At 38.5% G+C, this 144179-nt stretch overlaps 2 protein-coding genes and 1 pseudogene across 9 annotated transcripts; 1 reads left to right on the top strand and 2 right to left on the bottom strand.

The window, feature by feature from the left end:
• The first annotated feature begins 22010 nt into the window (after positions 1-22010).
• Positions 22011-27513, top strand: LOC104587818 (chlorophyllide a oxygenase, chloroplastic-like). 2 transcript variants are annotated; one of them, XM_010245553.3, is made up of 9 exons: positions 22011-22168; positions 22272-22505; positions 22712-22816; positions 24511-24780; positions 24913-25060; positions 25201-25385; positions 25509-25621; positions 25999-26205; positions 26950-27513. In XM_010245553.3, exons 1-9 carry the CDS (start codon positions 22091-22093, stop codon positions 26975-26977), a joined length of 1368 nt encoding a protein of 455 aa, XP_010243855.1. In that variant the 5' UTR covers positions 22011-22090; the 3' UTR covers positions 26978-27513. The 2 variants fall into 2 exon arrangements, with proteins under 2 accessions (XP_010243855.1, XP_010243852.1); XM_010245550.3 differs by having other exon boundaries at positions 25999-26293.
• Positions 27514-29123: 1610 nt separating this feature from the next.
• On the bottom strand, positions 29124-30080 carry LOC104587817 (uncharacterized; annotated as a pseudogene).
• A 42052-nt stretch (positions 30081-72132) lies between these two features.
• Positions 72133-119447, bottom strand: LOC104587816 (fatty acid amide hydrolase-like). Of its 7 annotated transcripts, none has more exons than XR_016081132.1 (21): positions 118979-119447; positions 118147-118256; positions 114833-114893; positions 114430-114617; positions 114151-114280; positions 99003-99080; positions 98743-98890; positions 98476-98588; positions 97815-97890; positions 97655-97726; positions 97124-97175; positions 90795-90866; positions 90549-90629; positions 90207-90310; positions 90017-90109; positions 88826-88894; positions 88334-88398; positions 88113-88174; positions 87918-88013; positions 72584-74193; positions 72133-72505 (listed from the first exon to the last, which is right to left on the bottom strand). XR_016081132.1 is itself a non-coding variant. In XM_010245545.3 (21 exons), the coding sequence occupies exons 2-21, from the start codon at positions 119079-119081 to the stop codon at positions 87289-87291; spliced, it is 1845 nt and encodes a 614-aa protein (XP_010243847.1). In that variant the 5' UTR covers positions 119082-119116; positions 119207-119446; the 3' UTR covers positions 87096-87288. The 7 variants fall into 7 exon arrangements, 4 of the variants coding, with proteins under 4 accessions (XP_010243847.1, XP_010243848.1, XP_010243850.1 ...); XR_016081130.1 differs by having other exon boundaries at positions 72584-74186; XR_016081131.1 differs by having other exon boundaries at positions 72133-72499; positions 72584-74186.
• Between the last annotated feature and the right edge of the window lie 24732 nt (positions 119448-144179).

Below are 144179 nucleotides of genomic sequence, written 5' to 3'. Positions count from 1 at the left end.
GCACAAATAAAAGCAAGGGACCAAGGAGGTCCTGAAGATTGAGATTCAAAGAACCATGAACACATGATTGAGCTTCATGGGTTAAATAGTTAGCAACTTGGCATCACAGAAACATGATGGTACACAATACTCTTTTCAAAGTGGTCCTTCAGCTCTAGGCAGTCCTTGATGATGTTCTTCAATCTCCAAGGGGTCAATCTCCCTAAAGTTTAGCGCCAAATAATGGGCTTCCCAAGTAGCCCAAGCTTCAACTGTGTTGATGGTGGAGTCACCTAAATGAGAAGCTTTAACATCAGCAACCTCATCATAATGGTTTCTTGCATCAAAGTTTATTTTAATAGTATCATTGTTAGGACTTTTTCAAGTAATGGGTTTCTAGAGTTTAATCTTTCCATCCATTGTTATTTCTAGACTTCAAAAATTTTCAATTAGGCATTCTTTGCTTAGTCCAAGATTAAAGGGGGGAGAAATTTCTATTCTTCCAAAGAAACCATAAAATAAAGGTATTTTTTCCATTTTTTCTCCTTAACAAATATTCTTTCCCACCAATCCCTCATTAAAAAAGGACCCACTAAATTAGGCTTTACAACCAACCAGATTTGTTTAGCATACCAACAATTTTTAAAAAATGTGGCTATTATCTTCCACTTCTCCACAACGATTGCAATACCTCTACCTCTTAAAAAGTCCTTAGTAGGAAGCTTATTATTAAGAAGAATAAATATAATAACATTTAACTTTGGGGGAAAATCAAGTTTCTAAACTTTAATGTAAACACTTAAACCCCTCCATGGGTCTTTGGATCAAATTGACCATTGCATAATATGAAGATTTAGTAGAGAATTTACCTAGGGCTGTCAACGGGTTGGGTTTGGGCCAGGACTAACTAGAACTGGAATCTAATTAGAACTGATAGGGTCTGTAATTTTTAGATCCGGAATCGAATCGTTCGGTTTTTGGGGCAATTAGATCTGACCTGATGAACCCAATTATAATAAATAAATAAATACATTTAATATATATTAAATAATAATATTATACATTATATATACTATATATAATATAATTAATATTATATATATATATATATATATAGCTTGGATTGGCGGGTCTGAATAGGTTCAGGACTGGGTGGAATCGGTTCTGAACCAATAATAATCAGGACAATATATCAGGACCCAGAACTGACCTGTCAATTCCAATCCTGGAACCAGAACCGACCCAATCGATTTAGGTCTATTGGGTCTATCAGGTCAGACCTGGCCCATTGACAATCCTAAATTTACCATTTTTATTCAGTCTCCAAATCAACTTGTCTTTTTTTTTCCCAGAGGGAATAAAATGGATTTGATCTTTTTCCAAATATGATTAGGGACCACACTAAATAACGATCCCCCGTTTGAAAGTTTCTTTAGTTAGCAGAATACCATGCCATGCCCATGAAATGCCCTTCCTAACTCTAGCATTCCAAAGATTCTTATTAGCCAAATAATTATGTTTAACAATTTTGACCCACAGGTTCTCTTTATTTACAATTTTCCTTGCCAACTTTGATAAATTTGCATCATTAACCTAATCCAAACTTTTGGAGTGCAAACATGATTCCAATTAATAGGATGAATACGCTTTTCCCATTAGTGTTCATGCATATGAAGTTTCTTTGGATACCATCAATATCATCAATGGCATGATTTGTAATTTTGAAGGCTCTTATGATGATTTAAGGCATCATATACACAAGTAGTAGCATTTAGGAACGTATCCTTAGTAATCCCACTATTAAGAATGGGGGTCCCCAAATAAGATTTTGAGTTTGTACCAATGGGAATTCATAGTAATCTAACCAGGAGCTTTTGAAGTCTATGTGAGATATTTTTAGAAAAACTGGCTATAGACTTCAAGAAGTTAAGACATTGCCCAAATGCTTTAGTAAAACTATTCAAAATTTCATTGAAGAATTGGGATAATTGGATCATATCTTGAAGGTTTACACCCAATATTGCTATTAGGGTTAGCAGACACCTTCTCAAGCTTTTTTGTCGGTGCATCCACAGCATTGAAATATTTGTAAATAAAGCTTAATTGAGTATAAGTGTACTATATACTGACCGGACCTGTTGATATCCCTAAGAAGAATGAATTTCTCTTAATCCAAACCAAATTTAATCTCAATCATACTAGACTCAACTCAGCATTGATCCCAACCATTTGTCATCTATACAAATCTTGCCCCACCATTATGTTCTATGAAGAATCATGATTTTTGTCAAACTATAACATATTTTTTTAACACCTATCCCATTTCTTTTAACCTTCTTGATGATTTCACTACTCACTTTGAATTGGCCTTCATAGAGTGTAGCACACCTTTCATGCCAAATCTCCCACAAAATGAAACAAAGAGTAAACTTATCTTGAAAACTCACTTGAAAATGTAGCATAAGAAGACATTAGATTAAACCAACCAATAGTATGTTGCTCCATAGAATGATGCAACATAATGTTCACATCAAACAACGACGCAAAGTGGTTCTGAGATTTCTTAATAAAAGTGTATACAAAAATACATGGTTCAATCTCTCCACATCAGGTGCCGCAACTTTTTGAATTAAATCATCAGTAAGCAATTTCGTTTTGAATGAGTTCACATCTCCGCCCCACAACGCCCCACAGCACATCTCTGCCTTGTATTGGCAACATCTCCCGATGATAATATCAGAACCAATGATGTCATCTTCGGGAGATGTTCCTAATACACGGAAAGGATGTCCTGTGGGGCGGCCCCTTGTGGGGTGGAGGTGTGATCTTGTTTTGAATGGCTTCCGTAAAAAACATTGAGACTTTTAAAGGAAGAGCTTTGTTTCAAGCAATCTTAATCCAACCAATACCAACACATGCCCCTTGCCAAGAAGACTTCAGAGAAAAGGTTGAAAAAATAGTAGGATCCATCGTATGGATGCCAGACAGGTTGTGGAATGGATGGGCGAATTTCAAAAATTTCCTACCTTTCTCCCAACTAGGATTCATATTCCTTGATTTTAGAATCAAGATTCAAAGATCTTACTCGAACCAACTAAACCAGATCTGGACCAAAGGACAAGGGAAGGGTTATACCTGATACGGAGAATGAAAATCTCCCAACGTCGGTGTTCATGCCCAAAGAGAGGTCCAAGATCTGCTCCCACTAAAGCTGATACAGTGACAGTGGAGCAGAACCAACAGTATGCGTCCTACGCCCCGAACCCTCGCCAGAATTCGTTGGAGATTTGAGCACCGAACCAAATCAGTCTTTCAGCAAAGACTAATATCAAGAATAGATTTCTTGATCTTCCCTTCAATGAAGTTCGAACTATGCAACAAGGTGGTGGTGGCTGGAGGAGAACCCTAAGCTGAAGTTGGCGTGAATGCAATTTTCACCTTAGGGAAGATGAGATCCTATCTCAGATTGTAGAGAGAGAGCTTTTTTTTATTGTTGATCCCTAGGTCGAATTCTTGTAATTCTTGATTAGGGTTTCCTCCTTTCTTTGTGATTAAGAAATCTCCTAATCCCATTAGGAGTTATCCCAGTCCAAATCAGTATCTGGATAGGGGATAATCTTAATCCTATCTGCAGATTAGGTCAGCCCTCTCCTGATCTCATCAGGAGGTTACTAGATTCAAATCACATTTGAATTTGGTCTCCAAGACTATATAGAATTAAAACCCTAATCCTTTAGCCAACCTAATCCTAGACACGCCCCCTTATTTGGGTGATCATATCAGCCAAAGTCGAAATGGGATTTAGGCCCAATAAGTAATCAGTGCTCAATAAGTCTCCAAACTGCTGCCCAATTGGGCTTCTTTGTATGGTGTGGAACCCAAGCATTGATTTACACATCAGCCACATAGGTTCAGCCCATCCTTTGTTACAAGGCCTAGCCGAATTCACTAGAAAGCCCAATGAACCCCTTGAGCCCATCTCATGGAGCCTATGGGCCCAACACTTACACTAAGTGGTCCGTGGGCCAAGCCATCTTATAAAAACCCAGGGACTGTGGGCAGATGCAAGATTAACCCATCAAGCATTACCCTAAATGGCCTTACACTTAACCTCTCAGCCCTTAATGATCAAACACTGCCCGACAAGAGAGGACCTCTCCCTCGGCTGCAAGGAACAGTGTTGCACTCTCTAATCACATGGATCCCAGGAATTAAAACCATTTGCAAACATTTTGAAACCGTACACATCTATATATCATATATATAAATTTTGCAAAACAAAGTTTCAATGATTGAAATCAATTGCCGGCAGTTTAGTTTCCATCAGAGAGAGTGCATCCCCAATCATTACCTTTGTCCGACAAAGGGGCTGATCCTGTCACTATGATCACCCACTCAAATGAATTCTCAAACTGTCCCAACATACCTAGGTTTTGACCCCCGTTATGGATCTCACTAATTAGCACATCAAAGACAGCCCAATTCGACATCTAGTGTAGTATCATAATTGAGTCTAGGGGTCAAGTGTAACTTTCCAGTTTTGCCCATCTATCTCCAAGGTCCAGGGCAATACTAGAAATCTGGTCCGGTTCAAGGATTCGAGTAATCCCACACTACATATGCCTTGGGTTTCACCCTGGCGGTTGAGACAAGCCACCCCAACATTTGGCAGCACATCAGTGTTAGCCTTGGCAGGATAAATCTCCTCAGACTTATCCAATGGCTGTGAACATTTAAAACTAACACGGGTCTCATTAAATGTCCAGTTTTAGGGTCTTACACAGAATTATACCACACAATATGAATCAAACATGTACTTTATTTATTTACACTATATGTCAAAAGTACATCAAATCTGATTGGAGCTAAGGGCATACAAAACTGTCTAACAACTCCCACTTGATCTTAGGTCCAATCTGGTACAAGTCAGAGTCCCATACTTTCCACGTGTTTCTCAAACACCTTCTGTGTGAGTGGCTTAGTTAATGGGTCTGCCACATTATCCGTTGATGCTACATTTTGAATCAGGACGTCCCCTCTACCAACGATTTCCTGCAGTACATGGTACTTCCTCTCGATGTGCTTTGACTTCGAGTGGGCCCAAGGCTCTTTAGCCTGGGCAATCGCTCCGTTGTTGTCACACAACAACGGGATGGGTGATGTGCTGGACGGAGCCACTCCTAATTCGTGAACAAACTTCTTCATCCACACAGCTTCCTTGGCAGCTTCACTTGCAGCAATGTACTCGGCTTCGGTTGTGAAGTTTGTCGTGGACCCTTGTTTGTTGCTTTTCCAGCAAACAACACACGATCCTATCATGAAGACATACTCAGATGTAGACTTTCTATCATCTGGATCCGACTGGAAATCGGCATCAGTATACCCCAGAATTTGTAGTGAACTACCATCGTATACCAGACAAAACTCTTTTGTCATTCAAAGGTATTTGAGTATGTTCTTCACAGCAGTCCAGTTCTCCTGCCCTGGGTTGGCCTGGAATTTGCTTACCACACTCACTGCCTGAGCAATGTCAGGATGAGTGCACAACATAGCATACATGATGCTCCTTACGATTGAGGCATAGGGAACGTCCTTCATGCCCTCAATTTCCTCAGAAGTCTTGGGAGACATCTTCTTGGAGAGAGTGACTCCGTGCCTGAAAGGAACATTTCCCTTCTTGGAGTTCTCCATGTTGTATCTCTTGACAATTGTGTCAATGTAAGCAGCCTGGGATAATCCAATTATCCGCTTCGATCTATCTCTATAGAGCCGAAGACCCAGTATATAGGAGGCTTCTCCAAGATCTTTCATGGAGAATTGCTGCGAAAGTCACACCTTAACCGAAGTCAACATTCCAACATCATTCCTAATGAGTAGGATATCATCCACATACAACACCAAAAAGGTGACACTATCCCCACTGGACTTCCTATAAACACAGGGCTCGCAATGAAGCCTTGCGACTGCTGCATGTAGATATCTTCACTAAGATCTCCATTCAGGAATGCAATTTTGACATTCATTTGCCAAATCTCATAGTCATGGTATGCTGCTATAGCTAGCAGGATCCTAATGGATTTAAGCATGGCCACGGGCGAAAATGTTTCCTCATAGTCGATGCCTTCTTTCTGAGTATACCCTTTCGCCACCAAACGAGCTTTGTAGGTCTCAATCTTGCCATCAGGGCCCTTCTTCCTCTTATAAATCCATTTGCAACCAATTGCTTTTACCCTGGAGGGCGGATCTACTAGAGTCCAGACTCCATTGGTCTCCTTCGAGTCCATCTCAGCTCTCATGGCCTCCACCCACTTTTGGGAATTTATGTCCATCATAACTTTCACGTAAGTCACGGGATCCTCCTCACTAGTCAAGGCTTCCACCAGGTAACTATCCTGGTCATAACCATAATGGACCGGTGGCCTGGATACCCGGGTGGATCTTCTAAGTTGGTCACTACCTAGAACTTGTGGGACATCTCCCACTGCTCCTAAGCTCTTCTCATCAAGAACTATTTCCTGACGATGGGTGTCTAGGATGTAATCGGTCTCTAAGAACTGGGTGTTTCGACTGCAGAACACTTTCTGCTCACTTGGGTCATAGAAAAGATAACCCACCGAATCTTTTGGGTAGCCTATAAATAGGCAACGACTGGTCTTGGATTCCAACTTGTCCGCACTCGTTCTTTTAACGTGCTCAGGACAACCCCAAATCTTCAAGTGTCTAACACTTGGTTTCTTTCCGGTCCAGAGTTCGTATGGAGTTTTTGAAATCGATTTGGTTGGAACCCGGTTCACTATGTAGATAGCAGTTTCTAATGCATATCCCCAAAAGGACGTGGGCAATTCTGAGTTTATGAGAAGTGATCGGACCATGTCCAACAAGGTCGTATTCCTCCTCTCTGAAACACCGTTAAGTTGTGGTGTGGCAGGAGGAGCCAATTGTGATACTATCCCGTTGACCTTCAGGTAGTCCCTAAATTCATCAGAGAGATACTCGCCACCTCAATCCGATCGAAGGGCTTTAATTTCTCTCCCTAACTGTTTCTCGACTTCTTATCTGAACTCTTTGAAACTTTCAAAGGATTCGGACTTATGTCTCATCAGGTATACGTAACCATACCGAGAATAATCATCGATAAATGTAATGAAGTACATGTGTTGGTTACGAGTCCTAACACTCAGGGGACCACATACATCAGTATGTATAAGGTCAAGTGTGCCTGCACATCTTTTAGGCTTACCGTTAAATGGCCATTTTGTCATCTTGCCTCGGAGGCAAAGCTCACAAGTGGGAAGATCTTCTATGGTTAGAAAATCCAAAGGACCATCCTTTACTAGCCTTGTGATTCGGTCAATATCGATATGGCCAAGTTGGTAATGCCCCATGCACTTGGGACAAACTGTATCACGAGTTCTTTTCTTGGTGATTTCGACCGACGTAGTTTCGGTTAAGTTAGTTTCTAGAGAAGGACGTAGAACATAGAGATCGTTCTCCAGTTCCCCACATGCAATGAATTTATTGTTCTGTTTAACAATAATCACATTACTATAAACAGTATATCCATCAGCACACAGTTTAGAAACAAAAATCAAATTCCTTCTTAAGTTCTGTACATATAGACAATGTTTAAGTACAAGTATTCCTTCTCTAAAGAATAATTCTACGGTTCCTAATGCCGTAGCTGCAACACTTGCATTCGTTCCCAAGAAAAGTGTTACTTTTCCTTCACTCAACCTTCTGGTAACTTTGAACCCCTATAGTGAATTACACACATGAGTTGAAGCCCCGGAGTCAACACACCAGGACACAGAAGTGACTAACAAATTAGTCTCTATGACAAAAGTTTCGAAGTTACCTTTCTTAGATTCCAGGTAGGCAGGACAGTTCTTCTCCCAATGGTTGGTCTGCTTGTAGAAGTGATAGGCATCGGATGCCTTGTTTTTCTTCTGCTTCTTTGGTTGGGCACCTTTCTTCTGGGGCTTCTTTGCCTTCCTCCTTTTCTTGCCCGATTTGCTAGCTTCAACAAGCATAGCCACAGGCTCATCCTTTTTTATCAAATCCTCGGCCCTCTGCAACATATTGTTGAGTTCCTAGATGCTGACATTCAGCTTGTTCATATTGTAATTCATTATGAATGGATTAAAGGAAGGAGGCAGAGAATTAAGGATGGCATCCACTTGCGTGGCAAGATCTAGCCCAGATCTAAGAGCTTCCAGTTCGTTGATGTAGCCCATCATCTGAAGACAATGGTCATGAACTTTCTGCCCCTTGGACATCTGTGCGGTCATGAACAACTTCAAGACCTTCTGCTGAGTAGAACGGTTCTGCTCTTCATACATCGTCTTTAAACTATCCAATATGTCATTGGCTAGTTCGATATGATCGAACTGCCTTTGTATTGGATTATCCAGGGAGGCAATGACATAGCAGCGGGTTAGGGAGTTTTTATCCTCCCAATCTTGAAAATCCCTCCTTCGGGCCTCAGAAGCCCTGTCACCCGGACGCTCCGGGGTAGGATTTTTAACTACCTTATCTAACTTCTCAGAAGTTAGGACCAGCATAAGGTTTCTATACTAGTCGGCATAGTTTGGGCCCTTAAGCTTATTGTCATCAAGCAACTTAGCAAATTGTCAGTTTGCCATTTTCTGATAAAACAGCAAAACGTTAGTCCACAACCTTAGTTTGATTCATGTTACCTACATAGATATGGCTTTTAATCTATGTTCCATTATCATTTGTTCATCTCTGAGATTTCCCTTTTATCTCAGTGACGGAGACGACGAAATGTCTCTGGAAATGTGGGAAATCACATAGGGTGCACGGAGCCAACTGTTTCAGCTGCATAACTCCACCACCTTTCTATGACGGATCATATCCACTCATCATATGAGTTTCCCTTTGGCCTCTGTTAGACAAGGTTTAGAGTTGTTTTCAGGTAAACCTTTCTGTCCAGTGAGTGCTCACCCAAGGTATCGTGAGAGAGTTCCCATTTTTTGGTGAAGCCCCTCCCACATCGGTTTATGACATCCCTATCATCTCATGAAACACTCTGACAGATCCAACAACAAATGGATAACCCAATTTTATGGTGCATTTCCTCATTACTGAGGGACCCATCATCGTGCTAATGACAAAAAGGCCTTTAGAGAATCCATCATATGGATCTCCCTATCACATGCACTCATCTTTGCTGGAGGGAACAAAATTACGCCCTAGTTAATTTAGGTCAAACTAGAGTGGCTCCCACTGACTTTCATAAAGTCAGATTTTATGGTGGCCCAATTTGGCTAAGGTTTCCGTACACGTCCCTTTTCAGGGTTGTGGGGCCCACCATGAAAGGAAAGGGTAATCCAATGACCGTATGGGACACCGTGGCAATGATGTGCATTCAGCCATGGTGTGCGTAAGAGCCACTAACGATTCATCATGGGCCAAATGCTTATGGCCCATGGTCGCAACACATCAAACATCCACACATCGCATGTAATGGAAGAATTGATCTAATCAATAACTACTGTAAAGCCCATCAAACAGCCTGTTTAAAATCCATAACATTAACAATTAATGTTATTTAGGTATATGGGCTGAATCGCAATTAGCAGTTCGGCCCACGTGGCTTTTATGTAAAACAGGGCTTTAATAGTTTTAACCCCTTAAAACTAGGCTTTACAAGTTGGCCCGAATTGGTTCTTCCAATTAATAATCAATTTTAGACTTGTAAAAAGGAAATAACTGGACTGAATACAGCCCTTTTCGAACCCTAGATTCGGTCCAAACAACTTTGGTCCAATCTGGTTCGAAACGGTCCAAAAACGATTTTTAATTCAAGAAACAATTCAATGAAAGATCTTAAATTAAAATTCTAAATTTTTGACAATAAAAAACAGATCTAGACTGTTCGTACAACCTGCAAAACAGAGGTTAGTAATTAGGGTTGCAGTTTCCCAAACTGCAAAACCGCAGATAGCGAAAATAAAAAACAGAAATCCTATTTCTATTAATTAATTACATTCTAGATTGAATCCTATACATTCAGTCTAGAAAAAATAAAAATAAAAATATATTTACAGACTAGAATGAAAAGAAACTGCATATAACAAATGCGCAAACAATCTGCGCCAAAACTGATCTTCAAACTCCATGTACGAACAATACATTAAATCAGAAATAAAATAAGAACAATTCAAAATTTAATTTCAGATTTAATGAAAATTAATTTCAAATCAATCGGCCATGCAAGAAACAATTTCTTGAAATAAAACTGCAATCTGTGCAATACCCGGATATAACAGTTTCTACCGAATTGTGCAGGTTCAGATCTGATTTCTTGGTTCAAGATTTCGAACCTGTGGCTCTGATACCACTGAAAGAATGGTAAGATCCATCATATGGATGCCAGACAGGTTGCGCAATGGGTGAGCGAATTTCAAAAATTTCCTACCTTTCTCCCAACTGGGATTCATATTCCCTGATTTTAGAATCAAGATTCTAGGATCCTACTCGAACCAACCAGAACAGATCTGAACCAAAGGACAAGGGAATGGTTATACCTGATACGGAGAATGAAAATCTCCCAGCATCGGTGTTCACGCCCAAAGAGAGGTCCAAGATCCGCTCCCACTAAAGATGACACAGCGACGGTGGAGCAGAACCAACAGTATGCGTCCTACGCACTGAACCCTTCGCAAGAATTCATTGGAGATTTTAGCACCGAACCAAATCAGTCTTTCAACAAAGACTAATATCAAGAACAGATTTCTTGATCTTCCCTTCAATGAAGTTTGAACTATGTAACAAGGTGGCGGTGGCTGGAGAAGAACCCTAGGCTGAAGTTGGCGTGAATGCAGTTTTCAGCTTAGGGAAGATGAGATCCTATCTCAGATTGTAGAGAGAGAGCTTTTTTTTTTTTTGTTGAACCCTATGTCAAATTCTTGTAATTCTTGATTAGGGGTTTCCTCCTTTCTTTGTGATTAAGAAATCTCCTAATCCCATTAGGAGTTATCCCAATCCAAATCAGTATCTGGATAGGGGATAATCTTAATCCTATCTATAGATTAGGTCAGCCCTTTCCTGATCTCATCAGGAGGTTACCAGATTCAAATCACATTTGAATTTGGTCTCCAAGACTATATAGGATTAAAACCCTAATCCTTTAGCCAACCCTAATCCTAGATACGCCCCCTTATTTGGGTGATCATATCAGCCCAGGTCGAAATGAGCTTTAAACCCAATAAGTAATCAGCCCTCAATAAGTCTCCAAACTGCTGCCCAGTTGGGCTTCTTTGTATGGCCTGGAACCCAAGCATTGATCTACACATCAGCCACATAGGTTCGGCCTAGGCTTTGTTACAAGGCCTAGCCGAATTCACTAGAAAGCCTAGTGAACCCCTTGAGCCCATCACATGGACCCTATGGGCCCAACACTTGCACTAAGTGGTCCCTAGGCCAAGCCATCTTATAAAAACCCAGGGACTATGGGCAGATACAAGATTAGCCCATCAGGCATTACCCTAAATGGCCTTACACTTAGCCTCTCATCCCTTAATGATCAAGCACTGCCCGACAAGAGATGACCTCTCCCTCGGCTACAAGGAACAGTGCTACACTCTCTACTCACATGGATCCCGGGAATTAAAACCATTTGCAAACATTTTGAAATCGTACACATCTATATATCATATATATAAATTTTGTAAAACAAAATTCCAACGATTGAAATCAACTACCGGCAGTTTGGTTTCCATCAGAGAGAGTGCATCCCCGATCATTATCTTTGCCTGACAAAGGGGCAGATCATGTCACTATGACCACCCACTCAAATGAAATCTCAGACTGTCCCAACATACCCTGGTTTTGACTCCCTTTAAGGATCTCACTGATTGGCACATCAAAGACAGCCCAATCCAACATCTAGTGCAGTATCATAATCAAGTCTAGGGATCTGGTGTAACTTTTTAGTTTTGCCCATCTATCTTCAAGGTCCAAGGCAATACTGGAAATCTGGTCCGGTTCATGGATTCGAGTAATCCCACACTACATGTGCCTTGGGTCTCACCCTGGCGACTGAGACAAACCACCCCAACATTTGATAGCACATCAGTGTCAGTCTTGGTGGGATAAATCTCCCCAGACTTATCCAACGACTGTGAACATTTAAAACTAACACGAGTCTCATTAAATGTCCAGTTTTAGGGTCTTACACAGAATTATACCACAGAACATGAATCAAACATGTACTTTATTTATTTACTCTAAATATCAAAAGTACATCAAATCTGAGTAGAGCTAAGGGCATACAAAACTGTCTAACAAAGGTTCCATCATTGATAGGCTTCCTTTGCTTATTACACTAGTAACATTGTCCAAAAAGTTATCTTAAAGTTCACTCACCTTTCTCCAAGTTAATGTGATCCTATGATTATTACACTAGTAACACTACTCTTTTAAAGTCATGTTGTTTGGTCCACAACTGTTGAAGCAAAACTGAGAAGGATATAAATTAACCCCCAACCTAGCCGAAAGGACAAGATCCATCCATTAGTATATAACATCCTGTCTAGATGGGCCCAAGATAAAATAAGTCCTCTTTGTTATTGCACCATGTGAATTTGCTTTTTGAGAAACTAGCATCACCGAAACCAGCCTCATGAATAAACCTTCAACCATAGAGCACTTAGCATACACAATTGAAATCAACACAGTAGTGCCAATGTTAGTGGTAAGGTGCACATGGATGCATTGGTTAGAAGTTATAAGACAATACACTGAACTTATTGTTAAAAAATCAGTTTGTGTATGTGTCAATGGGTTTGTTTTTGAGTTTTTGACATTGATCTACAGTTTAGGATTATGATATTTTAATTTAGACATTCATAATCAATATGTGATCTAAATGTTCATAGTTGTTGGGTTGACTTAAGCAATTTATCCAAATAAGTTCAATACATTCATATATATTGTCCTGCGTAAAGGAGTAACTTGTCTCACCTGTTAGGGTTAGATGCAAAGTATTAGTGTGAGTATTTATGAAATAATTCTACAACGGTTGTAGCTATAACTATAGTAACTGTAGAGTTAGTTTTTAGGGAGGGTATTCTTCTTTTGAAAGATTATCGTTGGTGTTCCCCAATAGACTTAAAATTTCTCATGAGCCTTAATGTGGGTCCTTATATTTGGGCCTTGTTCCATACTCTTAAACACGTACATGGGCCTTAACATTTGGGCTTTGCTTTTGCAAAACCATTAGCATAATAAAAGGGTCCATGTGGGGCCCACTTTGAAGTAAAATTCAAATTCAAATTTGAATTACAAGTCTTAGTATTTTATGGAAATAATTTGACTACAGCTCATCTCATGTCCTTAAAGATGGAAATTTAGTTAACAATTGAAGGGAGAGAATAATTGATTGAGAAATATATGGAAGTTTAGTCAATGGCTAAAGAGAAAATAACTAATGAACAATCATTCTATGTATGAATAAAAATTTGCCAACCTTCTTGTTTATAAGAGGTAAATAGAGCTAATCAAATCTCTAGTCAACCAAGGCACATCTTCCCATCAATGGAAATTAATTAATGATTGAAGAGAGAGAGAGAGAATAGTGGGTAATAAATCATTCTCTCCAAGAATGGTAATGATTACAACCTTTTACTCTCTAAAAGGGTAAGATGAACCAATCAAATCCTCAATCAAAGGGAGGAAGAGATTAAATCAAGAAATATATAAATAGGAGTTCCGATCAAGAGGGAAGAGACTATTTTGGAGTCAAGGAGAAACTAAGTAAGAATGCTCTAGTAGGAGGAAACACATATACCACCTTTTGAAGAGCCATTCTTTGAGTTTTTGCAAAACCCTTCTTTCGATCAAGCTTTCAAAGCCCAATTAAAGGGATAAATTTTTCATATTTGTTTGGAGTACGAGAGCATGTCATTTGACCCTTGGTTTCAACTCAAATATAAATGTTCAAGTTACAAGAAGTATTTCATCAAAAGAAAATCAAAGGTTTGACCTCTTTTGTAAGAGAGTTCGGCTACAAAGAATTTATATCCCATGTTCTACAAATATATTATAAAAATCAATTTATTTGAATTTGTGTCCACTTTTTCTTGTGTTGAATTTATATATAAAATTGGCATTGATGATGTGATAATGGATATTCTATTTTATTTAGCAATAAAGTTACTATCCACTTGAGTACCAAATCCATCACATCAAGTAACTTCGAGAATGGTCTTTATGTCTTACATCCATCCCTAAAAACAAATGTGACTAAAAACACTTCCCACCATAATCCATACTCCCTCTTGTCCTATTGCTTGAACTTCAACCTGCTACCTCGCACTGACCTTCTTCCGTTATGCTATGCTATGCACGCTTACATGAATTGGTAAAGGCCTTACTCAATTCCATTGTGGGAAGCCTCATGTATGCTATATATGTAATCAACTTGACATAGTGCAAACAATCAATGTAATAAGTAGATATTAGACCAATCCAAAAGTGGAATATTAGATTGTGAAAATCATTGTAAAAAACTTTTGATGAACAATGGATTTCTATCTTATCATTGAGGGTAGTTTAATACAAGTTTTAAGTTATACTGATATTAATTTTTAAGTTGACACAAATGATAAAAAGTCTTCATTAGGGTTTATCGTTATCGTGAGATGAAGTGTAGTTAGTTAAAAGAGTACATAGTAGGCTACTAAGATGGATAAATACATTTATTTAGAAGCTTGGGGTCATTCATCCTACTGCATCTTCTATTCATTTGTTGTGTAACAATACCGAGGCAATTGCTCAAGTGATGTGTGCACAATTTACACATAATTTATGAGGTTTTATGCATGGTTTTTAGGCTGATTTGTGTGAGTTCTTACCCCAATTTAGCTTAATTTCAGGAAATTAACAAGGGAGAACAGCTTAGAGAAAAGAAAGTACAAAACCAAGAAAAATGAGCTAAATTGGAGGTAATTTAGCCCAACTGGAACAAAAGCCCGGCTGAGAGGTCAAAGGAGGGCCATTCGGCCCATGAAGCCCAGGCTGCATTCTTTGGGAGAGCCCAAAGAGAGAGCCCAACCGCAGCCTTCCAAGGGAACCTATTCGGCCCAGCAAGGAGGAAGCCCATTAGCAGCTCAAGAGCAGCCCAAAGTGTAGCCAAAGGAGGCTAAGAGCAGCAACTTCTAGAGGATTCAAGAGAGGTTAAGGGCAGCAACTTCTAGAAGGTTCAAGAGAGGCTAAGGGCGGCTACTTCTAGAAGTTTCAAGAGAGACTAAGGGCGGGAACTTCTAGAATTCTAGGAGACCTGAAGGAAAACTATATAAGGAGCAATCTTGGAGAAAAAAAGGGTTCAAACATTTTGAAATTCAGCCCTTTGGGAGATTCAAACCTGGAGTTCGAATTCTTGGAGGGAGAAGAGAGAGATAGGCGCAAGAGAGGAGAAGAGACGAGATTCAAGCAACTTCAAGAGGAGAAGAAGCTGAATTCGAAAGGAGAAGAAGCCATTGGAGATCTAGGTTGTCTTCTTCCTCGAATTCTGCACATTTGGTAATCGAATTCAGCTAGGGTTTCATTTTGTTTTCTCCATTAATTTTTCTTTCTTCCTGTAATTGAAGCATGATTTTTGTAATTTCAGATCTGTAATTAGCTTTCTAGGTTCATTTGAATAGAGTAGAACTGTTAGCCGAACTGCTGTTTTGTAATTTTAGATCTGTAACTTTGGATCTTGATTTTATAATGTTTGAATTGCTTGAGAAAGAATTCAGGCAACATTAATTCTATTTGGCTAAACTGTTCTTGATTCTTGGAAGTTCTAGAGTGCTTGAGAAAGACTCTAGAAATTCGGATCTGCTAATCAAGAACCGAATTGAATGCAATGTTAGAGATAACTTGGACAATTCGATTGGTGTTCATTCAATCTGAAATGATGCCCTAGAATGCCTAGATCTTAATGCATGCATGGGGATTAGATTTTTGCTAAAGATAGAAGAACCATCACTCATGCATAGGATGAACATGCGCTTGAGAGAGGCTATTCATTGCCTTGGGGTTTCCCCAAACCAAGGCTGAATCCAAATCTAATCGAATGGCCTATAGAACTAATCGCTGACTCAATTCTATGCATATTTAGCTTATCTTCTCAACTTGCATACAAGGTGTTTGATCCAATTCCTTAGATATAGTTTGCTAGATAGGATTTCAGTTTTAGGTTAGATACACAATTCGGTTAATCAGATAATAGAAGGCTGATATATTACTAGTAATTGCTACATAAGTCCTTGTGGGAAACGATATTGTATTCATCACTCTATTACTTGTGCGACTAGTGCACTTTCTAGTGTAACAAATACGCATCATCAAGCCAGGGAGCCTTGATCCCACTTGAAGTCAAAGCACATTGAGTGGAAGTGCTACACTTTTAGGGAGATTATTAAGTAATGAGACATAAAGATCCAAATGGTGGCATCAATAGACAATGTAGTGGACCCATTAATGATGCCCTTTCACATAAAGTGTTTAAGAGGGATGCAGATAGTATGGTACTTTGCTTCGAACCTGATTGGATTTGAGTGCAGGTGGGAGTCATTGTAGGACATTGTATACCCTTGGAGTCTAACAATTATGTATACTGAACTTATTATTCAATAAAATCAGTTTGTGTATGTGCCAATGGGTTTATTTCTTTGTTATAATCTTGATCTACACTTTAGGATCATGATATTTGAGATATTTATGATCAATATGTTATCTAAATGTTCCCAACTAGTGGGTTGACTTACATAGTTTATCCAAATAAGGTTGTTACACTCATAATACCTTGTGTGAAGGAGTAGCTAATTGTCTTAATACCCAAAGTGTTAATGTGGTTATTTATGAAATAGTAATCTAAATCATTTCCAATACTTTGTTGGACTTTATGATTAGAGGAATATTCTAGATTGTTGTTCAAAGTCCTTTGACTTGGTAATGGTACGGTATCTAGCTTCTCTCTCTACTTTTGATATGTTGACCATTGAAATCTTGATGGGGTCAATACCTAGGGATGTTGGAGAAATTAGTGATTGTGATGAGATTTGCCACTCTGTTAGTCCAAAGAGAAAACCCTTTATTTGTGTTTTCTTTAATGCATACCTAAATCAACCACCAATAAGATTTCAAATTGGTTTTAAAATTAGTGATGTCCTAAGATCATGATAGGAAATATAACACTAACTTTGTGCAAGTTGAAAGAAATCCTTCCTACATTCTCAGTGTTGAGTTTTAATGGCAAAAGATTGTGAAGCAAATGTTCTATTATGCCCAAAAACCTATTGAACATAATTTACCTAGGACCAATGGGTTTAGGCTTTGATGGTGGCAAATCCCAAACATAAATGCTAGATATTTAAGGGCTTAATTTTAGGCCTATATTGAAAGGGCCAAATTTCCTTTAAGTTAAAAAAGAAGAATTTGACCTCCTAGGAAGTCCTCGTGTTGCATCCCGACTTTTGTTTTATCAAGAAGAAGAAGAAGACCCATGTGGATCCTACTAGTTCTAGCACATGTGCTAGGTGTTGGGTGCTCTCATAAGCGATCCTAAGTGGACTCCTATGGGTCCCACAACTTATAATCTTACTTTTCCTATTTATTTTTTGAGTTAAAGAAGGATTAGTTTAGTAGATTAAAAGTTCTGGTAAAATTGAAACTTATCCAAGTTGGATAGAGGAAGTACTACTTTGACAGGAAAAACTAGTGAATGAGAGTTCTAACTTGTTTGGGAGTATTGTAGGCTTTGTGAAAGCCTAATCTTGTATATACTAAAACAAGGAAATCTATCTTTTTTCTCCTTTTATGATGTCTAGACATGTGGAACCGTTATTCCCTTTATTAGAGTCCCACTCCAATTCCCCTCCATTCTCCCCTCCACTTTCCCGAAAAAACATACCCACTATTTTCTACTAAATTTTCTCTAATTCTTATTTTCCTCTCCCCCACTTTCTCATCTATATCTATCTAAAGAAATTTTGAATTAAAAGCAAAATTCCATAACAATTTTAAAATAGTTATTAAAAATACAGAAATAATTAAAATAGTTTTAATAATATTTAGATTATTAATAATTTTATATTTTTACAAAATTCATAATCAATTTATGTAATGGCAATATAAATTACAATTTTACAGATTATGAAATTTAGTAAATAAATAATATGCTAAAATTTTAAATAACTAAACCTTTTAAATTAAAAAATATTAATAGATCTAAATAGTTATAGAGCAAAATATTTACTATTATGTAATAACTTTAAAATAAATAAAATTTAAACAAAAAAATTAAATATTTTAAATATTATGTAAATAGTTAAATAACTAAAAATTTTATTTAACAAAATATTTAACATATCTAAATTTTAAATATTTAAAATAACAAAATTATATAATAATTTTATAAAGTTCCTAAAATTATAAAAATAATTATAATAGATTTCATAATATTCAATTAATAATAATTTTATATTTTACAGAATAATAACTAAATTATGCCATAATATTATAAATTATAATTTTTTGGATTATTCAATTTATTAAATAATTAATATTTTAAAAATTTAAATAATTACTTAGATAAATAGATAATATTTAAATTAACAAAATTTTAAATATTTTAATTATTAAAAAATTTAATAACTAAATCACATTTAAATATTCTTTAAATAACAAAATTATGTAATAACATTAAAAAAATTATAAAAAACATAAAAATAATTATAATAGGTTTAGTAATATTTGATAATAAGAATCTAAAATTTAAATAAGTTAATAGATTTTAAATATTTTTGAAATAATAAAAATAGATTAAATAATCCATAGGTATTGAAACTTCCAAGTGTGAAAAATATGTAATAACTTTCAAAACAATGTTTTTTAATAAATATTATAAAATAGAATGCTAATAAAATTTCTATTGTACTAATAATAAAAACATTATTTCACCTATATATAATTTTCAGAAAATAATTCTAGAAAATAATTTCCAGTTTTAGAATTATATCTAAAAATAAGTTTAAAAGTTATAAGGAACTATATTTTAAAATTATCATTAATTCTAGAAAATAGTTTTTCAGAAAATTAATATTGGTTAATAATAGCTTTAAATCTTTATCTATACCCATTAGATATTTATGTATAATAAAGTTAATGTTTATTGTATTTTAGTAATTATTTATTGTGATAAATATATTTCCAATAAGTATGTATAAATTTATTTTCATTTGGTTATTTAACAATATTTTTTTAATAATTATTGCAGATTGAATTTATTGTACTTATTGGATCTATTGTAATTTTGTTATAAATTTATTTTCAGTAATTATGTATTTTTGTTATAATTTATCTATATCCATTAGATATTTATGTATAATAAAGTTAATGTTTATTGTATTTTAGTAATTATTTATTGTGATAAATATATTTCCAATAAGTATGTATAAATTTATTTTCATTTGGTTATTTAACAATATTTTTTTAATAATTATTGCAGATTAAACTGTTGTTATTTAACTTTTTGGAATTAAATTTATTGTACTTATTGGATTTATTGTGATTTTGTTATAAATTTATTTTCAGTAATTATGTATTCTTTTATAATTTATTGATTATTATTTATTTGAGATTAAACTGTTATTGTAGATTAAACTATTTATTGATTAATATAATATATTTTCTGTATTTATTATAATTTTGTTATAAATTTATTTTTAAAAATTATGTATTTTCTCTATAAAGTGACAATAATTATTGGATATTAAACTATTGTTATTTATTAGAGATTAGACTATTAATTAAACTGAAATTAATTATTCTTATTTTTGTATTGTAAAAAAATATTAAAAATAGTATATAAAATATAAATAATTGTCTACCTAAGGTTTATTTTAAGTTTTTTACCCAAAAAAGTATGGGATCAAACCTGTGGAACTGCAGGTTTTTCATAGTATGGCTAGTGCCTGGTGAATCTCAAGTGCACCTCCTCTGTCCCCACCCTTCCCTCCCATGTATGATTATCATCCAAGTCTTATCCTAACTATTTGGTGATTTCTATTGTCATTCTATTTTTATTTAGTGCCATTTTCATTGTTAAATTATGAGTGCTTAGATGCTAAATCATTTTTTAACTCATGTCCTCTTTTATTTGCTGTTAATTAGTTAATTCTTTTAACTACTTCAACTTTTAACAGATCATTTCTTGAGTGAGTGCTGTAGATTTTTTTCATGCACATGATGATGTATTTTCTGTATATAAAAAATAACTAAATTTACTTAAACTACATGTTTCTGGTGAGAAAAATGCAAGGTCAAGTAGCACTACTCGAGCACATCCAGCTAGGATTTTTTTTAAGGGGCCCAAAAGCTAATAAACATGAATGGGGGCCCAAGATATAAGTGGGGTTGGGAAATAAGTGGGGATTGTGGGAAATTTTGGTATTGATTATTTGTCTTTGCCTTCATAGGGGCCGTAATTCAATTTCCATGGCATAATACTGTCCTTTTTATTTAATAATATTATACTCTTCTAATAATATTACCCAGTTACGTGTCAATCAAACCACCACTCGATTGGTATTTAAAAACATTTTCAATGAAAACTTGAACGTAATGTCTATACTCGACAGCCTATGCTGTCCACATGCTCTTTATATATTCAGCCATTCCTTCCGCACATTGGATTTTTTTTCTGTATTCCGCACGTTGAAATTCACTACTTCATCATACAGAGAAAGTCCCATGAACAGAAAAGACTGTCCAGAATAGACAGCAAAAGTTCACGCTGTCATTTTCAATGTTGTTTGTAAAACTGTATGAAGTTGGCCCATAGTATGCAAATCCAGCGAAAAGGTGAGCACAAGGATTTACATCTCTTCTCCGACATTCCACCCCTAGTTTAGGAAGTAAACACATCTTTTTTAGGTTTTGTTTGGTTTTAGGAATTGTTCTATTTTAATGGTCACAAATATTTGGAACAATTGAATGTACGAATATGCCAGCTGGTTCAAACCGATAAAATTGGTGGTGGATGTAGTTCCGTTCAAATTCAATCCTGCCTTCACCCTCCCCACACCTCAACACCCAAATTTGACTAGCTAAATAAAAGAAAAGAATTTGCAAAAGAAAAATAATAATTTGTTTTGTTAAGAAAATAAAAATAACACAATTTTTTGAACTGGGTACGAATTTACATTTTTCAACTATTTTTTTTTTCTTTTTCTTTGAATTGGGTTCGAGTTTACTCTGCTCAAGTTGCACCCTTGTATGTGTGGGTGCTACATATCACATATTAATCTTTTTTTACAAAATAATCACCTTTTTATTATTTCAAGCATTAAGATCCCTCCCAATTAAGGATTTTACTAGATTGTAAAAATATACCCTAAGACTGTATTTGGTTTGAAGGAAAATATAAGAAAACAAGGAGAAATATATAGGCCTCATGTGCATGGGAAACTGGTACTTAACATAACAATTAATATACAATGGAGCGAACAATAGGTGCGGAGTAAATGTTCATGCTAGAGCCCAAGCCCGATTTTTATACAAAGCCCAAAGCCCAAATGACATGTTTTTTTTTTGGTAATGGCCCAAATCGCATAGTCAAACATGTCCCAATAACCACCCAATCTTTCATTTGGGACCCACTAAATGGTGGTTCTAGCCTTCTAAGTTCTTGAAAATTGACAGGTGGAAAGTTTTCGGGCTTAAACCCATCTACGTGTCACGTGTCTCTAAATCACCGCCCAAGAAGGAAATTAAAAACAAAGACGGTAAAAATGGAAATAAGAAATGAAGATAAAATCGGAATCCATGCTGGCAAGATATTGAGAGATACACAAAAAGATGTTTGAAGAAGATAGTTGCGATAGACAGCACTTTCCTTGTCACAGAGCGTGTGGGTGCAGAATACGCCACGAGTGCAACATAGGAGTCCACGCTTGTACACATGTCTGTCCATGGGATGGCAACTGAGATCGCGGGGAACATCAGCCTCTTATCACCAAATCTTCCAAATTAAACTTCCCCCCATTTTCTCTTTTATTTCTCTAGTCTACTGTTATTCGTCAGCTTCAACGCCAACGCCATGACCGCCAATACTACAGCTGCTCTTCTCTCCCTTCCCATCTCTCTCTTTCAACCCACTAAGATCAACACCAGGAAGGTAAGCTTTTGTTCTCCTTGTGCTGGATTCACAATGAGATTTGGTTAGTGGAGTTGGTTTGTTAATGGGTATGGCTTAGATGGATTGCTGTGGAGAATTTCAGGTTGGTAGGGGAGGACTTCGGATGGTTGCTGTACTTGAAGGGGATGGACTGGTGGGGAAGAAGAGTGATTGGAGTAAGCTTTTTGACGTTGATGTTCCCAGACCTAGATTTCCTCAATGCAAAGGGAAGTTCTTGGGTGTGAATCAAGCTCTGGATGTGGCTAGGTTTGATATTCAGTCCTGCGATTGGCGGGCTCGGCAAGATGTTCTTACTATCATGCAACTTCATGAAAAGGTATCTTTCTTTCCATTTCTTCTTTTATCTGCATTAGACGTTTATATTTGATGGTTTTGCCTTGATACTCTAATGGGTCTTCTCAAATTTCTTCTTCTGAATTTTGAAATTGAGATTAATGGAGGGATTTTTCTCTGATTTTTTAATTGGTATTTCTGTTGTATGTATTGGAATCATTAATCTTGCTTTCAGTCATTTGGGTGTAGATAGTGGAAGTTCTAAATCCTCTAGCACGAGATTACAAGTCCATTGAGACAATGAAGAAAGACCTTGCGGAGTTGCCAGAAGAATTAGCAAAGGCTCACAAGCAGGTCTGGTAATTTTCAGTTAATGCAATGCAGTTTCCTTTCGTTTTATACTTTAAAGCTTTCATCTGAAAAACCAATGAGGAAAATCTCAGTCACTAATTGAGCCCCATTTGAATCGGATTTTCCTGTCAATCGGTTACATTATGTAGATTCTCTAATATGATGTCAGGATCACAGAGGGTTCTAGGGTTCTAGTAATTTTTCATCCCACAGGTTGAACATCTCTCTCTCGCTCTCTCTATGTGACAGAATTTATGTAGCCGACCCCAAATGTTTGGGATTAAGGCTGAGTTGAGTTACGTTGAACTTCTGTCTTATGTAAACAATATACTGTGCAAGCAGATATACATGGGCTAGTAACAATTACCCATTTGACCTGGAAATTCCAGTTGATGAGTTGCAGACTTTCTAATTTATTTGATACCTCATGGACGGAACACGAGTCATAATCCACTCTGATCAGTGGATTATCCAAAGATGTCAATGACTTGGGGCTCGTTTGGTGCGTTTTTTGGGAAGATCTTCTAGTAGCTTAGCTTTTGCATAGTCCGAAGCACGTTTGGCATACGCGTGTCTTTGCTCTCCGAAATCACCCCAATGCGTCTTCGCGGCTTTTCAACAGCAGAAAGATCGTGGGGAAAGACACGCCAAACGGGCCCTTGGTTTTGGGAGATAACTTAGACAAATATTTAGACCAATTGACTATATATCTGACTTATGCAATATTGCACCCCTATGATTGGACCATAACTCTAAGGCGGTATTTAGTAATTGGAACCATGCCAAACATCATAGGGCTGACTTGGATGAATATTCAGACCAATAAACTAATCTGACTCATGCAATACCCCCATTCCTATGAACCATAACATGCTTTTACTCCACATAGGCGCCAAATAGGCAATTTGACTTTTACATACAAAAAAAGGTATTTTGTTAGACAAGTTTAACTTGAAATGACCAAGCCCCACTTTGCATTGGGTTATGTGCATGGGGTGTTTGGGGGACGTTTCTTGCATTTGGGAGCATTTTCACTGGTTCCTCATGGTGCCTATGTATCTGAAATTATTATAAACTATTATCAGTGTCTTCTGTGCCAAAACATCTCACTTACTTGATTCCCGATATAATGATTTTAATTGAAAAGTTGTGACTTAAAAACACCACAGCACCAAATAACATGATAACTTGCCTCAGCTCATGGACTCGATATCATGATTTAAGTTGAAAAGAGGTAAGTTAAAAGCACGATGTACCAAATACTATGATAACCTGCATCTGTTCATGGAGTCTTTAACAACTTGAATAGGTTCACTACTACATTTGACATGAAGTGCACTATAATTAGAGATTGTCAAGTTCTGTAGCAACAGTGGAAGATTACTTGACTAGGCAGAAATTACGTCTTAATTAATTTCTGTCCTGTCAGTATAGAATCTTCTGGACCACAATTGATCATAATATCTATTCTCCCCAAAAGCAGGTGACTGACTGATAGGAAATCGGTGCAAGTTTTGTGCTTTGGCTCTATCCTAAGTGTTTCACATTTCATTTAGATTTTCAGGTCAGTTGCAGCTAGTAGAGACACACAACCTAATGGGGTTTTGCATTTTAGTTATTTTGTATTCTCTACTCTTTAGTGATATGCATAGCCTGATTCCTAAATGAACAATTTTGTTTTGGTTTACGAATGTTAGGTTCACATATCTGAAGCAAGGGTTTCCACTGCAATGGCTAAGTTAGCTTACATGGAAGCATTAGCAAGTGATAAGCTGATACAGGACACCAACAGAATAGAATCTGAAACAAACTCTCCTAGCAGTTCTTCAGCTTCTTTGGATACTGTAAAAAGAAAGATGCCGCCAAAAAGCCTGAATGTGTCAGGTCCTGTCAAGCAGTATCATCCCTTCATGAAGAATTTCTGGTATCCAGTGGCTTTCTCCAATGATCTGAAAGATGACACCATGGTATGCCATTTCTACTCCAACATGATATTTATTCCTATGTAATACTCATTAGATTTACAAGCTAGAAACATATTGTTTCCTTCATCTATATATTTCTGATCCTGGCCTTTCTTTTTAACGTTTCTGTTTCAGATTCCTATAGATTGCTTTGAGGAGCCATGGGTCGTGTTTCGTGGCAATGATGGTAAACCTGGTTGTGTTCAAAATACATGTGCTCATAGAGCATGCCCACTTCATCTTGGTTCAGTCAGTGAGGGCCGGATCCAGTGTCCCTACCATGGTAAGCTGGATTTGGTAGTAAAGAATTAAATATGCATAATAATCATATGCATGGTTATATTCCTTTGCAATAAAATGGCAAAAACTTCTCAGTTCTGCACATCTATTAAATTTTAGTAACTTGGGGTGGATGAACTTCAGGGTGGGAATACTCTACTGATGGAAAATGTGTGAAAATGCCATCAACCCGATTACTCAATGTGAAGCTAAGATCATTACCATGCCTCGAGCATGAAGGTTTTATCTGGATCTGGCCCAGCAGTGAACCTCCAACAACCACACTTCCTTCTCTAGAACCTCCTCCAGGATTTAAAGTCCATGCAGAGGTAAAAATAAATGTCATCGATGCATGCGTATATTTACAAGTTCATTTATTTGATCTGTTGTATTTTTTTCTATATGGTCATAGCAACTAATGCTGTTCTTATTGATATCCTCATGACTGCTAGATTGTCATGGAACTGCCTGTAGAACATGGACTACTTCTTGATAACCTTCTGGACCTTGCTCATGCTCCTTTCACACACACATCTACCTTTGCCAAGGGATGGAGTGTACCCAGGTTTGTCCCTGTTTATTTCAATCTTAAAGATGTTAACAATACAATCAAAGAAATAGGATTCCTGCAATCGTTTCCATGATAATTCATAGATTTACTTGAACATCCAAATATATGTAATAATCAAGTATTAGAAACAAGGTCGAGGGGTAAGCCTGACTTTGAGATTTATATATGTACCTAGATTCTGATTCTTAATCAGGGTACATTTGAATGAGGTGAATTCTTGTGCCACCTATACGGTAGTTCAGGATAAAAAATCTGATAGTTATACTAAAATGAATTTGTTTACAACAAAATAACAAAAATAGACTTTCTCATTAATAGTGCAACTATTTGATTTCTTTTATTTATTTATTGTTTTTTTTTTGAGTTTTCAGCTTGGTGAAATTCTTGACACCTGTCTCCGGCCTTCAAGGTTATTGGGATCCTTACCCAATAAACATGGAGTTCCGGCCACCTTGTATGGTAATCTCAACAATTGCGATCTCAAAGCCTGGAAAGTTGGAGGGGCAGAGTATCCAGCAATGTGCTACTCACCTTCACCAGTTACATGTTTGTTTGCCTTCATCAAGACAGAAGACGAGGTTATTATACAGAATGTCACTTGATTTTGCTCCTTTGCTAAAGCATATTCCATTCATGCACCTCTTGTGGAAGCATTTGGCAAATAAGGTGAAGACCATTGCTCCATAAATTAGTACCAAAAATGAATAAAGTTCCTATATCAGCTACTGCAATTAATTGACTTAAGTTAGAAAGTTTGGTAATGTCTAGAATCTTATACCTTATCAAAACCCTAAGATAAATTAGACATACACAAATTACACAGACTAAAAAAGATGATGGCTTTCTGCTAAAAATGCAAATAACCTGTAACAAGAATCCCTGTGGTTTTGGCTAATGGTTTTATGATAAATATTCATGGCAGATGTCATAGCATTTCTTTCTTCATTTCATGAAAGCGAAAAGTGGAATAATTACTAAACCAACCAATCTTGTGAAACTATTGGTGTTGGTTCAATTTTGCCTTGCTTGATTAATGTATATCCCTATCATGTGAATTTGTGTCACAAGAAGCCCAAGTTTATGACCAACGACCAAAGGCCCCTATATATAATCTATAAACTAAATAATCTACATTTTTGGTTAAAAAAATAAATGCCCTAATTACTGAGGAAGGAAGGACATGATGCTTGAAATCAGACTGAAGAGGGATCATAATCTCATTAGAAGTACAACCTTCACTTCATAAGATGGATTTCATCATCATTCAGTTCTCATCTTTTTCTTGTCTCCCTAAATCCTAGATGAATTAATGAATGACACAGGTTTTGGAGGAGGATCTACGGCTGGTGATTGGCCAACAAGACCGTATGATTAATGGAGCAAATATCTGGAACTGGCCTGTGCCCTATGATAAGTTAGGAGTAAGATACAGGTTATGGAGAGATGCAGTGGAGCGGGGAGCTAAGCACTTGCCCTTCAGCAAATCCAAGTAGAATTGATTGATTGACAGGTTTGGTTGCATGTTGGTGATGAGAAGGGCATCCCTTGAAGCCGACCAGATATTGCAGTGCAGGTTATTCATCCCTCCCTGTCAGTTTTTCAAGTTTGGCCAACCTTCCCTAATTTTCTCAGAAGAATTTTTAGTGACAAAGTGGAAACTGTTGATGAATCAGAGACGTAGAAGAGATGATCCCCACCAACTAGTCCAATGTAAAATAGTCAAACTGTACGCTGTATTTGTTGCTTTATGTGTACAGTATGGCTCCATTTTTTTCTCCTTTTACCCATTTCTCAACTCAATATATTCAAAGAGCCCCCATGTATGATCAGTGTTTCAGATTATTTCCAGAAGTTGAAACTGGTCATTGACCTCTTACCGAGTGATGCTACATCTGTTTGTGATATTATCAAGAACAGTTCCAAAACAATTCATTTCTTATTTAAATGTTCAGAACAACATTATGAAATGAATATCATATAAAAAGAAATTAATCTAGTCTCCAGAAGACGAGGAGAAACGGGTTCAATAATATGTTTCAAAAAAACTGGTTGAATAATGAGTTCACTTTCCCTTGTTAATCATTTTAAGCAATTAGATTCAGTAAAATCTTGCATGCTTCATTAACAAAAGAAAAGGCCAAATCTGCTCTATTTAAACAACCTCGCTAAAATCCCTGATAACCAATTCTCCCTTCAAAACCTTCATACTCTATGCCTAAAAACTCATCTAGAACTTCAGGGAGAAATTCCTTTCTTCCTATTCTTCTTGGTTGAGTAGAAGATACATATTCGAATCAAAGAAAAACTCATCCAAATCTCAACATATCTGTTTCACTGTTAAATTTAAAATAATGGTAAAATATTCCTTCTCATTTAATCATCAACCAATCTGAATTGAGATATGACTCAAAGGTTTGGTTGAAAGAATGATGATCATGATTCAAAGAGTTGCTTTCATTCAATTGCTTAACTATTCAAGTCATTGAAATTAGGAGTCATGTCAATATTTAGACGGAAATACGATTTTAGAGCCCAAATTAAAATGACATCATTAGTTCTCAGAGAAGCTCGTGACATTAGAATTGTAATTTTACTTTATTATGTTTGTAAGGATACTTCTAGTTAACAGTGATTTAAATTACACGGGTCTAATGTATGCTTAATTTACGGTGTCGTTTGTGCCAAATCATGCATGCCTCAAAGATTGTTGACAAGAGAGAGATGGGTTTTTAATCAAATTTGTACCTCTTTGAATTCCTACTGAATTGAGTTCTTTATTGAATTGATTATTTATGAGTTAATTATCCAACCAAAAGTAAGATGCAAAGATCCTTGTATAGTACAAATCACGACTAATAATACACAAACTAAATTACAATCAATGGATCTTTCTGCACTTCAATTGTTAAACTGTAATATTACTTTATATTAGTCAATATAAATAACAGTCTAGCACAGTCGATACAGAAAAAAAAATGGTAGAAGAAAACTAAGAGAAAGATGAAGCTAATTTTGGAAAGAAAACTGGGTAGCTTCTCTTCAAGTTCATCCTCTAAATACAATGATGAAGTTGCCAGTAAGATACAAATTTGTACTTTCTGTTTTTTTAATTTCGCGTTCCATTCCTTCAAATTCTTGTCAATTATAAGATTTTCTCAACTTTTCACGTCAAATTGTAAGACATCATTGCTCTGTTTTAGGTACTCAGACTGGTTTATTCTGACCTGCTATTTCTTATTAGTGATCCTGCCAGCTCTTCCATTTTGTTTAATATTTAACTGAAGGACAAAAATGACCACGTTTTAAGAAAATGTTAGGTTTCATGTAGCCATCCCCTTCTTGGTGTCAATCACTTGGATGGTTGAATTAATGCATAGTCTTTTAACTTCATCCAAGCATATTGATATAGTTCAGTTTCCATTCTACAAAAATGATCAGTAGCAGAACAATGGATCGAATTAGAACACATAGGAGATGGCATAATGAACTCAAAATCTTAGGAGTAAAACAACTCTCTATTTTTATTACATATTAAAACACAAACAAAAGCCAAAATTACATGAATCTGAAACATCCCACGAAAGACTCATAATCCAAAGATTTCTCTCCTCCCAGTAAAAGCCAAATGATGGAAAAGAAACTCCAACTACAAGTAAAACAAAGCAGGGGGAAGAGCAAGTTAAGAAAGAAAATTTCTTGTTTTTCTAATCAAAATTGAAAACCCCACTTGAGAATTTGAGATAAAAGATTATAGAGCTGAACTGCAAAAGGGGCAGAAGCTGAACTCGGGTTCAACAACGCGAGAGCAAGAGTGGCAGCGGAGAACATCGGAGAGGCATGGGGAGGGAGGGAGAAGGATTGAGGGAAGAAGAGGGAGCAGTTGTTGCAGTACAAGGCTGGCTATTTGCCGGGCCAACACCACACCGGAATGAAGAACACTTTAAGGACCTTCTCGTACTCAACCAAATCCGCTACCGAGCCGCAGTTGATGCAGCGGCCGGCGCCGGCCATGAGCACCCTGCTCACTTGTTGCTCTAATCCTCCCGCAAAGAAGAAAAATATCTCTTATGCTTTCTTCCATAAATTCTGAAAACTGATCACAGGTTCACAACTACCGAACGAAACGGGTTGTGTCGTTCTCTTCTCCTTTATCGAACCTATATGTTATCTTTCCATCTATTTTTGACTTCGTTCAGTTCGTAACACACCAAAAATATCCGACGATAGATAATGCTAAGAAGACACCAAAAATAAAAGGCAAGGGAACACATAATTTTTAACGTGAAAAACCCCCTCAATGTGCGGAATAAAAACCACGGGACCTAGTCGAGTAAAATCTACACTATAAAGATATATTAAGTACAACAAAGTGTCTCCAAACAAAATGATTCACCACAAGCCCCTATTGACAATCATCTAGTGGAAATCACAAAAAATAGTCCAAATAACCCATAATAGGGTACAAACAGTCCAACCAAAAGAGACGAAGAAACGAAAATATGACCGTACAGATTAAAGCCCACGATGTCAAGAACAATATACTGAAAAATCATAAAAAACGGAGCACAAATGATTACCCGTTTTGATGAAGACAATGAGCAGAAATCTTCTCTCGTTGAAGGTTGAAGACGCGGCTAGCGTCGTTGGCTACTACCTGTGGCGGCTAGCGGTGACTATTGTTGGAGCGACGAAATGGAGGCGGCAATCGATGGTGGAGATGGAGCGGTGGATGGCATCGTTCTCTGTTTTGGTCGCAAAAAAAAGGAAAGGACGATGATAGTCCCCTTTCCAAATTTTCTTCCCCCCCCCCCTTTGTTTTTGGTGAATGCGGCGGTTTCCTCGATAGAAAATAGATAACGAGAGTTTTTCTTTTATATTAAAGGGTTGTGGGCCCCCACTTTTGGAGGACCCACAACAAACTCCCCTTCCGACTCAAGTGGAGGCAAATGCCAAACCGGTAATCAAACGACAAGCTTCAAACTTTCCTCTCGGCAGAATCTTTGTCAACATGTCTGAACCATTATCATCTGTATGAATATTTTCAAGTTCTATCAACTTAGAGTCCAGAACATCCCATATCCAATGATACCGCACATCAATATGTTTAGATCTACCGTGAAAAGTAGGATTCCTTCCAAGATGGATAGCACTCTGACTATCACAATATAAGACATACCTCTGTTGAGTGAAACCAATTTCATGCACAAACTTTTTCATCCACAGCAACTCCTTACATGCTTCAGTAATAGCGATGAACTCAGCCTCAGTCATAGACAATGCAACACACTTCTGCAACCTAGACTGCCAAGCCACAGCTCCCCCTGCAAAGGTAATTAAATGGCCAAAAGTAGACTTTCTAGAATCAACATCCCCAGCCATGTCTGAATCTGTATAGCTACAAAGAATATGTTTCTCAATTCCAAAATAGAGTTTTAAACTAGAAGTACCCCAGAGATATCTCAATATCCACTTCACAGCAGTCCAATGTTCTCTACCTGGATTGGATAGAAAACAACTAACAACACCAATTGCATGAGCTATATCAGGCCTTGCGCAAACTATTGCATACATTAAACTTCCTACTGCAGATGCATAAGGAATATATTGCATGTCTTCTTTTTCTTTATCACTAGAAGGAGCTTGTCTAGTACTAAGCTTAGAGTGTAAAGCAAGAGGTGTACTTACCACTTTAGCTTTATCCATATGAAACCGCTGAAGTATTTTCTTAATATATTTCTCTTGAAATAACCACAACTTTTTGGCTTCTCTGTCACGAGTAATCTGCATGCCAAGTATATGTCTTGCTAGTCCCAAGTCTTTCATTGCAAAAGACTTACTAAGCTCCTTTTTCAACCTGTCAATTCTAGAACAATTATGACCAACAATCAACATGTCATCAACATAGAGCAATAAAATGAAGTCATTATCAGAAAACTTCTGCACAAAAACACGATGGTCTGAGGTAGTCTTCTTAAATCCCTGTTGGATCATAACAGACTCAAACTTCTTGTACCATTGCCTCGGGGCTTGTTTCAACCCATATAGACTTTTCTTCAATCTGCAAACATAGTCTTCTTTACCCTTTACCACGAAACCTTTTGGTTGCTCCATGTAAATTTCCTCCTCCAAATCACCATGAAGGAAAGCCGTTTTTACATTCATCTGCTTAACCTCTAAATCAAGACTGGCTGCCAAACCAAGAACAACTCGGATAGAAGACATTTTGACAACATGCGAGAAAATCTCCTCAAAGTCAATTCCCTTTTTCTAATAGTAGCCTTTGACAACTAATCTAGCTTTGTGTCGTGGATTAGAAGTATTCTCCTCAGTCTTTAACCTGTAAACCCATCGATTCTGCAAAGCTTTCCTGTCCTTAGGTAACTTGACCAGCTCAAAAGTATGGTTGTCAACCAAAGATTTCATCTCATCATTCGTAGCGGCAACCCATTCTTTCTTATGCTCAGACTCCATAGCCTCTTTGTAGCATTCAGGTTCTCCCCCATCAGTGAGAATCACATATTCATTAGACGAATAGTGAGTAGAGGGAATATGTTGTCTAGAAGACCTTCTAAGTGGGGCAACAGGTTCACCAATAGCACCACTGGCAGAAGCATCAAGATCATCAGCAACATCATCATCATTATCCTCAACCAAATCATCATGAATATGATTCTGGCCATCATCACGATTACCAAACTCAGCTACACTGGGCATATATGTCTCAGAAACTGGATTAAGATCAACCAACCCATCAGTACTCGAACACTCTGATTTCTCTGCCTTATCAATATCCTCAATGGTCCGATCCTCCATAAAAATAACATCGTGACTTATTACAAGCTTATTTTCAACTGGATCGTATAATCTATAGCCAAATTCATCATGACCATAGCCAATGAAGATACACTATTTTGTCTTGACATCTAACTTGGACCTTTCATCTTTTGGCACATGCAAAAATGCTTTACAGCCAAAGACACGTAAGTGATCATAGGACACATCTTTTCCGTACCACACCCTGTCAGGAACATCAGCCTACAAAGCAACAACAGGAGATAAATTAATAACATATGCAGCAATATATAAAGCCTTACCCCAAAAAGATCCAGGCAATTTTGCTTCTGAAAGCAAACATCTAACTCTCTCCATCAATGTCTTATTCATCTTCTCTGCCAGGCCATTAAGCTGAGGAGTCTTAGGGGGCGTCTTCTAGTGTCTAATACCCTGCTGCCTGCAGTACTCATCAAACGGTCTACAATACTCACCACCATTATCAGTGCGAATACATTTCAGTTTCTTCCATGTTTCCCTCTCAACAGAAGCCTGAAACTGCTTAAAGACACCAAGTACCTGGTCTTTACTCTTCAAGACATAAACCCAAAATTTCCTTGAATGATCATCAATAAAAGTAACAAAATAAAGTGCACCACCAAACATTTTTGTCTTCATCGGACCACAGAAATCTGAATGCACCAACTCAAGCAACTCTGACTTCCTAGATGGAGGATGGCTCTTGAAAGAGACTCTATTTTGTTTCCCAGCCAAGCAGTGAACACACTTTTCTAACCTTGCACCTTTCAAACCTGAAAGTAGATTCTTCTTGGTCAAACAATCAAGTCCCTTCTCACTGATGTGGCCAAGTCTCTTGTTCCATAACACTGACGAGTTATCACACTCAACTGCATTCACACCATCAATGGAAACTGAAGTCTTGGTCCAGTACAGATCGGAACATTTCTTTCCACGTTCCACAACCAAAGAACCTTTAGAAAGTTTCCACTGTCCATTACCAAAGGTACTAACATAACCATCATCATCAAGAACACTGGTAGAAATCAGACGCAAATGAATGTCTGGTGCATGTCTGACATTTTTCAAAATCAATTCAGTCCCATTATTTGTTTCTAGACAAATAGTGCCAATGCCAATCACTTTTGACAAACCATTATTACCGATCTTTAAAACCCAATAATCACTCGGAGTATAAGATGAGAAAAAATCATTTCACGATGTAACATGAAAACAGGCACCACTGTCAACAACTCAACTTGTCTCATCATAAGCAACATTAATCAAATTCTCATCACAGACAATCACAAGATCACCTGCAGTGGTGGTGGCAACACGATCATCATTGTCATTATCTTTATTTTGCTACTTACCTTTGTTACCTTTATTTTTCTTCTTTCAATTGAAAACAAAATCTTTTGATGTCCCTTTTTACCATAATAGTTGCATTCAAGGTTTTTGTACTTAGACCTTGATTTGCTTCTAGGCTTACTTTTACCTCTGTTACCTTGTCCTCGGTCTCTATCATTGCTTCTCCCCCTGCTTTCAGTAATCAAAACCTCTGACTAAGAAGAGGATGCCTGTTGAGTTTGTCGTCTGACTTCTTCATTCAAAACAACAGTTTTTACATATTCCAAGGTCACTACACCACCAGGAGCAAAACTAAACAAAGTCACGTGCAAATTTTCCCAAGAGTCAAGTAGAGTATTAAGCAACCAAAGTCCAAAAATTTTACCTTCAAATTTAATACCCATGTCGGACAATTGATCAAAGAACCCCTGAAATTCACTTATGTGATTAGAAATAGGAATGCCTTCATTGTACCTCAAATTCATAGCCTGTTTCGGAAAAAATAATTTATTGTTCTCAGATTTAGAGGCATACAAAGTCTCAAGCTTATCCCACAAGGTTCTGGCATGTAAATCATTAGCAATATGATTCAAAACATTATCATCTACCCATTGTCGAATAAAGCCACAAACCATCTCATGCTCAAAAGCTCATTCTTCATCAGATTTATTTTCAGGTTTTTGAGTAGCAAAAACTAGTAAATGTAATTTTTTCACAAATAGTAGATCCTTCATTTTTCCTCTCCACTTGTGGTAATTGGTGCCATTTAAACTAATCATTCTACCATAATTAGGCTTCATCATTCAATCAAACAAATCCACAAATAGATAACCTTGCTCTAATACCAGTTGTTGGGAACACACAAAAAATATCCTAACAATAGATAATGCTAAGAAGACACCAAAAATAAAAGGCAAGGGAACACACAATTTTTAATATGGAAAACCCCCTCAATGTGAGGAATAAAAACCACAGGACCTAGTCCAGTAAAATCTCCACTATAAAGATATAATAAGTACAACAAAGTGTCTCTAAACAAAAGGATTCACCACAAGCCCCTACTCACAATCAACTAGTGGAAATCACCAAAAACAGTCCAAATAACCCACAATAGGGTACAAACAGTCCAACCAAAATAGATGAAGAAACGAAAATCTGATCGTACAGATTAAAGCCTACGATGTCAAGAACTTTATACTGAAAAATCATCAAAAAGGGAGCACAAATGATTACCCGTTTTGATGAAGACAGTGAGCAGAAATCTTCTCTTGTTGAAGGTTGAAGACGCGGCTAGCGTCGTTGGCTATTGTATGTGGCGGCCGGCGGTGACTGTTGCTAGAGCGATGAAATGGAGGCGGCAATCGATGGTGGAGATGGAGCGGTGGATGGCGTCATTCTCTATTCCGTTCGCAGAAAAAAGGAAAGGACGATGATAGTCCCCTTTCCAAATTTTCTTCCCCCCCTTTGTTTTTGGTGAATGTGGTGGTTTCATCGATAGAGAAAAGATAACGAGAGTTTTTTTTTATATTAAAGGGTTGTGGGCCCCCACTTGAGGAGGACCCACAACACGTTCTTCTCGACTAGAATTTGAAGAATAAGTCGGTTACAACTTTGAACAGTGGAGTTTCTCGAGTTTTCGGGTCATCGGGAGATGTTTCCAATACAAGGTCGGGATACGTTATGGGTCGTAGATGTCAACTCTGCTTCTACGTGTTCATTTTGGTTTTGGGTTCTCGTTGCACTTGTAATTGTAACCAATCCATTTTTTATTTTGTTTTCACTTTTCAGCACTTTGGTTCTCGGTAGGATCAGAACCGGATGAAAAAACTTTTGCTGAGAGAATTTTTGGAAATGCCGTGTTACATGAGAATGGGTAAATTAGTAATTACATCTTAATTTATTTTGACTAAAAATCAAAGCATGACCATGAATAGGTGAATTGCTCAAAACATGCTCAACCCAGAAACTGTTTCAACAGCCTATGCTGATGGCCCCGACAGCCAAAGTTAATCTTGAACCGGATAATCTTTGTTTCACGTTACGTGGGGACTGGGGAGTACTGTAATCTTCCTAAAGGACCTAGTCACCTAGAGGTCCTAGACCAAGAAAAAGAGACATCTTTAGCTGGGTTGGGCCAAAAATGTCCTAGGTTACTGTGGATGGTTGGATTGTTAGTAACATGATGGAGGAATTCCAGTAATAGAAAGAGACAATTTTTAGTCGGGTTTGGGCAAAAATGTCCCAGGTTACTATGGGTTACTATGGATGGTTGGATCGTTAGTAATTGGAGGAATTCTAGTAATAAGGTGGGATATCAAATAGAGATGCGTGTGTTTTTTACATATTTATGTAGTGTAAAAATTTTATTTTCCATCGGTATCACCTACCCTCGTAAGTGATACCTATCTCCTAAGTAGATAAGCTTATTTGGATAGAAGAAATTATATTTTTTAATAGGAAAAATCTATGATGCGGAAAAGATATGGTATGGGAAGAGTTTTGACCAATCAAAACCCACCCATGAATTTTGATAAATAACGGTTGATTGGCTACTAGGTTTATGACTCCAATTGACTGGTCATAAGCTTTTCAGATATTATATCTTTTCCATATTATATTTGAACCCTTTTTAATAATTATTTTTATGAGTAAAACAATTGTTGTCTAATTTACATGAAAGATAAAAGAACATGAATAAATTCATTTATCCATATAAGTGTTTCCCGAATGAGGCCTAAGTCTTAATTACTTAAAACTTAAAAGTACTCCTGGAAGTATGACACATACTTAAAAGATCTCTATAACTTAAGAATCTACTTAGGTGGCGTTTGATACAACTTTTTAGACCTCTGAAGTCAGAAAATGTAGCTTTTTAGACGCCACCTATGATTGGGTTGAGTCTGAAAATTCAAATCTGAAATGCACTTTTAGATCTGAATTTGTAAGAGGCAAGCCAATGACCTAATGCACTTAGACATTATTTAAATAGTGTTAAAAGACAAAAATAACCATCCTTGATTTCTCTCACACTCACCCTCTCTCTCCCCATGTCTTCCAACCATCATCGCTGCAACTCTCAATAGCAGTGTTTCCCTCTCTCTCTCTCCTTGTCTTCCCGTCACCGTTGCTACAACTCTTAACAACGGCGTTTCCCTCTCCCTCTCCTTCCCCCTCTCTCCCCTATATTCTCGCCACCATTGTTGCAAAGAGATGCAGCGGCATTCGGGTTCCCACACCCACTTCTTCTCTCTCTCTCTCTCTCTCTCCTATCTTCTCGTTATCAATGTTGCAATTCTCAGCATCGTTGTTTGGGTTCCCTCTCCCTCTCCCCTATCTTCCCACCACTTCCACTACAACTCTCAGCAGTGGTGTTTCCCTCTCTCTCTCTCTCTTCTCTCTCTCTCTCTCTCCCATATCTTCTCGTCACCGTCGCTGTAACTCTCAACATAGGCGTTTAGGTTCCCTGCCCCTCTCCCTCTCTCTCCCCCTATCTTCCTACCACCATCGCTACAACTCTCAATAGCAGTGTTCGAATTTTGTTCCAAATAATTTATTATTATTTTAATTATTAATAATTTATTTTTAATTTATGAATTTATATGTATTTCTAATTTTATTCTTATTTTAATTAATTTTTTTTATTTGTATTAATTGTTAATTATTTGAATTTTTTAATTATTAAATAGTTTAATAGGTTTAATTTAATAATTTGATAATTATTAAATCTTTTTTTTCATTGCTTCATGGACTTTATTACTATTTTCGTTATTTTTTTAACTTTTAATAATTTATTTTTAATTATAGGTTTATATATTTTCAATTTTATTTTTATTTTAATAATTTTTATTTTTTATAGTTTATCCTAATTTGTTCATATTTTTCAATATTATTTTGAACTTAATAAATTATAATTTATGAAATAGTACAAATTGACCTCAAAATTACCAAATAGTATGTTCTAGGGGTAAACTAGTAAAATTAAAGAATTTCAGATGGTGAAGGTTTGATTCAGCACAAACAAACTTCTCTGTTCAAAGCCTCTAAAAAGTCAAAAAGCATCTATGTCTCTTTTCAGATTTCAGATGCCATTAATATCTTTTCAACTTTTTAGATTTCAGATTCAGATTTATCAAATGCCACTTTAGTGAGTGTTCAACAACATGGTTGGAGTTGATTTTGGTATGTAAGTAAAAACAACACAATTTTGTTGTCATGACAGTCATTTTGGTTTTCAAAAACAAACCAAACTATGTTGTCTAACACCCTTTAAAATACCCCCAAGGTTTTGGAAATTTGAGGCGTTTGATAACTCTTTTTAGACCTCTGAGGTCTGAAAAGGTTGCTTTTCAGATGTTATGCACATTTGGAATCCGGTCTAAATATGGGTCTAAAACTCCATTTCAGATTTGAAATCGAAAGAGGTCGGCTAGCCTCTTAATGCGGTCAAATGCATTTCAAACTGCATTAAAAGACAAAAATAGGCCTCATTCAAGAAGAGCAAACTGGTGTTGTTGGGATCGGCCGATAGAAGCAAACTGACTGGAGCTACCGCCGCAGTTCCTCGCCACTCTCTATTTGGTGATAAGAGGAAGAAGACGAATAATGGATCTGGGCATTTGGAAGAAGAAGAAGAAGAAGAAGAAGGGGAGAGAGGCGAAATAGAGAGAGAGAGAGAGAGAGAGAGAGATGAAAGAATGGTAGGATCCATCCAATGGACGCCATAAAGGTTGCGGAATGGGTGGGCAAATTTCAAAAAATTTCCTACCTTCTCTCAACTGGGAATCATATTCCCTAAATTGAGAATACAATATTCAAGGATCCTACTTGAACCATAATCAAACCAGATCTGTACCAAAAGGTAAATGGGAGGAATATACCTGATCCGGAGAAGCAGTATCTCCCAAAGTTGGTGTTCACGCCCAAAGAATGCTCCAAGATCTGTTCCTGTTGAAGATGACACAGCTGTGGATGGAACAGAACCAGCAGGGTGCGTCCTACACACTAGATCCTTCACAAGAATCCTCTGGAAGAACTAAACACTGTAACCTTTTCAGTCTTTCTTGCAAGGCTGATGTCAAGAACAGATTTCTTGACTTTCTTTTCTGCAAAGATCCAATCTTGCAATGACAGATGGCGGCGGCAGGAGGAGAGAACCAAAACCGAAAAAGCTGAACTGCTTTTTCTCCTTTTCTGGAGAGTATGAGATCTTATATCAAAAAACGCAGAAGGTATCCCTTGTGTATCCTAAGGATGGTTCGAAATCTGATGTATTTTCTTAGGGTTTCTCCTCTTTTCTTCTTGATTAAGAAACCTCCTAATCAGGAGTTATCCCAATCCAAATCAGTATTTGGATAGAGGATCATCTTAATCCTATCTGCAGATAAAGTTAGTTTACTCCTGATCTTATTAGGAGGTTACCAGATTCAAATCTGATTTGAATTTGGTCTCCCAAAGTGGATAAGGTTAAAAGCCCTATCCTTTTCACTAACATTAATCTCAGATTCGCCCCATCTTTGGGTGATCATATCAGCCCAGTTCGAAATGGGCTTTTGGCCCATTAAGTATTCAGTGTTTAATTAGTTTCCAATCTGCTGCCCAGTTGGGCTTCTTTGTATAGCGTGGGACCCAAGCATTGATCTACACACCAGCCACATGGGTCCGGCCCAGCCTTTAAAACAAGGCCCAGCCGAATTCACTGAAAAGCTCAATGAACCCCTTGAGTCCATCGTATGGACCCTATGGGCCCAACACTTACATTAAGTGGTCCCTGGGCCAAGCCATCTTATAAAAACCCAGGGACTGTGGGCAGGTGCAAGATTAGCCCATCAGGTATTATCCTAAATGGTCTTACACTTAACCTCTCAGCCCTTAATGATCAAGCACTGCCCGACAAGAGAGGACCTCTCCCTCGGCTGCAAGGAACAGTGCCGCACTCCCTTCTCACATGGATCCCGGGAATTAAAACCATTTGCAAACATTTTGAAATCGTACATATATATAAATATATTAATTTTACAAAAACAAAATTCCAACGATTGAAATCAACTGCCGGCAGTTTGGTTTCCATCAGAGAGAGTGCATTCCCGATCATTACCCTTTGTCCGACAAAGTGGCTGATTCTGTCACTATGACCACCCACTCAGATGAATTCTCAAACTGCCCCAACATACCCAGGTTTTGACCCCCACTAAGGATCTCACTGATTGGCATATCAAAGGCAGCCTGATCCAACACCTAGTGAAGTGTCATAATCGAGTCTAGGGGTCAGGTGTAACTTTCCAGTTTTGCCCATCTATCTCCAAGGTCCAGGGCAAGACTGGAAATCTGGTCCGGTTCAAGGATTCAAGTAATCCCATACTACATGTGCCTCAGGTCTTACCCTGATGGCTGAGACAGGCCATCCCAACACTTGGTGGCACACCAGCATCAGCCTTGGCAGGATAAATCTCCCCAGACTTATCCAACGGCTGTGAACATTTAAAACTAACATGAATCTATATAAATGTCCAGTTTTAGGGTTTTACACAGAATTAAACCAAACAACATGAATCAAACATGCACTTTATTTATTTCCACTAGATAACAAGTACATCAAATCGGATTGAAGCTAAGGGCATACATAAACTGTCTAACAGCTCCCACTTGCACTTAGGTCCAATCTGGTACAAGCCGGAGTCCCATACTTTCCACGTGTTTCTCAAACACCTTCTGTGTCAGTGGCTTAGTCAATGGGTCTGCCACATTGTCCGCTGATGCTACTTTCTGAATTAGGACGTCCCCTCTACCAACGATCTCCCGCAGTACATGGTACTTTCTCTCGATGTGCTTTGACTTCGAGTGAGCCCGAGGCTCTTTAGCCTGGGCGATCGCTCCATTGTTGTCACACAACAACGGGATGGGTGATGTGCTGGATGGGATCGCTCCCAATTCGTGTATGAACTTCTTCATCCACACGGCTTCCTTGGCAGCTTCACTTGCGGCAATGTACTCGGCCTCGGTTGTGGAGTCTGTAGTGGACCCCTGTTTGCTGCTTTTCTAGCAAACAGCACAGGATCCTATCGTGAAAACATACCCAGATGTAGACTTTCTATCATCTGGATCCGACTGGAAATCGGCATCGGTATACCCTAGAACTTGTAGTGAACTACCATCGAATACTAGACAAAACTCTTTTGTCCTTCGAAGGTATTTGAGTATGTTCTTCACAGCAGTCCAATGCTCCTGCCCTGGGTTTGCCTGGAATCTGCTTACCACACTCACCGCCTGAGCTATGTCCGAGCAAGTGCACAGCATGGCATACATGATGCTCCCTACGGCTGAGGCATAGGGAACGTCTCTCATGCTCTCAATCTCCTCAGAAGTCTTGGGAGACATCTTCTTGGAGACAGTGACTCCGTGCCTGAAAGGAACATTTCCTTTCTTGGAGTTTTCCATGCTGTATCTTTTGACAATTTTGTCAATATAAGCAGCTTGGGATAATCCAATTATCCGCTTCGATCTATCTCTATAAAGTCGAAGACCCAGTATGTACGAAGCTTCTCCAAGATCTTTCATGGAGAACTGCTGTGATAGTCATACCTTGACCAAAGTCAACATTCCTACATCATTCCCAATGAGTAGGATATCGTCCACGTACAAGACCAAAAAGGTGATCTTATCCCCACTGGATTTCCTGTAAACACAGGGTTCATCCGGATTCTGCTCAAAGTCAAACGTTTTGACTGCAGAATCAAAATGGAAGTTCCAACTCCTAGAAGCCTGCTTAAGTCCATATATGGATCTATTAAGTTTACATATGATGTGTTCCTGACCAGCAGCAATGAAGCCTTGCGGTTGCTGCATGTAGATATCTTCACTAAGATCTCCATTCAGGAACGCTGTTTTGACATCCATTTGCCAAATCTCGTAGTCATGGTACGCTGCTACAGCTAGCAGGATCCTAATGGATTTAAGCATGGCCACAGGCGAAAAGGTTTCCTCATAGTCGATGCCTTCTTTCTGAGTATACCCTTTCGCCACCAAACGAGCTTTAAAGGTCTCAATCCTGCCATCGGGGCCCTTCTTCCTCTTGTAGATCCATTTGCAACCAATTGCTTTTACCCCGGAGGGCAGATCCACTAGAGTCCAGACTCCATTGGTCTCCATTGAGTCCATCTCAGCTCTCATGGCCTCCACCCACTTCTGGGATCCTCTTCACTAGTCAAGGCTTCCACCAGGTAAGTATCCTGGTCATAACCATATCGGACTGGTGGTCTGGATACCCGGGTGGTTCTTCTAGGTTGGTCATTACCTGGATTTTGTGGGACATCTCCCACTGCTCCTGAGCTCTCCTCATCAAGAACTATTTCCTAACGATGGGTGTCCAGGATGTAATCGGATTCTAAGAATCGGGCGTTTCGACTGCAGAACACTTTCTGCTCACTTGGGTCATAGAATAGATAACCCACCGAATCCTTTGGGTAGCCTATAAACAGGCAACGGCTGGTTTTAGATTCCAACTTGTCCGCATTTGTTCTTTTAACGTGTGCAGGACAACCCCAAATCTTCAAGTGTCTTACACTCGGCTTCCTTCCGGTCCAAAGTTCATATGGAGTTTTCGGAACTGATTTGGTTGGAACCTGATTCAGCTCATAGATAGCAGTCTCTAATGCGTATCCCCAAAAGGATGTGGGTAATTGTGAGCGCACGAGAAGCGACCAGACCATGTCCAACAAGGTCCTATTCCTCCTCTCTGAAACACCATTGAGTTGAGGTGTAGCAGGAGGAGCTAGTTGTGACACTATCCCATTGTCCCTCAAGTAGTCCCTGAATTCATCAGAGAGATACTCGCCACCTCGATCTGATCGAAGGGCCTTAATTTCTCTCCCTAACTGTTTCTCGACTTCCTGTCTGAACTCTTTGAACTTTTCAAATGACTCAGACTTATGTCTCATTAGGTACACGTAACCATATCGTGAAAAATCATCTGTAAAGGTGATGAAGTACACGTGTTGATTCCGTGTCCTAACACTCAGGGGACGACATACATCAGTATGTATCAGGTCAAGTGTGCCTTCAGATCTTTCAGGCTTACCGTCAAATGGCCGTTTAGGCATCTTACCTTGAAGGCAAGGTTCACAAGTGGGAAGATTTTCTATGGTTAGAAAATCCAAAGGACCATCCTTTACCAGCCTTGTGATTCGGTCAATACCGATATGGCCAAGTCGGTAATGCCAGAGGCACGTGGGACTTACTATATCACGATTCCTTTTCTTGGGATTTTTGACCGACGTAGTTTCGGTTAAGTTAGTTTCCAGAGAAGGATGTAGAACATAGAGACCGTTCTCTAGTTCCCCGCATGCGATGAATTTATTATTCCGTTTAACAGTAATCATATTACTAAAATAAACAGTATATCCATCAGCACACAGTTTTGAAACAGAAATTAAATTTCTTCTCAAGTTCTGTACATAAAGACAATCTTTAAGTACAAGTATTCCTTCTTTAAAAACTAATTCTACGGTTCCTATTGCCGCAGCTGCAACACTTGCAGTCGTCCCCAAGAACAGTGTCACTTTACCTTCACTCAACCTTCTGCTAACTTTGAACCCCTGCAGTGAGTTACACGCATGAGTTGAAGCCCCGGAGTCAACACACCAGGACACAGAAGTAACTAACATATTAGTTTCTATGACACAAGTTTCGATGTTACCTTTCTTAGATTCCAGGTAGGCAGGACAATTCCTCTTCCAGTGGCCCGTCTGCTTGCAGAAGTGACAGACATCAGATGCCTTGTTCTTCTTCTGCTTCTTAGGTTTGGTAGCTTTCTTCTGAGGCTTCTTTGCCTTTCTCTTTTTCTTGCCTGATTTGTTAGCTTCAGCAAGCATAACCACAGGCTCATCCTTCTTGAGTAGATCCTCGGCTCTCTGCAACATATTGCTGAGTTCCTGGACGCTGACATTCAGCTTATTCATGTTGTAGTTCATTGTGAACGCATTGAAGGAAGAGGGCAAAGAATTTAGAATGGCATCCACTTGCGTGCCAAGATCTAGCCCGGATCCAAGAGCTTCAAGTTCATTAATGTATCCCATCATCCGTAGACAATGGTCATGAACTTTCTGCCCTTTGGTCATCTGCGTGGTCATGAACAATTTCAGGACCTTTTGTCGAGTAGAACGGTTCTGCTCTTCATACATTGTCCTTAGACTGTCCAATATGTCCTTGGCTAGTTCGATCTGATCGAACTGCCTCTGTATTAAGTTGCCTAATGAGGTAATGACAAAGCAGCGGGCTAGGGAGTTCTTATCCTCCCAATCTTGGTAGTCCCTCCTACGAGCCTCAGAAGCCCTATCACCCGGACGTTCCGGGGCAGGATTTTTCACTACCTTGTCTAACTTTTCGGAAGTTAGGACCAGCATAAGATTTCTGTACCAGTCGGCATAGTTTGGGCCCTTAAGCTTGTTATCGTCTAGAAGCTTTGCAGATTGACCATTTGCCATTTTTTGATAAAACAGCAAAATCATTAGTCCACAACCTTAGTTTGATTCATGTTACCTACATAGATATGGCTTTTAGTCTATGTTCCATTCCCATTTGTTCATCTCTGAGATTTCCCTCCTTTCTCAGTGGCGGAGACGACGAAATGTCTCTGGAAATGTGGGAAATCACATGGGGTGCGTGAAGCCAACTGTTTCAGCTACATAACCCCACCACCTTTCTGTGACGGATCATATCCACTCATCAAATGAGTTTCCCTTTGGCCTCTGTCAGACAAGGTTCAGAGCCGTTTTCAGGTAAACCTTTCTGTCTAGTGAGTGCTTACCCATCATGTTTAGGTTACGCCAAGGTACCGTGAGAGAGTTCCCATTTTCTGGTGAAGCCCCTCCCACATCGGTCTATGACGCCCCTATCATCTCATGAAACACTCTAATAGATCCAACAGCAAATGGATAGCCCAATTTTATGGTGCGTTTCCTCATTACTGAAGGACCCATCATTGTGCTAATGACGGAAGGCCTTTAGAGAGTCCATCATATGGATCTCCCTATCACATGCATTCATATTTGCTGGAGGGAACAAAATTACGCCCTAGTTCTAATTTAGGTCAAACCAAAGTGGCTCCCACTGACTTTCATAAAGTTAGATTTCTGGTGGGCCTTAATCGGCTAGGGGTTCCGTACGCATCCCTTTTCAGGGTTGTGGGGCCCACCAAGCAAAGAGGGGGTCATCCAATGACCTCTAGGGACACCATGACAATGATGTGCATTCAGCCATGGTGTGCGCAAGAGCCACTAACGAGTCTTCATGGGCCAAGTACTTATGGCCCATGGTCGCAGCACATCAAACATCCAAACATCACATGTAAAGGAGGAATTGATCTAATCAATTAACTGCTGTAAAGCCCATTGAACAGCCCATTTAAAATCCAAGTCATTAACAATTAATGTCTACTAGGTGTTTGGGCTGAATCGCAGATAGCAGTTCGGCCCATACAACTCATCTCACAATAATGGGCTTTTGCAGTTTTAACCCTTTAAAACTGGGCTTTACAGGTGGGCCGAATTAATCCCTGTAATTGAACATCAGATTTGGAACAGCAAGTGTGAGAAATATGGACTGAAAAACAGTCCCTTTCGAATCCCAGATTCGGTCCAAACAGTTTTGGTCCAATCTAGTCCGAGAGGATCCAAAACTGATTTTCAATTCAAGAATTAATTCATGAAAGATCTGAAATTAATAATTTTGATTTCAAACAATCACAAATCAATTTGTGGACTGTTCGCACCACCTGCAAAACAGAGGTTAATCACAAGGGTTGCAGTTTCACAAACTGCAAATCGCAGAAAGCGATTTCTCCAACTGCAAATTGCCAAATTAGAGCATTGGCAACCGCCTTCTCGACATCTTCGTCACTCATTCTATAATGCAAGATCCCATCATCCACATCTCCTTTACTTATTTTATAACATAAGATTCCATTATAAAGTTAAGACTAGTAGAAATTTCCTATCCAATGGAAATTAAGAAATAAAATTTTCAAGTAGAAAATTGATAGCAAAAATGTAAAATAGTGGCATGTTTTGAAAATTTAAAGAATAGTTAAGGCAAAAGAGTCTTTTGGTCTAACTTATGTATAAGACTCAATGAGACTCAGGTGGCATTTGATAAATCTGAAAGTTAATAAGATATTAAAAGTGTTATCAATCTGAAAAGAGCTATGATGCTTTTCTACTTTTTAGATGTTCTGAATAGATAAGGTTGTTTGTATTGAATCAACCATTCAGTATTTGAAATTTGATAATTTTACTATTTTACCCCCAAAACAAACTATTTGATAATTCTGAGTTCAATTTGTACTATTTCATATTAAATAATTTGTGAAATTCAAAATAATATCAAAATAATACGAATAAAAAATAAAAAATTAATAAATAATAAATAACACATTTAAAATTATTAAAAATAATTGATGACTAATAAAAAATATTAAGGTAATTAATACTTAATAAAAATTAAAATAATTAATAATTCAAAAATAACACAATTATAATTAAAAAAATAAATAACGACTAAAAATAATTAATGACTAAAAAATAATTATTAAGTAATAAAAATAAATAATAATTAGTAATTTACAAAAATAAAACTTAAAATAATTTACAAAATAATTACTAATTAAAAAATAACACAATTAAAGTTAATAAAGATAACAAATGAATAATAAAAAAAATAATTAGTTTTGGGCACTGTTCACCGTCATTCTTGTTGCAAAGGCTGAACAAGAGTGGCAGTATTCCTATTCGCCCCCTCCTCTCTCCGGTTATTCTCCCTCTAAACTCTCTCTTGTTAGACAGTTTATGTATGCCCTTAGCTTCAATCTGATTTGATGTACTTGTTATTTAGTGGAAATAAATAAAGTGCATGTTTGATTCATGTTGTTTGGTTTAATTCTATGTAAAACCCTAAAACTGGACATTTATAGAGATTCATGTTAGTTTTAAATGTTCACAGCCGTTGGATAAGTCTGGGGAGATTTATCCTGCCAAGGCTGATGCTGGTGTGCCACCAAGTGTTGGGATGGCCTGTCTCAGCCATCAGGGTAAGACCCGAGGCACATGCAGTATGGGATTACTTGAATCCTTGAACCGGACCAGATTTCCAGTCTTGCCCTGGACCTTGGAGATAGATGGGCAAAACTGGAAAGTTACACCTGACCCCTAGACTCGATTATGACACTTCACTAGGTGCTGGATCAGGCTGCCATTGATATGCCAATCAGTGAGATCCTTAGTGGGGGTCAAAACCTGGGTATGTTGGGGCAGTTTGAGAATTCATCTGAGTGGGTGGTCATAGTGACAGAATCAACCACTTTGTCGGACAAAGGGTAATGATCGGGAATGCACTCTCTCTGATGGAAACCAAACTGCCGGCAGTTGATTTCAATCGTTGGAATTTTGTTTTTGCAAAATTAAGATATTTATATATATGTATGGTTTCAAAATATTTGCAAATGGTTTTAATTCCCAGGATCCATGTGAGAAGGGAGTGCGGCACTGTTCCTTGCAGCCGAGGGAGAGGTCCTCTCTTGTCGGGTAGTGCTTGATCATTAAGGGCTGAGAGGTTAAGTGTAAGACCATTTAGGATAATACCTGATGGGCTAATCTTGCACCTGCCCACAGTCCCTGTGTTTTTATAAGATGGCTTGGCCCAGGGACCACTTAATGTAAGTGTTGGGCCCATAGGGTCCATACGATGGACTCAAGGGGTTCATTGAGCTTTTCAGTGAATTCGGCTGGGCCTTGTTTTAAAGGCTGGGCCGAACCCATGTGGCTGGTGTGTAGATCAATGCTTGGGTCCCACGCCATACAAAGAAGCCCAACTGGGCAGCAGATTGGAAACTAATTAAACACTGAATACTTAATGGGCCAAAAGCCCATTTCGAACTGGGCTGATATGATCACCCAAAGATGGGGCGAATATGAGATTAATGTTAGTGAAAAGGATAGGGCTTTTAACCTTATCCACTTTGGGAGACCAAATTCAAATCAGATTTGAATCTGGTAACCTCCTGATAAGATCAGGAGTAAACTAACTTTATCTGCAGATAGGATTAAGATGATCCTCTATCCAAATACTGATTTGGATTGGGATAACTCCTGATTAGGAGGTTTCTTAATCAAGAAGAAAAGAGGAGAAACCCTAAGAAAATACATCAGATTTCGAACCATCCTTAGGATACACAAGGGATACCTTCTGCATTTTTTGAGATCAGATCTCATACTCTCCAGAAAAGGAGAAAAAGCAGTTCAGCTTTTTCGGAGAGTATTTGTACATGCCAATTGCCAAATGCAAGTATTTCCCTAATGCCAAATGCAAGTATTAAATGGACAGTGCGCCAATGCTCTAATTTGGCAAGTACAAATACATGAATTTAGATGGTTGAACTCTAAACAAAGGTTCAACTGACATTTCCTTGAAAGTATTTTTGGAATTGATATTTCCCTAATGATCAGATCCGTCGAATTGTAAGATCTTGATCATTTCTGCTTCAGTGCTTCCATAGAGAACATCAATATTCAACCGGACTATACCATATGTGAATTCACATCTAAGCCCCATAGAGGGCACCTCATAAACGCCCCATACAACATATCCCAATTGTGTATTGGGAACATATCCCACTGACGATTTCGGAAGATGTTCCCAATGCACACTGAAATGTGCATGTGGGGTGCAGATGTGATTTCTCCACATGCATGCCAAATGTTTAAAGCAAGTGGAGAGAGAGAGAGAGAGAGATTATAGTCTTTGTTTGGATAACCTTAGTCACCCCCACACCAAAACTCCAAGTCCTTGCCCTTAACTTGTTGCCCTTTAGACTGCATTTGGATGCGATGTAAATCAAGAACCGATATAGTTTTTATGTGTTTGGAAAGATGATGTAATTATTATCGATGTAAAACTACATTCTGGTCCAGTTTTGTGTGCGTTTGGATAGAGTATGGTTTTACGTCGATAATCGATGTAAAACCTCATCAACTCTAAAGTTTTAATTAATGTAAAATCTAAATTGATTTTATCAATGTAAAAACTTTACACTCTTCCACCCATCACTATTTTAAAAAAAGTAATGGTCACTTTTTGGTTCAGTGTAAAACATCATCAGGATATTTTTACACTGATTCCAAACGCAACCTTAAGGGTACTTTAAATAGGTTCAGGTTCTCAAGGGGCTAGCATGGCCATGTGTCTCGAAATGGTGCCGGCCAGTGCTGAATGCTGACTTTGCTTTAGATTCAGCTTTGGCTGCTCGAGTGATTCAGAAGCAACAAGCGCAGCTCGAACAATCCAAACCTGGTGCTGAAAGATCTGTTCTTGATTTACACATATTTTGAAAATTTGATGAACAATTAAAAGAATAGAGGTAAGATCGGTGGGGACTGGTGGGGGAAAAATTGGATTTGAGAAAAATTAAATAATTATCACTAATATAAATATTTAAAAAAATAGTGGAGGAATTTAGGAAAAACAATAGTAATTATAAAAAAATTAAGTCTTAAATGTAACACTACCGAATAAATATTAAAGTAATAGAAAATTATATAATTTTAAGAAAAAATATGATAAAAAGATAAATAATATTAATTATTTATAAGTTAAATAATTTATAAAAATCAATGGTGAATTAAGATAAAAAAAAGTCTTACTTTAAAACTAATTAATAAAAACTAAAGTAATAGAAAAACATATAAAATTAATATTATAAGATAAGTAAAATTGATTAGCTATAAAATTAATAATAATTATAAAAAATAAAAGCCTTACCTTTTAAAACTAATTAATAAAAACTAAAGTAATAGAACATTATACAGTGCTCTCAGCGGTGGCGACGATGAATGCTCTCAACGGTAGGTGGGTGATCTCAAAAACGACAAAATGGGGAACGTCGACTACCTAGATGAAGATTTGGAAGCGGTAGAGAGTGCTCTTTCAAAGCAGTGGGTGCTCTCATTGGTGGTGAGTGCTCTCAACTTCTCCAATGGTAAAAAGCATGGTTTTTAAAAACGAACCGGTGATCGAATCGGTCAGGGGTCTAGTTACCGGTTCGAATGGTCCAACCGTTTGACTTGAACGGTCAATCTGTTCTAACAAAAAAATAAAAAAAAATAAAAAATTAGAAAACGGTCAAAACGATTTGAACGATTAACTGGCCAGTTCAGCGGTTTACTGACCAAAATCAACAGTTTTAGAGGAAAGAGCGATTTTGGAGGAAAATGATATAGTGTGGATTGATCCATGCAACAATATATTAAATACATAGTGTGGCTTGGTGCTTTCGTTGCTAGATGCATTTCTAATAAATGTGAGATCGGCTTAAGTTAGTGCAAGGCCCGTTCGAATAGCCTTTATAGCTTTACATTGGGAATATCTACATGCCTATTGTTAGACAATTTTGTATGCCCTTGGCTTCAATCAGAATGATGTACATTATGAGTTTATTGTAAATGAATAAAAGTACATATTTGATTCATTTCCCTTGGTATGTTTCTGTGTAATACCCTTAAACTGTACACATAATGAGACTCGTGTTAGTTTAGAATGTTCACAGCCAGTGGGTCGGTCTGGGGAGACCTATCCTAATAAGGCTGACACTGATGTACCACCAAGTCGGTTGGGATGGCCTGTCTCAACCGCCAGGGTGAGACCCTAGGCACATGCAGTGTAGGATCAATTGAATCTTTAAACCGGACCAGATTTCCAGTATTGCCCTGGACCTTGGAGATTAATGGGCAAAACTAGAAAGTTACACCCGATCACTAGACTCGATTATGATACTACTGCACTAGGTGTCGGATTGGGCTGTCTTTGATGTACCAATCAGTGAGATCCTTAGTGGGGGTCAAAACCTGGGTATGTTGGGACAGTCTGAGAATTCATCTGAGTGGGTGATTATAGTGACAGGATCTGCCCCTTTGTCGGACAAAGGTAATGATCGGGGATGCATTCTCTCTGATGGAAACCAAGACTGCCGACAGCCGATTTCAATCGTTGAGATTTGTCTTGCAAAATATATTTTATATGAGATATAAAAGTATATATACATTATGGTTTCTAAAATGTTTGCAAAATGTTTTAATTCCCGGGATCCATATAAGCAGAGGGTGCAACACTGTTCCTTGCAGCCAAGGGAGAGGTCCTCTCTTGTCGGGCAGTGTTTGATCATTATGGGCTGAGAGGTTGAGTGTAAGACCATTGAGGATAATGCCTGATGGGATGGGCTAATCTTGCATCTGCCCACAGTCCCTGGGTGTTACAAGGTGGCTTGGCCCAGGGACCACTTAGGGTAAGTGTTGGGCCCATAGAGCCCATTTGATGGGTTTCAGGGGGTGCACTGTCCATAACAGTGTATTCGGCCAAGCCTTATAACAAAGGCTGCGCTGAACCCATGTGGCTGATGTGTAGATCAATGCTTGGGTCCCATGCCATACAAGGAAGCCCAACTGGGCAGCAGTTATGAAGGCTAAGTGAGCACATAACCTTAATGGGGCCTAAAGCCCATTTCGAACTGGGCTAATTTAAGTAGTTAAATATGGGGAGATTTCTGGGATGGATTAGCAGATAGAATAGGGTCTTAACCCTATCCACTCAGAGAGTCCAGATCTGAATGTGATTCAGATCTGGAAACCTCCTAATGAGATTAGGAGAAGGCTGATTTAATCTGTAGATAAGATAAGGGTTTATCCTTATCACCTAAAGGGATGTCTGATCCAAATATGATTTGGATCAGCAACACCTAATTGGATTAGGAGTTGATCCTTTAGGGTTACAAAAGAAGGAAGGGGTGGCGGCCTTTAGAAGACACATATTCACATCCTCTTTAGAGCTGAAATCACAGAAGAAAGAATCAAGCAACCCTGTAGAATTCTTTCTTGCCGCCTCCTTCTTTATGCCGCCTACCTTGCCAATTCAGTTCTTTGTGAAAGGACTGATAGGAAGCTGTGCTCACGTGCCATCCTGCTATTTCTTGCGAAGGACTAGGTTCTTGGAGAGGAACACTACTGATTCTGCTCCATCCTGCACTGCGCCATCTTCAATGGGAGCAGTCTTTGGATCCTTCCTTGGGCGTGAACACCTCCATTGGGAGATATTACTTCTCCGTATCAGGTGTAATCCTCTCCTACTGCTTTTGTTCAGATTATGGTTCAAGATTGATCATTGAAAATATGATTTTCTAAATAGGGAATGCGATTCTCAGTTGAAAGGGAGAGAATTCTTTTTTTTTGAAATTTGCCCACCTTATTCCGTAAGATTAGGGCGTCCATACGATGGATCTCTCATCCCTTCAGTGGTATCAGAGCCCATGTTCAAATCTTGAACCAATTTGTTTCAGATCTGAACATGTGTAACTGGGCAGAAGGCGTTCTACCCGATTTGCGCAGATAAAGGGTTTTGGGAAATTGTCCCAAAATTATGGGCGAATAATCTGAAATTAAATTTTATATAAATCTGATTATTGTTTAGAATTTTTCTTTATGATTTTCTTGATTTATGGGCTATTCGTACAAGAGGAGATCGAATTATTGATTTGCGCAGGGAACCTGCGTTTTTCCAGTTTTTGGATTATTTTATTACATTTGGTCTGTAAAATAATTTTTTTTATTTTTTAGACTGAATGTATAGGTATTCGATCTGATGTAATTATTAATAGAAATTAGGATTTCTATTTATTTTATTTTTTGATCGAAGATGGCGGCGTAGAGAAGGAGATTTTGCAGATGGGAGAATCGCAATCTGCAATTTGCAATTTATGAAACTGCAAATTGTGATCTAACTTCTGTTTTACAGGATGGATTGTGCGAACAGCCCTGTTTGATTGATTATTGTTTTTCTTCTATCAGTATTTAATTTCAGATTATTTTCTTGAATTAAAGATTTAATTAAATATCAAACCCTAAACCCATTCGAACCAAGATTGGTTCAAATTGTTTGGATCGAATCTAGGGTTCGATCAAGGCTGAATATCAGCCATAATTTTCCCACTAATGGGCCTGAGGATTGATATTTAATTAGATGCTTAACTCGGCCCAACCTGTAAAAGCCCAGTTTTAAGTTGTTAAAACTGCTAAAAGCCCACTCTGTGGATAAAGCTATATGGACCGAACCCATCAACCCTAATTCGGCTCATATACCTGGATAATATTAATGGTTAATATTATGGATTGAAAATGGGCTTCAAATGGGCTTTACAGATAATTAATTGATTGGATCAATTTATCCTTGCATGTGATGTATGGATGTGTGATGTGCTACGTACATGGGCCATAAGTGTTTGGCCCATGCTCAATCGACAGTGGCTCTTGCGCACACCATCAAATGGGCTTTACAGATAATTAATTGATTGGATCAATTTATCCTTGCATGTGATGTATGGATGTGTGATGTGCTACGTACATGGGCCATAAGTGTTTGGCCCATGCTCAATCGACAGTGGCTCTTGCGCACACCATTGGTCATTGGATGACCTCCCTTAGTGGGGGGCCCCACACCTCGTGGAGAGGTTATGTGCGGGACCCTAGTCGATTTGGGCCCACCAAAATCTGGCTTTATGAAAGTCACTGGGAGCCACTTTGGTTTGACCTAGATCAAACTAGGGTGTAATTTACTATTCCCTCCAGCTAATATGAGTGCATGTGATAGGGAGATTCATATGATGAACTCTCTAAAGGTCTTCCATCATTAGCATGAGGATGGGTCCTTCAGTAATGAGTGCACTAGAAAATGGGCTATCCATTTGTTGTTGGGCTTGTCTAAGTGTTTCATAAGATGATAGGGGTGTCATAGACCGATGTGGGAGGGGCCTCACCAGAAAATGGGAACTCTCTCACGGTACCTTGGCGTTCACGAATATGATGGGTAAGCACTCACTGGACAGAGGCCAAAGGGAAAAATCATATGATGAGTGGATATGATCCTTCATAGAAAGGTGGTGGGGTTATGCAGCTGAAACAGTTTGCTCCATGCACCCTATGTGATTTCCCACATTTCCAGAGACAACCCGTAGTCTTCGTCACTGAGAAATGAGGGAAATCTCAGAGATGAATAAATGAGAATGGAACGTAGATTAAAATCCATATCTATGTAATGAACATGAATCAAATTAGGTTGTGAAGTGATGTTTGCTCTTTTATCAGAAAATGGCAAACAGACAATTTGCAAAGCTGCTTGATGACAACAAGCTGAAGGTCCCAAACTATGCCGACTTGTACAGGAACCTTATGTTGGTCTTAACCTCTGAAAAATTGGATAAGGTAGCCAAGAATCCTGCCCGGATCGTTCGGGAGATAGGGCTTCTTAGGCCCAGAGAAGAGAATACCAAGAATGGGGGGAGAAAAACTCCCTTGCCCGCTGCTATATCATTGCCTCCTTGGACAACCCAATACAGAGGCAGTTTGATCAGATCGAACTTGCCAAGGACATATTGGATAGTCTCAAGACAATGTACGAAGAGCAGAATCGTTCTATTCGGCAGAAGGTCTTGAAACAGTTCATGACCGTGCAGATGTCCAAGGCCAACAAGTTCACGACCATTGTCTTCGGATGATGGGTTATATCAATGAACTGGAGGCTCTTGGATCCGGGCTAGATCTGGTAACACAGATCAATGCTATTCTCAACTCTTTGCCTCCATCATTTAATCCATTCATCATGAATTACAACATGAACAAGCTGAACATCAGCTTACAGGAACTCAGCAATATGTTGTAGTGGGCCAAAGAAATTAAAAATGATGAGCCCATTGCCATGCTTGTTGAAGCTGGGAAATCGGGTAAAAAAAGGAAGGCAAAGAGAAAGCCCCAGAAGAAGGGTGCCAAACCCAAGAAGCAGAAGAAAGACAAAGCATCGGATGCCTGTCACTTCTACAAGAAGACCGGCCACTAGAAAAGGAACTGTCCTGCCTACCTGGAATCCAAGAAAGGTAATTTCGAATCTTGTGTTATAGAAACCAATTTATTGGTAGCTTTTGTGTCCTAGTGTACTTCGGGGCTTCAACTCATGTGTGTAACTCACTGCAGCGGTTCAAGGTAAGTAGAAGGCTGAGTGAAGGAGAAGTTACGCTCTACTTGGGGACTTCTGCAACTATTGCAGCCGCGGCCATAGGAACAGTGGAGTTAATTTTTAGAGAATGAATCATTGTACTGAAAGATTGTCTTTATGTACAGAATTTAAGGAGAAATTTGATTTCTGTCTCAAAACTGTGTGCGGATGGTTATTCTATCTTCTTTAGTAATATGATTACCATTAAAAGAAATAACAGATTCATCGCATACAGGGAACTAGAGAATGGTCTCTATGTTCTGCATCCTTCTCTAGAAACTAACATAATCGAAACTACGTCGGCTGAAATCCCCAAGAAAAGAGTCCGTGATACAGTTAACCCCACGTGCCTGTGGCATTACCTACTTGGACATATCGGTGTTGACCGAATCACAAGGTTGGTAAAGGATGGCCCTTTGGATTTTCTAACTATAGAAGATCTTCCCACCTGTGAGCCTTGCCTACAAGGCAAGATGACAAAACAACCATTTAACGGTAAGCCTGAAAGATGTATAGACACAATTGACCTTATACATACTGATGTATGTGGTCCCTGAGTGTTGGGACACGGAATCAACACGTATATTTCATCACCTTTACAGATGATTTTTCACGATATGGTTACATGTACCTAATGAGACACAAGTCTGAATCCTTTGAAAAGTTCAAGGAGTTTAGACAAGAGGTCGAGAAACAGTTAGGGAGAGAAATTAAAGCCCTTCGATCAGATCGAGGTGGCGAGTATCTCTCTGACGAATTCAGATGACTACTTAAAGGACAATGGGATAGTATAACAATTGGCTCATCTTGCTACACCACAACTTAATGGTGTTTCAGAGAGGAGGAATACGACCTTATTGGATATGGTTCGGTCACTTCTCATACACTCAGAATTACCCACATCCTTTTGGGGTTACGCATTAGAGACTGTGATTTACGTGCTGAATCGATTCCAACCAAATCGGTTCCGAACACTCCATATGAACTTTGGACCGGAAAGAAACCAAGTGTCAGGCACTTGAAGATTTGGGGTTGTCCAGCACACATTAAAAGAACGAGTGTAGACAAATTGGAATTCAAGACAAGCCATTGGTTATTTATAGGCTACCCAAAAGGCTCTATATGTTACTTATTCTATGACCCAAGTGAGCAGAAAGTGTTCTGCTATCGAAATGCACAATTCTTGGAAACCGATTACATCCTGGACACCCATCGTCAGGAAGTTGTTCTGGATGAGGAGAGCTCTGGAGCAGTGGGAGATGTCCCACAAGTTCCAGGTAGTGACCAACCTAGAAGATCCACTCGGGTATCCAAGCCACCCGTTCGTTATGGTTATGACCAGGATAGTTACCTGGTGGAAACCTTAACTAGTGAGGAGGATCCCGTGACTTATGCTGAAGCTATGTTGGACATAGATTCCCAGAAGTGGGTGGAGGCCATGAGAGCTGAGATGGACTCAATGGAGACCAATGGAGTCTGTACTCCAGTAGATCCGCCCTCTGGGGTAAAAGCAATTGGTTGCAAATAGATCTATAAGAGGAAGAAGGGCCCCGATGGTAGAGTTGTGACCTTCAACGCTCGTTTGGTGGTGAAAGGGTACACTCAGAAAGAGGGCATCGATTATGAGGAAACCTTTTTGCCTGTGTTCATGCTTAAATCTATTAGGATCCTGCTAGCTGTAGCAGTGTACCATGATTATGAGATTTGGCAAATGATTGTCAAAACTGCATTCCTGAATGGAGATCTTACTGAAGATATTTACATGCAGTAGCCGCAAGGCTTCATTGTTGCTGGTCAAGAACACATGGTATGTAAACTTAATAGATCCATTTGTGGACTTAAGCAAGCTTCTAGAAGTTGGAACATCCGTTTTGACTCTGTTGTCAAATCGTTTGACTTCAAGCAGAATCAGGATGAACCCTGTGTCTACAGGAAGTACAGTGGGGATAAGGTTACCTTCTTAGTTCTGTATGTAGATGACATTCTACTCATTGGGAATGATGTAGGAATGTTGACTACGGTGAAAGTATGGCTTTCATAGCAATTCTCCATGAAAGATCTTGGAGAAGCCTCCTATATACTGGGTCTTCGACTCTATAGAGATAGATCGAAGCGGATAATAGGATTATCCCAATGTGCTTACATTGACAAAATAGTCAAAAGATACAGCATGGAGAACTCCAAAAAAGGAAATGTTCATTTCAGGCAGAGAGTCACTCTCTCCAAGAAGATGTCTCCCAAGACCTCTGAGGAGATTGAGGACATGAAAGATGTTCCCTACGCCTCAGTCGTAGGGAGCATCATGTATGTCATGCTGTGGACTCGCCCTAACATTGCTCAGGCTATGAGTGTGGTAAGCAGGTTTCAGGCCAACCCAGGGCATGAGCACTGGACTGCTATGAAAAACATACTTAAGTACCTTTGAAGGACAAAAGAGTTTTGTCTAGTATTCGATGGTAGCTCACTATAGATCCAAGGGTATACTGATGCCGATTTCCAATCGGATCCAGATGATAGAAAGTCTACATCTGGATATGTTTTCACGATAGGATCGTGTGTTGTTTGCTAGAAATGCAGCAAACAGGGGTCCACTACAGACTCCACGACTAAGGCCGAGTACATTGCCACAAGCGAGGCTGCCAAAGAAGCTGTGTGGATGAAGAAGTTCGTTCACGAGTTGGGAGTAGTTCCATCCAGCACATCACCCATCCCGTCATTGTGTGACAACAATGGAGCCATTGCTCAGGCTAAGGGGCCATGAGCCCACTCGAAGTCAAAGCACATCGAGAGGAAGTACCACATACTACGGGAGATTGTTGGTAGAGGGGACGTCCTGATTCAGAAGGTAGCGTCAGCGGAAAATGTAGCAGACCCATTGACGAAGCCACTATCATAGAAAGTGTTTGAGAAACACGTGGAAAGCATGGGACTCCGGTTTGTACCTGATTGGACCTAAGTCCAAGTGGGAGCTGTTAGATAGTTTTGTATGTCCTTAGTTTCAATCAGAATGATGTACATTATGAGTTTATTGTAAATGAATAAAATTACATATTTGATTCATGTTCCCTTGGTATGTTTCTGTGTAATACCCTTAAACTGGAGACATAATGAGACTCGTGTTAGTTTAGAATGTTCACAGCCAGTGGGTCGGTCTGGGGAGACCTATCCTGATAAGGCTGACACTGATGTACCACCAAGTCGGTTGGGGTGGCCTGTCTCAGCCGCCAGGGTGATACCTTAGGAACATGCAGTGTAGGATCAATTGTGATACTATTCCTCCTCTCTGAAACACCGCTAAGTTGTAGTGTAGCAGGAGGAGCCAATTGTGATACTATCCCATTTTGCCTTAAATAGTCCCTGAATTCGTCAGAGAGATACTCGCCACCTCGATCTGATCGAAGGGATTTAATTTCTCTCCCTAACTGTTTCTCGACCTCTTGTCTAAACTCTTTGAACTTTTCAAAGGATTCGAACTTGTGTCTCATTAGGTACACGTAACCATATCGTGAAAAATCATCTGTGAAGGTGATGAAATACACGTGTTGATTTCGTGTCCTAACACTCAGGGGACCACATACATCAGTATGTATTAGGTCAAGTGTGCCTGTACATCTTTCAGGCTTACCGTTAAATGGCCATTTCATCATCTTGCCTTGTAGGCAAGGCTCACAGCTGGGAAGATCTTCTACAGTTAGAAAATCCAAAGGACCATCCTTTACCAACCTTGTGATTCGGTCAACACTGATGTGGCCAAGTCGGTAATGCCATAGACACGTGGGATTAACTGTATCATGGGCTCTCTTTTTGGGGATTTCAGCTGACGTAGTTTCGGTTATGTTAGTTTCTAAATAAGGATGTAGAACATAGAGACCGTTCTCCAGTTCCCCGTATGCGATGAATCTATTATTTCTTTTAATAGTAATCGTATTACTAAAGAAGACAGAATAACCATCTGCACACAGTTTTGAGACGGAAATCAAATTTCTTCTTAAATTTTGTACATAAAGACAATCTTTCAGTACAATTATTCCTTCTCTAAAACATAATTCCACGGTTCCTATGGCCGCGGCTGCAACAGTTGCAGTAGTCCCCAAGTAGAGTGTTACTTCTCCTTCACTCAGCCTTCTACTTACCTTGAACCCCTGCAGTGAGTTACACGCATGAGTTGAAGCCCCGGAGTCAATACACCAGGACGCAGAAGCTACCAACAAATTGGTTTCTATAACACAAGTTTCGAAGTTACCTTTCTTGGATTCTAGGTAGGCAGGACAATTCCTTTTCCAGTGGCCGGTCTTGCAAAAATGACAGGCATCTGATGTCCTGTCCTTCCTCTGTTTCTTGGGTTTGGCAGCCTTCTTCTGGGGCTTTCTCTTTGCCTTTTTCTTGCCCGATTTGCTAGTTTCAACAAGCATGGCAATGGGCTCATCCTTTCTAATCAATTCTTCGGCCCTCTGCAACATATTGCTGAGTTCCTGCAAGCTGACGTTCAGTTTGTTCATGTTGTAGTTCATGATGAATGGATTAAAGGATGGAGGCAGAGAGTTGAGAATAGCATCAATCTGAGTTACCAGATCTAGCCCGGATCCAAGAGCCTCTAGTTCGTTGATATAGCCCATCATCCGGAGACAATGGTCGTGAACTTGTTGGCCCTTGGTCATCTGCGCGGTCATGAACTGTTTCAAGACCTTTTGCCGAGTAGAATGATTCTGCTCTTCGTACATTGTCCTAAGACTGTCCAATACATCCTTAGCAAGTTCGATCTGATCGAACTGCCTCTGAAGGGGATTGTCCAAGGAGGCAATGATATAGCAGCGGGCAAGGGAGTTTTTCTCCTCCCATTCTTGGTATTCTCTTCTTCGGGCCTCAGAAGCCCTATCTCCCGGACGATCCGGGGCAGGATTCTTGGCTACCTTGTCCAATTTCTCAGAGGTTAAGACCAACATAAGGTTCTTGTACCAGTCAGCATAGTTTGGGCCTTTCAACTTGTTGTCATCAAGTAGCTTTGCAAATGATCCGTTTGCCATTTTCTGATAAAAGAGCAAACATCAGTCCACAACCTAATTTGATTCATGTTCATTTCATAGATATGGATTTTAATCTACGATCCATTTCCATTTATTCATCTTTGAGATTTCCCTCCTTTCTCAGTGACGGAGACTACGGGTTGTCTCTGGAAATGTGGGAAATCACATAGGGTGCATGAAATCAACTATTTCAGCTGCATAACCCCACCACCTTTCTGTGTGAGTTTTCCCTTTGGCCTCTGTCAGATAAGGTTCAGAGCCGTTTTCAGGTAAACCTTTCTGTCCAGTGAGTGCTTACCCATCATATTCGTGAACGCCAAGGTACCGTGAGAGAGTTCCCATTTTCTGGTGAAGCCCCTCCCACATCGGTCTATGACGCCCCTATCATCTTATGAAACACTTGGACAAGCCCAACAGCAAATGGATAGCCCATTTTCTGGTGCGTTTCCTCATTACTGAAGGACCCATCCTCGTGCTAATAATGGAAGGCCTTTAGAGAGTTCATCATATGAATCTCCCTATCACATGCACTCATATTATCTGGAGGGAACAGATAATTACGCCCTAGTTCTATCTTTAGGTGGGCCTAAATCGGCTAGGGTTCCGCACGAGACCTCATGATGAGGTGTGGGGCCCACCACTGAGGGAGGTCATCCAATGACCAAAAGGGACACCATGGCAATGATGTGCATTCAGCCATGGTGTGCGCAAGAGCCACTATCGATTGAGCATGGGCGAAGCGCTTATGGCCCATGTACGTAGCACATCACACATCCACACATCTTATGTAGGGATAAATTGATCCAATCAATTAATTATCTGTAAAGCCCATTTGCAGCCCATTTTAAATCCATAATATTAACCATTAATATTATTCAGGTATATGGGCCGAACGGTTCAACCCATATAGCTTTATGTGTTAAGTGGGCTTTTAGTAGTTTTAACTATTTAAAACTGGGCTTTTACAGGTTGGGCTGAATTAACCATTTAATTAAGTATCAATCCTTAGGCCCATTAGTGGGAAAATTAGGGCTGACTTTCAGCCTTGATTGAACCCTAGATTTGGTCCAAACAGTTTGAACCAATCTTGGTTCAAATGGGTCTAGGGTTTGATCTTTAATTAAATCTTTAATTCAAGAAAATAATCTGAAATTAATTACTGATAAAAGAAAAACAACAATCAGTAAATCAGGGCTGTTCGCACAATCCATCCTGCAAAACAGAGGTTAGATCACAGAATGCAGCTTCATAAACTGCAAATCGCAGATAGCGATTCTCCCATCTGCGAAATCTTCTTCTCTACGAAATCTCCCTTTCTGCGCCGCCATTTTCGATCCAAAATTAAAATAAATAGAAATCCTATTTCTATTAATAATTACATCAGATCGAATACCTATACATTGAGTCTAGAAAATAAAAAAAAAAATTATTTACAGACCAAATGTAATAAATAAATCAAGAAACTGCAAATCTTGCAGGTTCCCTGCGCAAACCAAGAAACTGCAAATCTTGCAGGTTCCCTGCGCAAACAACCCATAAATCAAGAAAATCATAAAGAACAATTCTAAATAATAATCAGATTTATATAAAATTAATTTCAGATTATTCGCCCCTTAATTTTGGGAACAAATTTCCCAAAACCCATATCTGCGCAAATCGGGTAGAACACCTTCTGCCCATTTGCGCAGGTTCAGATCTGAAACAAGATGGTTCAAGATTTGAACCATGGCTCTGATACCACTGAAGGGATGAAAGATCCATCCCATGGACGCCCAAAGATTGCGGAATAAGGGGCGAATTTCAAAAATTTTTCTCTCCCTTCAACTGGGAATCATATTCCCTATTTAGAAAATCATATTTTCAAGGATCATTCTTGAACCTTAAACTGAACCAGATCTGAACCAAAAGGGGTAGGAGAGAATTATACCTGATACGGAGAAATAGAATCTCCCAACGAAGGTGTTCACGCCCAAGGAAGGATCCAAAGACTGCTCCCACTGAAGATGGCGCAGTGCAGGTGGAGCAGAATCAACAGTGTTCTTCTCCAAGAACTCTGTCCCTCGCAAGAATCAGCAAGATGGTACGTGAGCACAGCTTCCTTTCAATCCTTTCTCAAAGAACTGATGTCAAGATCCAATCTTGACTTCTCCCCACAACTGGAGATCGAACTGGCAAACAGGGCAGCAAGAACTGGGAGGCGGCAAGAGAGTATTTGCAGGGAGCAGAATTCTCTCTTCTTTTCAGCACTAAAGAAAACCTGATGATCTGTGTGTGTTATAGGCTGCCGCCCCCTTCTTCTTTTATAATCTTAAATGGATCAGCTCCTAATCAGATTAGGAGTTGCTAATCCAAATCACATTTGGGTTAGAAGTCCCTTTAAGTGATAAGGGATAATCCTTATCTTATCTGGAGATCAGATCAGCCATCTCCTAATCTAATTAGGAGGTTTCCAGATCTAAATCTTATTTAGATCTTGGACTCTTTAAGTGGATAGGGTCTAAGCCCAATCCTATTAGCTGATCCACTTCAGATTTCGCCCCTTTATTAACTAAATAAACAGCCCAGTTCGAAATGGGCATTAGGCTCATTAAGCTTATGTACTCACTTAACCCTCTTAACTGCTGCCCAGTTGGGCTTCCTTGTATGGCATGGGACCCAAGCATTGATCTACACATCAGCCACATGGGTTTGGCCCAGCCTCTGTTACAAGGCCTGGCCGAATACACTGTTAAAGACAATGCACCCCCTGAAACCCATCAAATGGGCTCTATGGGCCCAACACTTACCCTAAGTGGTCCCTAGGCCAAGCCACCTTGTAACACCCAGGGACTGTGGGCAGATGCAAGAGAGGACCTCTCCCTCGGCTGCAAGGAACAGTGTTGCACTCTCCACTCATATGGATCCCAGGAATTAAAACATTTTGCAAACATTTTAGAAACCATATATATACTCTTATATCTTATATAAAATATATTTTGCAAAACAAATCTCAACGGTTGAAATCGGCTGCCGGCAGTCTTGGTTTTCATTAGTGAGAGTGCATCCCTAATCATTACTTTTGTCCGACAAAGGGGCTGATCCCGTCACTATGATCACCCACTCAGATGAATTCTCAGACTGTCCCAACATACCCAGGTTTTGACCCCCGCTAAGGATCTCACTGATTGGTACATCAAAGATAGCCCAATCCGACACCTAGTGTAGTATCATAATCGAGTCTAGGGGTCGGGTGTAACTTTTCAGTTTTGCCCATCAATCTCCAAGGTTCAGGGCAATACTGGAAATCTGGTCCAGTTCAAAGATTCACATCCTACACTGTATGTGCCTAGGGTCTCACCCTAGCAGCTGAGACAGGCCACCCCAACCGACTTGGTGGCACCACAGTGTCAGCCTTGTCAGGATAGGTCTCCCCAGACCGACCCACTGGCTATGAACATTCTAAACTAACACGAGTCTCATTAAGTGTCCAGTTTAAGGGTATTACACAGAAACATACCAAGGGAACATGAATCAAATATGCACCTTTATTCATTTACAATAAACTCATAAAGTACATCATTCTGATTGAAGCTAAGGGCATACAAAACTGTCTAACACGTCCACCTTATTCCACAAGATTAGGGCGTCCATACGATGGATCTCTCATCCTTTCACCTATGTCATGGGAGATGTTCCAAATGTGAGAACATAAAAGCTATTCGAACGGGCCTTGCACTGACCGAAGCCAAGTTCAATAAATGTAACATTACTAGTTGATAACTTTCTATCATCTTACTTGGTTTGAAAGAAAATAAGGGAAGGGTAAAGGAAGAAAACTTTTCCCTCTTTTACTTTCTTTCTTTCAAACCAAACACAACCTGGATAAATTTCTAATGATGCTTTTCCAATAAATTTCCATTGCAACACAATTGTAACCAATAGATTAAATGGTTGATATTAACTAATCATATACTTTTATTCTTTCTTCTTATAAAAATGATATTTTACATTGCTGAAATGGTTTTGACCAGTCCAAATGAATCTATTTGAAAGCATATAACCTTTTTCTTTCTCTCTCCCTTGTGGGCCCCATTTCCTCTTTTTCCTTTTTTTCGGATAAAATACAAAAACCTCCCACAATCATAAAAATCTCTCCTATAATTTTATTTTAATAAAAACCTCTTTTTTATTTTTTACAAAATTAACAAAACCTCTCTTCCGTCAATGATTACGACGAAAAACATAAAGAGATGATATTTTTTTCAAAATACCTATTTTACCTTTTCTCGAACACTGTTCATCTATCTTTTCACTGTTCGAACCGAGAAACAGAGGCAGCGGCGACACCCCTCTAAATCCGATCTCTTCCTCTTCTCTAATATCTCATCTTTTTCGGCTTCTTGTTCTTCCCCTTTTTCCCTTTCTCTGTCGCATTTCCAACGCTGCAATTCTCTTGGCCACTTGTTCGAATGCAGTATATACATAAAAATGGCGAAGGATCCAGTCGTCACCTACTGTGGCCACTTGTTCTGTTGGTCATGTCTCTATCTGTGGCTGCACGTTTACTCCAACAAAAATGAATGCCCAGTCTGCAAAGGAGAGGTCCAAGATGCCGACGTTATACCTATTTATGGACATGGGAACAGTTCCGGAAGCAAGGACCAAACGACAGGAAAAGCATCGGAATCGGGAGTGAGGATCCCTCCTAGGCCCCATGGACATCGTTTCGAATCGGCGAGGCAGAGGTCTGATAGGGAGAAATCAACGTTTGAGATCTAGCAAGTGTTCAGAGGAATTGGCCATGGATCTCATCATATGATGGAGTGGCATCGACATCACTTTTCTGCAGCAAGCTCCATTTCGATTACTACTTCTCCACCTGTTTCATCGCCCCTCCGAGTTCTCACCACTGTGGCACTGCGCAGAGAGGGATTACTGGGAGGAGAATATGAATACCCACGACAGAATTATGTCGATTAAGTGCCCATGGAGTTACAGAAGAGTGCTGCTGCTGCTACTGCTGCTACTTTAGTTGAAGCAGAGACCAGGCGGCGTCGACTACAAATGCAGCAGCTTCTGAGAGCTCAGGCACAAAGAGCAATTTCACGTACATACTTCCCATCTGAGATGAGGACCGTGGAATGAATCGTGTCGTCTTGCTCATTGAGGGAAGGGAGGTATTTATTAATTTTGTCAAAAATAAAGGAGAGGTTTTTACTAAAATGAAACTATAGGAAAAATTTTTAAGATTGTCAAAAACTTCAGGAGGGTTTTGTATGTTACCCTTTTTCTTTTCATTCTTCTTTCCTTTCCTTTCCCTTCCCCCTTCTCTTTCAACCTTTCTTTGTTTCCCTCTTTTTTCTCCTTAGTATCTCCTACTTTTCCTAATTTCTCTCCTAATGATTTTTCTTACCTTTCTTGGGTTTCTTCTCCTCTCCCAATCTCTCTCTCTCTGCCTCGTTTCCAAACCATTGAAGTATCAAGGGAAAGAAAATGGAGGACTTTACTCTGTTTGAAATGATAAAGTCAATAATGTAATTTTTATGTAGGTCAAAGTACAAGAAGGTTAAAAATTCAGATTCACTTCTCGAAAAAACAAGGCTCCATTGATATTTTCATTGTTCTTCTTATAGTTGAATGTAGAAAACTTTGTTCCAAGTGAAACTCTAGCAGGGGCTTAGGATCTCGGTCCTTATCGGAGTTTCCAAAACTGTTTGAATCAATACTTGCTGCTAGTTGGGTTGGATAACAATGTTAATTGGGTCAGAAGAGGAAGGCCGGGTTGAAAGAGTTTGGGCTACGATTTGGCAAACTCATGATTGCAGAAAGGCCCAAGCGACAGAGAGATGCATCTTGAACAGTGTAATTGCAAACTGGATTAATCCTGATTCTTTGGTCATGTCGTAGACTCAAATTCAATTGTGTATAGTTTCTGTATTATTTTTGCATCTGCCAAAGAAGTCTTGGTTTTGACTTTTCATTGGGAGACATTAACTATCATGAAGAGTCTTTAAAAGTTTGGAAATTGGCTTTTGGATCGGCGTCTTCTCTGAGACGAGAAGACCATTTTGCTTTGCCCCGATCTATAGTGTCCAATGAGCACCGCTCAAAAGGAAACAGAGTCTAATTTTGAAGATGAAGAAAGATAATTTTACTGGTAGTCTCCATGGAAGTGTTTTAGTTATTTAAAACACTTCTGATCTACGTTTATCAGCTTAGCGCTTCATTCGTTGCTGGGCCATTTACAAGTTATCTTTCAACTGGATCAATATCTGATCTCTCTCTCCTTTAACTCATCTTCTACGGCTTAGACTTAGTGTTGGGAGTGATATGTAGTGTTGTACCACCATTCAGCTAGGGGCAGCCATTTTGTCCAGTTTAAGCAATGGAGATAAGTCTCTAGCATCGGTTCAACACTTCTGGACGCCCATCTGGCTGTAGATGATAAGAAAATCTCATACTATTGGAATTCATCATGGACTAGGAAATTCTGGATAAGCATGGATAAGCATGCATCTAGGCACAAATTCTGGTAGTTCGCTAGGCGTCTTTAGCTAGTTATGATTAGTAGGTAGGTTACTATTACAAGTGAGTCTTCTGCTCCTAAATTTCAGGCGTCGATTGTATGTGTATATATATGATTGTGCCTTGCATAATGACACAAGATTCTCCACAAAGATTATTTTTCATGGTATCAGAGCCATAACGAAGTTGCTGAGAGCAACACCGCATTCGCTTGGCGCCAGCAGAGTCCAGACCTTGCACTCCAATTTTTCCAGATCGGCACTGTAGCTCGTCCCCTCCATTCGAACCTATCCCAGAAGAGCGGCGGCGAAGCTACTATTCCTCTTCTCTCCCTGTTCGAGCGGAACCAGCGGCGGCGAGAACTGTTCCTCCTCTTCTTTCCAATTGGCAACTACAACACCGGGGATGTTGCGGAAAGCCTTCACAATCTTGGAACCCTTAGTGCCATAAACAATGAGAGGACCCTTGTGAGAAATGTTTCGACGGTACCTCATCTTACCCTTTCCTGGTCGGATCGCATGGCTATCCACATCGGGATAAGCACCGACCTGCTTGAGGATCTTGATCGCGGAAGATGTCTTCTCAACGCCCGCGGGTCATCGGTTTCAGATCCATTGCCGCTTTGGTTTTCAAGACGATGAACAGTGTCGCGATTTCTGGGAAGAACACAAAGGGGATGAGAGACACTGCTCCATCGTGCGTTCCTTTTTTTGTCGCCATTGCCTCCGGTTTTGGGTTCGAAAGAAGACTCTAATGAACAGTGGATTGGACGGAACAAGAGAACTGGGACCCCTTGTCCCCGAACGGTATCGAAACTCGGGAATCGGAAATTGATACGAATGACCGATGCTTCATCGAATTCGATGAGAACAAGAGAGAAAGCTTGTCGCTGCAACTCCTCTTCCCGCCGCAGAGTCAAAATTAGAAGGAAGAAAAACCTCTGATACCTCTGTTGGTTGCCGCTGGACGGCACGACCAGTACCCCATGACTCAGCAGAGGTCTGATGGGTGGTGCGCTTGCTGACGACTGTCTTTCATTTTTTCTTTTTGATACGTTGGCGTGAACGAAGTTGACAATGTCTGGACGGATTGAAGCTTTAATGACGTCAGGGAGGGAAACGGCGACGACCATTTGCAGTAGGAACGGTGAGAGCTCGAGTAAGTATGTTGGACCTTCTAGCGGACGTGACCGAAGTTCAGCATAAACTCATGCTGCTCAGTTATCAGCAGGGCGTGAGGTGGTTGCAATGCAGCCATAACTGATGGAGATAGGATCAGACTAAACGGGCTTAATGACGAACAGTGGCAGATTCTCGTAAACATGCTTGATGTTTACAAAACCAGGACTAATGAAAAACTCTCTGGTAAGAAAAATTCTACTGATTGGATAATTGATTCCGGGGTGTCGCACCATATGACTGGAGAAATTGACTTATTGATGGATGCACAGGATATTACACCGTGTCCGGTGGGACTTCCCAATGGGAAGCAAACCACTATAGTGAAGGAAGGGACTTTACATTTGGGTGGAAATATTTATCTACATCATGTGCTTTTTGTACCAAGAATGAACTGCACTCTTATTTCCGTAGCAAAACTGTTGCGAGAGATAAATTGTACTGTCACTTTTACTGACAAGCTATGTGTGATATAGAACCAAACCTCGAGGAGTCTGATCGAAGTGGGCGAGCAGTGTGATGGGGTCTATCATTTTAGAGGAACAGGACTGGTTCGGGCGAATAGAACAAGAGGTATGGATGAATGGGAGTTATGGCATCGTAGATTAGGGCATCCGTCTAAACATATATTATCTTTTCTTCCTAAAGCAGATAAATTAAATAGTAGAACTAAAGGAGATAAGCCATGTGATGTTTGTTACAGAGCAAAACAAACACGGGAAATTTTTCCTGAAAGTAAACATAAAGCTGATGACTGTTTCTCTCTAATTCATTGTGATACATGGGGCGCCTATAAAGTACCTGCCTCTTGTGGTGCAGTTTACTTTCTAACCATTGTTGATGATTATTCTCGTGTTGTGTGGGTTTACTTGTTACTAGACAAAAGTGAAGTAGCACATATTATTGAGAAATTTTGTGCCATGGCAGAACGCCAGTTTGGCAAGCAAGTCAGGACTGTTCGAAGTGATAATGGAACAGAATTTAAAAGCTTGAAATCATACTTTAAGACTCATGGCATTCTACATCAAACTTCGTGCGTTGGGACATCGCAACAAAACAGTCGGGTAGAGAGAAAACACAGGCATATCTTGAATGTTGCGAGAGCATTGAGATTTCAAGCAGGCTTGCCCATTGGTTTTTGGGGGGAGTGTGCCTTAACCGTCGGATACTTGATAAACAGGACACCTTCTTCTGTACTTGGCGGGAAGACTTCGTATGAGGTACTGTTCGGGACGCCACCTCAATACGAGCACATGAGAGTATTTGGTTGTCTCTGCTATGCTCATTGGAGTCCTCGAGGCAAGGATAAGTTTGGAGAAAGGAGTAGGAAGTGTGTTTTTGTGGGTTATCCCTACGGAAAGAAATGTTGGCACGTATATGATGTTGAAAGAGGTGAATATTTTGTTTCCTGTGATGTAGTCTTCCATGAAAATATATTTCCATATGTCGCTGGTTCAGAAGCCACTCTGGGAGACAAACTTGGCCTGGCCATTGAACCAGTTGATGCCGCAGTCAATGATGATGTTGTACACAGCCACAGAGGGAATAAAGACAAGGGGAGTGATGCAGCTGACATCTGTGATAGGGGGAGCCTTGAGAATAATGATGATGGAAGAGAGGAGGAGCACGGAGAAGAAGAGAGTGTGCAGGAAGTGGGAATGAATGGCAGTGAGGATAGAATTAATGTGGATCCAGCACCACAAACGGCACCAGAAGAGCAACTTGGTAGGGGACATCGGCATTGCACGCCGTCTGTTTTGTTGAAGCCCTACGTGACCTACACTTCTCGATGTTTGAAAAACCCTATTCACACTCAAGCCAACTCTGAATCAGAGTCCTCAGGTACGACTCCTTATCCCATAGCGAATTATGTGACATGTACTAACTTCTCTGCTAGACATCAAGCTTTCTTAGCTGCAGTCACTGCGGGAGCCGAGCCCACCAGCTTTTCGGAGGCAATGAAAAGTGAGAAATGGAGGGAAGCTATGAGGAAGGAAATCCAGGCTTTGGAGGATAATGGTACTTGGACATTGGAAGCTCTACCTCCCGGGAAAAAGGCAATAGGGAGTAAATGGGCTTATAAGATCAAATATAATTCAGATGGAACAGTTGAACGATATAAGGCTTGGCTAGTTATTCTCGGGAATAGACAGGTTGAGGGGTTAGATTATAATGAGACTTTCGCTCCTGTGGCCAAAATGACGACAATCCGCACTTTCTTAGCCGTGGCAGCCGCTAAGAACTGGGAGTTGCATCAGATAGATGTACATAATGCATTCTTACATGGGGATTTGGATGGGGAGGTATGCATGCAGTTGCCGCCAGGTTTCGCATCTAAGGATCGAACAAAAGTGTGCAAATTGAAGAAATCTCTCTATGGATTACGTCAGGCTCCCAGATGCTGGTTCTCGAAATTAATAGCGGGTTTGTTCAATCGTATCCTGACTACTCTTTGTTCACTTATTTCAAACACAATGTTCGTCTACACGTGCTGATATATGTTGATGATTTGATTGTTGGGGGAAATGATACTGTAGCCATTATGAAATTCAAAGAGTATCTTAGTTGATGCTTCCATATGAAAGATCTGGGTCCACTCAAATATTTCCTAGGTATTGAAGTAGCTCGTGGTCTTGATGGAATATATTTATCTCAACGGAAGTATGCCCTGGACATTATCTCGGAATGTGGACTATTGGGAGCCAAACCAGCATCAGTGCCCATTGAACATAATCATCATCTTGCGCTGGCCAAGGGTGCTCTAATGCACAATCCGAATCAGTATTGAAGACTAGTAGGGAGGTTGATATACTTAACCATCACATGACCTGAACTGTGCTATTGTGTTCATATTCTGGCCCAATTCATGCAAAGCCCGCGGCAAGAACATTGGGAGGCAGCTCTGCGTGTAGTGCGATATATGAAAGGATATCCTAGACAAGGTATAGTATTGTGTTCCGATAGCGATTTGCGCTTGTATGCTTATTGTGACTCTGATTGGGCAAGCTGCCCGTTGTCACGACGATCATTGACCGGCTATTTCGTTCTGCTAGGGTAGTCACCAGTTTCCTGGAAAACGAAAAAATAGCACACTGTGTCGCGCTCATCGGCAGAAGCAGAATATCGTTCGATGGTTGTGACATGCTGTGAATTGAAGTGGATGAAGAAACTCCTATTGTCCTTGGGAGTGGTGCATGACGAACCTGTGCGCTTATATTGTGATAACCAGGCAGCCCTGCATATAGCCACGAATCTAGTGTTTCATGAGAGGACAAAGAATATTGAAGTCGACTGTCGTTTTGTTCGTGATGAGCTGTGGCATGGGAACATTGTTACTCAGCATGTTCAAACCACAGAGCAGTGGGTTGACATCTTGACGAAGGCTCTTGGCAAAGAGAAATTCACCTATTTCCTTGGCAAATTGGGCATTCAGAATCTTCATGCACCAATTTGAGGGGGAGTATTGGAATTCGTCATGGACTAGGAAATTCTGGATAAGCATGTATCTAGGCACAAATTCTGATAGTTCCCTAGGCGTCTTTAGCTAGTTATGATTAGTAGGTAGGTTACTACTACAAGTGAGTCTCCTGCTCCTAAATTTCAGGCGTCGATTGTATGTGTATATATATGGTTGTGCCTTGCATAATGACACAAGATTCTCCACAAAGATTATTTTTCATATACAAAGCTTGGTCCCCTGCAACCTAAACAATTCTTTCCAAAACAACACTTGAACATTGCATCTCTATTACTGACAATAGAAATCGGCATGCCGTGTAGCTTAAATACCCCTTCAAAAAAGATCCTTGCCACCTCTTGAGCTGTGTATGGATGTGCAAGTGGAATGAAATGACCATATTTCGATAAACGATTTATGACTATTGTGAGCATCGAAAAACGGTTCACTTGAGGTTGGAAAGGAGTTGTCTTTCATCAGTTACAAAATGGAGGTGGTGAAACCTCCGGGAATGACTTCAAAAAAATGTTTTGTTTTAATAATGACTCTAAAGCCCAAAGCACCGATTAAATCAGTCTAGGTAAGACTCAGATGGGAGAAGGAAAGGATTAGCCACCCCTCTCGTGATTCCAATAAGTGGGGTGCACTTGGGATCTCCAATAAACACCAACACAAACACACATAACAAATTAATAAAAAGGAAAGTAAATTACAATAGAAACCAAGGTAAACTTTACCTATTTTATTTTTATTTATTTCATTTTATTTTTTTGTTATATATATATATATTTGTTTTTATTATATTTTTCTATTTTTTTATTTTTTTACTTTCCCTTTTCAATTTTTTGTTTGCTTATTTATTTGTTTTTGTTTTTCATTTTTTTTTTGTTGTTGTATTTTCCATTCTTTTATCATCATCATTTCATTTTTAAGAACACAATTAACCCACATCATACTTCCTGACCTACTAGCAAACTTCATCTTCCAGCTCAATGCAAACGACTGGGTATTTAAAATAAAAAAAGGAAATAATCTAAGCAGATCAGCTACTAATGAAATAGAGCAAATACTATATTCATATCGCCCTTCAACACGACTAATGGTGTGAACAATAAACTCACATAACAGTTGAGAAACTTGAAATGGTTTATTATTGTTCGGAATCCTTCAGTCATCCTACCCGAACCGCACTTAATCTCCAAGTAGAAGATAAACAGAACAGAATGAGATAAACAACGATATCAGCAGTGATATGATCAGAGAAGAGAGAAAAAAAATAATTAAAATAAATAAACTAAAACCAAGAAAAAAACGATTTCTCCTAAAAGCCGTCAAGTAAATGTCTTCTTTCAAGGAATTTTAAGGAATAAAGCACGAACAAGAACAGAAGACAACCATAGCAAGGGGGACAAACTGGACGGGACTGGGTTGGTGTCAACAATTTTACAGAGCTTGGTTCGGCATCTGTCTCATTACCAGCTTCGGAAACTTCTCTCTGGTCCTGATTGAAAACTAAAAGAAATGAGAAGAAAAATGGTAAAATGTTAAGGAAGAAAAAGAAAACGAGAATAAAACTAACATGGTTTGGTTTTGGCCTGACTCGTTTGCTGAACTGGATTTCAGCCTTAATATGATCAACGTTGCAACAGGGGATATCACAGCCCGTTTCGATCTCTTTCTCCGAACGCCGAGAGCTTCCTGACTGAATATAGGCCTAAGCTCGGTCGATGCGGCAGAGGCAGTTTCAGTCTGAATTTGAACTCGGGTGGTTGTCTTCAAGTGAAGGCTTCTGCTTTTGGGAACTTTGTCTGATCAAAACCGAGAGTTTCAGCGGCGACAGTGAGATCATATACGAAAACAGGGGATGGGGTGAAAATGAGCGAAAGGGAGAGGAAGAGAGTGCGTGGGAGAGAGAGATATGGGCCCATTGGGGGGAATGAGCTGTCGCCGAGTTCAAACCCGCCGCTGCAACTCGCTGCAACGGCGGTGACGAAACAAGAAAGAAGGAAACGAAGGGAAAAGAGAGCAATGGGATTGAGAGAGAGAGAGAGAGAGAGAGAGAGAGAGAGGAGAGGAGAGTGAACCACTGAGGAACTGATTCAGGAAGGGACGCCGCCGCTGCTTCGAATGAACAGTAACTTTCCTGGTGTTTTCGAGTGGATTCGCGATAATGGCAATTTCATAATTTTATGGAAGTTTAGGGGTAATTTTGTAATTTTGTGAACTCGGGTTTAAACTGGTACAGGGGTCAAGCCGGGGGGTTCTGGTTTAATGGTGGGGATTTTTGGGTCAAAAAATGGAGGGTTGAGATGGGTCCAACTGCAGAAAGTGGTTTTGCATATGCAAGCTAGTGAAATTGGCCAAAATGGAAGCTTTCCAGATGGATGGGTAAATAGAGAGAGTTTTGGTTGAAATTTCACAGGGTAGGGTCTTTGAACATTCTGGGTTGAGTGGTAGGGTTTAATTGGCGGGCTTGGATCGGTCTAATATTGGTGCGATGAAGGGGTAAACAAAGGCAATTTTGTGTGAAATTTCATAGGATAGGGACTTTGGGCAATTCAAGATGATTGATAAGGTCAGATTGGGCCAACTAGGCCTAATTGGCTTATATGTGTTTGGATTAAGGGAAAATGGGTTGTGGGTGTTTTAAGCTAACAAAAGGGGTAAAAATGGTATCATATCTTGATAAAAGGGTAAATAAAGGAATCTTGAGTTAAAATTTAATGGGCAGGTATTTTGAGAGATCCTAGGTTTTGATAGATGTGTCTGATCTAAGGGTCAAAGGGTAGATATGGGTTAACCAAGGCCATCAGATTGGTATTAAAAATGTTTAACGATGGATTCAAGGGTTTTAGGGCTGAAAAAGTTGAGTTTTTTGATGTTTCGGAGAGGTTGAAAAGGTCTGATTGGGAATTTAGGGTAAACCGAAGGTCCCAATGGTGGACTAAGGAAAAATCGGGTGTTAACAATTGCTACTCTTTGTTGTGAAGTAGGAGACTACGAAACAATAAAGACAAAAAGAAGCACACATGGATTTTTGTGAAGGGCAGGCTTGGAAGAGGGGTGAGACGATGAATAAGGATTAAGGTAAGAGGAAAGTTGAAGAGAAAGAGTTCCCATGCAGCATCGTTTCATCATGTTCATGTCATTTTATTCTTGGCAAAGTGGCTCCTCCTAGGTATCTGAAACCTTCGGAATGAGAGTACATTTTCCATAAAAGAAAGAAAGCAAATAGAAATCAGTAATAAAAGGCAACTCATCATGTGAAACCAATTACTTTGGCTAAGGTGACCCCTCCTAGCTATTAGAAATCTCATGGAAGCAAGGTAAACTTGAAAGCTATCTATTTTATGGAAAAACAACCCCTCATTGGTAAAATCCTTAAGGAATTAGGGAAAATTTGTGAAAACTGCTATTTTTGGGAAAATGACATCTTCTTGATAAAACCTTACAAAATCATAGTACATTTGTGAAAACTACTATTTTTGGAAAAACGACCTCTCCTAGGTAAAAACCTTACAGAATCAGTGTACATTTTCCATAAAGGAAAACATTAAAAGCAAGCAAAACACAACATTGAAAGTAACTTAAAACAAGATATTTAAGTTCATTACAAAGCACAACTTGAAAATCAAATGCAAATATACTTCAGAAAACATTTTAAAAGCCTTTGTAAAATATTTTGAAAACTTAATAGAGATCTTGTGATTGATATAGCATAACTGCTCTTTGGTTAGGAGATAGACATCCTTCCATGCAAGAGTAGCCCACGTTTGAAAACTTTGACCAAACACTCGATAAATATGATGATGGTGCAAAATGTTGTGCTTTCAGATGTGTGACAATATTCATTAAGATTGTAATGTATGATTAATATGATGTCATGAGCTTTTATTTTCCATTGTGCTCCTTAACGGTGATGAGGGAATTTGTGAATTCAATACAATAATAGGATGGTCGAAAGTTGTAATGATTTCGAACATGCTGCCACACGCTTAAAAGGTGGTAAAGGACCTGCTACCAAGTTTTCATGATCATCATTTTCATTTTCATCATTTTTTGAGTCATGCCATGTGTTACAATTAGAAATAAAAACACTAGTGACAATAACATGTGTGTTATGCTGCGATACAATCAATAATCTACTATATGTTGATAAATCAGTGAAAAGTATGGTACAATATTAATTTTTTTGTTATGAGGGACTTTAATGTCGTAAGGGGCTTTGGTGCCACAAGTGACTTTGAAGTCATGATAAACTTTGTAGCCACAAGGGACTTAGTGCCTGAACAGACTTTGTGCAGATACAATTCAAATGAGCAATTAATTATTTCTAATTAAAATAAATGATTTCCATGCTTAAAGACAATAATTTGATATTGATCTTTCTGCCACGAGGGACTTTAACACCTTAAAGGACTTAGATGCCATAAAGGACTTTGTTGCCATGAAGAACTTTAGTATCATAATGGACTTTGTTGCTACGAGGACTTTGATACTGACATAATTCTTTGTTGGAAAGTAGGCCTATGGGGCCCTTGAACACCTCTATAAATTGTTGGAGGTGTGTTTGTAATTGGGGATCTTTAGGAAGCTTAGTATTGCTGGTTATCATTGACATTAATTGTATGAAAAAGGACCAGTGTGTTTGTAATTGGGGATTTTTAGGAAGCTTAGTATTGCTGGTTGTCATTGACATTAATTGTATGAAAAAGGCTCGGTGTGTTCGGTAGAGAGATTTCTAGGCCAACCAATTTTGGTTTCTCAGCTTGAACTCTTGTCAACGTGTGGGTACCCGCTGGGTTGGTATACTGTAAGGTCATAGTAGTGAAATCCCAAAGCATGGGCCCTTCCATGAGCTTTATGGGGGTTGTTTTGATTCTTCCATGAGCTTCTCAAAGTTCAGGGTCTCCCTTTTAGGATTATTCTTCTTCCTCCATTGGTTGTGACATCGGTGTTGGGGATGGTAATACTCATTACAATTATAATAGAGCCCCTTGGCTCTTCTCTCCTAGGCTTCAACTAGTGTCAATTACTTAACCTTCGACATTATGGGTTGAGCAGGTTAAGGGAGTGCTGGTTTAAGTCACATTGTTTTAATCCTACTAGCATGCCTCTTAGCATTCCACTCCTCTAGCACTGCAAATCATATGGCTCTAGAAAAACTCACTGGTACAAACTTTTCATTTCCAACTCTCAACTCAGGTTTTAAGCCAGCCACAAAACAATCGACAAGTTTAGTTCCAAGGTAGGTTTCACAAATGTCGGTTCCACCAAGGCCAGTCAAGGGTCAATTCAGCAGGTTGGTTTGGGTAGGGTAAACCCCTAGACCTTGGAACCAACCTAGGTGGGGTCAGTTCCAAGAATTTGGAACCGGACCCTACCTTGTAAGGATGTAACAGATTTGGTAAGATCGGTTCAAGGTTGACAAGGTCAGTTCCATTTGGTTTTGGATAGAACCTATACATTTGCTTACCCCTACTTACGAGGCATAGGGGATGGCCATCAGTGTCTACAGAAAGCAACAAAAAAAGTGGGGAGAAGAGGATGATGGGTCTCTCAAGAGGCATTTTCTAATGGTCCCTGGGTGGATAGATCTCCATAGGTTTGTAGAGAAGATCAAAAGATTCAGAACTCAGAAGAAGAAAACTAATTCTAGTAGTCGAGAAACATATGGCCTCAATAATATTCACTTGGAGGAAATGATTGAGATTTCCATATTCACATGTGGAAGGGGATATTATTCACTTGGAGGAAGACCATTGGCATAGGGGGCCTTAGGAAAACAATTTTGGCCAAGCAAGTCTACCATCATAAATCATAATGATATCAAACACCATTTTGATTGTTCTGATTGGGCTTTTACATCTCAACAATGCAGGGTGAGAGATGTTAATGAAGTTATCTATCAAAGAGAGTTGATAGGAGAAATTGAAGATAAGAATTAGTTTTTAAGCTTTGCAAAATGGTGGAAGCGATTAGCTCTTGGTGACATGGAAAAGGGAAGATTGGGATATAGTATTGCACTGCATACTATTAGGTCAAATTATTGGCAATTATGGCCCTGCTTGATCTCCTACTTGAGATATTTTTTTATTTTTATGATGTGAATAGCTTTTCTGTTAGTTTTCCCCTTTCTCAGCAATACAATCCATTTACCTACGTTTTGAAAAAAAAAAAAAAAAACTGATTCCTCAACATTGGAGGATATAGGAATAGGGATGGTGGCAAAATGTGGTGGTTTGCCTTGTGCCGTTACTAATAGCATTGATCCCATTTTTTATGGGGGATCTAAAACAGAGGGGATTAGGGATGCTATTTTGAGTTACCATGATTACTTAAGGAAAAGGAATAATGTGGATAGATACTAGCAAAGGGTTGACTACTTGAGTTGGTTGAGAACAAAACAATCACAAAGTGTTGCTTACATGAGGGATCAAAACTTCTTTTGACAACACGTGTGCTAATAAATTTCATAGGTATGCTATCCATTTTGAGAATGGCATAGCCCCATTCCCTTTTATTCTTCAAGAAAGATGTAGAAAGGACTTCAAATTACACAAGTGCCCTAGATTATGAGGGTGCCTACGGAATTTGTGGTGATTCGTGGGAATTGGGAGAGAGAGGAAGAGAGAGGTACGGTTGAGAGAAAAAAGTAACTACTGGCTGCCGCTAGTTTTCTATTTATATTAATTTCATAAAAGAATAAAAAATTACAAGTATGCCCCTTATGCCCCTTATGCCCCTAGCGGCATATCCTAGAATCAGAATAATAAGAAAAAAGAAACAAGTAACTGTAACTATCCAACAGCCTACTAACAACAGCTATAAAGTAACAATTAAGTAAGCCTTACAACACTCCCCCTCAAGTTGGGCTGAAGATGTCTATCATGACCAGCTTGTCACATAACTCATTGTGCCGCGAGCACGGAAGCCCCTTTTGTAAGGACATCAGCAAGTGTTAGACAATGTATGCCCTTAGCTCCAATCAGATTGATGTACATTATGACATTTATTGTAAATGAATAAAGTACATATTTGATTCATGTTATAGTGGTGTGTTTCTGTGTAATACCCTTAAACTGGACACTAATGAGACTCGTGTTAGTTTAGAAGGTTCATAGCCGTTGGATAAGTCTGGGGAGATTTATCCTGCTAAGGCTGACACTGATGTGCCGCCAAGTGTTGGGGTGGCCTGTCTCAGCTGCCAGGGTGAGACCCGACGTACATGCAGTGTAGGTTTACTTGAAACCTTGAACCGGACCAGATTTCCAGTATTGCCCTAGACCTTGGTGATTAATGGGCAAAACTGAAAAGTTACACCTGACCCCTAGACTCGATTATGATACTGCACTAGGTGTCGGATTGGGTTGTCTTTGATATGCTAATCAGTGAGATCCTTAGCGGGGGTCAAACCCTGGGTATGTTCGGACAGTCCGAGAATTCATCTGATTGGGTGATCATAGTGAAAGGATCAGCCCCTTTGTCAGACAAAGGTAATGATCGGGGATGCACTCTCTCTAATGGAAACCAAGACTGTCGGCAACCGAGTTCAATCGTTGAAATTTGTTTTGCAAAATATATTTTATATACGGATATAAATATACATATATTATGGTTTCAAAATGTTTGCAAAAGGTTTTAATTCCCGGGATTCATGTGAGTAGAGAGTGCAGCACTGTTCCTTGCAGCCGAGGGAGAGGTCCTCTCTTGTCGGTCAGTGTTTGATCATTATGGGCTGAGAGGTTAAGTGTAAGACCATTGAGGCTAATACCTGATGGGCTAATCTTGCATTGTCCCACAGTTCCTAGGTTTTTATAAGGCAGCTTGGCCCAGGGACCACTTAGTGTAAGTGTTGGGCCCATTAGGAGTCCATGTGATGGGCTTCAGTGGGTTCACTGTCTTTTCAGTGAATTCGGCCAGGCCTTGTAACAGAGGTTGGGTTGAACCCATGTGGCTAATGTGTAGATCAATGTTTGGGTTCTACGCCATACAAAGAAGCCCAACTGGGCAGCAGGTTGGAAGTAGTTTGAGCACTTAGACTTATTGGGCCTAAAGCCCTTTTTCGAACTAGCCTAGTTTGACTAGTTAAATAAAGGGGGCGGATCTGGGATTAAATCAGCAGATAGGATAGGGTCTTACCCTATCCACTCAGAGAGTCCAGATCTGAATTCAGGTCTAGAAACCTCCTAATGAGATTAGGAGAGAGCTGATCTAATCTGTAGATAAGATAAGAGCTTATCCTTATCTCTTAAAGAGAACTTATCCAAATACAGATTTGGATTAGGAAACTCCTAATGAGATTAGGAGCTCTCTTTAAGGCTATAAAAGGAGAAAGGGGGCGAACCATTCAGATCATCCTCAACATCACAAGCTTCTTAGAGATCAGATCTCAGAGCACCCTGACTGTGCCATCTTCTCCCTGTGTTTCCTCCAGTTGCCGCCATACTGCCAGTTCGATCTCCTTCCTTTGTAGGAGCAATCAAGAGGTGTCTTGATATCAGTCTTTGGAGAAAGGCTGATTAGAAGTCATGCTCACTGCCTCCAAGTTCTTGCTAAAGAATTCGGTTCGTTGGATGGACCCTGCTGATTCTGCTCCACCATTCACTATGTCATCTTCAATGGGAGCAGTCTTTGGAGTCTTTCTTTGGGTGTGAACACCTTCATTGGGAGATATTGCATCTTCGTATCAGGTATATCCCTCTCCTACAGTTTTGGTTCAGATCTGGTTTGATTCTTGGTTCAAGACTGATCCTTGAAAAATGTAGTTTTTCTAAAACAGGGAATGTGATTCCCAGATGGGAGAGGAAATTTTTGAAATTTTGCCCTACCTTCCTACAGGGTTCGACCACCCATATGATGGATATCTCATCCCTTCATTGGTATCAGAGCCATGGTTCAAATCTTGAACCAAATTAAATCAGATCTGAACCTGCGCAAATGAGCAGAAGGCGTTCTACCCGATTTGTACAGATTATGGTTTTTCTGGGAAATCGGTTTCCAGTTAAAGGGTGAATGATCTGAAATTAATTTTTATAAATCTGGATTATATTTAGAACTATTCTTTATTATTTTCTTGATTTTTCGGCTTTTCGTACAAATGGAGATCGAAATCTTGATTGGCGCAGTGAACCTGCGATTTAAAGTTTTTGTTTTTACATTCTGTAAATAATTTTTTTTTTTTATTTTCTAGACTGAATGTACAGGATTCAATCAGATGTAATATTAATAGAAATTAGGTTTTCTATTTATTTTATTTTCTTGATCAAAGATGGCAACGCAGAAGGAGATTTCGTAGATATCAAGATCGCTATCTGCGATTTGCAGTTTGTGAAACTACAAACTGGGTTCTGACGTTTGTTTTGCAGGATGGAGGTGTGCGAATAGCCCTATGACTGATTCTTGCTTGTTCTTTAATCAGTAAATTAATTTCAGATCGTTTCTTGAATTAAATCTTTAATTAAAAATCAAACCCTAGACCCATTCGAACCAGGTTAGTCCAAACTGGTTGGACCGAACCTGTGGTTCGATGGAGGCTGATTGTTAGCCCTAATTTTCCACTTTTGGGTCAAGGGGTTGATGGTTAATTAAGAGACTTAATTCAGCTCACACCTGTAAGGCCCAGTTTTGAAGAAGTTAAAACTGCTAAAGCCCTAATTGCAGGAAAGCTATATGGGCCAAACTGCTAACTGCTATTCAGCCCATGTACCTAGATAACATTAATCAGTAATATTATGGATTAAAATGGGCTTTACAGATATTAATTGATTGGATCAATTCTATCCCTACATGTGATGTATGGATGTTTGATGTGCTACATTCATGGGCCATAAGTATTTGGTCCATGCAGATACGATAGTGGCTCTTGCCCACACCATGGCTGAATGCACATCATTGCCATGGTGTCCCTAAAGATCCTTGGATGATCTCCCTCAGTGGTGGGCCCCACACCCCTGAAAAGGATACGTGCGGAACCCTAGCCATTTAGGGCCCACAAAAAATCTGGCTTTATGAAAGTCAGTGGGAACCACTTTGGTTTGACCTAAATTAAACTAGGGTGTAACTTTTGTTCCCTCCTGAAATATGAGTGCATGTGATAGGGAGATTCATATGATGAACTCTCTAAAGGCCTTCCATCATTAGCATGAAGATGGGTCCTTCAGTAATGAGGAAACGCACTAGAAAATGGTCTATCCATTTGCTGCTGGATCTGTTGGAGTGTTTCATAAGATGATAGGGGCGTCATAGACCGATGTGGGAGGGCTTCATTAGAAAATGGGAACTCTCTCACGGTACCTTGGCGTTCACGAATATGATGGGTGAGCACTCACTGGACAAAAAGGTTTAACCTAAAATGGCTTTGAACCTTGTCTGATAGAGGCCAAGGGAAAGCTCATATGATGAGTGGATATGATCATTCACAGAAAGGTGGTGGGGTTTTGCAGCTGAAACAGTTGGCTCCATGCACCCTATGTGGTTTCCCACATTTCTAGAGACAATTCGCAGTCTTCGTTACTGAGATAGGCGGGAAATCTCAGAAATGAATAAATAGGAATGGAACATAGATTAAAAGCCATATCTATGTGGATAACATGAATCAAATTACGTTGTGGACTGATGTTTGCTCTTTTATCAGAAAATGGCAAACGAACAATTTGCAAAGCTTCTTGACGACAACAAGCTTAAGGGCCCAAACTATGCTGACTGGTACCGTAACCTTATGCTGGTCTTGACCTCTGAAAAATTGGATAAGGTGGCCAAGAATCCTACCCTGGAACGTCCGGGAGATAGGGCTTTTGAGGCACGGAGAAGGGACTATCATGAATGGGAAGAGAAAAACTCCCTCGCCCGGTGTTACATCATTGCCTCCCTGGACAATCCGATACAAAGGCAGTTCAATCAGATCGAACTAGCCAAGGACATATTAGACAGTCTAAAGACAATGTACGAAAAGCAGAATCGTTCTACTCGACAGAAGGTCTTGAAGCAGTTCATGACCATTGTCTTCGGATGATGGGTTACATCAATGAGCTTGAGGCTCTTGGATCCGGGCTGGATCACACGACCCAGATAGACGCCATTCTCAACTCTTTGCCTCCATCCTTCAATCCGTTCATAATGAACTACAATATGAATAAGCTGAATGTCAGCGTTCAGGAACTCAGCAATATAGCAGAGGGCCGAAGAACTGATTAAAAAGGATGAGCCCCTAGCCATGCTTGTTGAAGCTGGCAAAAAGGGAAAGAAGAGGAGGGCAAAGAGAAAGCCCCAGAAGAAGGCCACCAAACCCAAGAATTAGAGGAAAGACAAGGCATCGGATGCCTGTCATTTCTACCATCAGGCCGGCCACTGGAAGAGGAACTGTCCTCAATACCTGGAATCCAAGAAATGTAATTTCGAATAGACAATGTCTGGATGGGTCATGGACAGATAAATCAGCTTTCCCACTAACTTTTGGAACTGCTTCATATCTTTCAGAGGTTCACCAACATAGTCGGTCACCTAGCTTGTGGTCCACATCCATAGGAGTATCTGTCGGCCTTGCACCTAATTTACCTGTATCCCGTAATAGATCAAGGGTGTATTTCCTTTGAGAGACAAATATACCATTTTCTAAGCGGGCAACTTCAATCCCAAGGAAATACTTCAGGAGTCCTAGATCTTTCACTTCAAATTTAGATGCAAGGAATTGTTTCAAGTTCTGTATCTTTGAGCTCTAACTTCCTGTAATGATGATATCGTCTACATACACTATCAATACAGCAACCTATTCCTGACATCTCTTCACAAAGAGTGTATGATCAGACTGACATTGTTTGAATCCCATATCTTGAACTGCCATGTGAAACTTACTGAACCAGGCTCTAGAAGACTAGTTTAAGCCATAGAGAGACTTTCGTAGCTTGCACACCTTATTTCCACTCCCCTTGGCACAGAATCCAAGAGGTTGAACCATGTATACCTCTTCTTCTAAGTCACCATTCAGGAAAGCATTATTTATGTCCAGTTGATGCAATTCCCAATCAAGATTAGCAGATAAGGATAGGAGAACCCTAATTGAGTTCATCTTAGCCATCGGGGCAAAAGTCTCACCATAGTCAACCCAATATACTTGTGTGTACCCTTTGGCCACTAGTCTTGCTTTGTACCTTTCAACTGTTCCATCTGCCTTGTGCTTAACTGTGAACACCCATTTGCACCCTACGGGGTCTTTCCCCTTTGGAAGATCCACCAATTCCCAAGTCTGATTTTTGTGGAGGGCATTAATCTCCTCCTTCATGGCATCTACCCATTCAGGGCATTTTAAGGTTTCTGCAACATTTTTTGGAACAGGGATGCAATCAACTGTCGATAGGAAGGCTCGGTACGAGGGGGAAATGTGGTCATAGGAGACAAAGTGGGTAATGGGGTGTTTGGTAATGCAGGACCTGACTCCCTTTTGTTGGGCAATAGGAATGTCAAGGTCATCCATAGTAGGAGTAGGGTTAGGGGGTGGACTTACCTCCTAGGAGTCTGATGATGTCAGTTGCTCAGTGTTTGGCTGCTCCACATCTCTATCACACCGCTGATCTCTCTGACGTGTACGTTGGAAGACACGGAAGGGAGTAAGGTCCGAAATAGAAGGAAGAAATACCTGAACCTACTTCTCCTCTTCCACACTACGACTTTCCCCCTGAGGAGAAGGAGGGAAGAATGGCTCGAACTCAAAGGACACATCCATAGACACAAAAAATTTACGACTAACTGGGTCAAAGCACTGATACCCTTTTTGAAAGGAGGGGTGCCCCAGAAAGACACAAGGAATGGACCGAGGGTCTAACTTACCTCGAGATGGAGACAAATCATGGACAAAAACCCGACAACCAAAGACTCTCATGGGAATAGAAAATAAAGGAGACTGAGGGTACAATAACTGATGAGGGGCCATGTAGTTCAGTACTTTGGAGGGCATGCGGTTGATGACATACACAGCTACAAGTATAGCGTCCACCCAAAACCTTTTTGGGACATTCATGTGTAACATCATCCCACGGGCTACCTCAAGAAGGTGTTTGTTTTTTCTTTCTGCAACACCATTTTGTTGTGGTGTTCTGGCGCATGAGCTCCTATGAATAGATCCATGGGAGGCGAATAACTCATTGAGCTCCCCAAGGAAGTATTCCTTCACATTATCAGATTGGAAGATCTGTATTTCAACATGAAACTCCGTAAACACCATCCTCTAGAAGTCTTTCACTATCTTTGGAACTTCGTCTCTGCTATGCATAGGAATTATCCATGTATAGTGAGAGTAATCATCGATCAATGTAATAAAGTACTTATATCCGCCCTCAAAGATTACATTGGTAGGCCCCCATACATCAGAATACACAACATGAAAAGGAACATTTGATCTTTTATTACTTGAGTGAAAAGTTGTTCTACATTGTTTGCTCAACTAACACGTTTGACACATGAACTTTGACACTGAACATGACTTAAATAAATCTGAAAACAAAGATTTTATTATTTCGAAATAAACATGACCTAAACGACTATGCCATAAGAAAATTTAACTCTTATTTGACTAACTATGCGACTCTGAGGATGACACCGAAAGACCAGCTTTGTTGTTGAGAATGTAAAGACCATCCACTAGGCTTCCTCTACTAATCATCATCCCAAAAGTTAGATCCTAAAAAACACATGAGTCAGCAAGAAATGTCACACTACAATTCAAGGAGCTTGTAATGCTACTAATTGAAAGCAAGTTTATGGGAAGCTGAGGGACATGCAATACACAATTCAGGTTAAGGCCATGGGGAAGGGATATTGATCCTTGGCCTGCAATGGAAGAAAAAGAGCCATCTGCAAGTTTCACTCAATCCCTTCCTGACAAAAGGCTACAAGACTGGAATAAGTTAGGCTTACTAGTCATGTGGTTGGAGGCCGCTGAGTCAATGATCTAAGGGGAATCTGTGGGAGTGACATGGAATGCAGAAGCCATATTACCTGAAGTAGATGCAAAAGAAGTAGAGGGAGTACTAGTGACTGAGTTGTCCATTTGCCGCAAGGCCCTACCATAAGATTCCAGGTGCTCTCTGAAGGAATTCATTATATCCTACTTGGGGTCAAACTTATTAGAGTGGTCCCGGGTATTACCGGCAACTTGAGTATCTTGGGTTGCCACATGTGTTGTGCTCATTTTCTTCAAATGACCTTTACCCTGTTCTTGATTCTTTGCTGCCCACTTGGGTTTCCCGTGGATGTCCCAACAAGTGTCACGTGTATGTCGTGAATGCCTACTGTGGGTACAGAATAGCTTATATTTATCATCCGCCTTCTTAGAGTCACTTTTCTTTCCCTTGGAGTTATTATTCATTGCAACCAAGGCAACTTATTGCTCCCCCTCAACTATAACCATCACATTCCGCCTGCTTTCCTCAGATTGGACAAGGGAGTATACCTCGTGAACCGTAGGCAACTCTTTGCTTCCTAGGATCTGCACCCTCAACGGTTCATATGCAGGGTTCAGTCCCAACAAGAAAGCAAACACCCATTGCTGAGAGACCAGCTTCCTGTAGGCCTTAACATCATCATCGTGCTTCCACTCTATGGCCTGATAATGGTCCAATTCCTTCCATATGGAGGTAAGGGCTAAATAGTATGAAGACAAGCTACGATTTCCCTGTTTACATGTTGAGGATTCAGCTTGCAGTTGGTAAACCATGGCATAATGCCTTTGCTCAGAATAGGTAGTTCTGGCCTATTCCCAGATCTCATTGGCGGTGTCTGCCCACATAAAATTATTTTTCACATTAGGTTCCATGGCCGCGAGGAGCCAAGACATCACCATACTGTTTTCTTGGTCCCACCTATCATGTTCAGCCATCTCACCCTTGGGTTCTTTCACCCTTCCATTGATGTAACCAGCTTTACCCCTTGCCGTTACATAGAGTTTTACACTCTTAGCCCACTCCAAGTAGTTCAGACCGTTTAAAGGGGTAATTGGCATGGGAAAAACCATGTTTTCACCTCCCATACTCGCTGTGCTGCGGGTTGGTGTAGCCCCTGATGAAGTTAATTCATGACTTGCCATCAAATACTACTGAAAACCAATCCAAATACCACCCAACAAAACAACTGTCACAATCAGAATGTGAGCAACTCAGGGTTTACTCCTAGAATGTGAGCAAAATAACATTAAATACTGTTGAGAACAAAGGGAATACTACTGAGAACAAGGGGTTCAGTCAACACAACGTCCAAACAGAACAATAAACTAGTCCGGTAATCGGTTCAGCACCACTAATACAGACATTACAATCAGTCTGATTGTAGTTCACACACTAACCATCCAATGTCCAAACAAATAACTATATAATCAAGGCATGAGCCCTACGCACCATCGGCCAAAAAAGGTTGAGACAAACTGAAACAAAAAAACACACCTGTTCAGCACGTGTACGGAGGTGCTAATCTGAACTTGACTTCATAGCATCGAACAGAGGAGTCTGCACCAGCATCACCCTTCTCCGACTAGGGTTTTCTTGCTATTACGACTAAGAAAAAGAAATCACAAAAGCTGCCACCAGAAACTGCTAGGGTTTCTAAAAAAAAAACTGCTACCAGAAATTGCTAGGGTTTCTATAGAAACAACCGTCAGAAACCTACTAGGGTTTCTGCAAAAACAGCCACGTCCAAACACATTTTAAGAATAGGGCAAGAGGGATCATAGGTCTTTTTCAACCCAAAAAACCTGCTCTGATACCATGTAGTGATTCGTGGGGATTGGGAAAGAGAGAGAGAGAGAGAGAGAGAGAGGAAGAGAGAGGTACGGTTGAGAGGAAAAAAGTAACTACTAGCTGCCGCTAGTTTTCTATTTATATTAACTTCATAAAAGAATTAGAAATTATAAGTATGCCCCTGGCAGCATATCCTAGAATCAGAATAATAAGAAAAAAGAAGAAGAAAAAAGAAACAAGTAACTATAACTGTCCAACAGCCTACTAACAGCAGCTATAAAGTAACAATTAAGTAAGCATTACAACAGAATTAAAAGATAACCATTTAATCCACTATTCAGCCAACTTTTTGGGTCAACAACCGGATCGGTTTTTAAAACATTCTAGATTAAAACAGTGGAAGTTACCGCTTTGGCTACATATATGTATATATTACCACTTGATAGAGACAACAATGAAAAAACAATGAATACTTTTTGCATTGACTATAATATCTAATTGATAGAAACTTTCTTATTGGGAACAACTTAAATAAGAGTACATAAGTTGTTGAGCTTTTTCATGGCTCCTCTTTCTTGCTTAGTAGATTATAGAAAACCTTGGGCTTTCTGTAACTTTGAATGCTCAAAACCTAAACCAACACAGCATTAGATTAATCATTGGATAAATGCATAGCCATAGTAGATTAATGAACCACAAAAGAATAGATAGTTAAGGTAAGACAAGTTTATGCAGTGGATCCTATCGATATGCATATTATTATTTTTATTATGTGAATTTGTCAATAACAACTCACTAAGTTAACATGAAACACCAGGTGGAAAGTAGAAAATATTAAATCAAACAATCTTTAATTCCTACATGGTGAGAAATGTATGACATGGAAAGTAAATTTTGACAAAATAAAACTTGACTACATCTATACTGATGAAAAAATGCTAGACAAAAGTGGCAGTGCACTATTGCTATGGCCAAAGTGGATAGAGCAATAGAACCAGTAACAACAAGGGTTGACATCACCTAAGGTCGGTGGGTACAAAAGAAGGGAGTTTTGCAGCATCATAAAAGCAAATGTTGATGCTAACAATGTAATAGAACCATCTCATGTATCATCAATTGCCATTGTGTTTATAATTACATTATTATCAATTCAATTATGAACCCGTAGAACTTGTTCTGGCCACATACCTGCACTGCAAAGGCTATGTGGAGTAAGGTTGATTCCGACCATGGTCTCCCAATGAATTGAAGGCCAATAGGCATCCCTGATTTATCATATCCAACCTATCATAAGAAATTTAAATAATTGTGTTAAAATGGACTTTTATCACAAATCATAACCAATTAGAAGTTATAAAAGATAAAATAATTATAGCACACTACCGGAACAGTCACGGCAGGCAATCCAAGAAAATTTCCTGCTATTTGGTACCGAACAAGTGCAGCTGAGATAATGGCTGATAAGTCAAACTTCTATAGTAAAATTATACATAAGCTAATTACAATTTAGAGAGTATTATCATTAAAGGAATCAAACTTTGTATTGTCTTTAATTAATAGGACTAAGAAAAAAGGAGTAGAAATATTTCTTAGATACTACTTACCTCCATTTATGTAATCAAAATCACCATATTTCAAAGCATCTTCCATTATTGGATATGCAGTAACACTATTACAAAAATGAAAATAGAGGTTTATAAGCAAGGAGTATATAATTTGAGAGGATGTAGTGAAGAAGTGACATTTTCCATTGTTGGCTTATTTCACATTACAAAGAATCAAGACATAAAGGTGTAGCCATATACTAGTTAGCCTATATCATCCACCTAAAATCTTACATTTAGCTATTGGAAAAGCCTAGAGAACCCAATAAACTTGAAAAATTTTTCTTGAACATAAAAGGACATCATTTTGATGGCTCCCCTGCTTTGCCCTACTGGATAAAATTTGAGCTTTTTAGTATGGGAGACCAACAATGGAGAGAACTCACACAGGTTTATCTGTTCAATTGTGTGAAAAAGTCTATATACAATAGACTAGATAAAGAATTTTCAAGACAAATTCATGATCTAATAGAAATAATAAAAATTAATTACCCAGTAGTTGGTATAACAATGAAATCTGCCCTTTCAAGAATGTGCTTATAGAAATGCATCTGGCGGTTCCTGTCAAATATTATTAGAGAATGGCATTACATTGGAAATGTTTAAAGAACCACATGAATCATGTACATAAAACTATGTCAATGAAGGATGCATTACAAACATCTCAATTATAGAAAGAGAAATTAATAAAAGATATAGAGTTTCATATGTTGCTACAGTAACCTGGATATGGGTATGGTGTAAAATCTAGGTTTGGTATATTTTTATTCAGATTTGATGAAACCTCCTTGACTATTCTGTGTCCACTAGGAATTGGGGGATTTTAATTTGGATAAAGATAGACCTGCATCTTGGATTCATAGTGATCCTATTGTAGTAGTTGAATCTATGAAGATAGTAATAATGTCGGTTTTCTTTACAGGAGCTATCTCAAAGAGTTCCCCCTCAATTTTGTTTGAGGGGAAATCTCTCTCTCTCTCTCTCATACACACACAGAGATTAAAATTTAGTGAGTAAAATAATGGTTTGGTAAGTAAACTTTTCCCAATTTCGAAGTAAAGTTTTACTTCCTAAAGATACAATGACTTGTCTGACCAACTACAACAATATATAAACCAAATATGTAAAAACTTTGCCATGGTTTGTTTTACTATAGTCAGAAGGTGTGTCACCTATTTAATAATATCATACTTGTACTAAGGAACTTACCAAACCAAGCAATACATAGCTCCACTAGGAAAATGGTATAGGAAAAACCTAGTAGATAAACGTGCATCTAAATCCATAGTGCACTTAATTTACCAAATTTATAACTTCTATGCAACCTACACCAAATATAAGTTACAAGCACGTTATTGAATATGATACCTCCAATATCGATGATTTGATAAATACATATTCATTAGTTTCCAATACTAAACATGTGGTTATTGGAATTCCATGTGAAATATTTCCATGATTTTAAAGTGGGGAGTAATATATAAACATATCATTTTTGATAAATGGGGATTAATCATTATTCAAAAAGTATATGCGTTAAAGACAAAAATACCTCCCTATTTGTCATAAACAATAGTGTTTTCTTTGTCTTTTCACTAGGGGTGAACCCATTTAACAAAAATGGGATATAACCAACTAAATTCAACTTTAAAATAAGTAATACAATAAGAGTTTATAGGATACCTAATTCTCTGGGCATTCAAATATTCTCTGCTGTTGAAAGCACCATATATACGAAGTGCTACCCTTGCATCACACCCCAATTCCGCGACATCCCTAGTTTAATTAAGATTTGTAATATCAACATCCAAACATCTCATGTTTATTAAACAAAATGACAATAGGAGGGTCTGGCTTTTGGAGATAAGCGTACATCTTCTCTAGATGAGGTCTAATTGAAGCGTTACACTCAGAGCCGATTGTTAGATAATGTGCAAGGCGCATCACTTCTATCTCTGGTAAAGTGACATCTACAGTCTTATAAATAAGAAATGCTTGGAAAAATTAGAAAGATTTTTATCATTATAAATAATATTAGGATGTAAACTACCTATTTTTGTTACCTTCCAATAATTTTAAAAAATGACTTCATAATAATACCCTGTATTGCTTAAGGTAAATAAAAATGATACAACACACAACAGAAAGATAAGAAAAGTATTATGAGAAAGTCAAATGTTAAAGGTAAGAACTGAATCAACAAGAACTTAAATACCTCCCATCCATAATGTTTGCAAATAAGGTCCAACATTTGGTTACAACAGCTTCTAATGTCATCACTACAGTCATTAAACCACTACTTGACACGAAAAAAGAAATTACAAATTATTAATCCCATTATATGATCAAATGATCAGATAAGCTATAAAATGTATTTAAACAACATTCTAATAGGTAGATATTAGTGTAGATTTTGAGGATTTAAGGGATATGGATTGAAGACTATAGTAAAATCACAAACCTCTTTGTACTTTGCGATTTTAAATCTGGACATGGATTTTTCTGATTTCAGTAGCGGTAAATTTATTTTTGGCTGTATATGTTGCAAAAAAAAAAAGGAATAAGAATTAGTATATACAATGAAAAAATTTTAAGAAGACTTTATAGACATTACATCTTGTTCAATAGGAAAGAAACTATTACCTTTTGTTAGGATGTGAATGTTTAAATTTGCAAATGTGCATATTTGTATGGGCAGTCAAGAAACAATGTCCAAAAAATAGTGTGGACAAGATGTGTATGCTAAGATGGATGAATGGGCCTTAGTTTCTTTATTTTCTTTAAGTTATATTTATGACTTGTGTTAGTAGATAGTGGGCTTGTTTTCTCTTTTTTTATTGTTATCTTTAATGTCGGTTGCCCTATCAAGGGCACTCATGTAATTGTCTCCATTTTTACAACTAGAGAATAAAAAAGATGACAGGGGACTGAAGAGGGGTTCAAACTCTCTTTTCTTTCTTCCCTTTCTTCCACCTTTCTCTATTACTTTTCTCTCTTCCATCTTCTCCAATCTTTTTCTTTTCTTTATTTCAGATTATTGTAGCTGGGATCTACAACTTGGTATCAGAGGAACAGTCCTACAATCTCTTCTATTCTTCCTTATCCCATACACTAGTTTTATGGAGAGTTGATTAGTAATTGATTAGCAAGTATTTAGCTTAGCTAGAGGAGATTTTTGGAGAAATTGTAGTGTTGGTTTAGGGTCCAAGGTAGGGTTTTAGAGAATTTCTTAAAAACCCTAGCTATCTAGAGAGCCTTTTGATTACAGGGTATAGAGGGAGTTTGGAAATGGCACTTGAGGATAGAATAAAAGCATTATAACCATCTTTGAGAGGCTAGACTTTCTCCCTTTCCCCCATTTTGTCGGGTGCGGTGAAAACCCTAATTTGGCCATTTAAAGAGCAATTTGGACTTAGGACAGTAAGTCTTGCCTCGTAACACCCTATTTGATTTTCGTTTGTCTCTATTTGGCCAATGGAGCAAACTAGAGGTCAGATGAAACTCTCCATCGATTCCAAGTTTGGTCTAGGACAATATGTAGAGACTGTTAGGGGTAGTAACCCTAGTAAAGTTGGATGGAACCAATTTTTTAGCTTGGTCTCAGTCTATAAAGATTCATGTATGCAGTAGAGCGAAATGGAGGCACATCATTGGGACTAAGAAGAAACCTGCGGAGGATGGTCCTACTTATGAGAGGTGGATGCAGGAGAACTAAATTGTGGTAGGCTTATTAGTGAATTCCATGCAACCTCATATCAGTTAGCATTACCTATGGATGGACACTACGAAAGAGGTGTGGAATTGTGTAGTATGTGAGTATTGCATCTCATTGGCAATGCTAACTGAATGTTGCTTGCATCTCTTTGGTTGTTTATTACCCTATGCTAAAATCTCAAGTTAGTGGGGGAAACAACTTGTAGCTGTCAAAGCAGAGTATTGTGAAGTATGGATGATTCATCAACCATTTAGAGTCTATTATTGCAATTAGTACATCTTTAGGAAACATCTCCTTATCTACATATCCATTCAGGTATTTGTGTTACTTTGAATCATGCTTCTATCTTAGGTTAATTGTAAGATCCTTTGAATAATTGATTCTAGTGCTTTTGACTATATAACTAGTGTGTCCCATTTATTTTCTACTTACCAGCTTTTGTTTGTCCAAGATAAGACCTTCCTTGTTGAAAAATCCTTGAACTGTAGTGTGACATTTTTTCATTTTTACTATGTTTTTTAGGACACAAAATGTCAAAAGGTGATTGGGAGTGGCTATGAGACAAAAGGGATATACCTGTTGGACATGCTTGGACAAAGTCAAGTATCACCTATGAGAGCAATTTTTGGTTCAAATGTGTTAGAGTTAGTTAGTTGTATTATCTTATGTCATTATTGTTTGGGTTATATTTCTTTTTCTTCATTGAGTCTTTTATTTTCAACTTTGTTTATAGAAACTAGAGTGTCAAGTTTACATTGTGAGTCATGTGAGTTGTCAAAGCATTGTAAAAGTTCTTATTCTGCAAGTAATAAAAGATCTACAGTTCCTTTTCATATTGTTCACTTTGATGTGTAGGGGCCATACCATTTACCTTGTATGAGTAGTTATAAATATTTTATTTTGTTTATTGATAACCTTTCTCGTTACACCTAGCTTTATCTTATGTGATCCCATGCTAAAGTACCCAAACTTGTAAGGCAGTTTCATGAATTTGTGCTTACTCAATTTGATACCCGCATCAAGATATTCCAATCAGATAATGCTAAGGGATATTTTGATAAGGATCTTGTTTCATACTTTGAAGGGTTTATGGTTATACACTAAAGTTCTTGTTCGTGTACTCCAGAACATACATGTTGAAGTAGTCAAGAGTATCCTTTTTGCCTCTTATGTTGTAGTGAGATTTTGGGGTGATGCAATCATGACAGCTACCTACCTTATTAATTGTACACTTTCTCAAGTCTTAGGGTTCAAATCTCCTTTTGTTGTCCTATTCCATGAAAGTGAAATGTTCCTTATTCCTTTGCCTATTTTTTATTGCATATGTTATGTTCATGTTCCTAGCTCTTAGAGACATAAATTTGAATCCAAGGACTGGAAGTGCATTTTCTTAGGGTATTCCTCCATATAAAGGGTTATTGTTGTTTTGATCTCATTAGTGAAACTCGATTTGTCTCCATGAGTGTCATCTTTACAGAGTCAATTCTTTCATTCTTGCTCCTCCTCCTCCTCCTACTAGTCCTCTAGTTTTCACTACTTATCTTATTTTTCAAAGGTGGTACTAGAGACAAAGACTATAACATGAAAAGGTTATTCCCCCATCCATAGTTGAGCATCAAACACTCTCAACCCTTGAAGAGACAACAAGTTCCTCACCACCAGCTCTAGAACCTCCCTTCCTATGCTTGGACCTACCTATTGTTGTGAGAAAAAAGGTAAGAGGAAATGTACAACACATTGTATTTCCAAACACCTATCTTACAGCTTGTTATTCATATCTTATCATTCTTTCTTAGCCTCCATTTCTTCTTAGCCTATACCCAAGTGAATTACAAAGGCCTTATCTAAGCCATAATAGATGAAGGCTATAAGAATTGAAAAAGAAGCACTTTGTAAAAATAATACCCAGTATATTGTGGATTTTCCTCATGGGAAGCAACCAGTGGAATAAGGTGGGTGTTTACCATCAAGTATCATATTGATGGCACCATTAAGATGTATAAGACCCAGCTAGTAACCAGGGGGTATATTTAGTTATATGGAGAGTTTCTCATCAATTGCAAAAATGACCTAAGTTAGAGTTCTATTGTCTTTGGCTTTTGACTAGCCATTTCATCAATTTGCTGTTAAGAATGTTTTCTTAAATGGAGGCTTGACTGAAGATGTGCTTATATGTCACTTCCCCAGGTATGCATGGTAAGGAAATGCATAGCAATGTATGCAAGTTGAAGAAACCTCTTTATGACCTCAAGAAATCCCTTTGAGCTTAGTTTGATAGATTCAGAGTTACACTTGTTGAGTTTGTCTATACACAGACACTGTTTGACCATACCTTGTTTGTGAAGAGGAGAGGCACTCATATTACCTTTCTTATTGTTTATGTTGATAATATTGGAGTTACAGAGAGTGATACAGAGGATGTTTAGGCACTCAAGACCTTCCTTAACTCAGAATTTGAAATTAAGGATTTAGGGGAGTTGAGATATTTCCTATGAGTCAAAATTGCTAGGTCTAGAAATGGCATCTTGATCTCTCAATGGAAGTATGTGTTAGATCTTCTCACAAAGATTGGGAAACTTAGTTCCAAACTTGAGTCTACACCTATTGATGCTAACCATAAACTCAACTAATGATGGTGAGCTTTTGGAAAATAGGAGAGTGTTTTAGAGACTTTTGTAGAAATTGCTATGCCTTTGCATGACACAACCAGATATCTCACATTCTTAGTGTGATTAGTTAGCTTATGTATGCTCCTGATATCTCACATTCTTAGTGTGATTAGTTAGCTTATGTATGCTCCTAGAGACACATATGGTTGTTGCAGAATAGGTTCTGTGTTACTTGAAGGGAACCCCAGGAAAGAGTGGCATCTTCTCTAAAGCATGGAAATATGACACTAGAGGCTTACACAGATGTCAATTGGGCTGGTACTATTGATGATAGGAGATCTATATCCGATTATTGTGCCTTGGTTGTAGTGAGCATTGTCTCCTAAACGAGAAAGAAATAGTCAGTAGTATCCAGATCTTCAGTTGAGGCAGAGTATTATACATGATAAGACCTTTTGAAGTTGACTGACATTTTATGAGAAATGGTAGCTTTCGGAGAAGTTTGCCTTCCTTTCATTGCCACAGATCAACGATTAGTAGATGTTCTGACCAAGGGTGTCCCCAAGGTGAAGTTATAGCATTGTGTAAGCAAGTTAGGCATGATTCATATCTATTCTCTGCTTGAGGGGGAGTGTAGAGATGATGGGGCGAATGGACCTTAGTTTCTTTATTTTCTTTATGTTTATGACTTATGCTAGTAGGTAGTTGGCCTTAGTTATGGGCCTGTTTTAGGGATGCAAGTGGATCAGATCGGATTCAAATTAGGGTATATTCTAATCCAATCTAACACTATTCATACCGGATCCGATCCGATCCGAAGATGGAATCGGATCTGATAGGACTCGATTTGAATTTGAATACTATCGATAAATCGAATCTTTGGATCTGATTTGGTCCAACTTATTTTCTTTAAAAAATTAATAAATTATTAAAAGAAAAATACAATATATTAATTTAAATAAAGTAAAAAACAAAAAATACAAGTAATTTTTAATTATTTTCATTATATATATACATGTCCTTTATAAAAAATAAATAATATAACAAATTTATAAAAATATATTTATAAATAAATAGCATATATATGTATTATATATTTATATTTATAAATATATAATATACATCGGATTGGATCTTCCGAGTGATCCAAATCCAAATCCCATCTAATTCGAAGATCCGAACAGGGGTAACCCGAATTCGACCAAGTAGGATCAGATCTCGGATCGGACTAGATCATGATCTGACCATTAGTGTCAGCCACCCTACTAAGAGCTAGACCTATTCATGAGCCGGGTAGCCCGACGGGTTGGCCTGATCTAAGTCGAGCTTGGACAAGATTTCAAGCCCGCAAGCTCAGGCTTAGGCCTAAAATATCGAGCTTCACTTTTTTTAGGCCAGGCTCGGGCTTTCTCAAAAAAGCTCGGCCCAAGCCCGAGCTCGACTTGATAATGTATTATATTAATAAAAATATGTTTTATATAATAAAGAAGTATATATATAATATATTTTCTTCTCTTTTTTCAAGGAATAATGAGACTTTTCATTACTGTTTTTAGGTTTTGAGGTATTTTAGTATAAATAAAACAAATTTTAATTGAATAAAAAAGGAAAAATCTTTTTTTCCAAATTTCTAGTCGGGCTCGGGCTCGGGCCCGAGCTTTGGGCTTTATAGTCAGGTTGGGCTCAAGCTCAAGACCTAGGCCCAATGGCTGGGCTGGGCTCGGGCTCGGGCCTAAACATTTTCTATTAATATAAAGGCAAAGCCCAGTTTGGCCCGTGAACAGGTCTACTAAGGGCATTCATGTAATTGTCTTCATTTTTACAAATAGAGAATAAAAGAGATCACAAGGGGCTGAGAGGGCTTTGAACTCTCTCTCTCTCTCTTTCTTTCTTCCCTTTCTTCCATCTTCTTCCTCCATTACTTTTCTCTCTTCCATCTTCTTCCTCTCTTCTGTTTTTCTTTTCTTTATTTTAGATTATTGCAGGTGAGATCTACAACTTGGTATCAAAGTGGCGGTCATACCTTCTCTTCTCTTCTTCTTAATCCCATACATAGGTTGTATGGTGAGTTGATTGATTAATTGATTGAAGAAGCTAGGAGTAGCTTCAATAGGTGACAAAATGAGGGAAAGTAGACTAACATGGTATGATAACATGCATAGAAGACCATCTTCCGTATGAGAGCCATTCATTTTAACCAACTAAATTCTGATACCTTGTATGATATTGTTTTTTCAAACTTTTTCCTTTATTCCATGATTGAGGAAAGAAATCTGAACTTAAAACCTCATGATGTCTAGAAAATGAATGGTCACAACAAAAATTGTCTGGTTTTTCATATCAGCATGAGGCAACATTGCCTTTTATAGAGAAAGAAAAAAAAAATGACCTAGATACTCATATGCAACAGGAAGGAATTGAATTTCTGAACAAAGATTTTCTGAATGACATGAAAATATATCTTACAGGTAAAATAGTGGGTTGATTTGATGGATGGTGTCCACTGATAGCTGCATAACTGAAAACAGTAAACTTAGTGAGCTCTACAAGTAAATCATAAATGGTATGAGAAATCATGCATGTTGGGTTAGAAGACCAGTTTCTTTTAATATGTTATATATATTGAGCTGAGAGCAAATATCACTTTCTCTAATTTCTTAATATATGTAGCTAGTTTATTAGACATGTGGGAGGAAATCTATAACATCCCTCAACATGATCTTGAAAATTAGAGACATAGTCTTAAAATTATTCCTAAATCCTTACTAGCTCATTGTTACCATCCTAAACTCATCCATTTTAGTCAAACATAAATTTTGTATTAGTGCAGTCAGTCATACATCACATTCTTTTCTAGAGATTTTTATTAATTTGTGGCATTATATTATTTAAATTCATTACATTATACCTTATCTTATATTTTCTGATTGGTAAAATACTACAGTATTTGCTGCTTCTAAAGGATTAATTAAAATGTACTTAAGAAAGAAAACTGACACAATAAGTGCATCTTCAACTGTGCCTGCAAGTATTCCAACCATTCCCACTGTCCAGTTTAGAGGAAGAACACTGAGAAATAAGAAAAGTAGAATGTCAAAATTTTAAAAGAGAAGAAATAAACTTTTAAAAAACAGCAATCAGACCAGTTATACCACACCCTGAGTGAGATACACGACCAAAAGTTGGTTTGAAACCAATAACACCACAGAGAGAGGCAGGTATTCGCACAGAACCTAAAGAAGCAATAGAAGTTTTAGAAGTTTTTGTGATGTCTGTTGAAGAAAAACTTATAGGTTAGCAAGAATTATTTTCTCCCAAAAAACTAGTTGAAATTACTTCAAAAGATCACAAAATGAGTATTAAGCTCTTTGAAAGGTAGATAAATAACCTTTCCAGCACTACCAAAAGTGAGGTAGTTGAACACCTTTTGACATAGAAAAGCATGGCTTTCAAATGCATGATTAAATTGAAGCTTATTATATTGGATAAGTCTGCACTCTGCATTACCACTTTTACCTACGAAATGGAACTATTTTACAATAGTTGGAAAATGTTTTCCTCTTTTATTTCATCATGTTCTAAATATTTTCAATCAAATAAAAAAGATAAATATTCTATTCACAGGTATAGTGTTTGGATAACTATTCTATGAAAGTAGCATCATAGGTCTCAGTCTAGAAGCTTTTTAATCAGTCTGTAAGGTTTCACTGATGAACTAGATGTTCGATGCCTAAAGTGTAGAAAAAGGAAATACCCATCACTGGTGGATGTGGTTTTTTTTTATTTTTTTGTTCATACAAGAATAAGAATTAGCTTACCTCCTCCATCAACACCAAGGGCAACCGGGCACAGTCCTGCAGACACCACAGCAGCAGATCCACTAGAAGAACCTCCAGTCACTTTGCTGGGATCATAAGGATTCCTAGTAGCACTGCAGTAGTCAAAAAAATGCACATCAAATAATACCTATATTTTGTTTGTTCCTTTCAAACTGTCTAATTACACACATGCAAATATAACAAAGGAAATTACAAAAAAATTACATTACACTTTTACACATGAAAAATAATATTGCTTGTTCTTACCCATAGTGAGGATTGATTCCACTTGTCCCAACACCAAGCTCATGCATGTTAGTTTTCCCGACAATTATGGCACCACATGATCTCAGATGCTTAACACAACATGCATCATCAGTACAATGTCTCAATTTGTGTAACCATTTTGTTCCTCCTATAACCATCATTCAAGATGAAAATTAATGAAAAATTAAATTCTTTCTACTAAAAGATTCATGATTAGTTGGTAAATCCTGCCAACCGGAAGTCATGCCATAGTGAAATACCTGTAGTTTGATAAGGCTTACTATCTATTTCATCCTTGACAGCAATTGGGACACCATCCAGAACCGAAATTGGTTCCCCTGGATAAGAACATGACAAGAACTTGGAGATGAGGAAAGTTAACACTGAAAAAAATAATCAGCAACATCATTTGCACATAAGATATGCCAAGGATAGGGTCCATTTGTTCATAGGTGGAACCATGGAAGAGGACTATTTTAACTTAGTAGAAAAATGCCAGGAATACTATCTTACATTACAGGAAAAATGTCAAGATTACATCAAAACTAGCTAACCCCTGAATTGACTACCATCAAGCATAGGGAGGCAATCATGGTAGTGACTCCTAATGCATTTGACTCCTTTAATAAGGTCTAGCCTCTACCCATGACCAATGTTAATATTGCGCTTAAAAGCTTGATAATAGATTTATTTCATTTTACAAAATTTTCTGTAAAAACCTTGAATGAACTAATAAGAAAGACTTTCCTAATTAAATCAATAACAGAAGATTCACGGATAATCTCAGCTTATTTTTTCCACATAGAGATAGAGGAACCATATAGACAATCCAACCCAGCCATTAGGTATAGAACCCTTTGGATTAGCCACTAGTTTACTTCCTTAAAGTCAATGAGCTATGGAGTACATGAAGACCTTTAGAAAAAGGACTTGATCCCACAAACTAGGAGGGAAATAAATTTGTGATTAATGTAATAATACGATACAACTTTTAGTGAAGCTTTCTTACTTACAAAAATTAATGAATAAGCAAGCCTACTAGTATACTCCTGATGGGTGATTGCTGATATAAAATAATATACTGACCTTATCTCTATTTGTGCTTCATTAGTCTCTTCAAGTGCATTAAACCCATATTTGTTTAATCTCATTCTTGCATTTGAATAGTTTGTGTTGTATTTTCATATTAGCCCAGTTAGAGGCATTTATTATTGTGCTTTAATTGTTTATATTTGTTGTATCTGATTAGACAGTGATTTCTAGATAATAGTTGTTAAGTGTTTGGAAATTGAACAATGGAAAGGTTAGGATAGAACTAGTAATCTTATCTGGTTGAAGGTCTTATTGGCACCTGAGAAGTCCAATTATTGTAAAGGTCTTGTTGGCATCTGGGAAGTCCAACTGTTGTAAAGGTCTTCTTGGCATCTGGGAAGTCCAACTAGTTGTAAGTGTTTTGTTGGCACTGTGAAGTCTAGATAATTTAGTGGAAATTCTCAAGTGGTGTGCCTGGGGAGAGGATGTAGGCCTGGGTTGGCCAGGCCAAACCATTATAAATCTTGTGTTGCATTTTTCTTCTTGTAGTTGTTCTTCAATGTTGTTGATATTTATTATTCACAATGTTATACTTTGGAAGGCAAGAACTTCACATTATTTCTCTCTATATTTGTGTATATCTCTTAAGTTTTAGAAAGTTTTTAGTTGAGGGAAAACAATAGAACCCAATTAAGTTACCTGGTCTAACAATCCCTTGAAGCATTAAAGGTGACTTCAATGTCTAAGCATTCTCAATGAAAATTCTAATGATAGAAGTTTAACTAGGAGTACGAGGGACTTCTCCATGTTTATTTCTACACGTAACCTATGTGATCTTCCTCTTCATAATTGGAGTTTTACTTGGTAAAACATGCAAGAGAATGTAATATGATGCAGGTTGGACAAGTTCTTGATAATTACAGATTGGGAAGAGTGTTTCTCCACCTTTATTTATGAGTTTAGACCTCAGTTCATATCATATCATTGGCAAGTTGTCTTGTAAACAAAGTTTTTTAAAAGAGCAAAAACCCCTTTCTGATTGGAGAAAATGTGGACTCTTCATAAAGATTTTCAATAGAAGGTGGTTACTTGGTGGGACGAATACAAGGTGGAGGGATGGGTTGGATTTCAATTTCTGCAAAACTTGAAGCTTTAAAGAAGTTAAATATATGGAGGAAAGAGGAATTCAAAACTATTGAAGAAATCTTTTGGAGGCAAAGGTCTAGAGTGAGATGGCTTAAGGGGACAACAACTCTAGATTCTTCCACAGTTTTGCTACAGGAAGGCATGGATTAAAGGTGGGCTAGAAAGAAGTATAGGATCAAGAGGAGATATCTGAGGCAATTTTAAGCTACTTTAAGGATTTGTACTTCAAGGAAAGACGAAGGAGACCTGAAATAAGTAAGTGGGATGGTACAGTTGTGAAGAAGTCTTGGCTAGAGAGAGGATTTTAGGACGAGGAAATTAGGGAAGCTGTGTTCAGCATGGATGGGGATAGAGCCTTTGGACCTGATGGGTTTCTTATCCTATTTTATCAGGCTTGTTGGGACATTATTAAAATGGATTTAATGGAAATGTTTGGAGACCTCTACTAGTCAGCTACTGTAAATAAAGGTAATAACTCAAATTTCATTAGTCTAATCCTCAAAAAAGAAGGAACTTTGGAAGTTAAAGACTTGCAATTATCTTGGTCAGGAGCACCTAAAAAATCTTGGTAAAAGGAAGACAAATTATTGCTAGTATCTTAGTTGCCAATGAATGTTTAAAATATTGGAGGTAGAAAGGCAAACTGGGTGTGGTAATCAAGCTTGATCTTAAAAAGGCTTTGGTAAAATATGGGTGAATTGGATAGAAGATTGCATTAGTATAGAATGGTTTTCGGTGTTGATCAATGGGGAACATGAAATGGGTGATTCAATGCTTTGAATTGGTGTCTAGCTCTATGTTAATTTCTCCAAAATTAAGTAGCTTTGTGGGAATAAACGTTGATGATAGTAATCTTTTAGTATTTCACATCACTACCAAAGTAAAAAATCAAATTGAAAAGCTTCAATGAGATTTCTTATGGGATGGCAATGGGAAGAAAAGATGTCACTTAGTAAGTTGAGAGTAGCCAAGAAGGTTTGCAAGGCCAAGGAAGTTGGAGGGCTTGACATTGGGCATACTAAGGAAAGGAATACTGACCTTCTTCATAAATGGTTGTGGGGATACCCTTTTGAATCTAATGCTCTCTGAACAGTTGTCATCAATAGCAAGTATGGGAGGAGTGTCAATGGTTGGGATAGCAAGGTCTACTTGAATTGTGGACAAAAGCAACCAATTGTGGGGTGAGGAGTACCCTTGCTGAGTCTTACTCATTGTTTTTTAACCTTTTTCCCAATCTCAACAAACTACCATTTCTTTGTGTTGCCTTACTTCCACCTCTCGGGACCAATTGGAACCTTAATCTTAGAAGACTCCTAAGAGAAGTGGAGAATGATGAAGTTACAAATCTTCTCCACTCTTTATGGGAGATCTACATCTCCCCCTCTTTTTTAGATTCTCACATTTGGAAACTTAACTCTGTTAGTAAATTTTTAACCAAATCCTGTTTCAAGGCCCTAGTTTCAGGAGATCAAGACACCAAGTTCCCTTTTAAGAAGATTTGGTGTCCACATACTTCTCCAAGGGTGTCTTTCTTTGTGTGGAGGCTTGTTTGGAGAGAATAAACACTTGTGACTTGATTCAGAAGAACAATGGCAGATTGCATAGGTATGATATAGTTTGGTAGCTCCTAACATATTTTGGAGTTATTTTGCAGTGGCATGGAAGAGGTCTTGGCAGGTGAGGGAAAATTTATTAGTGTATTGTTGTCCATGCAGTGATATAGGGTGTTTGGGAAGAAAGAAATAAATGAATTTTTGAAAACAAGGCCAGATCATTAGAAGATTTGATCTCTCAGATAACCTACTTGTAAAACACTTGGGTAGTAAATTCTATGGAATTAAAAGGAATCTCAGTATCATGCAAAGAAATGTGGTCTAGCTTCTTTATCCTTCCCTAAAGACTATAACCTCCTTTTGCAGTCCCACAAGGGAGGAGGTGGAGATGAGATTAAACTTTGATGGAAATACAGTAGGTAATCTATGTGAGGTTGGGATAGAAGGGGTGGTGATACAGAGGAGAGACGGTAGCATTTGCTGGATATACAGTGCCCCAATTGGCATTTCTGTAAAAATGCCAATTGGATCCTTAGGTCCAATTGGCATGGGTCCAATTGGCATGGCAACTGTAAAAATTTTTTTTTAAGAGAATATTTGAGGCTAAGAACATCATGGGTATGGAAACTGTAAAAATTAATTGTATCCTTAGGTCCTTAGGGAGTTAAATTCAACAACTGATGAGTTAGCAAAATCAGGTCTTCAGAAAGAGTTTTTGTATAGTGAAAGTTTGTTGTCTGTGTGGTACTGGTGCAGAACTTCTTTATGTTGTTGATGTACATCATCTCATGTACCCTGATACTTTGAACTTTGGTCTTATATATAAAAACTCTTAGTTACTTTGTTAAAAAAAAAAAAAAAAAAAAAACAATGTTCTCTTGTTTCTCATAACCCAAGAAACAATCCCAGTGAACACAAGAAACACCCGCAACCCACTCCTCAAAAGTGAATTTCCTCTTACCACTCTCTCTACTCTACTCCACACAAGCCTAAAGAAAATATATATAAGACACAAACCTAACAATTACTATACTTTTATTGTGGAATTATGGGCTTATGGATTCATTGCAATCATTTTATTATGGCTCCTTTATCAATTTAAGGATACAACACCTGCGATGCACACCCTGGTTACTTAATCTACTTCTTTTACCTATAATGCAATCCAAATTGAATCAAACCATTTAAGCAGTCTTCCAATTATTTAAACCATTTTTTAAGAGATTTAAAGATATATAATTTTTTAAAATTCAATATTCTCTTCTAAGAGAATAAAAATAGGGTTTGAAATATTTTGCAGCAAACTTTTTTGAGCATAAGATCTCCGAGTTTTCTTGGAGCCTTTCTATGTGGTTATGGCTTCATACAAGCTTGGTGGTCATTACTCCATGATAACCCTAACTTGCAGGTTGTTGTAATGATAATCCAATGTTCAGGATGTTAGACAATTTTGTATGCCCTTAGCTTCAATCCGATTTGATGTACTTTTGACATTTAGTGTAAATAAATAAAGTGCATGTTTGATTCATGTTGTTTGGTATAATTCTGTGTAAGACCTTAAAACTGGACACTTATAGAGACTCGTGTTAGTTTTAAATGTTCACAGCCATTGGATAAGTCTGGGGAGATTTATCCTGCCAAGGCTGGTACTGGTGTGCCACCAAGTGTTGGGATGGCCTGTCTCGGCCACCAGGGTAAGACCCAAGGCACATGCAGTATGGGATTACTTGAATCCTTGAACCGGACCAGATTTCCAGTATTGCCCTGGACCTTGGAGACAGATGGGCAAAACTGGAAAGTTACACCTGACCCCTAGACTCGATTATGACACTTCACTACGTGTAGGATCGGGCTGTCTTTGATATGCCAATCAGTGAGATCCTTAGCGGGGGTCAAAACCTGGGCATGTTGGGGCAATCTGAGAATTCATCTGAGTGGGTGATCATAGTGACAAGATCAGCCCCTTTGTCGGACAAAGGTAATGATCGGAAATGCACTCTCTCCGATGGAAACCAAACTGCCGGCAGTTGATTTCAATCGTTGGAATTTTGTTTTGCAAAAATTTATATATGATATATATATGTACGATTTCAAAATGTTTGCAAATGGTTTTAATTCCCAGGATCCATGTGAGTAGAGAGTGCGGAACTGTTCCTTGCAGCCGAGGGAGAGGTCCTCTCTTGTCGGGCAGTGCTTGATCATTAAGGGCTGAGAGGTTAAGTGTAAGACCATTTAGGATAATACCTGATGGGATAATCTTGCACCTGCCCACAGTCCTTGGGTTTTTATAAGATGGCTTGGCCCAGGGACCACTTAATGTAAGTGTTGGGCCCATAGGGTCCATGTGATGGGCTCAGGGGTTCACAGAGCTTTTCGGTGAATTCGGCTGAGCCTTGTAATAAAGGCTGGGCCGAACCCATGTGGCTGGTGTGTAGATCAATGCTTGGGTCCCACGCCATACAAAGAAGCCCAACTGGACAGAAGATTGGAAACTAATTAAGCATTGTATACTTAATGGGCCAAAAGCCCATTTCGAGCTGGGCTGATATGATCACCCATCTATGGGGCGGATCTGAGATTAATGTTAGCAAAAGGATTGGGCCTTTAACCTTATCCACTCTGGGAGACCAAATTCAAATCAAATTTGAATCTGGTAAACTCTTGATAAGATTAGGAGTAAACTAACTTAATCTGCAGATAGGATTAAGATCATCCCCTATCCAAATACTGATTTGGATTGGGATAACTCGTAATTAGGAGGTTTCTTAATCAAGAAGAAAAGAGGAAAAACCCTAAGAAAGAGAAAACAATCAGATTTCAAACCAAGGGTTAAAAGCAAAAAGCTTTCTGCGAATTGAGATAGGATCTCATACACACTCCAAAGAGAAGAGAAGCAATTCAGCCATCTTCATCTCAGGAGATCTCCTCCAGCTGCTGCCTCTCTTTCTGACAAGATTCGATCTTTGAAGAAGAAAGAAGTCAAGAAATCAGTTCTTGACATCAGTCTTGCAGAAAAGACTGAAAAAGATTTGGTGCTCAGAGTTTCTAGAGGATTCTTGAGAAGGATCCAGTGTGTAGGACGCACTCTGCTGGTTCCGTTCCACATACAGCTGTGTCATCTTCAGCAGAAGCGGATCTTGGTGTCTTCTTTGGGCGTGAACACCAACTTTGGGAGATACTGCTTCTCTGGATCAGGTATAATTCCTCCCTTTTCTTTTTGGTTCAGATCTGGTTCGATTATGGTTCAAGTAGGATCCTTGAATGTTGTATTCTATTTTAGGGAATACAATTCCCAGTTGGAAGAAGGTAGGAAAATTTTTGAAATTCGCCCACCCATTCCGCAACCTTTTCTGGCGTCCATTAGATGGATCCTACCATTCTTTTAGTGGTATCAGAGCCACAGGTTCGAATCTTGAACCAAAAGAAAATTAGATCTGAACCAGCGCAGATAGACAGAAGCTGTTCTGCCAAGATTTGCACAGATTGTTTTCTTTTTTTTCTCAAGAAATTGTTTCTTGTTAAGGGCGATTGATCTGAAATTAATTTTTGTTAAATCCAAAATTTATTTAGAACTGTTCTTTATTTATTTTGATTTAATGGACTGTTCGAACCTGGAGATCGCAGTGCAGATTTGGCGCAGATGGTCTGCGCACCCTTTTTCCTTTTTATTCATTTATTTTATTCAATTCGGTCTGTAAATAATTTTTTTTTTATTTTTCTAGACTGAATGTATAGGATTTGATCAAGAATGTAATAAATTAATTAAAATAGGATTTCTGTGTTTTTATTTTCTTGATTGAAGAAAAAGGAAGAAGAAGGCGACGCTGGAGATTTGCAAATGGAGAAATCGCTTTCTGCGATTTGCAGTTTGTGAAACTGCAACCCTAGTGATTAACCTCTGTTTTGCAGGTGGTGCGAACAGTCCATAGTTGATTTGTGATTGCTTAAAATCAAGATTATTAATTTCAGATCTTTCATGAATTAATTCTTGAATTGAAAATCAGTTTCGGACCATTTCGGACTAGAATGGACCAAAACTGTTTGGACCGAATCTAGAGTTCGAAGGGGACTGTTTTCAGTCCATTTTTCTCACTCTTGCAGTTCCAAATCTGATGTTCAATTACAGGGATTAATTCGGCCCACCTGTAAAGCCCAGTTTTAAAAGGTTAAAACTGCAAAAGCCCATACACCTAGTAGACATTAATTGTTAATGTTATGGATTTCTACTAGGCTGTTCAATGGGCTTTACAAAAGTTAATTGATTGGATCAATTCTTCCTTTACATGTGATGATTGGATGTTTGATGTGCTGCGGCCATGGGCCATAAGCGCTTGGCCCATGATGACTCGTTAGTGGCTCTTGCGCACACCATGGCTGAATGCACATCATTGCCATGGTGTCCCTTAAGGTCATTAGATGACCCCTCCTTACATGGTGGGCCCCACAACCCTGAAAAGGGATGCGTACGGAACCCCTAGCCGATTAAGGCCCACCAGAAATCAAACTTTATGAAAGTCGGTGGGAGCCACTTTGGTTTGACCTAAAATTTGAACTAGGGCATAATTTTGTTCCCTCTAGCAAATATGAGTGCATGTGATAGGGAGATCCATATGATAGACTCTCTAAAGGCCTTCCGCCATTAGCACAATGATGGGTCCTTCAGTAATGAGGAAACGCACCACAAAATTGGGCTATCCATTTGCTATTGGATCTGTCAAAGTGTTTCATAAGATGATAGGGGCGTCATAGACCGATGTGGGAGGGGCTTCACCAGAAAATGGGAACTCTCTCACGGTACCTTGGCGTAACCTGAGGATGATGGGTGAGCACTCACTGGACAGAAATGTTTACCTGAAAACGGCTCTGAACCTTGTTTGACAGAGGCCAAAGGGAAACTCATTCGATGAGTGGATATGATCCGTCACAGAAAGGTGGTGGGGTTATGCAGCTGAAACAGTTGGCTTCACGCACCCCATGTGATTTCCCACATTTCCAGAGATATTTTCGTCGTCTCCGTCACTGAGAAAGGAGGGAAATCTCAGAGATGAACAAATGAGAATGGAACATAGATTAAAAACCAAATCTATGTAGGAAACATGAATCAAACTAAGGTTGTGGACTAACATCTTTGCTGTTTTATCAGAAAATGGCAAATGGTCAATTCGCAAAGCTTCTAGATGATAACAAGCTTAAGGGCCCAAACTATGCCGATTGGTACAGAAATCTTATGTTGGTCCTAACTTCCGAAAAGTTAGATAAGGTGGTGAAAAATCCTGCCCCGGAGCATCCGGGTGATAGGGCTTCTGAGGCTCGTAGGAGGGACTACCAAGATTGAGAGGATAAGAACTCCCTAGCCCGCTGCTTTGTCATTGCCTCATTAGAAAACTCAATACAAAGGCAGTTCGATCAGATTGAACTAGCCAAGGACATATTGGACAGTCTAAAGACAATGTATGAAGAGCAGAACTGTTCTACTCGACAGAAGGTCCTGAAACTGTTCATGACCGCGCAGATGTCCAAAGGGCAGAAAGTTCATGACCATTGTCTTCGAAAGATGGGTTACATTAACGAACTCAAAGCCCTTGGATCCGGGCTAGATCTTGGCACGCAAGTGGATGCCATCCTGAATTCTTTGCCCTCTTCCTTCAATGCGTTCACAATGAACTACAACATGAATAAGCTGAATGTCAGCGTCCAGGAACTCAGCAATATGTTGCAGAGGGCCAAGGATCTACTCAAGAAGGATGATCCTGTGGTTATGCTTGCTGAAACTAACAAATCGGGCAAGAAAAAGAGAAAGGCAAAGAAGCCCCAGAAGAAAGCTGCCAAGCCTAAGAAGCAGAAGAATAACAAAGCATCTGATGTCTGTCACTTCTGCAAGCAGACCGGCCACTGGAAGAGGAACTGTCCTACCTACCTGGAATCTAAGAAAGGTAACATCGAAATTTGTGTCATAGAAACTAATATGTTAGTTACTTCTGTGTCCTGGTGTGTTGACTCCAAGGCTTCAACTCATGCATGTAACTCACTGCAGGGGTTCAAAGTTAGCAGAACATTGAGTGAAGGCGAAGTGACACTATTCTTGGGAACGACTACAAGTGTTGCAGCTACGGCAATAGGAACCGTAGAATTAGATTTTAGAGAAGGAGTGCTTGTACTTAAAGATTGTCTTTATGTACAGAACTTGAGAAGAAATTTAATTTCTGTTTCTAAACTGTGCTGATGGATATACTGTTTATTTCAGTAATATGATTACTGTTAAACGGAAAAACAAATTCATCGCATGCGGGGAACTGGAGAACGGTCTCTATGTTCTACATCCTTCTCTGAAAACTAACTTAACTGAAACTACGTCGGTCAAAAATCCCAAGAAATGGACTCGTGATACAGTGAATCCCACGTGCCTCTGGCATTACCGACTTGGCCATATCGGTGTCAACCGAATCACAAGAATGGTAAAGGATGGTCCTTTGGATTTTCTAACCGTAGAAAATCTTCCCACTTGTGAGCCTTGCCTCCAAGGTAAGATGACTAAGCGGCCATTTGACGGTAAGCCTGAAAGATCTGCAGGCACACTTGACACAATACATACTGATGTATGTGGTCCCCTGAGTGTTAGGACATGGAATCAACACGTGTATTTCATCACCTTTACAGATGATTTTTCACGATATGGTTACGTGTACCTAATGAGACACAAGTCTGAATCCTTTAAAAAGTTCAAAGAGTTCAGACAGGAAGTCGAGAAACAGTTAGGGAGAGTAATTAAGGCCCTTCGATCAGATCGAGGTGGCGAGTATCTCTCTGACGAATTCAGGAACTACTTAAAGGTCAACGAGATAGTGCCACAATTAGCTCCTCCTGCCACACCTCAAGTCAATAGTGTTTCAGAGAGGAGGAATAGGACCTTGCTGGACATGGTCCGGTCACTTCTCGTACGCTCTGAATTACCCACATCCTTTTGGGGATACGCATTAGAGACTGCTATCTACGTGCTGAATCGGGTTCCAACCAAATCGGTTCCGAAAACTCCATATGAACTATGGACCGGAAGGAAGCCAAGTGTGAGACACTTGAAGATTTGGGGTTGTCCTGCACACGTTAAAAGAACAAGTGCAGACAAGTTGGAGTCCAAAACCAGTCGTTGCCTATTTATAGGCTACCCAAAAAATTCGGTGGGTTATCTATTCTATGACCCAAGTGAGCAGAAAGTTTTCTGCAGTCAAAACGCCCAATTCTTAGAAACCGAATACATCCTAGACACCCATCGTCAGGAAATAGTTCTTGATGAGGAGAGCTCAGGAGCAGTGGAGATGTTCCACAAGTTCCAGGTAGTGACCAACCTAGAAGATCCACTCGGGTATCCAAGCCACCAGTCCAATATGGTTATGACAAGGATAGCTACCTGGTGGAAGCCTTGACTAGTGAGGAGGATCCCGTAACTTACGTGGAAGCTATGTTAGACATAGATTCCCAGAAGTGGGTGGAGGCCATGAGAGCTGAAATGGACTCGATGAAGACCAATGGAGTCTGGACTCTAGTAGATCCGCCCTCCGGGGTAAAAGCAATTGGTTGCAAATGGATCTACAAGAGGAAGAAGGGCCCCGATGGCAGGATTGAGACCTACAAAGCTCGATTGGTGGCGAAAGGGTATACTCAGAAAGAAGGCATCGATTATAAGGAGACATTTTCACCCATGGCCATGCTCAAATCCATTAGGATCCTGCTAGCTGTAGCAGCATACCATGACTACGAGATTTGGCAGATGGATGTCAAAACCGCGTTCCTGAATGGAGATCTTAGTGAAGATATCTACATGCAGCAGCCGCAAGGCTTCATTGCTGTTGGTCAAGAACATATGGTATGTAAACTTAATTGATCCATATATAGACTTAAGCAGGCTTCTAGGAGTTGGAACATCCGTTTTGATTCTGCAGTCAAAACGTTTGACTTTGAGCAGAATCCGGATGAGCCCCGTGTTTACAGGTAGTCCAGTGGGGATAAGATCACCTTTTTGGTGTTGTACGTGGACGATATCCTACTCATTGGGAATGATGTAGGAATGTTGACTTCGGTCAAGGTATGGTTATCACAGCAGTTCTCCATGAAAGATCTTGGAGAAGCTTCATATATACTGGGTCTTCGACTCTATAGAGATAGATCGAAGCGGATAATTGGATTATCCCAGGCTGCTTACATTGACAAAATTGTCAAAAGATACAGCATGGAGAACTCCAAGAAAGGAAACGTTCCTTTCAGGCACGGAGTCACTCTCTCCAAGAAGATGTCTCCCAAGACTTCTGAGGAGATTGAGAGCATGAGAGACGTTCCCTATGCCTCAACCATAACGAGCATCATGTATGCCATGTTGTGCACTCGCCCGGACATTGCTCAGGCGGTGAGTGTGGTAAGCATATTCCAAGCCAACCCAGGGCAGGAGCATTGGACTGCTGTGAAGAACATACTTAAATACCTTCGAAGGATAAAAGAGTTTTGTCTGGTATTCGATGGTAGTTCACTACAAGTTCTAGGGTATACCAATGCCAATTTCCAGTCGGATCCAGATGATAGAAAGTCTACATCTGGGTATGTTTTCACGATAGGATCGTGTGCTGTTTGCTGAAAAAGCAGCAAATAGGGGTCCACTGCAGATTCCACAACCGAGGCCGAGTACATTGCCGCAAGTGAAGCTACCAAGGAAGCCATGTGGATGAAGAAATTCATACACGAATTGGGAATGATTCCGTCCAGCACATCACCCATCCCGTTGTTGTGTGACAACAATGGAGCGATCGCCCAGGCTAAAGAGCCTCGGGCCCACTCGAAGTCAAAGCACATCGAGAGGAAGTACCATGTACTGCGGAAGATCGTTGGTAGAGGGTACGTCCTAATTCAGAAGGTAGCATCAGCGGATAATGTGGCAGACCCATTGACTAAGCCACTGGCATAGAAGGTGTTTGAGAAACACGTGGAAAGTATGGGACTCCGGCTTGTACCAAATTGGACCTAAGTACAAGTGGGAGTTGTTAGACAGTTTTGTATGCCCTTAGCTTCAATCCGATTTGATGTACTTTTGACATTTAGTGTAGATAAATAAAGTGCATTTTGATTCATGTTGTTTGGTATAATTCTGTGTAAGACCCTAAAACTGGACACTTATAGAGACTCGTGTTAGTTTTAAATGTTCACAACCATTGGATAAGTTTGGGGAGATTTATCCTGCCAAGGATGGTACTGGTGTGCCACCAAGTGTTGGAATGGCCTGTCTCGGCCACCAGGGTAAGACCCAAGGCACATGTAGTATGGGATTACTTGAATCCTTGAACCGGACCAGATTTCCAATATTGCCCTGGACCTTGGAGACAGATGGGCAAAACTGGAAAGTTACACCTGACCCCTAGACTCGATTATGACACTTCACTACGTGTCAGATCGGGCTGTCTTTAATATGCCAATCAGTGAGATCCTTAGCGGGGGTCAAAACCTGGGCATGTTGGGGCAGTTTGAGAATTCATCTGAGTGGGTGATCACAGTGACAAGATCAGCCCCTTTGTCGGACAAAGGTAATGATCAGAAATGCACTCTCTCTGATGGAAACCAAACTGCCGGCAGTTGATTTCAATCGTTAGAATTTTGTTTTGCAAAAATTTATATATGATATATATATATATATGTACGGTTTCAAAATGTTTGCAAATGGTTTTAATTTCCGGGATCCATGTGAGTAGAGAGTGTGGCACTGTTCCTTGCAGCCGAGGGAGAGGTCTTCTCTTGTCGGGCAGTGCTTGATCATTAAGGGCTGAGAGGTTAAGTGTAAGACCATTTAGGATAATACCTGATGGGCTAATCTTGCACCTACCCACAGTCCCTGGGTTTTTATAAGATGGCTTGGCCTAAGAACCACTTAATGTAAGTGTTGGGCCCATAGGGTCCATGTGATGGGCTCAGGGGTTCACTGAGCTTTTCAGTGAATTCGGCTGGGCCTTGTAATAAAGGCTGGGCCGAACCCATGTGGCTGGTGTGTAGATCAATGCTTGGGTCCCACGCCATACAAAGAAGCCCAACTGGACAGCATATTGGAAACTAATTAAGCATTGAATACTTAATAGGCCAAAAGCCAATTTCGAGCTGGGCTGATATGATCACCCATCTATGGGGCGGATCTAAGATTAATGTTAGCAAAAGGATTGGGCCTTTAACCTTATCCACTCTGGGAGACCAAATTCAAATCAGATTTAAATCTGGTAAACTCCTGATAAGATTAGGAGTAAACTAACTTATTCTGCAAATAGGATTAAGATCATCCCCTATCCAAATACTGATTTGGATTGGGATAACTCCTAATTAGGAGGTTTCTTAATCAAGAAGAAAAGAGGAGAAACCCTAAGAGAGAGAAAACAATCAGATTTCGAACCAAGGGTTAAAAGCAAGAAAGCTTTATGCGAATTGAGATTGGATCTCATACACACTCCAGAGAGAAGATAAGCAATTCAGCCATTTTCGTCTCAGGAGATCTCCTCCAACCGCCGCCTCTCTTTCTGACAAGATTCGATCTTTGAAGAAGAAAGAAGTCAAGAAATCAGTTCTTGACATCAGTCTTGCAGAAAAGACTGAAAAAGATTTGGTGCTCAAGAGTTTCCAAAGGACTCTTGAGAAGGATCCAGTGTGTAGGACGCACTCTGCTGTTTCCGTTCCACATACAATTGTGTCATCTTCAGCAGGAGCGGATCTTGGTGTCTTCTTTGGGCGTGAACACCAACTTTCGGAGATACTGCTTCTCTGGATCAGGTATAATTCCTCCCTTTTCTTTTTGGTTCAGATCTGGTTCGATTATGGTTCAAGTAGGATCCTTGAATGTTGTATTCTATTTTAGAGAATACGATTCCCAGTTGGAAGAAGGTAGGAAAATTTTTGAAATTCGCCCACCCATTCCGCAACCTTTTTTGGCGTCCATTAGATGGATCCTTCCATTCTTTCACAGGAAGATAGTGAGCTTCACTTGCTATCAGGACATTATTGTATTACTGATTTAGGGTTTACATTTGATTTCAACATTATACCTCACATTAATCTTTAAGTCTTTAAGGTTACTATCAAGATTTCATGCAAGGAAAACCATAATTTTCAACTCTAGTCCTATTAAATTAGTTATGTTTTCAATTTTCAACCCAGTTAAATGCATCAAAATTACAAAAAATACTCCTGGATAATTTACCTTTTTTCTATTTTCCCAATTTCTTTGATTGATTTTAAAATTACAAAATCCCAGATTCCTTTTACCATCCTACATCGATAAGACCCATGGAATATCTATCCGTGGGTTAAAGGTGTAGATCAACTGGGTCCCCTCTCTAGCTTACAATATTAGACCAAATTATAGCTTATATCATGTACAGTCTGAAAGCCCAAATAAAGTTCCAAATCCAAGCGTGTCTACATACAGCCATTAAATAACTAAATAATGTATGACTGACAGTCCTCTAGACCAATTTTTGTAGCCGCCTCTTCCACATAAAAATTTCTTCTTTTGAAAATGTTTATTGCTAATCATATAATAAATAGTTAAATGTTCTTAATATGGCAATCAACCTATGAAAGACTATAATCAGCCAAATGATGTATATGACCTTCAAAGAGGTCTAAATCATGTACCGATATCTTTGAACCAGATAAGTACCTCTCTCATATCGAAGAGTTGACTCAGTAGCTTGCCTTAGAATATCCTCAGCATTGTAACTGATAAAGAATGACATTTTCAGGGGAGGAGTGGAGGATGCATGCAAAGCATCTAAAAAGCTCTTTGCCACCTGTACAAATATATGGTTAAAGTACCTAGAAAGTATACAATATGCTACTGGGCATATTAAATAATTAATGCAACATTGAGTAATAATTTGAATAGACACATTACAACTGAATGGCAAATCAAAGATGAACATGGTAAGAAATGATATACCACAAGGGGAGTTGTTTCTCCTGAAATATAGGCTCTTGAGTAATCTTGTATTGTCCAACGTCTAAATGTGGGCTGCTGAGTATTTATTATAACATCTGAACATAAAGGCAAGCAATCCACAGCATGCTGAGCTTTCTCAGATGGTGGCAATTCAGATGGTATGCATTTAGCTTCTTGCTCTTTAAGGTCTGCCATGGTTGTTTCAAGTCAGAGATGAGAAACAGTGGTAGCACCTACTAAATTGGTGCATTAAAATTGATTTTAGTGACAAATTTCATGGAAAGATCAAGCTATGGATGAAAACATTTGGATGAACATATACATCTAAAATCCAGCAATTGCAGTGACAATTTTGTGACAGTAAGAAAATTTAAGGAAAAATGAGTCCATGAAGAAAGTTAACCTTTCCAAGGATGGTAGGGGACATAAACAGGTGGCTCCTTCAACTCTGCAAATGAAACGAGCTGTAAAAAAAAAAAAAATCAAAAAGAAATTTAATTTCTTCAATACAAGTTTTGATAGGTTGTTAGAATAGTATAATTCCAAATTTCATTTACTGAAAAGAGGAAAACCAATAGGTCTTTTAGACCTAAAATATGATGAGTGTTTGGCACAAGTACAAAACACCTAGTCAACAGTAAGAGTCTAGCCCCTGCCAACTCTTAAAACTTGACATGACACTTTTTAGCATCTCAGCAATGCTACAAGAACTTTTTTTTTTCTGTTGCTATGAATACCAATACTTGAACCCAGATCTTGTGGAACAACTCAAAACCTTGGCACTTATCAGCCATGAACAAAATAAGGAGAAAACTTTTTGATTCATTATACTTTTATATTACTTATTATTATTTATGTAAATTAAATGTTATTTATGATCATCCCCATGCCTTTTTTTTGTTGATGTGTTAGACACCTAAATACCTGCCCCCCCGTGCCACATACCAAGGAAATACTCTTAGGCAAGTTATCAAGGATACAAAGCATTTCTGAGTGCATGCATCATAAACCATCGATACAATCTAAGCATGGTCCTTGTATCCTGATGTAAATTGCATTCATTGACCAAAAATATCTACTGATAAATAAACATATTCTGATACTTCACTAGCTAGAAGAAAATCATGTATAACCATAAATTGAAACATTGATACAAATAGAGAAGACAAGATAATAAAAAATTTCCTAAATAACCAAAGTTTGAAACTACTGTACTTGGAAGTGAAGAATGAAACTAGAAGTCAAAGATAAGCAACTATACAGCTAGACATGGGAATTGGGAAGTACAATACAATTTTCTATCTTCCAAGAAATGGAGTATTATGCAGCATACTTGAGTGTTAATGTAATTAGAATTTTAAGGAAATCAGGAAAGAAGAAAAAAGAAACCACAATCAATGAGACACATGGAAAGAGATCAAAAGAAAAAGAATGGAACTATAGAGAAAGAACTCTGCATGTAGACCATGAAAAATTTTGTGCTTCTATGAACTTGACAAAATTGTAAAATATTTATGCAAGAACAATGGACTGAATGTGAAATAGTGGTTTCAAATTATGTTTGTCAAAGAGATGCAGTATATAAATCATGGATAAAAATTTCATTAGTAAATTAATGAAAGTATATGAATAAATGGAAATTCAGGAAAAAGGAGAAAACAGAAGTGTAGAACAAAAAATCACAAAACTGACAAAAACAAAATCCAGAATCAGAAAGGAGGATCCATTTTTAGGATGGGAAAGGTAACATATATAAACTTCAAAAGTGGGAAAATCTATGCTGCCTAGGGGTGCAAGTTGGGAAGGCTGGGCCAGATTTAAGCTCCACCCAGGCCCAACCCTAAGAATTGGGCCTAAGGCACAAGCCTGAGGTCAAGCCCAAACTGTCCAACCCAGGCCCGGCCCAAATTGATATTTGATGCACTCGGGTTGGGCTCGAGCCTGGTCAATCAGCCCACATTAAAATTTAATATATATGCATGTGTGCATTTATGTAAGATTTATCAAAAAAAATATGCATATATGTGTTTGTATATGCATATATGTATGTACATAGGCAGGCAGGCTGGGCTCGGGTTAGGATAAGGTAGGGCCAGGTTTGGGCTATCTAAGGGCTAGGCTCGGGCCCAGGCCAAAAAAATAAAAAAGCCCAAACTTTTGGACCCAGGCCCAGCCCAAGGCCCTAAAATCCAAGCGCAACCTGTGTAAAATTGTGGGCTGGGTTGGGCCCGCCGAAATTGCGGTCCAGGCTCAGGTTGAGCCCGCCGAAGTTGCACCCCTAGTGAAAAGACATGATACTGGAAGAGCTTTGACCAATCAAAACCCTCCCGTGAATTTTGATACATACCACCTGATTGGTTACCACTTTTATGACACCTTTTGATTGGTTAAGAGTCTTTCTGGTATCATAGTCAAACCAGTAACTAGGAGCTCTTGGTTATTATTTCCAGTTATAAATAATTAGAAAAAAACGAAACCTTACTTTTAGTGCTGAAGTCAATGGTCATATGTTTATCTGTTTTACTGGATTCAACTAAGAAAGTAGAAACCTATTCTTTTCAGTTTACTTTTAGTTAGAGATGAACTTTGTCAAGTGAGATACTAACAATCTTGGGTTTGCAGTCACTGTAATATTGCTAATGGGAAAGTAGAAAGATTGTCACTGCAATACTGCTAAATAAGATGCCAAAAAAAAAAAAAAATACTGCTAAACAAGAAATTAGAAAGATATACTTTCCTGTTTGCATCAAATTACATATGAAATTTGTCAAGTGAAATGTAGACAATCTCAGGCCTGAAGTTACTGCAATACTGCTACATGCAGTAGAGAATATGCAATTAATTCGTAAAAAAATATAATATACAAAAATTCAGATTTTCAAAGACATGGAACCAAAAATTTTGGCAAATTTCAAGTAAAATATTTCAAACATTTTACTTCAAACTTTTAAAATAAGAATGTATAAAACATGAATTCATATTTCCCATATCATATTTGTGATCTACGCACATTTAGTAACTAAGGGTTGTGCTATAGACATTGATAAGCAGGACCTTATAGGCCAAATTTAAGTGTCTGAGAAAAAATGGTCTGCTCACCTTCCATGTTCAACTATTGTTACTTATGCCAATATAATATACAGCAAAAATGTAATAGACAGAAAATGATTGATAATGTAGAACACTAAGCAAATGCTTATGTTAATCTGATACATGGGAAGATGATATTATCTGGGAAGGTGTATATGTCTTGCTTCCTAATAGCAAAGTGTTGAAATTTCCTGGTATCATTTAGTCTTATTGAAAATTAGCTTAAATAAAGTACTACCATTCTAGTAGGAGAGAGTATTCACTTTTCAATTGTGGGAAAATATGAGATGGAAACTATAAAATTCTATCCAGGATTTAGAATACCCTGCAGACATCCCAACAATCTTTTTTCATGGATAGACAATAGATTCATTATAATCTTTTTTATTTCATAAAATGCATTGACTTAGAGAGATGTAGAGAAAAATTGAACAGATTACCAACCATGAAATATCTGTTACAGCAATTCATCCTAGAAGACCAAACACTAATGGGATTAAAGAATACTTTGTGAAGCTATAAAGTACCATAATTCAACCAGAACTACAAAAAAGACAAAAAAAAAAGAATGAAAATTAAAGTTTCACAAGGAATACAGATAAACAAAAATTAATAACAAAATGGTACCTTGTGAATCAGATTTTCACCCTTCAATATGTACACTAGCATTGCTCCCAAAATCCTTGACTCCAGAATCCATGCAGCAATCTTGATTAAAAACCCAGCCATTCGAGGAGCTGTATTCAATAGATGTACAATTTCTACTGTCATCAATGGAATACTCTATTTTCGAATTCATTCTTTTACTAGATAGTGCATAAGCTTCAGAGGAAAAGGGGAGGGGGATGAGTTATAACAAGTATTGAGACCAAACATGTGGTAGCTTGTAATCTACCACTACATTTAAGCAAATTCACCGATATGCAAAGCCCAATACATAAACAAACTACCAATATCTAATTACATAATTAATCCAAAATTTACTTAGCAAATATGATTTTAACTGAAAACAAGAGCATATATCAGACATTAGCAAATTTAAAGACAGAAGCACAGAAATGGGATAAGACCTGTGATGAATAGATTTTATTCAATTGGAATGAAAATTGTACTGAACTGCAGTACTAGATTATGAATATAATTTCAAAATCCTTTCTAGTCATCAATTGTGAAAATTTATACCCAAAACAGTAATTAGAAGAGACAGAACAAAAGAAATCAGAACAATTAGATATTGACTTCCTAATACAGAGTTCTGCTTACATCCTATCTACCATGGACAACCATTAATTGCTACCCAGATGCAGATAAAATTTTAATCAATTTGCACTGCGAACATTAGTACTCACTCTCACAACAACTAAATAACATCACAGCCTGATGGTAACAACGCAGAATTATTTGTCATGCACAGGAAACAAACGATAACACAGCAAGGAAAAGGCGATGGGATTAAAACCTTTAACATTTGCCCGGAGATAAACCTCATCGCTATCTGGGCTAAGATCAACTTCCTCTACAGGCTTGTAGATGACACGTTGGGTCTTAAAAAACCACCCCATGGTAGAAAAAGCAGAGACCCTTCAAAGCCCAGACCCTGAAACACTCAAAACAGAGGAGAGAATGAAGCAGAGAAATCAGAGGGAGATGAACAGGCTTAAAAGGGAAGGGAAAGAGAAATCCCAACTGAAAGATTTAAGAAGTAGGGGGAGAGCGCCAGAAATTGAAGAAATTAAATGAAAGCCCAACTGAAAATGCTGGCTTGTAATTAAGGAACGAAAAGTGAACAGAAGAGGGAACAGCCGAACAGGGAAGTGGTCGACTGGTCGCTTTCCAGTGCAATCGAGAAAAGAAGGAGGATAGCGAAGAGATGCATCTTTCTTCCTTGTGACTCGCGGGCTTCTCATCAATTTCTGGATTTGAGACCGAGAAAAAGGGCTGAAGCGTTGTTGGCCACTTAACGGTTTTCTTTCTCCCTAGAAAAAAATACGTAAGCTTTCGTCACCGTGACCGCGCGCGCGAAAAGGTTTTTTGAGTTGTGAACTTTGACACGTGTTTCGATCATGGACATCTGCTTACTTGGACAGATTTTTTTCTTTTTTTGAAGTTGACTGGTAAATTTGTTTTCATGCACTGCAAGTGGCAAATTAAATTCAGATAACCTTTTTCTTATTTATAACGAGGACCACCACGGTGAGCAAAGTTAATATTTATATTTAAGTCTAACTCTATTAAACTAATGTTATAATAAGGGGCAAATTTACAAAAATCTCATGTTCTAACCCTCCTTTTTTTTCATATTCTTGCATCCGAAGTCCAGAGGTAGAAAAATAATGAAAAAAAGAAGATTAGAATATGGGCATTTTTTTAATTCTATCCCTTATGCGAACATTAATTTAATGGAATTAGACTTAAATGTGTATTTCTGAAAGTTTAGATACTAAAATGATACATTAAATATTCAGACCCTGAAGTGAGACTATCTCAAAGTATAGGGTACCTGCAATTTAATTACCCAACTTTTAAAGTGGAATTTTTATTTTTTTGAATTTTTAGTTTTATTATTTCTTTTAGGAATTTTCACATTGAATCTTCATTTTGATATGGGCAGGCTTTAATTTTATCATTTTTATTCACTAGTGATGTGTCTTGTCAAAAACGACCCCGTAAATTCAAGCAATGCATGCAGCTCAACATGAATTTGGTTAGGTTTGGGTTTTGACATCAATTTGGATTCAAGCCAAAGCCAAAGTTAGTTTTTACGGTAGGTTGACTCTCAATCTAATCTAATTTATCAAATTTATACCTTGGAGAGAATTAAAGGAGTGCTCATTTTTTTAGATTTTGAGAGAGGGGAAAGTTGGCCAATGCGATTCACAATCTCATTTATCAAGAAACTTATGTTCTTTTTTTCAGATTTATGTGAGGACAAGGGAAAATTTAAGGGGAAAAATTGTCAATACTTGAATAGGACAAAAATGCCCCTTTTAATGGACTTTTATTGCTAAAATGGTCTTTTCCTTATTTACATGGAAAATAAAAAGACTTACCCAGATAAGTGAATTTACTTGGATAAATAACTTACGAAAAAACAAATGGAGCCTAAAAGAGGTTTAGAGAGATTTAATTAAGAAGAAATAATGGAATTTAGAGAGAGGGGGGGAGGGAGGGGGAACCAAATGAATAAGGTGGAACAAGCCAATAAAAATGTGTTAAAAATAAAACTAGCGCACTTAGCTCAGTTTGGGAAGAGTACAAATCATGGTTTTCAAAACTGGACTGGAAAAACCAGGAACCGGTCAGGTGATCAGTTCCGTTTCTCCCCAAAATTAGGATCTCTCAAAAAATCGTTGAGTTTGGTCAGCAAATCATTGACCCGGGTGATTAACCATTTGAACCATTCGACCCAATAACCGGACCCCTGACCGATTTGGTCTCCAGGTCGGTTTTAAAAACTATGGTACAAATACAAAACCTTGCTAAAAAAAATGCAAACCTTGCATATTATATTTATACAGTGCAAACCTTGTATAAGATATTTATAAACCTTGCATTTGCACTATATATATTTGTATTTGTATTCATCCCAAATAGATCGAGCTTCAAAAGAAACAAGGTAATAATCACGCTGCAGTTTGTTTGGCTGCAAGAGATAATCAAGCAAAAATAATCAATTCGAGAGCTAAACCTATTGCCTAGGCAGCAAGAGAAGCTGTTTTGTTTGCAAAGAAAAAGATGTTTCAAAGAATTATTATAGAGGGAGATTAAAATTTGGTCATTAATTGTCCATCCACTTCATGTTGAGATGGTCATAAGGCATCACTCATAACGAGAAGGTATGGATTCAAACTGCAGAGGTAGGCTCTCCGTTGTATACCAATTGGCCAGATCAGTGCCCTGTGACTAATCCCATTTACTGGCTAAATAGGTCTATTCTACAGCACCCGCCCCCTATGTCATAAGGCTGTGTTTGGTTGCAATGCAAATATATTTGTATTGATGCAAAATCATGATAATGCAAATGATTTGAATGTAAATTCTGACTTATTTTTGTTTCAAATTGTAACTTATTTTGCTTGATTATATTACAAATGAAGTAAATTAAGGCATGAAGTAAAATAAAGTAAAATCTAAAAGCAAAATTAAACAAGAATTTGCATTTTTTACATTTGCACTTCCATACATTTGTACTAATACAAATAAAATTACACTGCAACCAAACACAGCCTAAATGTTTTTATTGAAGATAGCAACAAAGTGGTGGAGGATGTCCTGACAATTGACTTTCTCTCATATTTTCAGGTAAGTAAACAAGTTGACAGATTATTGGGCTAATAATGAAGGACATTGAGTCATTTAAGTCTGTCTTTGGTTTGAAAGAAAAGATAGGGAAACCTGTACAAATCTATTTTATTTCAAAATAAAAAAGCCTTAGTGATGATTTGAACCTAGGGCTCTAATTGGTTGCATAGCAAATCTATTTGCACTGATGCAAAATAGTGTTTTAAATATGTGGGTGTAAATTCTCGTGTGCTTTTCATTCAAAGAACAAAATAAAATCTAAAATAAAATTCAACCATAATTTGTATTATTTTCATTTGTACTCCCAACTCCCATGCATTTGTACAAGCACTAATAGACTTCAATATTTAGGCTGTGTTTTTGTTGCAGTGCAAATTCGTTTGCACTGATGCAAAACTATGGTAGTGCAAATGATTTGGGCGCAAGTTTTGATTTAATTTTGTTTCAAATTTTATCTTACTTTATTTGGTTGCAATGAAAATGAAGTAAAATAAGACTTAAAATAAAATAAAGTAAAATAAGACTTAAAATAAAATCTAAAACAAAATTAAACTAAAATTTGCATTTTTTTTATTTGCACTTTTATACATCGCAAACTAGTGCAAATAAAATTGCAGTGCAACTTGCAGAAGAGCTACCCCGGTTTGGTGCAACTCTTTTTCCCTTGTAAGCAGTAGATTATAGACTAAAGCAGGCTTCATATATGGTTCCAACCTAAAAACCTAGAAAGAAAGAAAGACAGGCTTCAGAAATATGACCAAACCTGTTTAAACAGATTTTGGGAAAACTTCCAAAATCAATTTCCTGACAAGAAACAATTTCCAAAACTTGAAATCAACTTCAATGCCCTCAACAGACCATTGCACAGACAACAAGAAACGACCACAATGAAAAACCTGCTTTTATTGCTCTTAAATAACTGATCCAACTGTGGTGGCCACAACCATCTGCATCACCTGAACAACTATGGTGGCCACGAACAGATTTTGGTTAAAGCCTGTTCTTTTGTGGAGTGCAATTTCATTTGCAAAAGTATGGAAGTGCAAAATAAAATCAAAGCAAAAGTGAATGGCAATCTGAACGGGGATGGGTACGAGACGGTTACAGAGTGGGGTATATATGTTTGGGGTCCAGGGTGGAATATTTAAAACCCAGCCCTGCTTTGCCCCGTTTTCATTCCTATTTTGCAAATTTCAATTCTACTCCCGTGCTTTTTTACTAATGAAAATGAAATTGCACTACAATGGTTAATGAAATTGCACTAATGAAAATGAAATTGCAGTGCAATGAAAATGAAACTCTACATTATCTCTTGTATATGCAAATTGTTAAATTTGTAGGGAAATGTTCCCAATGTATGACTGGACTCCCATGATTTACAGTGTGTGCAGAGGATCCAATCGCCCTTTCAAAACACATTGGTTGGGGCTGTTCATGTCAATAGAAATTTATTTCATATTAGGGTGTCGTTCACTTTTCGGTAAGTTATTTATCTGGGTAAATGCAATTATTTAGATAAATTTTTTCTGAGAAACATTTACTCGGGTAAGTACATTTACCCATGTTCTTTTATTTCTTAGGTAAATAAGGTAATGACCATTTTATCCATAAAAATCTATTATTAAAAGGGGCATTTTTGTCCCATTCAAGTGTTAGAAACTTTCCTCCTATGTGGGAAAATTATTTATCCACCTAAGAGATGGGTATCCACTAAAATAAACTTTCCTTGATCCCCACATAACTCTGAAAAATGAACATGGAATTCTTAGGCAATACTTAGATTACATGTTTTATTGTCTAATAGTTTAGTAAGTATGATTTTACCGTTCATGCTTGGTTTTCATTTTGGTTTCTGGATTGTATTTGAAGCAATACTGAATGAAGTTTGGCCATTTGGCTTAAAAACTATATATAATGAAAAAGGATATAGGAATAGAATGGCCAAACAGAATTCATGTAACTGACCCCATATGGTTGGAGCCTAGTTGATGATGATGACTGATGAATGACCACGTTTGTATGGGCCTCTCAAACCACTTTGGACCTACTATGATCAAGATGGGTATACTGAGCTAAGAAACCCAATCAGACAAACAGATCAGCAATTTATACTGCTATATATAGATGCACCAGCAATTGCTTTGTTTATTTGTAATTGAGTTTTGTCCGTTGTATGCATCTTATTATCTTATTAGTAATAGATTTAAGCCATGTTTGGGAGTGTTTATTATTTTTAAACAAGCTTTTCAAATTAGTGCTTATTAAGTAAGTAGTTTCTGAGTGTTTGGAAGTGCTTTTTAATTGGGTTTTTTTCTCTTTGTAAAGCACTTCTCTGAAAAGCAATAAACAATAAACCCCAAATTCCACTTTTTTCTAAACGGGTTTTCTTGGGTGAAAGTCGCTTGTTTTTTATATGTTTTTTTTTTATATTAAATGCCCATTATTCCAGCTTTTTTGAATGCTTTTGAAATCTTCTAAGTGCTTATCCCAATAAACACTTAAAAAAACACTCCTAAACAAGGGCTCAAAGTCTTAAAACCATATTTTCAGCATGGAATCGTATCCCCTCTTCCTTGAAAAAAAAAGAATAAATTTACTGTACAATTACGAATTTTTACTAATGTATATTAGATGTAGAATTATTCAAAGATTTGAAAAAAAAATACAAAAATTATTACTTTAATATATAATCCACATGGCATGAACAATACAAATACGCAAACTAGAGAAAAGGAAATGGAGCTCAATTTGAAAAATGGGTGAAGAGTGGGCAACAAGAAAAGAGAAGAGACAAGAGACTAAGAGAGGCACAAAAGAATAAAATAACTCGCAAGGGTAATAAGTGAAAGAGAAAAGTTTGAAATTTGAAAAAGAGACAACATTCTTTATTGTATAACATTATTATTAGTTATAAGCATGACATAATTATGCTTAATTTTATATATAATATATAATTTTTTTTTTAATTTTGTATTTTTAAAAGCATAATTTAAACACATTCATTTTAACAAATCTTCTTTACTGTATTTGATCAATTTTTATTTTAATATCAAATTATTATATTGTAAAGACTTTAGGAGTTAAGTTAATTACATCGGGCTTAGGTTTATGTCACATACTTCGGAGTTGACTTTGATTTACTGAGGGGGTTAGGTTGGACTGGTTCCAACCAGATGTTATACGTATACCTCCAATTAATTATTACCCTGATTACAAAAAAAAAAAAAAGAATTATTTATTACCCTTCAATAAATACACAAGAATATTTTCAGTGATGTATCTGCACAGGAGGGTATTTTAGTAATTGCACAACGGATTTCCTGCTTGAATGTTACACCCATTCAGGGAGGTTAGTGGTAGCTAGAGATGCACATGAGGGCTCACTGGCATTCACCAATCACCACGCAGAGAGCCTGCCCTTTTGCGTAGTGTTAATCTGGTCCAACATTATCAATAGATTGTAAATGTGTAAAATCAGTTAATTCAGACTTTGTTTTTTTTTTTTTTTTTTTTTTTTAAATTATGGTCTACCACTCCTCATAAATTTCTATTTATTTATTTATTTAATTTATTTTGTGAAAATCCCATCTAGCCCTTGCATTGTGTCATATTCTCTCACCTGTCCGTTACAAACAGTGATAAATTTGAGGGAATCAATAATTTGCCCTTGTTTTTAGTTGAGAAAACATTCTTATGTCAGATAAAAACGTGTCAATTAGACCATATTAGTTGAATTTGAATTGGGACAAGGTTTAATATAATGCAATGAATCTATTTTTGAATTTCATTATACACTGTTTTAGAATTGAATGGAATCAAATATAGGTAGATCCAATTTTGATTTATTTATATTTGAATTTGAATCGGACCTTATTCATCAAATTTATATCGGATTCAATCAAATTTAGATTGTAATTAAATATTAAATGATATAAATAAATTAAACTAAAGTTGATTAAAATATTATAGCTATAAAAACCAGCAATAGATAAAATAGAAGAAGATGGGAAACCGAATGAGCCAAGGAGAGTCATACGTAGCAAGCTACTCCCAAAGTGAGCAAAAATTGACTTTGATATTTCGTTTCATGAACAAACTTAATTGAAGAATATTTGTATCTAGCTTGAAACTATAATAATTTAGTAAAAACATAATACTCTAATCGAATTTATTAATAGACATTATGATTGGGTCTTAAAACATTATAAAAAAAGCTCAGCTTCAAGTCTTTAAATTATTTAAAACCTCAATTAACACCCACCTATGATGTAAGTGTTGTTATATCCGAGTTTATGAGATGAAAAAGTCGATTATGTTAATGCCTTTCACATCTCTCTCTGTTAATAGAGGAGGTCCTAGCTAGTGGTGGAGTTAGGATTTTTTTTTTTTCTTGGAGGGGCCAAGAGATGATGGAGAATGAAAAATTTTCTATAGTACACCTTATAATGTATTCTCCATCTAAATTCCAACTAAAGAGTTCGGTTTGAAGTTTCTCTTAGGTTATGTTTGGTTTGAAGGGAAAGGAAGAGAAAACAAGGAAATTAATACAAGGGTTGTAAAGGTTTTCCTACCTTTCTCTACATTTTCTTTCAAACCAAATATAACCTTAAGGTTAAAAAATATAAATTTAATTTAACTTTGAACTAGGCTAAGATTGAGGCATTGTCTAATATGACCCTACAATATTAAGTAAATAAGTCATTCCAATTCAAGCCCGACCTGAAATTCCAATTCAAATAAACTAAATTGACACAAGAAAAAAAAATGTATTATGTTAAAGTTAGAATTGAGGTATCAAGAAATAAAATTGAGTCAGGATTGAGAAAAGCAAGTATAAATGTGACTTTGCCCCACCCAATAACATTTTCTCTAAAAGTTTAGGGGGCTAAGTATTAGTGCAACGTAGTTGTGGGTATAGGGATGGGACAACGCCAACGACCCCCATCTAGGGATGTCAATTTGACTAGATTTGGTCCAATTCGGTCCAGTCCAATGTGAGTCCATTACAAATGGACCTGGTCCAATCCAGTCCAATGAATATTTTGGACCAGTCCAAAGACTGTTCAATCTGTTTAAATTCCTGTTGATTTAGATTGGCTTCAACTCAAACCTGGTCCATTGATACCTATGCTCTTATCTTTTATCAATGGACCAGATATTGGCTCAATCTAATATAAATTCAATATGAACAGACCAGGTCCAACCAATATGTCATATTGGTCGGTCCAATCCGTCCAAATTCAATATCTTATTGGTCCGTCCAATCTGTCCAAATAAATTTTAATTTGGACGCGCTGTCCAACCCAAAACCGATCCATTGACATCCCTACCCCCACCCAATAACTTGTCTCCGCCCCAAGTCAAGCTATAGTCTTCGGCAGCGGTCAGTGGCTTTATCATTCTTTGGCAATTATTTAACATTCATTTTCCATATTATTGCTTGTTGTTACATTGTTTATCTTATTTTTGCCCATTGTGTGTTTATTCATGAATTGTTGATTTGTTAACATGATATATGATCGATTGCCTCATTGTTTTATTGAATTATCTATCATTCATGTGTATGCATATTGTGATTTATGTGGGTAATTGAATCACCTGGACAGTCCCTAGTACTGAAGCCATTTGAGTTAGATTGATTGTCTAGTTATCAAGGTGGCACATTCATGAAGACTCTTGTGGTTTGAACTTTAAAGTGCATGAGGTAATCACTAAAAATAAGGCATTGTGCTTTGGAATTTGATTGAGATAAACATTGATCAAGCCCCTAGGTGGGTCATTAAAATTGTCTAAGTAGATGGATTGGGATGGTTGATGTAAATAGTCAAACTGAGAAGCATTTTATGCCCAAAGGTCTAAATGCTTCAAAGTTACTTTGTGTGTAGTTGGCCAATTCCAAAGGTGAAAACTATTTCACTAATGTGAGATTGACATGTAGTAGTTTCAGCCCAAAGGAAATAATATTATGTACATAGACAGTTGATTCCATTCAGAATTTATGGTTTTAATTTGAGGCATGTTCATTAATTCTTGATTGTTATTGTGATCACATATTAATATCCTCATTTATTAATTTGAGGCATGGAGGGATCCTACCCATTTAACATGTAGTACCCCTCTTGTCTTACCTAACCCTGAATCATCATAATGAAAAAAAGTAAAAATAAATAAACAAATAAAACCATACATTGTATATGTGCAAAATGCAATTTGAATCCATTCGAATCTTGATCATGACTTGAATCTAATCCAATGAAACTTGATTATAATTGATAACTATAATTTGAACATGTAGGTTGATGGTAAAACTTACTTATTTGTTAAATCGACATATTTGGATTTTCGAGATCATAATATAATAGTAATAGAATTATATCATGAAAAAAGTTATCAAACTAGAAGAATATGCTAATATACATATACATGATTCCATATACAACTGTATATATAATTGGTTTAGAACAATCAAAACCCATATCTAGACCCACTTATTATCAAAAGACATAATGTTGACCCAGACTCACTTATCAATTCTGCTCGACCCATTGACAATAGCCCTAAGCTAGCACTAAACAATCCATCAGTTACTATAATATCTTTTTAGATGGATTTTTAAAAGGATAAATTGCAAATACCCCCTATATTATGGGGTCAATGACAACTACCCCTGAATTGTCATTTGCGACAAATACCCCTTGTACTATGGGGTTAGCAGCAATTACTCCCCTTGGATTTTTATTTGCAACAAAGACCCCTGAATTTTCACTTTGTGATAAATACCCCCCCTTGTTGGAGTTCCTTCAATTAACTTCAAAAATAATTATCATTCAGTTGTTTAAGATTTTTTAAATCCTCGAACTACTCTTTCATATTTACTTAAATAACTTATGATTTGATTAGTAATATTGAAGTCCTCTCAGTTACTTTAATAATCCTTGCAGATTTTGGCTAGGTTCAATATTCAAATGAAGTTAACTGATAAAATTGATAAAGAAGGTATTTGTCATAAAGTGAAAGCTTAAAGGCTAATTGTCATTGACCTCATAGTATAGGGACGTCTTTTCTGTACAGGGAGTTCTTTATAATTTACCCTTTTTAAAACCATTTTCTAATCTATTCAAGTTTCATAAGAAAACAACATGAATAGCCAAGCCATACTATATAATGTAAATCGAGTTATACCAACTGGACCAGGATGGCTTAAGCACTAAGGCACTAGAATTTTTGTTACAAAACATTTAATGAATTTATTCAAGCCATCTCTTATTCCATGCCCAATTTCAAACTTACTAAGTTGAAGTGCTACAACCACTCAAATGCCAATTGGGGCCTAAATATTCTATAAAAAAACAACATGCTTGAACTGTTTTGATATTTTTCCCTGTCAATGTGGTGGTTATAGGGCTGCAAGTTGGGTTGCCTACAATGAAGAATTTTAACTATATTGGGCTTGGATATCCATTGAAAATTTAACAAGTTGTTGACCCTACTCAACCCAAGTTGCATTTTTTTGGGTAAACAAGTTGCATTTTTTTGGGTAAATTACAAAGACCCCTTGTACTACAGGGCCAATGATAATTATCCCCTGAACTTTCATTTGTGACAAAAAACCCTTTGAACTTTTATCTTGCCATATATACTCCTAGTCATTAAGTCAAATGATGGAATATGCTAAATAACCAAAATACCCACCTAAACTTCTTATTTTCTTTCTCTTGCCCTTTCCTCTTAAACCATAATTGACCCAAAATACTTCCATTTTTTCAAAAGAAACCACCTAAAATAACAAGAATCATTTCATTAACATAGAAAAACAAATTTCTTTAAATTCTTGTTTCATTTCACTAACATGTATGTCTCTCTTCATTTTAAAGTATAAAAATTTTCACACCTTTCTCCAATAAATCAAGAAAAACCAAATGAAACCTTAGATTTTTATTTATCAGAAAGAAAACCTCTACCATTTCGTCTAAATATTGAATCTAGCCAAAAATCTACAAAGATATATCAAAGCAACAAAGAAGACTTCAATATTATATTTAGAAAACTAATCGAATTAAAAACCGTTCAAATAAATAAGAAAAAGATAGTTTATGAATTTAAAAATTTTAAACAGTTGAATGAGTATCTTTTTTGAAGTTAACTAAGGAACTCTAAGGCTCCGTTTGGTTTGTGGGATGGGGATGAGAAAAAGTGAATATTCCAAAAATATTCCCTTTTCTCATATTTGTTTTGAGGGAAAGAGTGGGATGGGGTGAGAAAAAAGTGGGATGCTACATCCCAAAGTGCAACCCCGGTGGAAAAACTCGAGATCATCTTCATCCTCATTGTCGCTACTGGTAATCGCCACTACCACTAGTAACAGATCTGTTGGTAACAGATCATCTTCATCCTCCCTCATGCATATGCTGGTAATCGCCGCTGTTGGTAATAGATCTACCGCTGCTGGTTTCGTCTTCTACCTTCGGCTCGAGACGCGTTATCATAGCTAGAAACCAATGGCTGCCCTTATTGGCACCAGCTAGAAACCATCAGTGGTAACAGATATGCCGTTGTTGTTACTATTGGCACCAGCTAGAAACATGGGGGCTGCCACTGTCCTTATCGGCACCAACTAGAAACCAGTAGCGGCAGAAGGTAGAAGACGAAACAGATCTGTCGCTGCTGTTACTAGATCTGCCGCTGCCGGTAACAGATCTGCCATTGTTGTAACTATCGGCACCAGCTAGAAACATGGGGCTTCCGCTGTCCTTATTGGCATCAACTGGAAACCAACAGCAACAGAAGATAGAAGACAAAACAGATCTGCTGCTGCTGTTACTAGATCTACTGCTGCCGATAACAGATCTGCTGCTACTGGTAACACCGTTGATGATGATGGTAGGTATTCATTGGCAGTGAGGGCAGATTGAACCTCCGAGATCTTTGTTTCGTCTTCATCCTCCCTCTACGGATTAAACCTTCGAGACCTCTCTATTGTCTTGGATAATTTTCCTTCTATTTTTCCATGTAAAATCAAATACTGAAAAGTTAAATTTTTACACTTTCCCATCCCATCCCATCTTTTACCATCCCACCCAAATCTTTCCACAAACCAAACGGAGCCTAATGGAAAGGGTATTTATCACAAAGTGAAAGTTTAGAGGTATTTGTCACAAATAAAAATTCAAGGAATAATTGTCATTAACCTCATAGTATAGGGGTCTTTGTAATTTATCCTTTTTAGCAACACAATTACTTATACAATGAACAAAGGAGATACAACTTGGTCTAAACCACGCAAAAACTTCTTTAATCCACGATAACATGACCCAAGTTGCATTCCTAGGTGGTAATGTTAAATGACTCATATATCTCATTGATCCTTCCTAGTACAATCGCAACAATCTATTTTCCCAATTAAAACTTATACTTTGTTTTGAGGATAAGTTTCTTTTAATTCTTTCCTAAATTATAAACATGATTACATTTTATCCTTAGGTTGCAATTGGTTGTAATACAAATCTTGACTAGATACAAAATTTATACCTGTCTCAGTTTTGTATTCATTTATTTGTAATTATGATTTGTATTCCTACTTGATACAAAATTTAAAATTTGTACTAGTTGTCTCTTTTGCACTCACGGAGCTGCAAATTTTGCATTGACCACCTTCCTCCTGCCTCATTTTTTTCTCATATAAAGTGGTGACTAATATTATCTTTCAGGATAACCCTCCTCTTACCTCCATTCTCTTTCTTTTAAAATGGAGGTCACTTCATTTTACTTCTAACAAACAAATTAGACAAAGTCAAATATGAGTAAAATTAAACTACGATTTACAAAATCGTTTTAAACTCCATGCATTTACACAAATGCATATGGAATTTATACTGCATCCAAACACAACCTTAATTTTATATTTGCATCTATACTCATTATTCTACTTCAATCTCAAATGATACCCCAAGTAAGTTGTACAGGGTATGGATATCATAAATAGTTTTGCTCCTTAAATAATTTGACCAAAATATAGTGGTAGACTAAAGATTGCAATTACTTGACTTTATTGGACGATAGCAACATGTTTCTATTTATAGATCTATAGATTCTATACAGATACAAGTCCAAATCAAATGAACGAAAATCATCTAACCAGTATCAGTCACTCGCCAATACGTATCAGTCACTCACCGATAAGATACTTTAGGCTCAAGTTTGGAAGGAGTACTAGAGTGCAAAACATTGTTGTATTATTTTGTATGTATTTGCACGGTATGCATTTGTACTCCTTCCAAACTAAGCCTTAAGTTTGGTTTTGGAGTTTGACCTATTTTAGGGGTAAACAGGCGTTATATTGATCCCCTAAACAGGTTTGGAAAAAAAAAGAGCAAATTAAATATAGGTACCCTATACTTTGGGGTAGTGACAAATAAGTACCTGAACTTTCAATTGTAACATTTGAGCACCCTGAACTCTAAAAAGTAGCACTTGAGTCCATTTGTTAGTATTCCGTTAGTTAACCTCATCGTGTATTTCTAAGATCATTCTTAGGTAATCAAACGTCTTCCCACAATGACATTCTCACATGGACAGTAAATAATAGATTCAAATTTTCTGATGATGGCATTTTCTGGTGATGATTTTACTCTGTAAAATTATATAAAAAATACATGAAAAATGTATTTTTAAGATTATGTAATGTTTAATTGATGGAATACTAATGGATGAATCCAAGTGTCTATATTTTAGAGTCCAGAATATTCAAGTGTTGCAATTCCAAATTCAGGGTACCTATCTATCACTACCCCCAAAGTTCAGGATACCAACTATACGGATTGATATGTTCCATCCATATCGGCCTATATCAATATTTAGAATAATTGGGGCCTATTTAATGATTGGCCTTCTTGAAAGAACCATCTTGTGTGTGGATAAGTCTTCCCTGAAATAATCTTTCCAAGTAAATTAGGTGATGATAATATAAAATCACAAAGAGCAAGCAACATCACTTACTAGGGAGATATGATTATAGTGATCCAATTGTATGTTCCCTATTATATGTATTTTGACTATCAAGAATTAGAGCTGTCAATGGATCGGATATTGTTCAAGACAGGATGGATCAGTCCCATATTATTTATTAATAGGTTCTATAAAATAGACCCATAACCAAATCATTTATTGATTGGTAAAATTGGGTTTGACTCAAATATATTTGACATGCTTCTATAATTACCTATTACAATAACCACTTGGAATTTCAATTTTAATAATATAACATTTAAGGCCCCGTTTGCTTTTTAGTAAGTCATTTACCCATGTTCTTTTATTTCTCATGTAAATAAGGTAATGACCATTTTAGTCATAAAAATCCATTATTAAATGAGGCAATTTTGTCCCATTCAAGTGTTAGTAAAGTTATTCACCCACCGGGTAAGTGATACCCAAGAAAATAAACTTTCTCTGATCCCCACATTAATCTAAAAAATGAACCTGGGATTCTTGGTCAATAGGAACTAAAATCCTATTGAATAACTTTCCCCCCTCTAAAAATCCAAAAAAAGAACGCCCCCTAAATAATAAATAATTTGTCCGATGATAAAATAAATGTTTTTAATCAATACTATCTTTATATGAAATGTACCCTTTCAGATATAAAATATAACAAGGATTACAAGAAAACCAGAAAACCTTTATATAATATTAAGTTATCGCTTCAGTCAGTTCAGATGTATTGGATAGAGCCGAGACATTGATAGCTCTACCAAGAACTATTATAAATAATTAAAGCTCCTAAAACAAACATTCTGTCAATAAGAGGAATGTTATTGATTCTGTTTTCACTTGATCTTAAAATTGTCACATCAGCAAGCAAAATTAGGTGAAAACATGATGGTTTTGTTTCCATAAGCGAATAATGTTTTTGAAACCATCAAAATTATATTTTATAAAAGAAAAAAAAAATTCTTTTCTCTTTGAACATTTGAAAACAAGAAAAAACACATACGCAACTGTTGCGGTCAAATTTTACAATAGAGGTAAAATTAGAACTTCCAGGTGAAGTTGGTTGTTGATCCCACTTGCACAGAAAGAAAGATGCTAAAGGCCTTGGGGGTGGTCACTCTGATAGTCAAATCAGCTGAGGTGAACTAGATAGTCGAGGTGGGGTAGAGTGCAAGAATGTATGAGTGTTGTACCTTCTACCACCTTGTCTATTATAAGCGAGGTGGCCACTGATGATGTCCATAACATCTTTCCTTGTCAACCCACATTTAGTGTCCGTCCACATTGTATGAGTTGGCACCATGTGGTTAGCGTTACCTACTTATTAAATGAGGTAGAATGCCTGATCGAGGTCGTAATGACTACAAGTCCACAAATGATTAATTCACCCTTAACTACCTATTGGCTTTTGAGGTCTATTAATAGATAAAATTGCCCCTAAAGCATGCCACATGTCACAATCTCATTGGCTCGAGGTATCCAGCCATGTCAACAACCAATAACATGTTTCTATGTTTCTGTTTCGTGAAGCAATATTGTTTTCAAAATTAGATGGCTTTAATTTATTTTTGGAACCATTTACTTTGGAGGACACCTACTAAAATGGTCAAGAGTGGTCCAAGAGAGCTCACTGAATGGTGAATTAATGCTTTAGTTGCAACCATTCTACTTAAAATTTTTGGTCCTCAATACACAAATAACATGGTTAGAAGTCATTTTCCTTTATAATTGATGAAGGGTGATTTGGCCCGACCTCATAAACGGGCGATACGTGTATGTGATTCGACATCAATGACAATTCGACATGAGCATATCGGCACGTGGACATGACTCGACGTAGATGATAGCTCAGCAAGTATCAGCTCACCTCAGAATGAGCTCGGGTACGATAATGTCCCGAGCTGAAGGTACTTCGGGTTGAGTCCATCCCTGTACGCGAACTGAGACGACCAAACTCACGGTAGTCTAGACCCAAGCAAGTGACCCGCCTCGGAGACGACTCACCTCGGGCAGAATCACCTCGGCATGCCACTAGCAGCTCGGCACAAGTAGCTTGCCACAAGGTAGTTCTCTACAGGGTTCGTTATCAAGTAGCCCTGAGTCCCGCGAGAAGCTTCCTATTTGACAACCATACCTGTCAACCCTGAAATCTGCACCCACGTCCCTTGTTTGGCGGTGCAGTATCTGCCAACTCTGAGGACTGCACTCATTGTCCCTCACCAGGCAGCGTCATGCCTACCAACCCCGGAGGTTGTCTCCTGCCTAGCGGGACCATACCCTACAATGATCGCATTGGCCCACCTGCTCCCTAGTCCTGACGACGATAGCCAATCACTCTGAGCTGTTGCCTGACAACAGATCGCTGCAGCAGAGATTTGGAAGTAGTCCCCTCAAACCTGCCAGAGTGTTAGTATATAAAGCCTTCAACCCCCCCAAGGGCCAAGGTATCGCATATTCACCACTTTCTAGCTTTCTCATCTTCTTGCAAACTCATTCTCTTCCAATTCGCAACAAAGCACTAACTTAAGCATCGGAGTGTTCTTGCTGGGTGAGCCACCCCGGGTTCCTTCATCTCTCTTCACACAGGTATCTCTTGCCCGTCGCCAACTAGGAGCTCAGTCACTTCTAGCTAGGAGTGGTCGGATTGTGCATCATCAATTGGCGTTGTCTGTGAGAAACGTTTCGAAAAGCCTTTCTTACCAAACTTTCACCACCATCAATGGCGTCTTCAAGCAACGCCGGGCAGAACAACGGAACAAACACTTCTGGGGGGCACCTTCTGGAGGGATGAGAGATCCATCATATGGATAGCCAAACCCTGCAGGTAGGTTGGGCAAAATTTCAAAAATTCCCTCTCCCCTCATCTAGAAATCACATTCCCTGTTTTAGAAAATCTGCATTTTCAATGATCAATCTTGAATCCTAAATCGAACCAGATCCGAAACCAAAGGTATGAGAGAGATATACCTGATACAAAGAAACAATATATCCCAATGAAGGTGTTCACGCCCAAAGAAAATCTCCAAAGACCGCTCCCACTGAATATGACACAGTGTAGGGTAGAGCAAAATCAACAGTGTTCTTCCCAAGAACTGAACCCTTCAGCAAGAATTCGATGGAGGCAGTGAGCACGACTTCAGATCAGCCTTTCTCCAAAGATTGATATCAAGAATTGTTCTTGATCACTCCTACAAGAATGGAGATCGAACTAGTAGTTGGCGACAAATAGGAGGAGAACACAAGGAGAAGTCGGCACAGTCACATTGTAGTTGTCTTCTCTCTCTGTTATCTGAGATCTGATACTCTGGGTGGGTTGGAGTGAACTGAATGGTTCACCCCCTCCTCATTTTATAGACTTAAAGAGATCATCTCCTAATCCCATTAGGAGTTTCCTGATTCAAATCCTTATTTGAATATGGACTCTCTTTAAGTGATAAGGATAGTCCTAATCTCATTAGGAGGTTTCTAGATCCAAATCTATATTTGGATATGGATTCTCTAAGTGGATAGGGATAGCTCCCTATCCTATCTACTGATTTAAATCCCAGATCCGCCCCTTCTTTAATTAGTCTTACTAAACCAGTTTGAAATGGGCTTTAGGCCCAATAAGTCTTATGTGCTCAGTAAGCTTCCAAACTGCTGGCCAGTTGGGCTTCTTTGTATGGCAAGGGACCCAAACATTGATCTACACATCAGCCATATGGGTTTAGCTCAGCCTCTATTACAAGGCCTGGTTGGATACACTATTATGGACAGTGAACCCCCTGAGCCCATCACATGGGCTCCTAATGGACCCAACACTTACACTAAGTGGTCCTTGGGCCAAGCCAATTTATAAAAACCCATGGACTGTGGGCAGATGCAAGATTAGCCCATTAGGTATTACCCTCAATGGTCTTACACTTAACCTCTCATCCCATAATGATCAAACACTACCCGACAAGAGAGGACCTCTCCCTCAGTTGCAAGGAACAATGCTGCACTCTCTACTCACATGGATCCCGGGAATTAAAAACTTTTGCAAACATTTTGAAACCATAATATATATATGTATATCCGTATATAAACATATTTTGCAAAACAAATTTCAACGATTGAAATCGGTTGCCAACAGTGTTGGTTTCCATCAGAAAGAGTGCATCCCCGAACATTACCTTTGTCCGACAAAGGGTTTGATCCTATCACTATGATCACCCACTCAGATGAATTCTCAGATTGTCCCAACATACCCAGCTTTTGACCCCCTCTAAGGATCTCACTAATTGACATGTCAATGATAGCCCAATCTGACACGTAGTGCAGTATCATAATCGAGTGTATGGGTCAGGTGTATCTTTTTAGTTTTTCCCATCAATCTCCAACATCCAAGGCAATACTAGAAATCTGGTCCGGTTCAGGGTTTCAAATAAACCTACGCTGCATGTACCTCAGGTCTCACCCTAGCGGCTGAGACAAGCCACCCCAACCAACTTGGCAGCACATCAATGTCAGCCTTGGCAGGATAAATCTCCCCAGACTTATGCAACGGTTGTGAACATTCTAAACTAACACGAGTCTCATATGTATCCAGTTTAAGGGTATTACATAGAAACACACCACAATAACATGAATCAAATATGTACTTTATTCATTTACATTAAATGTCATAAGGAACATCATTCTGATTGGAGCTAAGGGCATACACTGTCTAACAACACCCACTTGCACTTAGGTCCAATCTAGTACAAGCTAGAGTCCCAGACTTTTCACGTGTTTCATAAACATTTTCTGTGTCAGTGGCTTAGTCAATGGATTTGCCACATTCTCCGTTGATGCTACATTTTAACATCAATCTCCTGTAGATCCAGTGTTGTCACACAACAGTGGAATGGGTGATGTGCTGAATTCCAAATTCAAGAATGAACACCTTCATTCATTAAGTAACCTCACTTACGGAAATGTGTTTGGCTTGGGTTGTGGACTGTTATTTTCGCTACTTAGGACCCCTGTTTGCTGACTTTCAGGAAACAGCACACGATACTATCGTGAAATCATACCCAGATGTAGACTTCCTATCATCTGGATCTGACTGGTAGTCGGTATCAGTATACCCCCGGATCTGTACTAAGCTACAATCGAATACCGACAAAACTCGTTTGTCCTTCGAAGGTACTTATGTATATTTTTCACAGCGGTTTAGTGCTCCTGTCCTGTGTTGGCCTGAAATCTGCATACCACACTCACTGCCTGAGCAATGTCAGGACGAGTGCACAACATGACATACATGATACTCCCTACGGCTGAGGCATAGGGAACGCCCTTCATGCCCTCAATCTCCTCAGAAGTCTTGGGAGACATTTTCTTGGAGAGAGTGACTCCGTACCTAAAAGGAACATTTCCTTTTTTGGAGTGCTCCATACTGTATCTCTTGACTATCTTATCAATGTAAGCAGATTGGGATAATCCTATATCCGCTTCGATCTATCTCTATAAAGTCGAAAACCCAGTATATAGGAGGCTTATCTAAGATCTTTCATGGAGAATTGCTGTGAAAGCCATACTTTCACCGTAGTCAACATTCCTACATCATTCCCAATGAGTAGAATGTCATCTACATACAGAAGCAGAAGCGTAACCTTATCTCCACTGGTTTTCCTGTAAACACAGGGTTCATTTGGATTCTACTCAAAGTCAAACTTTTTGATAGTAGAGTCAAACCAGATGTTCCAACTCCTAGAAGCCTGCTTAAGTTCATATATGGGTCTATTTAATTTACATACCATGTGTTCCTGACCCGCAGCTATGAAACCTTGCGGTTGCTGCATATAGATATCTTCACTAAGATCTCCATTCAGGAACACAGTTTTGACATCCATTTGCCAAATCTCGTAGTCATGGTATGCTGCTACAGTTAGCAGGATCCTAATGGATTTAAGCATGGCCACAGGCGAAAAGGTTTCCTCATAATCGATGCCCTCTTTTTGAGTATACCCTTTCGCCACCAGACGAGCTTTGTAGGTCTCAACCTTGCCATCAGGGCCCTTATTCCTCTTATACATCCATTTGTAACCAATTGCTTTTACCCCGGGGGGCGGATTTACTAGAGTCCAGACTCTATTGGCTTTCATTGAGTCCATCTCAGCTCTCATGGCATCTACCCACTTCAAGGAATCTATGTCCAAAATAGCTTCCGTATAAGTCACGAGGTCCTCCTCACTTGTCATAGCTTCCACCAGGTAACTCTCTTAGTCATAGCCAAAATGAATTGGAGGCCTAGAAACCCGGGTAGATCTTCTAGGTTGGTCACTACCTGGAACCTGTGGGATACCTCCCACTACTCCTCAACTCTTCTCATTAAGAACAACTTCCTGACAATGATTGTTCAGGATGTAATCATCATCTAAGAAATGTGCATTTCGACTGCAGAACACCTTCTACTCACTTGGGTCATAGAATAGGTAACCCATAGAGCCTTTTGGGTAGCCTACGAATAGGCAACAACTGGTCTTGAATTCCAATTTGTCCTTACTCGTTCGTTTAACATGCGCTAGACAACCCCAAATCTTCAAGTGTTGCACACTTGGTTTCTTTCTGGTCCAAAGCTCATAGGGAGTCTTTGGAATTGATTTGGTTGGAACCCAGTTCAGCACGTATATCGCAGTCTCCAATGCGAAACCCCAAAAGGATTTGGGTAACTCCGACTGGACAAGAAGTAACCAGACCATATCCAATAAGGTCCTATTCCTCTTCTCTGGAACACCGTTAAGCTATGGTGTAGCAGGAGGAGCTAACGATGATACTATCCCGTTGACCTTCAAGTAGTCCTTAAATTCATCAGAGAGATACTCCCACCTTGATCCGATCGAAGGGTCTTAATTTCTCTCCCTAATTGTTTCTTGGCCTCTTGTCTGAACTCCTTGAACTTTTCAAAGAATTCGGACTTGTGTCTCATTTGGTACACGTAACCATACCGAGAATAATCATCGGAGAATACACGTGCTGGTTATGAGTCCTAACACTCAGGGGACCACATACATCAGTATGTAACCAGACCATATCCAATAAGGTCCTATTCCTCCTCTCTGGAACACCGTTAAGCTGTGGTGTAGCAGGAGGAGCTAACGATGATACTATCCCGTTGACCTTCAAGTAGTCTTTAAATTCATCAGAGAGATACTCCCACCTTGATCCGATTGAAGGGTCTTAATTTCTCTCCCTAATTGTTTCTTGACCTCTTGTCTGAACTCCTTGAACTTTTCAAAGAATTCGGACTTGTGTCTCATTTGGTACACATAACCATACCGAGAATAATCATCGGAGAATACACGTGCTGGTTATGAGTCCTAACACTCAGGGGACCACATACATCAGTATGTATAAGGTCAAGCGTGCCCATACATCTTTCAGGCTTACTATTAAATGGTCATTTTGTCATCTTACCATGAAAGCAAGGCTCACAAGTGGGAAGATCTTCTATAGTTAGAAAATCTAAAGGATCATCCTTTACCAACCTTGTGATACGATCAATACTAATATGACCAAGTCGGTAATGCCACAGGCACATGGGATTAACTGTATCACGGATTCTTTTCTTGGGGATATTGTCCGACGTAGTTTCGGTTATGTTAGTTTCCAGAGAAGCATGAAGAACATAGAGACCATTCTCAAGTTCTCCGTATGCGATGAATTTGTTATTTCTTTTAATAGTAATCGTATTACCAAAAAGAATAGAATATCCATCCGCACACAATTTTGAAACAGAAATCAAATTTCTTCTCAAATTTTGTACATAAAGACAATCTTTTAGTACAATAATTCCTTCTCTGAAAATTAACTCTACGGTTCCTATAGCCGCAGCTGCAACACTTGCAGAAGTCTCCAAGTAAATAACCACTTCTCCGTCACTCAGCGTTCTGCTTACCTTGAACCCCTGCAGTGAATTGCACACATGAGTTGAAGCCCCGGAGTGAATACAATAGGACGTAGAAGTAACCAACAGATTGGTTTCTATGACACAGGATTCGAAATTACCTTTCTTGGATTCTAGGTACTGAGGGCAGTTCCTCTTCTAGTGGCCAGTCTTCTTGCATAAGTGACATACATCTGATGCCCTGTCCTTCTTCTGCTTCTTGGACTTAGTGGCTTTCTTCTGAGGCTTCTTCTTTGCCTTCCTCTTGTTCTTGCCAGCCTTGCTAGCTTCAACAAGCATAGCTAGGGGCTCATCCTTCTTAATCAGTTCTTCGGCCCTCTGCAACATATTGCTGAGTTCCTGAACGTTGACATTCAGCTTATTCATGTTATAATTCATGATGAACGGATTGAAGGAAGGAGGCAAAGAGTTTAAGATGGCATCTATCTTGGTCACATGGTCCAGCCCAGATCCAAGAGCCTCAAGTTCATTGATGTAACCCATCATCCGAAGACAATGGTCAAGAACTTGCTGCCCCTGGGACATCTGTGCGGTCATGAACTGTTTCAAGACCTTTTGTCAAGTAGAACGATTCTGCTCTTCGTACATTGTCCTTAAACTATCCAATATGTCCTTGGCAAGCTCGATCTGATCGAACTGCATGTGTATCGGATTGTCCAGGGAGGCAATGATATAACACCGGGCCAAGGAGTTTTTCTCCTCCCAATCCTGATAGTCTCTCCTACGGGCCTCAGAAGCCCTATCACCCGGACGCTTCGGAGCAAGGTTTTTATCCACTTTATCTAATTTTTCAGAAGTTAGGACCAACATAAGGTTTCGATACCAGTCAACATAGTTTGGTCCTTTAAGCTTATTGTCGTCCAAAAGCTTCGTAAATTGTCCGTTCACCATTTTCTGATAAAAGAGCAAACATTAGTCCACAACCTAATTTGATTCATGTTCATTACATAGATATGGTTTTTAATCTATGTTCCATTCCCATTTATTCATCTCTGAGATTTCCCTCCTATCTCAATGATGGACACAGCAACCTATGTCTCTAGAAATGTGGGAAATCACATAGGGTGCATAGAGCCAACTGTTTCAGCTGCATAATCCCACCACCTTTCTGTGAATGATCATATCCACTCATCATATGAGCTTTCCCTTTGGCCTTTATCAGACAAGGTTCATTGTCATTTTAGGTTAAACCTTTCTGTCCAGTGAGTGCTCACCCATCATATGATGGGTGCATAAGGCCCCATTTGCTTTTCAGTAAGTCACTTACCCGGGTAAGTGCAATTACTTGGGTAAGTTTTTCCTAGGAAATACTTATCCAGGTAAGTGCATTTACCCATGTTCTTTTATTTCTCAGGTAAATAAGGTAATGACCATTTTAATCATAAAAATCTATTATTAAATAGGGATTTTTTGTCTCATTCAAGTGTTAGTAAAGTTATTTACCCACCAGGTAAGTGATACTCAGGAAAATAAACTTTCCCTGATCCCCACATTAATCTGAAAAATGAACTTAGAATTCTTGGTCAATGGGAATCAAAATCCCATTGAACAACTTTCCCCCCTCTCAAAATCCAAAAAAGGAATGCCCCCTAAATAAAAAATAATTTGTCCGATGATAAAATAAATGTTTTTAATCAATATTATCTTTATGTGAAATTTACCCTTTCAGACATAAAATATGACAAGGATTAAAAAAAAACCAGAAAACCTTTATATAATATTAAGTTATCGCTTCAGTCAGTTCAGATGTATTGGATAGAGCCGAGACATTGATAGCTCTACCAAGAACTATTATAAATAATTAAAGCTCCTAAAACAAACATTCTGTCAATAAGGGGAATGTTATTGCTTCTGTTTTCACTTGATCTTAAAATTGTCACATCAGCAAGCAAAATTAGATGAAAACATGATGGTTTTGTTTCCATAAGCGAATAATGTTTTTGAAACCATCAAAATTATATTTTATAAAAGAAAAAAAAATTCTTTTCTCTTTGAACATTTGAAAACAAGAAAAAACACATACGCAACTGTTGCGGTCAAATTTTACAATAGAGGTAAAACTAGAACTTCCAGCTGAAGTTGGTTGTTGATCCCACTTGCACAGAAAGAAAGATGCTAGAGGCCTTGGGGGTGGTCACTCTGATAGTCAAATCAGCTGAGGTGAACTAGATAGTCGAGGTGGGGTAGAGTGCAAGAATGTATGAGTGTTGTACCTTCTACCACCTTGTCTATTATAAGCGAGGTGGCCATTGATGATGTCCATAACATCTTTCCTTGTCAACCCACATTTAGTGTCCGTCCACATTGTATGAGTTGGCACCATGTGGTTAGCGTTACCTACTTATTAAATGAGGTAGAATGCCTGATCGAGGTCGTACAAGTCTACAAATGATTAATTCACCCTTAACTACCTATTGGCTTTTGAGGTCTATTAATAGATAAAATTGCCCCTAAAGCATGCCACATGTCACAATCTCATTGGCTCGAGGTATCCAGTCAACAACCAATAACATGTTTCTATGTTTCTGTTTTGTGAAACAATCTCGTTTTCAAAATTAGATGGCTTTGATTTATTTTTGGAACCATTTACTTTGGAGGACACCTACTAAAATGGGCAAGAGTGGTCCAAGAGAGCTCACTGAATGGTGAATTAATGCTTTAGTTACAACCATTCTACTTAAAATTTTAGGTCCTCAATACACAAATAAGATTGTTAGAAGTCATTTTCCTTTATAATTGATTAAGGGTGATTTGGCCCGACCTCATAAACGAGCGATACGTGTGTGTGATTCAACATGAATGACAATTCGACATGAGCAGATCGGCATGTGGACATGACTCGAGCTGCTTGTGGTGAGCTATGCCGAGCTGCCTGTGGCGAGTTATGGCAGGTTCTGCCGAATTGCCTGTGGTGAGTTATGCCGAGTTGCCTGAGCTGCCCAGTTGTCAAGAGGTTGCACTTAGTTTGCATGAGGTGCCAGGTGTCACAATTTCATTGGAGGGCCAAATCCGCCCTCATCATTTGCCCCCCCACTCCCGAGCTTAGAGTAACTCAGCGAAGGGAGTGGATTTCTTCTTTTGGCCCGTAAGTCAATGAGTTAGTAAGTGCTGATCCAATTCCTTAGGCTTTGGGAGCTGCCTGTATGTGGCGAGCTGCCTGCAAGTGGCGAGCTGCCCGTAAGGTGAGGAGGTCTCCGCCAGTTCAGTAGTGTAGCCCTTAGGCTCTAGGGGCAACTTATAGTTCACTTTTGCTGATTTTGCCCATACTGAGGAAGCGATTGGGTTTTTAGCAATAATGTGGCCTGTAGAGACTCGTAGTCCACTCTTCTTGACTTTTCCCATGCCGAAGAGGTGACTGGGTCTTAAGTAGTAATGTGGCCCATAGGCTTTGGGAGCGACTCGTAGTCTACTCTTCTTTGGCTTTGCCCATGCTGAAGAGGCGACTAGGTCTTAAGCAGTAATG

This window comes from Nelumbo nucifera, chromosome 1, assembly GCF_055504915.1.
Source record: "Nelumbo nucifera cultivar China Antique chromosome 1, China Antique-T2T, whole genome shotgun sequence".
Taxonomy (NCBI): Eukaryota; Viridiplantae; Streptophyta; class Magnoliopsida; order Proteales; family Nelumbonaceae; genus Nelumbo; species Nelumbo nucifera.
This window is presented reverse-complemented; position numbering and strand designations above follow the sequence as displayed.

Coding starts and splice junctions, on each gene's coding strand:
- LOC104587818 (XM_010245550.3), top strand. CDS start 22,091: ATGACCGCCAATACTACAGCTGCTCTTCTCTCCCTTCCCATCTCTCTC. Junction 22,817..24,510: donor TAGCAAAGGCTCACAAGCAG/GTCTGGTAATTT, acceptor TACGAATGTTAG/GTTCACATATCTGAAGCAAG. Junction 25,386..25,508: donor GATTTAAAGTCCATGCAGAG/GTAAAAATAAAT, acceptor CATGACTGCTAG/ATTGTCATGGAACTGCCTGT.
- LOC104587816 (XM_010245545.3), bottom strand. CDS start 119,081: ATGGGGTGGTTTTTTAAGACCCAACGTGTCATCTACAAGCCTGTAGAG. Junction 114,894..118,146: donor GTGAAAATCTGATTCACAAG/GTACCATTTTGT, acceptor TTTTTTTTACAG/CTCGTTTCATTTGCAGAGTT. Junction 88,014..88,112: donor TGCCTGCCGTGACTGTTCCG/GTAGTGTGCTAT, acceptor TTCTTATGATAG/GTTGGATATGATAAATCAGG.